We start from the raw sequence: 144,179 nt of genomic DNA on the forward strand, positions 1-144,179 counted from the left end.
GCAAAGATTTCTCTTTTTTTTAATTGATCGCGCCTGAAGCCGAATTCGGCTAGTGATTTGAAGAGCCTGCAGCTGGCTTGTGGAGTCAACCATTGGAGCGCGATTCTTCAACTCGCAAGTATACTTCCCATCTTAGGCGACCCCTGGCAAATCGTCATTCGACCCCCAAAGGGGTCCCGACCCAAGGTTGAGAACTGCTGTTATAGAGGTTTACCCTGGCTGGGGAGGAAAGGATTGTCAGGGAAACAAAAGGCTGGATTTCTTCTTTGCTCCACCATCACTACCTTTATGCTAGTCTTACATTGGTCGAGCAAAGAAGAAATCCCATCTCTTTTATTTCTATAGCAATCCTTTCCTCCTCAGTCAGGGTAAATTGATTTATGCTGGCTGAAGAGGAAAGGCCTGCAAAGAACCAAAATAGGCACAGTTTTATCTTAGCGCCACTAATGTAAAACTAGTGATGGTGAAGCTAAGAAGAAATCGTAGTAGTTTATGCTGGCTGGAGAGTCAAGGATTGCAACGGAAGTAAAAGTGACTGGATTTTTTCTTCTTCATTGTGCCACATGGCCCAGTGAGGGAACAGCCTTCTCTACTCTCTTTCTGAGCTTGTCAAAATATAAGCAAATGAATGGTGATGGAGTGGGGTATTGAGGAGGCTCATAGGGCTTTGGGGAAACCAAGGGGCAGGAGGCAGAACATGGAATATCTTTAATGGTGGGAGAGGTCTCCTGGGAGTGCCTGTGCCTGCACTTGGCCTCTCTCAGTTTCTCCCATCCCTGAGTCACGCCATGCTCTACCTAATCACCTGCACATTCATTTAACAAATGCATTGGGGAAAGCAGGGACAGGGTTGTTAGGTGCTTCATTTAACGTAGTCCTTAACTTCTGACATGAATGAGTAGGCTCCATTAATGTCATAAGTCAAGGACTACCTGTATTAGAAATAGGATTACACATTACTGAAAAATACAGGGAAGAAGTTCTTCCCACAGATGATGGTAAGGAATGTAGCAATAGTTCAAAATATGCCACAAATTGATTAGTTTTGTTAAACTATCTCTTATACTTTTTTCTGCAATCCTTTGTTGTTGTTTTTTAAGTCCTTGCTCTGTTTTATCTAACCTTCATAATTATCTTAGTTCTCCAAATGCCTATCATAATGTAGCCAAATTTAAACCTTCTCTGGTCACATTAAACATCAGAGGGAAGGACTGAAGGGAAAGCTTTTTCATGGAATACAAAAATTATTTAAGAACTGCACACTTAGATCAAAAATGGAAAACTAATTGTTGGTGAGCTATGTGAGGAACAGACATAATACTAGAGAAATCACATCAGTTATACAACTATGTTAAGCATGTATAGTATAGGACTTTCCTGCTGTTGTTCCTTAGCAAATGCAGTTCAAATTCATGCAGGTCTATATTAAGGATAGCATAAACTCAGTGCCAGACTTATTTTGTTCTGAATCAGTAATCACTACATTTCTTGAAGAATACTTTAACTACAAAGTTATTTTCTCTCTAATTAGTGCTTCAAAAATGGTCCTTTAGCATGTAAGAGGCTAAATATGCTTAGAATTTGTTAAGTTCTGGAAGTAACGAGGCTGGAGACCAGGGTAGTGACAACAGCTCTTTAATATAGGGTGAACCCAGCAACAGGCTGGGGGAAAAACCTCTCCTTTTATACAGTTCTACTGGAGGCTTCGTCCAATCAGCAACGTGCTGATTTCCCGCTCAAATATTTAAAGGTACATACATGAATACATAACACTCCTCCCCTCCCAGAAAACACTTTGCCTCTATTTACATATTTATTCACATGTTATTTTTCGACGTAGTCACGCAAATAACCTGGGCGTCTCCTAGTTCTTTCAGACCTGCGCGGTTCAGTTCTGGGTGGTGTTTTGAGCTGGTCGGAGGGGCTGTTTTCTCCTCCCAGCTCTTTCTCTGGGCCAACGGGCCCCGGATTACTGGCAGACTCTTTTTCTTGGCCATCCGGCCTTGGATTACTTTTGTAATTTTCCCTGCTGTTTCCCTCGGGAACCTGATGGCGTCGCTGGAACTCTGGGACCTCAGCTAAGTCTTGCGCCTCCCCCGGGTCATGGTCAGCTGTGGGTTCAAATGAGGATTGGTCATGATCTGTTTCATTTGGTTCGGTTTGATCAGTTATTCGTTTCCTTATCTGATCTATGTGGCGCCTCCATACTCGGTTGTCTTGTAACTCGACCAAGTGTGACTTTGGGCCGGTTGTCTTTATGATTTGTCCTGCGAGCCAACTCGGGCCGTCCCCATAGTTTCGGGCCCACACCCGGTCGCCTATTCCCATTTCCCTCGTTTTTTCTAGTTCCCCCTTGTAACCCTCTGGTGTGTAATGGGGATTCAAACGGTCAAGTGGGCACCGGAGTTTCCGTCCCATCAATAATTCGGCTGGGCTTCTGCCTGTAGCCGTGCTTGGGGTTCTGTGCTGAACGGCCAGAAAGAAATCTATCTTTGTTTGCCAGTCACCTGGCTTGAGCCTGGACAATGCCTCCTTAGCGCTCCGGACGGAACGCTCTGCAAGGCCATTCGACGCAGGGTGGAAAGGCGCAGAGAGGGCATGTCGGATGCCCTCCTCTGCCAAGTATTCCTCAAACTGGGCTGCCGTGAATTGCGGCCCGTTGTCGGACACCAGAGTGTCCGGCAACCCATGGGTTGCGAATAGGTGGCGCAGGGCTGCGATTACTGCTTCGGCCGTAGTGGATTTCATGAGTATGATCTCCAACCATTTAGAGAATGCGTCGACAACCACTAGGAACGTTTGGCCGTGGAAAGGGCCAGCAAAATCAATGTGGATTCTTGACCAGGGCCCTTGGGGCTTTTCCCATTCCCTGACTGGGGCCGTTGGGGGTAGCGGTCTGGACTCTTGGCAAGCCTGGCATTTCCCTACCCTCTCAGCAATCTCTGAATCCATGAGTGGCCACCACACATAGCTTCTAGCTAACCCCTTCATCCTTACGATCCCTGGGTGACCCTCGTGGAGGAGGTCCAATACCTTTCCCCTTAATTTATCAGGAATTACCACACGATCGCCCCATAACAGGCACCCCCCTTGAGCCGAGAGCTCATCACGTTTTTTAACAAACTCCTTGAAACGTTCGCCCGGTGCAGCGGGCCACCCTCTCTGTACCCAACCGAGTACAGTCCTTAACATAATGTCCCGGTATGATGCCCGAGCCACTTCCTTAGATGTGACTGGGCCAGAGTCCAAAGAGTCAATAAGTAGGATGGGCGTTCCCGGAGTGGGGTCTTCGATCGCCCCTGGTAGTGGGCATCTGCTTAACGCGTCCGCATGCCCCACTTCTTTCCCTGGTCGATGCTGCAGCTTGTACGAATAAGCGGCTAAGAAAATAGTCCATCGAGTCAACCGTGGCGAAAGTGCCACAGGCGTTGGGCGGTCGCCAGCCAGTATTCCTAACAGCGGTCTGTGGTCAGTCACAATTTCAAAATCCCGCCCAAAAACATATTCGTGGAATTTTTTCACCCCTGACACAATTGCTAGCGCTTCCTTATCTAATTGGCTATAGTTCCTCTCTGGGGAGGACATCATTCTAGAGTAGAAGGCTATAGGGGCTTCTGTGCCGTTTGGAAGTCTGTGGCTGAGTACAGCCCCCACCCCGTATGGGGACGCATCGCAAACCAGCACTAGGGGCAGTGAGTCATGATATTGGATAAGCAGGCTATCGCTTGAGAGCAGGTTTTTGACTGCTTCGAAAGCCCTACTTTCCGACTTTCCCCAAGACCAAACAGAATTTTTTCCTAAAAGCTTATGCAGTGGTTCAGCAACGGTCGCCTTGTTTTTTAAAAAGACCGCGTAAAAATTCACTAGCCCCAGGAATGCCTGTAGCTCTGTTTTGTTTTTGGGCGCTGGAGCCTTTCTGATTGCCTTGACTTTGCTCTCAGTGGGGTGAATCCCTTTCTTGTCTATCCGGTAGCCCAAGAATTCGACGGATTCGACCCCTATCTGGCATTTGTTTTCCTTAACTTTTAATCCGGCTGCCCGGAAAATGCCCAGTACCTTTCGCAACCGCTCCCCCAATTCCTCTACGTTTTCCGCTGATATCAATACATCATCGAAGTAGGGAATTACCCCTGGGAGTCCTTGCAGAAGCCGTTCCATTAAGTTTTGGAACAGCCCCGGTGCCACACTCACCCCAAATTGTAATCGGGTACACTTGAATGCACCCCTGTGAGTTACAATCGTTTGGGCTTCGGCTGTGTTTGCGTCTATGGGCAGTTGTTGGTAGGCTTGGGCCAAGTCTAACTTTGCAAAGACCTGCCCTTGCCCCAAAGAGTGCAACAAGTGTTGCACCACGGGAACCGGGTAAGCGCTTTTCTGTAAGGCTTTGTTTAGCGTCGCCTTGTAGTCAGCGCAAATTCTAATTGACCCGTCTGGTTTTATTGGGGTGACGATTGGCGTCTCCCACTTTGCGTGATCGACCGGTACCAAAATCCCCTGATTTATGAGCTTATCTAGCTCCTTATCAATTTTTGGTTTTAGGGCAAAAGGGACTCTCCTCGCCTTTAGCCTAATGGGAGCTACCTGGGGGTCTAAGTTGAAGGAAATAGGGGTCCCCTTGTACTTGCCCAGGCAGTCCTTGAAGACATCTTCAAACTCGTTCAAGAGTATGTCTTTCAGGTTACAGTCACTTCTGTAGATGCCAGTCACTCCCATGCCCAGTGCACGAAACCAGTCTAGTCCTAACAAACTAGGCAGAGTCCCCTCGACGATTGTGATGGGCAGGGTCTTCTTGTGAGGTCCGTACTCGACGCGGACAGAGGTGGTCCCTCGAACAGGGATTCGATTTCCCTGGTAGTCGTGGACCCGCAGCCGTTGAGTTTGCAGGTGGCGCTTCGCGACTGATGGTAGTGACTTTGCCAAGGTGTCCCAAGACATGATGGTGATTGCTGACCCGGTGTCTACTTCGAGCCGGCACCTTACCCCTTCTATTTTTGGCTTGGTGAAGATCTTCTTCTCCACTCGGGTTGAGGCGCGGCCTATGACCACAGTCGTTTGGTTTGAATTTGCGCCTTTCTTGTTTGAGCCAATCGCGGGTCGCCTTTCCGATCCCGCGCTCTGATTGGCCGATTTGAATTTTCGGCGGGAAGGTTGGGCCGCTCGACAGACTTGAGCTAGGTGCCCTTTCTTCCCACACCGCCGACATGTTGCGTCCTTAAATTTGCAACGTTGGCGCTGGTGTTGACCTCCGCAGCTTCCGCATTCGTCTCGGTCCTCTTTGTCGCGTTTCTCGGTTCGGCAGACCCCTTCCTCATCCTCACCGTCACCGTCGGATTCGGTCTGAATCTCCTCCTGGTGCACTGGAGTTGGCTTTGCGCTCGCCTTTGGTGGGAGAGGCTTTTGCAGTGTCTCTGCCGCTTGAGTGGACATTTCATGTGCTCTGGCTTCGTCCAGAGCGTTGGCCAACGTCAGGTTGCTCTTGGCTAACAGGCGTCGCCGCAAACGGATGTCTTTTACCCCTCGGATGAGTTGCTCGAGCAGCACCTCGTCTAGGTCCCGGTATCCGCAGTCCTTGGACGCTTTCCTTAGGGCGGCCATGTAGTCACCGATGGATTCGCCCTCCATCTGTCTTCGCTCTCCGAATTCAAACCGCCGCACGTATTTGGACGGCGTTGGTGCGAAATGGTTTTTCAGTAAGGTTTGCAGAGTTGGCCACGATACCGATTGTATCGGCGTTGGCTCTGCCAGGGCTTCCGCGATATCAATGACCTCCGGACCACAGTGGCTTAAGAAGTAAGCCCTTTTGCGGTTATCTGGAACTCCTTGCAGTTCGTTGGCTTCTAGAAAGCTTTCGAAACGGGTCATATACGTTCCCCATTTCTCTCTGGCTGGGTCATACGGTGCGGGCGGAGTGTAACTGGCCATCTCCGCGTTTACTGCCCTAATTTTGCTGGGTTCGGATCTATCGTGCTTCAGCTCGGTTCTGGTTCTCCTTAGCCTCGAGATCCCACCTTCGTCGCCAATGTTAAGTTCTGGAAGTAACGAGGCTGGAGACCAGGGTAGTGACAACAGCTCTTTAATATAGGGTGAACCCAGCAACAGGCTGGGGGAAAAACCTCTCCTTTTATACAGTTCTACTGGAGGCTTCGTCCAATCAGCAACGTGCTGATTTCCCGCTCAAATATTTAAAGGTACATACATGAATACATAACAGAATTGAATTTGCATCTTCGTTCTGTATTTGTTAATAAATTTGTTTCAGGAATGCAGTAGCAGACTGAAATAATTCTAATCCTTCTGAATTTATTCCCAAAAACATATGCATAGAATTCACGATTTAAGGTTGGCTGCCTATTGGGTGAAAGATGGCATGCCTGTTTTAAAGCGAAGTTGAGTATCCACCCAGCTTTGGCTGATCTTGGAAAAACAAGCTCATGCAAGGTCAGATTTGATTAGCATTTGCATGAAAGACCATCAGAAAATCCCAGAGCCATAGGCTTTACTGAAGAAAAAAAGAGATTTTCATTCATTCATTTATGGAAGAAGGCAAAGGCAAATCACTTCTGTACTACAGGTAGTCTTTGACTTAATAACAGTTCATGTAGTGACCATTGAAAGTAACAATGGTACTGGAAAAAGGGACTTATGACTTTTTTTCACACTTATGACTGTTGTAGCATCCCCATGGTCACATGACCAAAATTTGGATGCTTGGCAACTGGTTTATGTTTATGATGGTTGCAGTTACCTGGGGTCACATGATCCACCTTTTGCAACCTTCTGAAAAGCAAAGTCAATGGGGAAGCCAGATTCACTTAACAAGCATGTTACTAACTTCACAACTGCAGTGATTCACTTAACAATTGTGGCAAGAAAGGTCATAAAATGGAGCAAACTTCACTTAACAAATGTTTTGTTTAGCAACAGAAATTTTGGGCTTAATTGTAGTTGTAAGTTGAGAACTACCTGTACTGCCAAAAATGTTCTGTGAATAAGCACATGGATTCAACAGGAGACGAGTTAAAAGATTTTTTAAACTTAATTTCAAAAAAATTTCCCAATAGAAATCAACAAGTAACTACATGTAATCATGAACAGTAATACAAGAAATACGGAAACAGTATATTCTGTACTGCCTGATATTTAAACTGAACAATGAATTAATTCGGACAGAGTCATTATGTTATTTAATAGTTAGAACTTTCCATAGAATTCTAGTCATTGGTTTTCCTGGAATGAACAGTGATTGACATTTTGGAACATCACAATAATTTTTTAGCCATTTTCTAAGTATCTATGTATTTTTCACAGGACACCCAGTCTTTGGCAGCCTGCTGGCACTTGGCTGCCGTGGTACTCGTTGACTAGATCCTTCTCGGTTGCTATGATCTGACACAGGTTGATTCCCAGCTGCTGTAGAAATGGTTCTGGCTCTCCCTGGAGGAAAAGAAAGGCTAAGTTCAGATGTTTATTATGACCAACCTATCAGCTGTTAGAATTGCTGGAATATTTTGAACAATTTTGAAAGGTATCTAGGGCAGGGGTGAAATCCAGCAGGTTTTGACAGGTTCTGAAGAACCGGTACTGGAATTTTTGAGTAGTTTGGAGAACCGGTAGCAGAAATTTTGAGTAGTTCAGAGAACCAGCAAATACTACCTCTGGCAGGCTCCAGAGTGGGGTGGGAACAAAGATTTTGCAATGTTTTTCCCCCAAGAATGGAGATTTTGCAGTATCCTTCCAGTGCCACATCCACCAAGCCACACCATGCCCACCAAGCCACGCCCACAGAACCATAGTAAAAAAAATTGGATTTCACCACTGATCTAGGGATATAAATCTAACAAGCTATAAGACCATAATATATAAAACTAAAAACATGCTAAACCAGACTCTTAACTGAATTATCCAAACCACTGATTATCAGATCCGTCTTCCTGAGACTCACTGCTGAAAATAAGAAATAGCTAATATAATCAAATTTATTCTTCTTAGATCATCAATATTCTCTGCAACTGTTGAGCAACATGAAAATGAACAGAAGTTCTTTCAACCTTTTCCAAATTCTATTATTTTCTGCAGAATCACAGAGTTGGAAGAGACCACAGAAATCATTACTGTAGTCCAATCACCTACTCAGTGCAGGCTCCACTAAAGCAACTCTGACAGATGATAATTCACTCTCTCTTGAAGACCTCTAATGAATTTTTCTCCACTCATAAAATTTTCTTTTCATTCTTGAAATAAAAATGAATTATGTATTTCAGCAGTGCAACATCACACAACTGCTCTACACCCAAACTATTTTGCTAAGAGCAGCATGCAGTACAATTACACAACAGATATAGTTGATGTAAAGAAGACTCTAACTTTAATCCATTTAAATATGTTTATAATCAGAACATCTTTAGTCAAAGACTTTAAGTCTTTGTACACATTTTAATTATTAATGTGTACAAATTTTAGTTCCCTTTTGATAAATGTGCCAATTTCTCCTTGTAGATCCAACTTTAATTAATGTTTGTCCATACAAGTCACAAAACTAATATTTTGTTAAACTCAAATGTTGTTTTAGTAATGGTTTGGAGTGTTCACTGTTGCAATAGTTCATGGTTTAGACCAGTAGTGGGTTCCTCTTACCTTCACTACCGGTTTGGAACCAGAAGCTTGCATGTGGCGCTTCTGCACATGTGCAGAAGTTTCTGCACACTCTGCGCATGTGCAGAGTGTCCGTGATGACATCCGGGTAGGTGGGCAGAGCCTCCTGCTGCCACCACTATTAGTTCACCTGAACCAGGGCGAACCAGTAGAAACCCACCACTGATTTAGATTCCTCATTTCCAAAGTAAGAATTAACAGTAAAAGAAAAAAGATGGTGTTTCTTTCTGTCAGTAACATAGAGATGTTCAAAGCCCTTGGCTTTTATACTATTTAATGAATCTGTACTCAAAGCACTCTAACAAAAATGATATTCTTAAATAGTATCACAGAGCTTGTTGGCATCCAAATAGATTTGAATTATTCCATTAATTAATTTTAAGACAGATTAATATTGTTCAATGCATCTTTGTAAGTATCTGTCCTTGATGTATGTCTTATGTAGCTTTGTAACTAAGACCATAGATGGTTACCAGCACTAACACCAGGAAATGGAGGAATGTAACAGAAAACAGCAGAGTTTTACAAGCCAATTCTCGCTTCCAGCTTTGAAAGTCAGGATATGGACAGAAATAATACCTTTCTTCAGACTCTTTCTCAAATGCAGTGGTTCTCAACCTGTGGGTCGCAACCCCGTTGGGAGCCGAATGACGATTTGCCAGGGGTCGCCTAAGACCATTGGAAATATAGGAAGTATACTTGCGAGTCGAAGAATCGCACTCCAATGGTTGACTCCACAAGCCAGCTGCAGGCTCTTCAAATCGCTAGCCGAATTCGGCTTCAGGCACGATGAATTAAAAAAGAGAGAAATCTTTGCTCTGATGTCTCCCTCTCAAGCCAGCTGCAATCACTCCCAATTGCTAGCCTAATCTGGCTTCAGGCGTGATAAATTTAATAGGGGGGGAGTCTCCTCTTTAATGCCTCCATCCTCAAGGCAATCGCAAGCAGTTTAGATCGCTAGCCAATACAGCTTCAGGCGCGATAAATTCAAAAAAACAGTTTGCCGCTTTTCCCCCCTTCTGCGGCTGCTGAGGCGCGCTGAGATCGCTGCCTAAAAAAAAAATAATTTTACGGTTGGGGTCGCCACATCGTGGGGAATTCTATTAAAGGGGTCGCAGCACTATAAAGGTTGAGAACCACTGCTGTAATGGAAGTTAGCACTTTCGAGGTCACTTCTGTCATGTATGACAGGAAAATGTTCAATTTCACCAAGAATTTTAATAATCTTGAACATGCTATTTGAACCTTTTCTGTTAAATTTGTTAAAATCCAGTCTCACAAATCTAAGTCTAACAACAAGGACTGATCCTTTCCAAGCAATAATCAACATTTTGAAGAAATATTTCTTTTCAGACTTCTTCCAGATATCTCACACTTTTTATATGATCCACTAAATCAGAGAAATTACAGTAATCATTCACTGGATTCAGGCCTCTTACCACCATTCTCTTCTGGACACATATAAAATTGCCACATACCTTACCAAAAATGAATGAAGTAAAAGCTGAAGGAACTTTTCACTGTCTTCAGATGCAAACAAAACTTTCCTCAGATATAATAATCATAGCGCAAGTATTTAAATCAGTATTCTCCATGGAGTTTTTTAAAGGATAGTCCATACTGGTCTGATTCCTCAAAAAGCATTTTCTGTCCCAGATATTTATCATTTGTAGAAGCTCCCGCAATTTGCTAACTGTAGTAGTTGGTGGAACAATGACAGAACAAGATAGGGTAGAAAATGTTTCTCAGAAAAGTATAAACTAATATTTTGGGAATAAAAAGTCAACACCATATATTTATATTTAAAATATGGTATTCCACAAAATTTGTGTTGTAAAATGTGCCCCAATTGATTAAGAAAATCCCATTCAGGGATCACAAAGCCTACAAGTCAGAATTCTGAATGCCAAGGATCAACATAATATCTTAATGCAAAAAACTTTATGAAGGTTCAATGTTGATAGAAGAGACATAGTAAAAATATCTCAGAAAAATAAATCAGCCACAAAAACATCGTATCTTGCAACCTAATTTACTAGGTGAAATAGATTCTTCAACAAAACATTTAATACAATATGTATTTAAACATTTTCAAATGACTGGAGGGATTTACAGGGCCAGATAGATAAAAACATTCTGTACTTGACCTAAATGATGCAATAGCAACAGTATGATCCAAATTAGCAATGCTCAATCTGCATGCCATTTCATGTTTGGTGCTACAGATATGGGTGGTTGTAAAACTCCTTTCAGAAAACACAAGGAAATTCAGTCATAATTCTCAAGGTCGCAATGCTGAAAATATACTATATTTAGAGGCATGTACTAGTAATGTACAAACATTTTAAATTTAAAATGTTTTGAGCTAAAAGAATCCCCACCTTGGAACTGAAATTCTCAACAGCTATTTCCAACTTACCCAAAAGCATTCCAAGACTGTTCCAACCTTACCAGAAATTTGGTACTATTCTGAATTCATAAATTCAAAATAACCTGCTTTAAACTCTAAAAAGCTGTTTCAAATTTGAAATGTTATGTATATTCATAATGTACTGTATACTTCATAAAAATATAATAGGTTCCCCAACCTTTTAATTCAACCATAATAGCCAGCATTAAAAAATCACTAGAATGAAATGAGTAATATTTGCAGTGTTCAGAATGTGTAACTTAAAATAATGAATATATTTATTTGGAAGCAAATTCTACTGAAATCAAAAGTTCTTAGTCCAAGTAAGAACTCTTCAAATCTGAACGCAAGAGAATCACTTTCCTTTCTCAAGACTGCCCTAAAACCCAGTAGATAACAACCTGCAAAAGGAGAGAACAGGCAGCAAGAAAACTGGAAAGAGCCAGGGGGACCTTGAGAGAGAGGCGAGCAAGCTGCAGCAGGACTGTAGACCACAGCCTTAGGGACTCTTATTCGTGGAGGTCGAAGGACAGAGGAAAATGAGAGTGGTGCAGGGATTTTACTGGTCTTGGCAGACACAATTGGGGGCTCTAATTCAAAGAGAGACACAGAAACAAATTAGAAACACCACATAGCTATAGACACAAAAATAAACTAACGAATATATTTACATATTTTAAATGCTATTACATCAGGTAGTACTACTGTTTTTTAGGGTTTGTTATTTCACATACATGCAGTTTCTACAGTGAAAAACTATAGATCCATATACAAGAAATACGATGTTCTAAACAACTTGAAGTATTTAGGAAAAAATGGGAGCTAGCTACTCTATCTATTTGTTTCCTTTTCGAAATAATTTTAGAATGCCACAAATAAGACACTGCATGATATTAATCTTTGTAAAACATATCTGCAATGTATGTATTTCAAAGTTATCTTTAATGGTATATTATACAATAAGAGCATTATCTGTAAAGCTATACTCTACAATATATGCAATGAAGCTAGAATTTAGGCTACAGCTCAAGGAAAGGAAAGGCCCTGACTCCATTGCTGCAATCTTAGCACAGTCTAATCCATTCCAAATCTAACAGAGCCCCAGAACACTTAGTGCTAACTTGTTTACAATAAAAAACACCACATATTACAAGTATACTAGACCCTAAGTAGTACAGCAATTAAAATATCTCTATACTTTGTATGCTAATCGTACTGCTTTGTTTTGATTAAATGCAGTAGTGCAAAATAACATTCCCCCTGCAAAAAGATACTTTAATAATTATAACATGAATTAAAAATAATGCCTTCAAACTAGATCTGTTACTTCATAGATAAATTCACAATAAATTCTGTACAGTAAAGGAAATATAAATGAATTAATGAAATTCCAAAAAGCTTTGGAGCACATAATGTCTGAATGGAACTATTAGTCTTTTGTAGCAGCAACAGTTGCAATCAATTATTTTATTTTACTGGTTCTAATCAGTGGAAAAGATTCTTATACTAATACTTGCATGCATAACTTGAAAACTGTGCTTTTATATATTTGGATATAATAATCTTACATTTGAGAATCAAGTCGGATATAGAATTTAATTCAGCTTAGAAACCATTCACAAATTAGATCTACATACAGATATGAGGTTTCTCTTAGCAGGAGGCTTTACAATAATAGCTTTTATTTGATTTGTTAAATAAGGATAGAATTTAGAATACAAAAAAACATTTGTTAACTTTTTATTATTACATGATTCATATTATACTGCCTATTATTTTTAATTATTCAATATTTGCTTGCATTTATTTACTATATTTCAATGCTACCACAATCCAAAACTCTTGGTTTATATGAAGCATTTCAATATTTTTCTGAAGTTTGCAGCACTAAATAAATGTTCTTCATTTTTTTTACTCTATTGTATATTGCTTTTAATTTTTTCCCTTTTTTATCTTTTATACTTTTCTTCTTGATTCTGTTCTTCTGAAATACCTATCTACCAGAGGCAGGTTTTAGCAGGTTCTGACCAGTTCTGGAGAACCGGTAGCAGAAATTTTGAGTAGTTCGGAGAACCAGTAGTAAAAATTCTGACTGGCCCCACCCACATCTATTCTGTGCCTCCCGAGTCCCAGCTGATCGGGAGGAAATGGAGATTTTACAGTATCCTTCCCCTGCCATGCTCACCAAACCACGCCCACAGAACCGGTAGTAAAAATTTTTTGAAACCCATTACTGCTATCTACTTCTACTGAAAGAAGCAAACAAACAGAAATTGCACTTGTTCAGTGTGGCCCAAGGTCACCCAACTGGCTTTATGTCTAAGGTGGGATTAGAACTTCATGGTTCCCTGATTTGCAGCCTGATGCCTGAACCACTACACCAAACTGAGTTTAATTAATACACTACATGATTAAAAACTCTATTGAAATTATAGGTGGCAGAACTAAACTTCCATCTGTAATACAATAAACTCTCTAAGAAAGTGTTTTGTTCAAATGGAATCAGCTTAAAGTCAATGGCAGAGAGACCTAGCAAGTTTGAAGATTCCTCACAGTGGTTGGTTTCTAGTGTACTTGTATACACTTTAGGTCTTATATAGTGGGTCAATGTTATGGTTCATGAAATGTCTAATATAAAATTTTGAATGGAACACATTTGATTGTATCATAAATTATCTATGGTCAGGGATGAACATTGAGATGGATACATTTTCAAATGACAATATTCTGAGGGATGTGCATACACTAGAAAAGCAAGATATAAATTTTATATCATCAATCAATATAAAAATAATATTTTAATTAATTATTATTAAATATCAGATGAAATCCAAGGAGCATCAAAACACCTCTTTAAGCTAAATTTATGAGCAACAATAGAAACTGCAATTCAGACTATTCCTATATCAGTAAATATGGGAAATTTAAATATATTTTATTTCACTATTATAACTGTATCATTTTGGTTTTGCTGGAGAAAACCTTGGATATTTGATTTTTTTCAAAATATTTCTTTGTAAGGAAAAAATTCCTGACAGTGAGAAAAATCAATCAGTGGAATGGCTTGCTTCCAAAAGTTGTGGGTATCATCTCTGGAGGCTTTCAAAAAGAGATTGGACAATCATTTGTCCAGCATGGTATAGGCTCTCCTGCTCGAGCAGAGAGTTGGACTAGAAGACCTCCAAGGCCGGCCAACCCTATTATTTTATATGCTAACACACATAACTGATTTATGAAATGTGTTATTGTAAGATGTGACAATGTTCACTAGCTTAACTATCTTTCAAGTGTAATTTCAAAAATCCATAGATTTATTAGCAGTTGTTTCCAATTTCTGATAGCATTCCAGTTTTTCCATAATTTATCAAGACTGAATGAAACCTAATGCCCTCTTTGACCTACAATACCTCCATGTTGCACTCAACAGGTAGTCCTCAATGGAACTACAACTACATGAATGGAAGTATGACCGGGGTACCATAAGGTTTTGTCTTAGGGATATACTCTTCAACATCTTCATAAATGATCTAGATGAGAAGATATAAGGGGAACTCATCAAATTTATAGACGATACCAAGCTGGAGGGAATAGCTAATACTTTTGATGATGGACTCAAGATTCAGAAGGATCTTGGCACACTTGAACATTAAGCTCTATCCAACAAAATGCAATTCAGTGGTGAGAAAAGTAAAGTCTTACACTTAGGCAAGAAAAACCAAAAATAGGCTTCCAGTCGACGTTGCGGTAATACAGAAACAGAGGAATGAGCCTCCATTTTCCCTGTGCTGAGCTCTTCATGTTGGTGGGCTCTGGAGGGAGCCTAAGCCATCCTGAAGGAACAGTGAAGCAAAGAGGAGCACCCTGTGAGCTTGGGGAGAGTTTCAGCTTTTTTTCCCCTCTCAGCCACGGCAAGAAGAAGCAGCCTAAAGATGGCCGTTGCAAAACTGGGACAACCAGAGAATAACAGCTAAGACTGGTGCAGGAGAGAAGAAGGTGAGCCATGGTGGAACTGGGGGAGAGGATTTTCCTTTTGCCTTAAATTGAATCCCAAGAAATAATTTAGAACTGTTTGCCCAGAATTGAGTGTTAAAGTGGCACCTAAGCATTTTGGGACTTTTGTGTGTGTGTGTGTGTGGGGGGGGGGAATACCTAACCGGAAATGAAAGCTCTAGGAGAATAAACAGCAGACTATGAGATAAACAGACTCTTAAACTGGAAAGAAGCACTACTAGGAAGGTATTTCTTTTTTTTTTTTTATTCAAAAAGTTTTACAAAATGTTTTTTCCCCTTTCCCCCCTCCTCTCCCCTCCCTTCACAACCCCCCTCCCCCCCCGACTTCCCGGAACGGGCACAAGGTATAGTTAAAAATAAAACAAACACATGCTAAAAAATTTTCATCCCAACTTAATTATACCCCTACAATCATCAATTCCTAACTTCCCCCAAAAACAATCAAGAATAATACATCATAATCATTCAAAAACAGTCTGATAACTCTTAATCTGATATCTACGTTGAATATAGTCAATCCATTTTTTCCATTCCTTTAAGTATCTTTCTTGCGTATTGTCTTTCAAAAAGGCTGATATCTTCGCCATCTCAGCCAAATTGGCAACCTTCAATATCCATTCTTCTATTGTAGATACTTCTTTTTTCTTCCAGTATTGTCCTATTAGTAATCTTGCTGCTGTTATTAGATTTAAAATCAATTTAGTCTCAATTACTGTACAATCCGTAATAATTCCCAACAAGAAAAATTGCGGCAGGAACTTTATCTTCTTTTTCAAAACATTTTGTAAAATCCACCAAATTTTTATCCAAAAGGCCTTTATGTCCTTACAAGTCCACCAAATGTGAAAATATGTAGCGTCATCACAATTACATCTCCAACATTTTGCTTGCATATCTGGATACATACACGATAATTTTTTAGGATCTAGATGCCATCTATAAAACATTTTATAAAAATTTTCCCTCAGATTCTGTGCCTGCGTGAATTTAACATTTCTAACCCAAATTTTTCCCCAAGTTTCCAATAATATTGGCTCCTGAAAATTTTGTGCCCACTTTATCATACAGTCCTTTACCAAGTCCCTTTCAGAATCTATTTCAAGTAACACATTATACAATCTCTTTATATGCTCCTGAGACTGATTTCTAATTTGCTTTACCAAATTTCCCTCGTTCTGCTCTATACCAATTTTCTGATCCCCTTCCATCTAGCACGTAGTTGCTCATATTGAAACCAAGTATAATTTTTCCCTTCCTCTCTTAATACTTGCAGAGATTTTAACTGCAAATTACCTCTTTCAGTATACAAAAGATCTTTATATGTAATCATTTCCTGATTCTGTTCTATATTTATATTTTCTATTGTATGTCTAGGACTTGCCCATATAGGAACCTTATAATTTAGTTTATAAGAGTATTTTTCCAAACACAGAAGGGCATTTCTTAGCACATGATTTTTAAAGGCATTATCCACTTTCTTGTCATAAATTAAATATGCATGCCATCCATATAGCAAATCATAACCTTCTATATTCAAAATTCTGTCCTCTGTTAAATTAAACCAATCACTTATTGCAGAGAGAGCAGCTGCTTCATAATATAATTTAAAATTAGGCATTTTAAACCTCCCTTTCCCGAGAATCTTGAATTATTTTCATTTTAACCCTAGCTTTTTTATCTTCCCATATGAATTTGTTAATTCCCTTCTGCCATTCCTCAAGATTCTTATCTTTCTTAATTATTGGTATCATCTGAAAGAGGAATAAAAATCTAGGTAAAACATTCATTTTAATAGCAGCAATTCTCCCCAGCAAAGATAATTGCAATTTTTTCCAAACAATCAACTCCTTCTGAACTTTTTGCCATAAAACCTCATAGTTATTCTTATACAATTTCACATTTGATGATGTAATATAAACCCCTAAGTACTTAACCTTCTTTACAATTTCAAATCCTGTTATTTCCTCTAGTTTTTCTTTCTGTTGTCTGGCCATATTTTTTATTATCACTTTTGTCCTTTTCTGATTTACCTTAAACCCTGAAACATTCCCATATTGATCAATTATTTCCAACAAAGATTTATTAGAATTTATAGGGTTTGTTAAAGTAATCACCAAATCATCTGCAAAAGCTCTTAGTTTATATTCATATTGTCTAACTCTAATTCCCTCTATCTCCTTTACTTCTCGTATTTTATCCAATAATGGTTCTAGAGTTAAAATAAACAATAATGGTGATAAAGGACATCCCTGTCTTGTTCCTTTCGCAATCTTAAAAGGTTCTGTTAAGCTACCATTGATTATAATCTGTGCTGTTTGCTCTCCATAAATTGCCCTAATTATTCTTAAAAACCATCTCCAAATTGCATCTTTTCTATTAATTTAAATAAAAATCCCAATGCAATCGATCAAAAGCTTTCTCTGCATCGAGAAAATAAATGCTGCTGGAATAAAATTTTTCTTTTCTAAGTACTCCAGTAAATTAACAATCTGCCTAACATTATTCCTCATCTGTCTCCCTTTTATAAATCCAGATTGATCATTATGAATTCTTCGCTGCAGAATCAACATTAATCTATTAGCTATTATTTTAACAAAAATCTTATAATCATTATTTAAAAGTGAGATTGGCCTATAGTTCCCAGGTTTAGAACAATCCTGTTCCTCTTTTGGTATCAATGAAATAAAAGAGGTTCTCCATGAGGGGAATTCTCCTAGTTGTATCTGATTAAATAATTCCTTAAGTGGACCTAACATCTCATCCTGTAAATTCCTATAATAACTAACTGTGAGCCCATCCGTACCAGGAGATTTCCCCATTTTTAATTGTTTAATTACCAAAATAATTTCTTAAATTTTTAACCTTATATTCCTTCAAATAATTATCAATATCCCTATTCAATATATTATCTTTAAGATATAAATTTGTATAATATTCTAAAAAAGCTTTTTTAATTTCATCCTGTTGATATCTCTCTTTGCCTTTGTATTCTATTTTTTCTATAGTACGTTGTTTTTGTCTTTTCCTTAAAGTATATGCTAACCACCTACCAGGTCTATTTGCGTTACAAAAAGTATTATGTTTGGCATATTGTATATTTGTTGCCACCTGATCAGCCATTATCATATTAAATTGATTCTGTAGTAGCTTTATTGCATCTTTAAGTTTTTGATCATGTGGATTATGTATTAATAATTGTTTCTTATAAATTTCCTCTTCTAGATACCTACGCTGTCTTTGTTGCTTATTTCTCTGTCTATTATTAAGATATATTAATACACCTCTCATAAAAGCTTTACTGGCGTCCCAAACCATTTCTATCGATGTTTCATTATTCAAATTATAATCAAAAAATTCTTTCATCTGCTTTTTACATTGATTTACATTATCCTGATATCTAAACAAATTTTCATTTAATCTCCAAGTTCTTCTACCCTCTTTTCCATATTGCAATTCCATCCAAACAGGACTATGATCAGACAAACATCTTGGAAATATCTTAGTTTTCTTCACCCTAAAAAGCAAATCATTAGAAATTAAAATAAAATCAATACGTGAGAAGGATTGATGCCTATCAGAGAAAAAAGTATAGTCTCTTTCCTCCAAATTCGCAGTCTCCATACATCTCTTAACTCAAAATCTTCTATCATATCAAAAAGGATTTAGGCAGCTTTGCATGTGCAGGTATCTTCTTGGAAGAAATTCTCTTGTCCTTTCGTGTATCTATTACTCCATTCCAATCTCCCAATATAATGCACGATTTATAATCCCATAGAATCAACTTATCATATAACATTCTATAAAATTTTTCTTGTTGCTGATTGGGTGCATATATACCAAACAAGAGAGTCCTTTTTGTTTCTATTGTAAGTTCAATAGCAATATATCTTCCGTGAATATCTGCCTCTATTAACTTGGCTGGTATATCTTTTCTCAAATAAACCACTATGCCATGTTTTTTCTCCAAAGCTGAAGCAACAAAATGTTTACCTAACTTTGAGTTTATTAGGTACTTTTGATCTGATAATTTAATATGCTTTCTTGTAAGCAAATAACATCATTTTAAATTGTTTCAAATAATGAAATATTTTCTTCTCTTCTGAGCTGAATTCAAACCATTGACATTCCAAGTCAAGATTTTATTTGCCATTACTGGCCTGCTGAAGCTTTTGAGCAATCAACTGAAGATCGTCCTCCCGTATCTTCGGCCGTGCTCCTCCCACTGCTTCTGTAGCAGAATCCTGAACTTTACTTTGAGTTTGTTGCTCCTTTTCTTTACGCTAAGGGCTCCCCTCGTCAGTCTTTGTTCTTGTGGTTGTTCCTCTGATGGTAACATCACTGGAATCACCTCAGCTTCCACACCCATTTGAGTCTCTTGAATTCTTTTTTCTATTATTTCTATTTCAAGTTTCAGCACTGTAGAAAGAAAATCTTTGGCCTTAAGCACTGTGTCAATACGATATCTCCTTCCTTGATAATACACTGTCAAACCAACTGGAACCTCCCATCTAAATTGAATCTGGTATTTCTTAAGTTCTTGTGTAAAAAATGTAAAGTCCTTTCTATCCCTTAACATCTTGGGAGGAATCTCTTTCAAAACCTTCAACTCCTGTTCTCCTATTTTCAAGTTTTTCTGAAAAGCAACTTGCAAAATTTGATTCCTCACTGTTCTTTTCAAAAAATAAACCACAATGTCTCTAGGAAGTTTCTTTTGCCTAGCAATCCAAGAATTAACTCTATAAATTTTGTCAATTTGATAAGCAACCTCTTGTGGATCAAGTTCAATAAATTCAGCCAGAGCTTCTGATAAAATTTTTTTTAAATCTTCCCCTTTCTCCTCATTCAAACCCCTAATTCTCAGAGCTCCTTCCATCATTCTATACTGCATCACCACCACTTGATCTTCATTTTTATCCAATTTGATTTGCATTCCCCCCATTCTATTTTCTATTTGTTGATTTGACTGAACAATTTCTTGCACCTCCTCCTCCACCACCTCCAGTCTTTTTGCCAAACCTTGAAAAGCCATCAAGATATCTTCTCTTATTTTTTTATTATTCTCTTTTATTTCTTCTCTTATTTTCTCATTATTATCCATAATCTCCTTAAACCTTTCTTCAGACACTTTCCCTTGCTCTTTAATCAGATCTTCTAAAGCTGGTTCAGAACCCCTTCTACCCCCAGTCTTAGGTGGTTTAGTAGCCATTTCAGTTTTTAAAATTCACAAAATATAAGTCTAGAAACTTCTTTCCCCTTTAAGTATAGGAGAGCTCACTTCACTTCATTAAAATCCACACATAACATTTCTTATCTTCTTAGTTACACAGGCTGTTTGAAATTCCATTCGTCACTTTCACTCCCTTTCAGGCGCCATCTTTAAGAGTCAATTAAAACAAAGAAAAAAAAGTTTCTCTTTTTTAAAAGGTAGAAGTCAGGAGATCAAAAATACTTGCAATCCAGTAATTGTTCGCTCGCACTCATTCCGTCTGCTTAAAGAGATCCATAAAGATAAGACAATTAGCAGAGATGGACACTTTCTTCTTTTCCTGCTTTTGCAGGCACACACTGAAGTCGGAGCATGGCAGGAATATTTATGGGACCGTCGACCCTTCAGGACTCTGCTTAATTAAAAACAAAGCCCCTGGGGAGGTCTACCAACACTTCCCTGCAGCTCTTATCTTTTCCCTTTCATCCAGGGAAAGAGATTAAAGCCGGCTTTTCCTGGCTTTTACGATGTTCAGTACGGAGCCCCGTAATTAGGAGCTCAGCGAAGAGGTGGCGCCACCGGAAGCCCGGAAGGTATTTCTTAAACATTGAAATTATCTATGTATAAAACTTACTCTGCTTTTTTATTTGCTGTATAACTCAAATGACAATGGACTAGTAACTAGTAAACTGAAATTTAAAGGGAGAGTGCCACCTCCTGACGAAAGAGGAAACTACAAGGAAGTGTTTTAATTAAAAAGACACTTGAACACCATATTAGAGGATAGAATTTGCAAAGAGGATGTAAAGGGTTTTTTGATAACCTCTGGGACTATTCGAATGGAACTAAGTGTTAACATATGAGATATAAAGAATTGGGGCTAGTGTACTCCTTGAAGTTTAAAGACCAGATAAATAATTCTTGGACTGTTGAATAACAATCAACTTTAAAAAAAAAAATATAAGATACTGAAGAAGGAGAGATGAGTGGAATTTTCCAGGAGATGGATCTGCTTTTTCAAAATATAAAAGACATTATGGACAAAGGATTTAAGGATATCGGAAAAAATGGAAAACACTATACAAAGGATGATGACTACAGACCAAGATGCCCAGGAAAAGAGGAGTCAAAAGAAGAAATAAAGAATGAAGAAGACAAAGAGGAGATTATAATGAAAATAATAATGACTGATGAATTAAACCAGGGGGAAAACATTAAGGGAGTTGGAAGATATGCTTGAAAGGGAGGCAGGGCCTCGTAAAAACTTTAGAAAATAGGCAATGGAAGAGGGTAGAGGTGGGAGAAATACCTAGACTGGACATCCAAGAAATAGATATAGATGGAGACTTAAGAGAAGAATGGGGGAGGCAAGTTAAAAGAAAAGGCATAGCAATTGAAGTATCAAAGTGGGCAAGAGACAATGGGTAGATTCTTTCTTTTTTTTATTTATTGTCGTTTTTGACTTGTTTTTCCTTTTCCCCTTCTTTCTTTTAAAGCATAGCAATTAAAGTATAAGGAAACAAGAGATGATGCATGGATGATTCCTTTTCTCAGTTGCTGTTTTGAATTGTCCTTTCTTCCCTCCCTCTCTTTCTCTCTTCTTTTCCCTTTAAGTATAGGAGAGCTCACTTCACTTCATTAAAATCCACACATAACATTTCTTATCTTCTTAGTTACACAGGCTGTTTTGAAATTCCATTCGTACTTTCACTCCTTTCAGGCGCCATCTTTAAGAGTCAATTAAAACAAAGAAAAAAAAAGTTTCTCTTTTTTAAAAGGTAGAAGTCAGGAGATCAAAAATACTTGCAATCCAGTAATTGTTCGCTCGCACTCATTCCGTCTGCTTAAAGAGATCCATAAAGATAAGACAATTAGCAGAGATGGACACTTTCTTCTTTTCCTGCTTTTGCAGGCACACACTGAAGTCGGAGCATGGCAGGAATATTTATGGGACCGTCGACCCTTCAGGACTCTGCTTAATTAAAAACAAAGCCCCTGGGGAGGTCTACCAACACTTCCCTGCAGCTCTTATCTTTTCCCTTTCATCCAGGGAAAGAGATTAAAGCCGGCTTTTCCTGGCTTTTACGATGTTCAGTACGGAGCCCCGTAATTAGGAGCTCAGCGAAGAGGTGGCGCCACCGGAAGCCCGGAAGGTATTTCTTAAACATTGAAATTATCTATGTATAAAACTTACTCTGCTTTTTTATTTGCTGTATAACTCAAATGACAATGGACTAGTAACTAGTAAACTGAAATTTAAAGGGAGAGTGCCACCTCCTGACGAAAGAGGAAACTACAAGGAAGTGTTTTAATTAAAAAGACACTTGAACACCATATTAGAGGATAGAATTTGCAAAGAGGATGTAAAGGGTTTTTTGATAACCTCTGGGACTATTCGAATGGAACTAAGTGTTAACATATGAGATATAAAGAATTGGGGCTAGTGTACTCCTTGAAGTTTAAAGACCAGATAAATAATTCTTGGACTGTTGAATAACAATCAACTTTAAAAAAAAAAATATAAGATACTGAAGAAGGAGAGATGAGTGGAATTTTCCAGGAGATGGATCTGCTTTTTCAAAATATAAAAGACATTATGGACAAAGGATTTAAGGATATCGGAAAAAATGGAAAACACTATACAAAGGATGATGACTACAGACCAAGATGCCCAGGAAAAGAGGAGTCAAAAGAAGAAATAAAGAATGAAGAAGACAAAGAGGAGATTATAATGAAAATAATAATGACTGATGAATTAAACCAGGGGGAAAACATTAAGGGAGTTGGAAGATATGCTTGAAAGGGAGGCAGGGGCCTCGGTAAAAACTTTAGAAAATAGGCAATGGAAGAGGGTAGAGGTGGGAGAAATACCTAGACTGGACATCCAAGAAATAGATATAGATGGAGACTTAAGAGAAGAATGGGGGAGGCAAGTTAAAAGAAAAGGCATAGCAATTGAAGTATCAAAGTGGGCAAGAGACAATGGGTAGATTCTTTCTTTTTTTTATTTATTGTCGTTTTTGACTTGTTTTTCCTTTTCCCCTTCTTTCTTTTAAAGCATAGCAATTAAAGTATAAGGAAACAAGAGATGATGCATGGATGATTCCTTTTCTCAGTTGCTGTTTTGAATTGTCCTTTCTTCCCTCCCTCTCTTTCTCTCTTCTTTTTTCCCCTCTTTTTGTAGGCAGCTGACATGGTTAAAAGTTAGACAGGAGAGAAAGTTTTTTTAATATAGGGTGATATGATTAAAAGCTAGAATAAGTGATAGAAATAAAGGGAAATTAATGTATTGTATTTTCATTTGATAAAATGAAATTAATGAGAAATAGGTGGAATAATTGAATAATGATAGACTGTAACCTAATATATATGCGTATTGTTATGGGAACTACAGAAGTCTATTGAATGTTGTCAAAATATTCATGACTGGGAAGACATGGTAATAAGGTCAGCCAATGAATAGGGATAGCAACTAAATCAGCCAATTGGGAGCTGAGACAGATTGAAGCCAGGGCGTGTATTAATCTGCAGCTTCCAATTCTGTAAAGAGAAACTGAAACCAACCAGTGTGTGTGTTAAGCTCTGCTGTACTCTGTGCGTGAACATGTCTGCTGGTCTGAGCTGAAGAACTACTGTTGGTATTGTAAATATACTTTATGTGTTATTATGAATATAAAGAAGTTAATGATCCAGTTATCTGTGTGTGCTTCTGGATTTGATTTTTGCAAGAAACTCTGACAGGTTATGGGCCCAGAGCACACAGAAGACTGAATTGTAATTAAGCTGAAAAACTGCCTGTGTTTAAAAAGAGAAAAAAGGCAGATAAAAGGTTTTTGCAGGATGGCTATTGAATTTAAGGAAAGCTCTCTGCCTCGTTTGGGACAGAAGAACTATATTATTTGGGCTGCAAAGATGGAAAACAGAAAGCCCAACAACGGATGTGTTTTATTTGTGATGAAACAACACATCTAAAGAAAGACTGTTTGCAAAGGACAAACCATTTGCAAGGAAGAAATTATTTCCAAGACAAGAACTATTTGCAAGGATTGCAAGATGAACAGATTGCTGTTGCAAGAGTTGTTGCAATAGCAGAGACAAATGGTTGACTGACAGTGGGGCAAGCCAAACAATTGTTAACAATTCTAAATTGTTTTACAGGTTGGATTCAGTTGCTGGAAATGCAGTAGCATTGGCAAATAGCCAGAAGGCTAAAGTCATTGGAAGAGGCACTGTGCAAATTCCATATTTCGAAACAAGGTTTAATGATATATTATGTGTGCCTGAAATGGAGTATAATTTGCTGAGTGTCTCTAGTTTAGACAAGCAAGGATTTGGGACCACATTTGCAAATGGGAGGTGTCTCATAAGGAGAAATGGGAATGTATATGCACAGGGCATAAAAGAGGATAATATTTATGTGTTGCAGGGACAAAAGGTTCAATGTGTACAAACATTTGGAAATGTACCACATCATGTGTTCATCTCTTGCACAGGAAGCTTGGTCATGCCAGCTTCAGAGTTTTACAAAGGATGGACCAGTTTGCAGAAGGATTAAAGGGATGTAAGGAATATTTGGATTGTACGGTATGCAAATCATCAAAGTCCAAGGCATTCCCAGTAAGCAAGTATAGCACAAGGCAGACAACAAGAGCTCTAGAGCTGGTACATGCAGATTTGGTTGGGCCAATGCAAGCCAGTTTGGGAGGAGCAAAGTATGCGCTGGTTATTGTAGATGACTACAGCAGGTTTGAGTTCTGCTATTTACTGAAGAGTAAAATAGAGGTGCTACAGAAATTTAAGCAATGGGTAAGCTTTGTGGAAAGAAGGTATAAACAGCAGGTATGTCAGTTGCAGACTGACAAAGGTTCAGAATTCATGACAAGAAGTTTTCAATAATGGCTGGGACAATAAGGAATAAAGCACAGATTCACAAATCCGTACACAGCAGCTGAGAATGGTGTTGTTGAGAGGCAGAATGGAGTCTTGCAGACAATGAAGGACTCACTGCTGGAGGATTCTGGTCTGAGCAGGTCATAATGGGGTGAAGCCATGTTGACTGCTAACTATTTAATTAATAGGCTGTGGAGTTCCTCCATAAATGATATTCCATATGCAGTGCTATATGGGAGAAAACCATCTCTGGCACATTTAAGAGTTTTTGGAAGTAATGCATGGGTGCATATTCCAAAGGCAGTTAGAAGAAAGGGACAACCAAAGGATAAAAAGCTCAGGTTTATGGGCTATGAGCCAGGTTCAAAAAGCTATTGTTTTAATGACGGGAGCAAAAAAATAGTGATTTCCAGGTTGGCTTTTTTTTGCAGAGCAAAATTGGAACAGAATTGATGCAAATTTTTGGAATGATTCACTTAGTGATGGTGATCCATTTAGTGATGGTAACTCACTTAGTGACAATAACTCACTTAGTGATGTCAGCATTCAGGGAGGAGAAACTGAAAAAGATATGAAGCAAGAAAGGGTTGAAACACAGGAACAGTCAATGCCATGCAGATCAGAGCAATGGAACAAGGGGATTCCACCTGACAAGTATTCTGCTAGTAAAGTTAAAATGTGTAATGTCTGGTCTGAGCCAAGAAACTATAAGGAAGTATTGGCATTACCTAAAATTGAACAAATAAAGTGGAAAGAAGCCATGGATAAAGTAATGAAATCCATGGTTGAACATAACATGTTCACATCTATGACATTGCCACAGGGTAGCAAAGCTGTAGGATGCAAGTAGGTATACAAGAAGAAACTACTGCCCAACAATGAGATACAATATAAAGCCAGGTTAGTGGTACAAGGTTTTTCACAGATGAAAAGTGTGCACTGTGATGAGGTATTCACGTCAACTGTAAAGAGTGAAAGCATCAGGCTGGCATAGGGTTGGCAGCGGCACAGTGTCATAAAATTTGGCATTTTGACATAACCACTGCATTCCTCAATGCTGAATTAGAGGAACAAATTTACATCTTTCAAGCACCAGGGTATGAAAGTAAAAGGCCTAACACAGTGTACAAATTGAACAAGGCCATTTGTGGGCTGAAGCAGTCAGCCAGGAATTGGAATATATATTTAGATCCTGCATTGAAGAGTCTTGGATTCAAGAGTTGCAAGGCTGATGGTTGCATATACACTGGAAAGTTAAAGGTGGGGATTGTCGGCTATTAGCATTTGTGGATGTATCACAGTAAAAGGGTTCTCAGGTATTTGAAGGGAAATGTGAACATGGATCTTCAAATAGAGGTATCTGAAGAATATTGTAATTTGATTTTATGTCTACTGCAGTCATGAAGGAAGGAGTGTCAGAATATTCATGACTGGGAAGACATGGTAATAAGGTCAGCCAATGAATAGGGATAGCAACTAAATCAGCCAATTGGGAGCTGAGACAGATTGAAGCCAGGGCGTGTATTAATCTGCAGCTTCCAATTCTGTAAAGAGAAACTGAAACCAACCAGTGTGTGTGTTAAGCTCTGCTGTACTCTGTGTGTGTTAACATGTCTGCTGATCTGAGCTGAAGAATCAACTATTGGTACTGTAAATACTTTGTGTTGTTATGAATATAAGGAAGTTAATGATTCAGTTATTTGTGTATGCTTCTGGATTTGATTTTTGAAGAAACTCTGACAGGTTATGGGCCCAGAGCACACAGAAGACTGAATTGTAATTAAGCTGAAGGACTGCCTGTGTGAGAAACAAGGCCGAGAAAAGGTTTTTGCAGGATGGCTGTTTCATTTAAGGAAAGCTCTCTGCCTCTTTTGGGACAGAAGAACTATATTATTTGGGCTGCAAAGATGGAATGTTTCCTGAAGGCTAAGGAGCTGTGGGATATTGTTGTAAATCCACAACAGGCACTCTTAGCAGCTGCAGATCAGAGGCAGCATGATAAAGCAATGGCTTATATTATCCTGAGTTTAGAGGATGAACAGTTTATCAAGGTAGCTGATTTAAATACTGTAAAGGAGGTCTGGCTGAAATAAAGAAATGTGCATGTAAGTGTGTCAGCATGCAATATAGTTCAATTATCAAGAAAATTATACCGAGCCTATTTGCAACCAGGAGAATCTGTGGAACAGCATTTTGTACAAATGCAAACTTTATTTGTGGAGTTGGAACAGCATGGATTGCAGTTTCCCGAGTCCCAGAAAGTGCTGCTAGTGTTAAATAGCCTTGCTGAAACATGGGACATTGTTTTTGCAGTTTCTGAGTACAAACCAGAGCAGGAGTTAAGTTTGGAGGCCTTAAAGGCTTATTTGATTGCGGAGGAGAACAAATGCCATTATAGAAAGAGCTATGAAGAAGAATTCCTGAGGTGGGAACCCAAGGAGCAGAGTGAAAAGAATGGAAAATTCCATAGACTGGCTGACTCCAGGGAGCCTAGCAATAGACTGGAGGTTTCCAAAGAGATAAGTAGCAGCAGAAGATATCAGATTACAGCCAGCAAAGATTGGAAAACAGAAAGCCCAACAACAGATGTGCTTTATTTGTGGTGAAACAACACATTTAAAGAAAGACTATTTGCAAAGGACAAACCATTTGCAAGGAAGAAGTTATTTGCAAGACAAGAATTATTTACAAGGGCAATTACAAGATGAACAGATTGCTGTTGCAAGAGCTAGCTGTTGCAATAGCAGAGACAAATAGTTGATTGACAGTGGGGCAAGTCAAACAATTGTTAACAATTTTAAATTGTTTTACAGGTTGGATCCAGCTGCTGGAAATACAGTAGCCTTGGCAAATGGCCAGAAGGCTAAAGTCATTGGAAGAGGCAGTGTGCAAATTCCATATTTGGAAACAAGGTTTAAGGATGTATTATGTGTGCCTGAAATGGAGTATAATTTGCTGAGTGTCTCTAGTTTAGACAAGCAAGGATTTGAAACCATATTTGCAAATGGGAGGTGTCTCATAAAGAAAAATGGGAATGTATGTTCACAGGGCATAAAAGAGGGTAATCTTTTTGTGTTGAAGGGACAAAAGGTTCAATGTGGACAAACATTTGGAAATGTACCAAAACATGATTCATATGTGCATCTCTTGCACAGGAAGCTTGGCCATGCCAGCTTCAGAGTTTTGCAAAGGATGGACCAGTTTGCAGATGGAATAAATTTAAAGGGATGTAAGGTATACTTGGACTGTGCAGTATGCAAGTCATCAAAGTCCAAAGTATTCCCAGTAAGCAAGTGTAGCACAAGGCAGACAACAAGAGCTCTAGAGCTGGTACATGCAGATTTGGTTGGATCAATGTAAGCCAGTTTGGGAGGAGCAAAGTATGCTCTGGTCATTGTAGATGACTACAGCAGGTTTGGGTTTTGCTATTTACTAAATAATAAAATAGAGGTGCTACAGAAATTTAAGCAATGGGTAAGCTTTGTGGAAAGAAGGTATAAACAGCAGGTATGTCAGTTGCAGACTGACAAAGGTTCAGAATTCATGACAAGAAGTTTTCAATAATGGCTGGGACAATAAGGAATAAAGCACAGATTCACAAATCCGTACACAGCAGCTGAGAATGGTGTTGTTGAGAGGCAGAATGGAGTCTTGCAGACAATGAAGGACTCACTGCTGGAGGATTCTGGTCTGAGCAGGTCATAATGGGGTGAAGCCATGTTGACTGCTAACTATTTAATTAATAGGCTGTGGAGTTCCTCCATAAATGATATTCCATATGCAGTGCTATATGGGAGAAAACCATCTCTGGCACATTTAAGAGTTTTTGGAAGTAATGCATGGGTGCATATTCCAAAGGCAGTTAGAAGAAAGGGACAACCAAAGGATAAAAAGCTCAGGTTTATGGGCTATGAGCCAGGTTCAAAAAGCTATTGTTTTAATGACGGGAGCAAAAAAATAGTGATTTCCAGGTTGGCTTTTTTTTGCAGAGCAAAATTGGAACAGAATTGATGCAAATTTTTGGAATGATTCACTTAGTGATGGTGATCCATTTAGTGATGGTAACTCACTTAGTGACAATAACTCACTTAGTGATGTCAGCATTCAGGGAGGAGAAACTGAAAAAGATATGAAGCAAGAAAGGGTTGAAACACAGGAACAGTCAATGCCATGCAGATCAGAGCAATGGAACAAGGGGATTCCACCTGACAAGTATTCTGCTAGTAAAGTTAAAATGTAATGTCTGGTCTGAGCCAAGAAACTATAAGGAAGTATTGGCATTACCTAAAATTGAACAAATAAAGTGGAAAGAAGCCATGGATAAAGTAATGAAATCCATGGTTGAACATAACATGTTCACATCTATGACATTGCCACAGGGTAGCAAAGCTGTAGGATGCAAGTAGGTATACAAGAAGAAACTACTGCCCAACAATGAGATACAATATAAAGCCAGGTTAGTGGTACAAGGTTTTTCACAGATGAAAAGTGTGCACTGTGATGAGGTATTCACGTCAACTGTAAAGAGTGAAAGCATCAGGCTGGCATAGGGTTGGCAGCGGCACAGTGTCATAAAATTTGGCATTTTGACATAACCACTGCATTCCTCAATGCTGAATTAGAGGAACAAATTTACATCTTTCAAGCACCAGGGTATGAAAGTAAAAGGCCTAACACAGTGTACAAATTGAACAAGGCCATTTGTGGGCTGAAGCAGTCAGCCAGGAATTGGAATATATATTTAGATCCTGCATTGAAGAGTCTTGGATTCAAGAGTTGCAAGGCTGATGGTTGCATATACACTGGAAAGTTAAAAGGTGGGGATTGTCGGCTATTAGCATTTGTGGATGTATCACAGTAAAAGGGTTCTCAGGTATTTGAAGGGAAATGTGAACATGGATCTTCAAATAGAGGTATCTGAAGAATATTGTAATTTGATTTTATGTCTACTGCAGTCATGAAGGAAGGAGTGTCAGAATATTCATGACTGGGAAGACATGGTAATAAGGTCAGCCAATGAATAGGGATAGCAACTAAGTCAGCCAATTGGGAGCTGAGACAGACTGAAGCCAGGGCGTGTATTAATCTGCAGCTTCCAATTCTGTAAAGAGAAACTAAAACCAACCAGCGTGTGTGTTAAGCTCTGCTGTACTCTGTGTGCATGAACATGTCTGCTGATCTGAGCTGAAGAATCAATTATTGGTATTGTAAATACTTTATGTGTTATTATGAATATAAAATGATTCAGTTATCTGTGTGTGTTTCTGGATTTGATTTTTGCAAGAAATTCTGACATGTAATAATAATATTTAATTTGATCAGTTTTGTTTGTATTGGAATGTATGGCGCCCAGGTGCCACATTGCTCACGCATTAATTTGACATTTTTATAAAAAATAAAAAACTTTTTAAAAAAAACAAACAATAGCAATTGTGAGAGAGATCTAGGTGTCCTAGTAGACCCACATAAGCATGAGCCAGCAGTGTGCTGCAACTGCCAAAAAAGTTAATGCACTAATGCAGCCCTAGTTACATCAACAGAGGGACAGAATCAAGATCATGTGAAATGTTAGTGCAATGGTGAGACCTTACTTGGAATGCTGCATCCACTTCTGGTTACCATGATACAAAAAAGATGTTGGGATTCTAGAAAGAGCACAGAGAAGAGCAACAAAATTGATAAGAGGTCTGGAGGCTAAATCATATGATGAATGGTCGAGGGAATTAGGTATGTCTAGTCTTATAAAGAGAAGGACTAGGGATGATATGATAGCAGTCTTTGAGTACTTGAAGGGCTGCCCCAGAGAAGGTGAAGTTTGACCTATTCTCCAAAGCATCTGGGGGCAGAACAAGAAGATCATTAAAGAGCGATCTAACTTAGACCTAAACAGATTAATTTCCAATTAATCAGTAGTACAGCTTGCCTCTGGAAGTTGTGGATGCTCCATAACTGGAGGTTTTCATGAAGATACTGGCAGCCATTTATCCAGAATGGTATAGGATCTCCTACTTGAGCAGGGGGTTGGACTAGAAGACCTTCAAAGTCTTTTCCAACCCTGTTATTCTATATTCTGTACCACTAACTAAGGATGATAAAAATCACAATCCAATATCATGTACTGAACCCAGCAGAGTAGCCTTTGTAGATAGTGGATTGGAAGGAAGAATGGTTTACAAGAAGAATGCAACTGAATACTGAATGTTACTGTAAGTGTGAGACCACAGCTTAGAGTTAAGGAGATAGAAGGGTGAGTTAAGGATAAGAAAGATAAATTAACTTATCAGTTAAGTATGAGAAGCAAAATGTCTTCAAAGAAAAACAAAGTTCAATTGCCTCTTGAAAAAAGCACCTTTGGGACAGTTAAAGAGATAATTATTTTCTACTCAAGTCTCCAGATACACTTTTAAGGGGTAATACATAAACTATCTTGACTGGGAATTAAAAAAAATAAATGCCAAGTCTTTCTATCATACCCAGAAAACTGAATGCGTGTATTACTGCAAGTCACCAATAAAACCTAAACTGAAAGTGATTTTCTTTGTATCTTACGTATACATGTGATAGGGCTGTCTGGGATGGGCAGCAGAATGGAGAAATAGCAAGAAAAGGGTTAAGACTTCTCTTACACTTGCTTTTCAAACTCTTTCCTCCCTCAAAATATTTTTCATGAATAAAATGTTTGCATTCTTAGATGTACTGATGTACCTTTAATTTAATTCAGAGGTTTCTTACAGCAAAGAACAACCTACGGTAGTAAGAGCAGCAGCAGTATACTCCACTATCAGAAAGGACACTCTGACTTTGTATATTAGCCATAGTTTGCTTAACTAAGATTTCTTGAAGCACAATCATTTTTGATGTATGAATTCAACATGAAGTTTTATTACAGTTTAGTCCATCTTTTAAGACCTATTGTGCTTTTAAAACTTGGAAAAAAGGACTGGAATGGGGAGTGAGGAGGGTTATATAGGAATGGGGAGTAGGTGAACAGTATGACATATGGTTAAAATTCAATTTTAATATTATATAGTTAGTCTCATATTTGTGACATCAGAGCTTTCATGGTATTAGGGGAAAAAATCCTCTTAGAATAAATTCAACAGTGTTATGTAAAACCTTACTGGGAACTATGACATTCAGGGAGATAATTTCATGTTGCAGTTTATAGCGATAAATGCCAGAAAAATTAAGACACAAAGACTAATAGAAGATAATATTCTCAGAAATTGTGGAATTCTCAGTGTTCTCTGAACTTGGTTGTTTGCTTGCAAATATTTCATTAGTCAACTAGTGCTTGTTGGATAATGAAACAATTGCAAACAACCAAGCTCCTAGACCACCAAGAATTCCACACAAGGACTAACAAATGTTCATAATGTAACTAAGAAGAGCCACTGAAAGAGAACACAACACACATTATAGCCTATTTTTTCATCAACTTTCATTCTTGCAAGCTAATTCCCCATTGATCAAATTGGTTTTCTACTGCTCTTCATACTTTCTCCTGTTCCGTTTTAATGTATCAAAAATTCACCCTAGAACCATACAGTTTCCAGCATTACGTTAGGTTTTTGGTGTTTAAAACCTCACATCAGCACCCTACTCCCATTTGATCAAGTTGCATTGCTGCTCTTCTAGTGAATGACACTAAGTCAAAAACTACAGAAGTATTGGATGACATATACAGTGTCAAGTGCAATTATTGTTACAAATGCTCTGAAGGAGCTTAGGTTAACAACCAAAATAACCTTGATATTAATTAACTATTCAAATGTGCTTTTTTTATTTACACTCATGATAAAAAGTAAAGGTAAAGGTTCCCCTCGCACAAAAGTGCTAGTCGTTGCCGACTCTAGGGGGCAGTGCTCATCTCCATTTCAAAGCCGAAAAGCCAGCGCTGTCCGAAGACGTCTCCGTGGTCATGTGGCCGGCATGACTCAATGCCAAAGGCGGATGGAACGCTGTTACCTTCCCACCAAAGTGGTCCCTATTTTTTCTACTTGCATTTTTACATGCTTTCGAAACTGCTAGGTTGGCAGAAGCTGGGACAAGTAACGGGAGCTCACCCCGTTACATGGCAGCACTAGGGATTCGAACCGCTGAGCTGTTGACCTTTCAATCAAAAAGCTCAACGACCTAGCCCCTGAGCCACCGCGTCCTTACACTCATGATAGTAAGCAACTATTATTCTACAATAAAACAGGCAGTATTTTTCATTGCTGAACAGAACACAGAGTGAACTGCAGAGAAACAGTAGCAAGATTGTGTTGTTACTTTTTAGGCTTTGTAACAAAGATTATGCTATAAAGATTTGATTTAAGTATCAAGAAGAATAAATATTTGTTTGTTACAATCATTTGTTGCCCTGAGTTGCCCTGTTCACAACAGCAGTCACCAACCGGTGGTCCACAAAAATTTTTTGGTGGTCCGTGGAGAAATCTTCGTATTTTTGCCGGTGCACCCTGGTGGAGGAGTGCGGCGCAAGCAGGCCGAAGCAGCGATTGCGATGGCTGGAAGCTGTGGGAGCGAAGCACTACTTGCACTTGCGCAGCATCAGCATTCCGCCTCGGTATATTTGCCCAGTTGGTGGCGCAAAGCAGCCCTCGTCTCCTGCCGCTAGGGACTCGGAGCTGTAAATGGCAACTGGTCCAGGGAGTAGCAAGATTTTGCGCTCTATTGCGAACGCCAGATTGGCCCTCTGCAAGCTCTCGTCTCTTTTTTTTTTAAACAAGTTTTTATTGATTTTTTAATTTCTCCCCTTCCCCACACACACATAGTTTATGAGCAGAGTATCATATCATATCTTATACAATTTAACATATCCAAATACATTTTACTTAGTTACAATTTCTGCCAGAATATTCTTTTTCCATATTTTAATCATGTCTTAATATTTCCATGCTCATTTATATAAATCACATCTTTTGCCCTTGAGTTCTAATTTCTCCATTTTTATTAATATTTATTCTCTTTTATTATTTTTTAGCTATTTCAATTTTTATTCTGATATATTCAACATGTTTGGGGTTGTCTTTCTTCCATTTCATCTTTTCCATTTTACAGCAATCTTTCTTCTCATTCCTCTCCTTCCTTTCTTTTCTTCTTCCTACTTTCTTCTCTCCTCTCCTACTCCTTCTCTACTTCCCCTTCCTTTCTCCCCCTCCTCCATTCTTTCTCCCTATCTAACAGTCTCTCCTACTCTTATTTCCCCTCCCTTTCTTCCTCTCCTCTTCCCTTTCTTCTTTCTCTCTCCCTCCTTCTCCCTTTCCATCTTCCTCCTTCTTCTTATCTCTCTCTATTGCTGTATTCATTTTCATTTCAATATTTTTAACTATGGGGTCCAGATAACCCCAATTTTCCCATTTGTTGAGTATATTTCTCAGAATTCTCCTCATATGTTTAATTATTAACATTGTCTTATCTTATTCCATTTTTACCTTACAACCTTTTAATTAATACAACCTTCCACCCAGGGATGAAATCTAAAAATTGTCCCTACTGGTTCTGTGGGCGTGGCTTAATTGGTGGGCGTGGCTTGGTGGTCAGATGACTGGGTGGCCGTGGCCAATAACAATAAATAATAAAAATAATAAACAAAGTATAAAAAACAATAAGAGGTACCAAAAACCAACTTTCACACTTTACACACACACAACACAACACAACACAACTGACTCACACACAATGTAAAAGCAGCTGCACTTCACACTTCACACAGCCACAAAAAGCTCAAAAACCAACTTTCACACTTTACACACACACAACTCACACACACACACACACACAATACCACATACAGCTTTCTGAGATTTTGTGTGTTTGTGTAGTTAGAGTGAAACACTACAGAAACACACCAAATCTCAGAAAGCTGCACTAATATTTTATTTTTTTATTTTATTTTATTTTATTGTGGACTTCAATTCCCAGAGTTCCTCAGCCAGACAGCATTAATCACTCAGTGGTGAAATAGATTACCTAAGTTTAGATTAGTTCTGTCTTGTGCTAAAAGCAAAACTGGGGCTTTCCAGCTGTGAGCAGAGCCATGAGGTCGATCAGTAATCAGGTAAGTGGCTTAGACTCTATTAAAAGGAGTTTTTCTACATGTTTTCTACAGAAAACATGTTTTTTAAGGTTCTGCTGATGAGGAATTCAGGTGAGATCCCGAGAGTAGCCTTTAATTTTAATTTTAATTTTTAAGTTTAAAGGCTGCCGATCCCAGCTGAGGGGCGGGAGCCTCAAAGGCGTTTTTTTACTTTTAAAGGCCTGTTTTGGCTGAAGCAAAAACGGCTTTTAAAAGTAAAAAAAAACAAAAAACCTCTGCAGATGGTGCAGCTCAGCAGAGGCAGGGAGGGCGGGGCCAGGGATTTTTGCTACCGGTCCTCCAAACCAGCAGCCGCCATCGCTACTGGATCGCGCGATCCCGTCCGATCCGGGAGCATTTCACCCCTGTGTTGTGAGCCAGGTTCCTGGACCCGGACTCCTGGACTCGGATGATTCAGAAAGTGAGGGAGAAGACCTGGCAAGCCCTGCTTCTTTTGGGCCCTCTCCCTCTCTGGCACCCACTCAAAGGGAGGAGGAGAGGCCGGCAAGGCCTGATTCTCTTGAGCCTTCTTCTGATTTGGCAACGCCCCAAGAACAGTTTTGGAGTGATGCAAGACTGCGCAGACATGACCGGCGCGCGCAGCAGAAGCAGCGTTGGGATAAGGCCAAAGAATGATGGTCATGCAGTGACATCTGCAGAGACTATAAATAGGAGGCGGGACTTCCTGGTTTTTTGTCTTGGACAAAGCAATGAATTTGCGTGGGCAAACTGTATCAATGGAGGGAAGAATATATTTGTGAGTAATTCTGGCCTTATCTATAATTTCCTCGTTATCTCCAGACACTTGGCAGGCCCGTGGGTAGATGTGGCCAGGACATTTATCTATGTAAATAAAGAAAAAGAGGAGGCCTTTGACGGACTCTTTCTTGGGAGTATTAGGGGAGGGAAACAGAACATTTTGTCCAAGACCCCGACTAAACCATCTTCCACCAAAGATGGACCAGCAGCAGGTACAGCAGCAGTTACAGCAGCTACAAGCGGCTAATCAACAGCTCCAGCAGCAAGTGGCTCACTTGCCAGGCCAACTTGCTGCCGGGAATGTGCCTGCAGCCCCCCCCCCGTCCTCCCACTCCTCCTCCTCGTCGCAAGTGCCCGATAACGGTGCCGGATAAGTTTTCTGGGCAGCCTGAGATGTTCCCGACCTTCTTGGGACAGTGCCAGCTCTACATGGCTATGCGGCCAGAGGATTTCCCAGACGACCGGGCTAAGGTGGCCTTCGTGATTAACCTTCTTTCCGGTTTGGCTGCTCGATGGGCCACGCCCCTCTTGCTCCAGGACAGCCCCCTGCTGGCGGACCAACAGTGTTTTTGGCAGCACCTGCGCATCATGTACGAGGGCCCCGTTCAGATGCTGACGGCAACCAGGTGCCTTAAGGAACTCCGTCAAGGGAAACGCCCCCTGCAGTAGTACATCGCCAAATTTCGTCTTTTGTGCCAGGACTCTGACTGGAATGATGCAGCGCTGGTGGACGCATTCCAGGAGGGACTCTCAGAAGAATTGCAAGACGAGCTGGCCCGGGTGGAGGCGCCGCAGACCCTCGACAACTTGGTGCCCCTTTGTCTCCGCCTCGACGCCCGTCTGCAACGGAGACCATCCCGTTGCACCCCCCGGGACCCGCCGTCGACATCTGCACCCCCACTTCCTGCGCCACCAGCACCCCGGGTCGCCCCACATTTTGTAACCGCTGTGGAAGAGCCATGGAGTTGGGAGCGGCCAGACCTCGCCTGACAGCCCAGGAATGGAACCAGAGGTGCCAAGGGGGATTGTGCCTGTACTGTGGGGAGCCCGGCCACTTCGCCGCTTCTTGCCCCAGAAAGCGAAGTGGGGCACGCACGCCGGTCCCCAAATCACAGCGTGACCAATCGGGAAATGGAGTAGGCCTGACCTTGGGGAAACCCTAGGTCAGGCAGGTACTAAGCCCCCACTGGACGTTGCGGAAGTACACTCTGGGCCCCCTCGGCATCTGATTCTGGACACATGGATATGGTTGGGGAACCAGTCGGATGGGCTCCAGGCGCATGCGCTGGTGGACTCAGGGGCCACAACAAACTTTATGGATCAGGCCTTTGTGACCCAGTTTGCGGTCCCTGTGGTTCCGGTGGACCCTCCGATGCGGATAGAGACAATTGATGGACGAGAACTGGTGTCTGGCCCCATTAAATTCACCACCCAGCCTTTGCGCCTGGCTATTGGGGACCATGAGGAGGCGATCCAGTTTTATGTCATGGCGGACCTTCATTTTCCCTTGGTCCTTGGTTTGGCCTGGCTTCGAACCCATGATCCTCAGGTGGCCTGGTCGCGGAACGCCATCTCTTTCCCGAGTCTGCATTGCGTCGACCACATCCGCCACACCTGTGCCGGCCAGAACGTCCACACCGCTGCCATCACCTTGCCTCCTGAGCTGACAGACTTCGCCGACGTGTTCAGCGAGAAGGAGGCGGACCGACTACCCCTGCATCAGCCCTACGATTGCCCCGTGGACCTTCTGCCCAACGCACCACTGCCTGTGGGACGCCTGTATTCCATGTCGGAGCCCGAGTTGGCCGCCCTCAGGGACTTCCTGGACAAAAATCTGGCCCGAGGGTTCATCCGGCCTTCAAAGTCCCTTCTCTTGGCCCCAGTCCTCTTCGTGAAGAAGAAGACAGGGGACTTGCACCTGTGCTGTGATTACCGCCGGCTAAACGCCATTATGGTGCGGAATCGCTACCCCCTGCCGCTCATCCCGGAGCTGCTGGAGAGGTTGCGGGAGGCCACGATCTTCACCAAGCTCGATATCCGGGGGGCCTACAACCTGGTGCGGATGCGAGAAGGAGACGAATGGAAAACGGCATTCGGCACCCAATACGGACACTACGAATACACTGTCATGCCATTTGGGTTGACCAATGCTCCCGCCGTTTTCCAGCACTTCATGAATGACGTGTTCCGAGACATGTTGGATCGGTTCATGGTGATCTACCTGTATGACATCCTGATTTACTCCCAGTCCAGGGAAAGCCACCTTCGGCACGTCGGTCTGGTTCTGCAACGCTTGCGGGAGCAACAACTCAATGCAAAGCTGGAGAAATGCGTCTTCTTCCGGACTTCCATAGAATTCCTCGGGCATATCATCTCGCCCGAGGGCATAGCCATGGACCCACGCAAAGTAGAAGCTTTGTGTAGCTGGGAAGCCCCTCATCGGGTGAAGGATGTTCAGCGCCTGCTGGGCTTCGCCAACTACTACCGGACCTTCATCCCGAGCTTCGCCACACTGACGGCTCCACTTACCCAGCTCCTCAGGAAGAAGGTCGTGTTCCGGTGGGGTCCCCCGCAGCAAGAAGCATTCACAGCCCTCAAGAAAGCCTTCGTCACGGAACCCGTCCTGAGGCATCCCGACCCGCTCCGGCCTTTTGTGGTGGAGACGGATGCGTCCAATGTGGCTCTGGGAGCGGTGCTGCTACAGGCTCCGACGAATGGCGGCACACTTTTTCCCTGCGCTTACTACTCCCGGAAACTCAATCCTTCCGAGCGCAACTACACCATCTGGGGAAAAAAGTTGCTGGCTATCAAAGCTGCATTCGAGGCTTGGCGACACCATCTGGAGGGGGCCCGACATCAGGTGGAGGTCCGAACGGACCATCGGAATCTCGAGCACCTCACCACAGCTGGGAAGTTGAACCAGCGGCAGATCCGGTGGTTGTTGTTGTTTGCCCGGTTCAACTTCCGCGTGACCTACATTCCCAGCGGTCAACACCGGAGGACGGATGCCCTGTCCCGCAAGCCAGAGTACCTCTGCGCCAAGGACCCCCTTCCTCCACGGACGGTGCTGCCGGCAGAAGCCTTGGCCACAGCACGGGAACCAGTGGACTTGCGGGCCCAGGTGCGAGAGGCGCAGTGCCAGGACACCTGGTCGCAACAAAGGAGAGTGGAGGTGGGCCCCGTGTCTCCTTGGACCTTGGAGGAGGACTTACTCAAGTTTCGGGGGCGATTATTTGTGCCCACAGGACGACTCCGAGCCCTCGTCATGACCCAGTGCCACGACAACCCTGCAGCAGGTCATTTTGGGTTCTTCAAGACCCTCCACCTGGTGACATGGACCTTTTGGTGGCCCCGAGTGCGGCATGATGTACATGCCTACGTGACATCCTGCGTACCGTGCTGGCAAGCCAAGGCCGCCACGGGGGCCCCTCCCGGGCTCCTCCAGCCCTTGCCGCCACCCGACAGGCCCTGGGGGGCGATCTCCATGGACTTCCTGATGGACCTGCCGCCGTCCTCTGGGTTCACCATGGTGCTGATGGTGGTGAACATGCTCACCAAGATGGCACACTTCATCCCATGCCGCGGACTACCCACAGCTGCAAAAATGGCCCGTCTCTTTCTGTAGCACATCTTCCGCCTACATGGTCTACCGGACAGGGTGGTTTCGGACCGCAGAGTTCAGTTCACAGCTCGGTTCTGGAAGAGCCTGATGGCTGCGTTGGAGGTGCAGGTGTGTCTGTCGTCATCGCACCATCCGGAGACCGACGGGGGTACAGAGAAGGTCATCGGTATACTGGAACAGTATCTCCGTTGCTTCATCAACCAGCAACAGGACAACTGGGCCGACTACCTGTCCCTGGCGGAGTTTGCTTTTAACAACTCTCAGCACACCTCTACTCAAATGAACCCGTTCTTTGCCAATGTGGGGTACCATCCGCGGCTCTTCCCTCTGGCACCACCGGACTCTCCTGTTCCCAAAACGCAGACCTTCCTGACAGAATTGCATGCGGTCCAACAGTTAGTACGTCAGCAGCTGGATCGGGCAAAGGAGGACTACAAACGGTCCGCCGACCGCTCCTGACGGGCAATGCCCCCGCTGGCGGTTGGAGACCGGGTGTGGCTCTCCACCAAACACCTCCCGTCCGACCGCCCGGTAAAGAAGTTGGACCATCGATTCATCGGCCCATTCCCTGTTGAGGCAGTCATCAACCCAGTAGCCTACCGACTGACCCTGCCACGATCCATGCGGATCCACCCCGTCTTTCACTGGTCCCTTCTGGTTCCTGAGGCCACACCGAGTCCCCTTCGGTGCCCAACAGCACCCGTCACTGTCGCCGAGGACGGGTCGGAGGAATACGAAGTCCACAGCGTACGAGACTCCCGCTGGCTGAAGGGTCGTTTCCAATATTTGATCGCGTGGAAGGGATACGGGACTGATTTCTCCTGGGTAGATGCCTCCGACGTTCATGCCCCTGACCTGGTGTAGGCCTTCCATGAGCAGAACCCAGCCTGACCGCATCCCGATCGTCAGCCCCGGGGGAAAGGCCCTGTGGTGAGGGATAGTGTTGTGACCCAGGTTCCTGGACCCGGACTCCTGTACTCGGATGATTCAGAAAGTGAGAGAGAAGACCTGGCAAGCCCTGCTTCTTTTGGGCCCAATCCCTCTCTGGCACCCACTCAAAGGGAGGAGGAGGGGCCGGCAAGGCCTGATTCTCTTGAGCCTTCTTCTGATTTGGCAACGCCCCAGGAACAGTTTTGGAGTGATGCAAGACTGCGCAGACGTGACCGGCGCGTGCAGCAGAAGCAGCGTTGGGATAAGGCCAAGGAATGATGGTCATGCAGTGACATCTGCAGAGACTATAAATAGGAGGCGGGACTTCCTGGTTTTTTGTCTTGGACAAAGCAATGAATTTGCGCAGGCAAACTGTATCAATGGAGGGAAGAATATATTTGTGAGTAATTCTGGCCTTATCTATAATTTCCTCGTTATCTCCAGAAACTTGGCAGGCCCGTGGGTAGACGTGGCCAGGACATTTATCTATGTAAATAAAGAAGAGGAGGCCTTTGACGGACTCTTTCTTGGGAGTATTGGGGGAGGGAAACAGAACACCCTGCTTCCACCTCTTGTTTTCTTTAAATTCTTATTCACAGTTCAATAATTATTTTTCTCTTCCAGTAGGATACATCATTTACTAACATTTCAATTTTATTCCATTTTACATTTCAGTTTCAATTGTTTTCACTTATAAACCATACTGTCTTTCACATTTCATCTGCTGGGCTATTTTTCTTAAACAATATACTTCTTCCTTTTTTTACTTCTTTTAAATTTTATTTATTTATCAGGGTTCCAAGGAACACCCCCAACAAAATAAGGCTCTGAGGCTTGAGGTTCCTCAAAGTTCCAATTTATTAGAGATGTCATGTTGGCACAGCTGGGAAACCCCGAAACTGAAAGCTTCCAGGTTTTCCACACCCAGTTGACAGTTCACATCCCTGCCCCACACCCACAAGTTCATCACATTGTCCAATCAACTTTTCACACTCAATTGGATACAATCTTCAGGCAGTCTCCATCAGATACAGGATGTCCTTGAATGTGGAATTTTGTTATGACTAACTTTCTACTGCTCCAACAACAACCCCCTCCCAACTTCCCCAGCTAAAATATGTGGCAGTTAAGAAGCAAAACGAAAATTGCCTTCCAAAACTGACATTTATATCTTAGTTTCAATTAATTTCTTTATTCTTTTCTATATTTAAAATATATTTCTTTACCATCCACTATAATTCTCTCTCATTCCATGCATCCTCAGACAGTAAAACATATATCCCATTGTATCTTTCACATTTCATCTACTTCTCCATTTTGCATTAAACAGCAAAATGTTCTTTTTTGCGTTTTACATTCTTACATTTCACCTTTTTTACTTATTTCTTCTAATTTACATTTTACCTAAAATTTCTATAACTATTTTAATTTCTTTTCTGCTATTCATTTTTCTTCTTTTAACCATTTTTTTGGTCTCTCCAAAATTCCATTTCTTAGTATTTTTCTCCCTTTCTTCCATTCTCTTATCTTCTTCTTCTTCTCTTTCTTGTATCTTCCTTTCCACCCCCTTTCTCTAATTTTTATTCTTTTGATTTTCCCCCTTAATCTTTCCCCATTTCCTCCTCTTCTCTTTAGTCTGTCACTGCCAATCCCAGTGTAATCATCTATTATTTTTACTCTTTTAATTTTTCCCCTCAATCTTGTTCCATTTCCTTCTTTTCTTTTTTGAAATATCCTTCCCCCTCTCCATTTCTATTCTATCACTGTCAATCCCAGTGTAATCATCTATGTTTTTATCTTCAATTATTTCCTTTTCAGCATTGTATTCTTGTTCCTCTTGTTTCTCCCTCATAACTTCTTCATCCTTTTGTTTTTTTACTTTTTAGCCACTTCTCTGCTTCTTTATTTCCCTTAAACGATTCTCACACCATTTGAAGTATCTCCCTTAATTCCTCATACTCATCTTCCCAACTCTCCATGTTCTCAATTTAAGGAGAAAGGATTTTTAAGTTTATTATTTTAACTTATATAAAGTTCAAATTCAAGTCCAAATATTGTCTCTTTTTTTCTTTTCTATTTCCAAATAATGTCCAGTTCAGATGTTTCTTTAAGCTGTTCCAATTTAAATCTTTGATCTTTCCATTCCTTTTTTGAAGTTGTACTGCAGCTGTTTAAACAAACACTCCTCCAGTCTTTCCCACAGTAGCCTAAGCAATGCGATGCTATTCTTTCCTCCAGCCGATATCTCTCTCCAGTTCACAAACCCCGGCAACAAAATGTCACTTGTTAATCCACAAAGATAATTACTTTGTCTTCCTCAATTAAGTCCTTTTATTAGTAAAAGATGCTTTTCCTCAATTTCCTTCTCCTTTTAATATTTTTAATTTCTTCCAAATCCAGTTTTAAATCCAGATGGAAAGTTATTTCTTTTAGGGCTTTAGTCTTAGAATTCCTCTTTGCTTTTTGTTTTCCTTAAATTTCTTTGTGCCAATTAGCTAATTTCAAGTTGGAACTTCTTTTGAGCTTTAAAAAATGTTATTCTTTCCTGTGAGTTGGCTAATCACTCACCTGGTAACAATACTCTGTTCAATCACTGCTCCTGCTCGATTCTTTAGTGTGGCCACCCCGGCTTTTGACAGCTCCTAATGGCTGTCTTTCCTCGCTGCTGGGTCAGAGGCTAATGCCGGTGCTCCAGGGAATTTGCAGTTTCCCTGTTCTCACCGGCCATTGCCTCCCTTCTTCGATGTCTCTACAGGACAGCTATGATCCATTAAGGACCCCCAAATTGGCTGGAATTTCAGCGTTTTCCCCGGAGCACCGGGATCCACGCTGTCCCGCCGCGACGCTGGCCATGTCTCTGCAAGCTCTCGTCTCTTGAGGAGCACTCGCTGAAGCGGCTCGAGAAACTTCGGCTGGGCTCCTTGAGAGACGAGAGCTTGCAGGAGGCCAATCTGGCATCTGCAATGGAGAGCCAAACCCTGACCAGATGCCGTTTACAGCTCCGAGTCCCAAGCAGCAGGAGATGAGGGCTGCTCTGCTCCACCAGTGGGCACAAATATACCGAGGCAGAATGCTGATGCCGCACAAAATGAAATAGAGAAAAAGAGACAGAACAAAAGAGAGAGAATGAGAAAGTGAATGAGAGAATCAAAGAGAGAATCAGAGAGAATCAGAATGACAGAGAATGAGAGACAGAGAAAGAGACAGAGAATCAGAGAAAATATGAGAGAGAGACAGAATAAAAGAGAATCAGAGAGAGAGAAAAAATCAGAATGAGAGAGAGAGGGGGAGAGAGAGAAAGGGAGAATGAGAAAGAGTGGGGGAGAGAGAGAGAAAGAGTGAGAGAAAGAGAGAGAGAGTGAGAGAAAGAGAGAGAGAGAGAGAGAGAATGAGAGAGAAAGAGTGGGGGAGAGAAAGAGACAAGGGGAGAGAGAATGAGAGAGAATGAGTGGGAGAGAGAAGGGGAGAGAGAAAGAGTGTGTGTGAGAGAGAATGAGAATGAGAGAGAAAGAGTGGGAGAGAGAAGAGAGAAGGAGAGAGAATGAGAGAGAAAGAGTGGGAGAGAGAAGGGGGGGAGAGAGAGAAAGAGAAAGAGTGGGAGAGAGAGAGAAAGAGAGAGGGGGAGAGAGATGAGAGAATGAAAGGGAGAGAAAGAAAGAGAAAGAGGGAGAGAGGGAGAGTGCCTGAAGGACCCCATCCCATCATTGGGAGTCCAGGCGCTTCAGCAAGCAGTGTGCTGGATTCATATTAGTGGTTCGTGGGATTTAAAATTATGAACTTGGTCCAAAAGGTCCAATTTAAAATTATGAACTTGGTCCAAAAGGTCCAAAAGGTTGGAGTCCCTGGTCTAAAATACAACAGAAGTCTGTGGCTGCATATTAATGAAATAACTATTACCGTGTTTCTCCAAAAAGACGACCCACCTTGAAAAGAAGCCCTATCATGTTTTTAAGCGTATGTGATAAAATTAAGCCCCACCCACAAAATTAGCCCTAATTAAGACCCTGCCCACCCTGTGGTGCAGGGGGTGGGGAGAGGCACACAGGTAAAAAATAAGCTAGGGTGGGGATGGGGGGGGGGTAGAGCTGCCCTACTTAACAGGCCTCACACACCCTGACACCTGCTTTGCCTTCTGCGGCCGTTTGCCGCCACTTGCACGCATCATCCTGGCCTCTGTTTCACCTTAAGATTTATTTATTTATTTTATTTTATTTTATTTATTTATTCAATTTTTATACCGCCCTTCTCCCGAAGGACTCAGGGCTGTGTACAGCCAAGTAAAACAAACAATATAATATACAATTAAAATACGAATTAAAAAACTTATTACATAATTGGCCTAAAACTTTGGAACATAAACTAAAACCCACTAAAAATTACTAGTAAAAAATTTAAAACCAATAAAATTTAAGCCCAATAAAATTTAAGCCCAATAAAATTTAAGCCAGCCCCGCGCGAATAAATATGTTTTTAATTCGCGGCGGAAGGTCCGAAGGTCAGGTATTTGGCGTAAACCCGGGGGAATCTCGTTCCAGAGGGTAGGAGCCCCCACAGAGAAGGATCTACCCCTGGGGGCCGCCAGCCGACATTGCTTGGCGGACGGCACCCTGAGAAGTCCCTCTCTGTGTGAGCGTATGGGTCGGTGGGAAGCATGAGGTAACAGCAGGCGGTCCCGTAAGTACCCAGGCCCTAAGCCATGGAGCGCTTTAAAGGTAGTAACCAACACCTTAAAGTGCACCCAGGAGACCACAGGTAGCCAGTGCAGTCTGCGCAGGAGTGGTGTTACGTGGGAGCTACGTGAAGCTCCCTCTATCACCCGCGCAGCTGCATTCTGAACAATCCGGAACTCTGTTATCGGTTGCAGATGCCTTCTGACAGGCATCTGAAGGCAAAACAGTGGCCAAGGCGATGCATGTGAATGGCGGCAAGCAGCTGCAGAAGTGAGCCAGCAACAGGCTCCTGCTGGGCGGGGCTGTCAGTGCGATTGCCATGAGGTGAGTCAATAATTAGAATCCTCCAAAAAGAAGGCCTAGCCATTTTTCGTGGGTCAAAAGAAAATAAGACCCGGCCTTCTTTTTGGAGAAATGCGGTATTTCAATTGGAAAGGCTTACTCCAGAAAGTCTGATTAATTTTTAGAGTGAAAGCAACATAAAACTATAACATTGCATTACTTCTCTTATTATATTTAATTGACAACATTCCAGGTCAATGGTAGCTTAATAATATATACTTTGTACATAATGTTAGAAGGAACAACCCCAGATTTGGCCCAGAAAATATTAGGTCCAAACTCTGGCACAGTTGAAGCAATCAGATGGATAGTTCAATGATCTGATACAACATATGGATGTTCTATATGTTTCTAATGATAAGCTTCCTGGAAAAAGAACACTATCTGGAACTTAGAAATGTAGTAAACTGAGACTGTGATTTAAAAAGCATAATTTTTTATGTATGATTTTTCAAGAAATGAATGCAGCTTATATTGTTGGTAGATACCAGAAGAGATTGAAAAATCGAATAAATAAAATCAAATAAAACAAAAGCAACAAATTTCTTTTGAAATTTTAAACAGAAAGTGGATTGTTCGAAAAACACAGACATTAACAGTTCAACACTTAGTAATGCTAGAATGTTGTCTCAGATCAAGAATATGAGGGCATTAAAAAATTAGCATAACTCTATTGTGTCTTCAGAATGTTTTGTCAAATAGAAAATTATCAAACTATTACATAGATTATCTTCCAAAGATTCAAAGTACTCATGTCACTGCTGCTGTTCCTTGCCTTAGACCAAACCCTGACTGAGGCATTCTAATACATGCCTCTCAACAAACAGGGGCACCACTGACCTCGTGCTGCATCAGGAGGAGCCTCAGTACTAATTAATCTCTGCCCAGCACACATGGAACGCAACATTTGAAAGACAGCCAAAGGTGCCACATTCATGCGTAGAAGGTCCAGCAGAATCCTAAGGGGAGAAAATAAGAATGTAATACTTTAATTCATTATTTGCAAACAAGATTTCTTGATTACGGTAACTGAAACCAATTGTTTCTGGCTTGTTAAGTAAAATTAACAAGTGTCTAAAAGAACTGATGGAGTACTCCATAACTCAAATATATACATGTTCAGTAACCCCACCCCAAGAATGGAGAAACAATAGTATTCTTTCCAGCTCAATTTTTATTTCATGTATTTCAATAATGTATTTGAGGATTTTCAGAGGTAACCATCTTTTCCACTACCAATCTTTCTGATCTAGTTTAAACTGTATCTGAGATTGACTTATGCTGTTTTGATTATTTCCATATCTGCTGCTAAATCAGAATACTATAAGTCTTGGATTCTAGTTCTCCCAGAAAAGCATTGATTAATCAGCAATTACTCTTTCTAGAGATCAAACGCTCTACCATCATTCCAGTGCCGAAGAAGCCCACCATCAAGGAACTGAATCACTACAGACCAGTTGCTTTAACATCTACAGTCATGAAAACCTTTGAAAGGCTAGTGCTTTCCTACTTGAAAACCATCACGGATCCGCTGTTAGACCCTTGCAATTTGCATACCGAGCAAATAGATCAACAGATGATTTATTTATTTATTTATTTATTTTATTCGATTTTTATACCGCCCTTCTCCCGAAGGACTCAGGGCGGTGTACAGCCAAGTAAAAATCACAATATAAATATCAAAAGAAATTAAAACAAACATATTATAAAGTGGCCGAATTTAAAACAATTTAAAACATTAAAATATAAATAACCCCAATAAAATTTTAGGCCAGTCCCGCTTGAGTAAATAGGTGCGTTTTCAGCTCACGGCGAAAAGTCCGAAAATCAGGCACTTGATGTAAACCAGGGGAAGCTCGTTCCAGAGCGTAGGAGCTCCAACAGAGAAGGCCCTACCCCTGGGGGCCACCAGCCGACACTGTTTGGCGGACGGCACCCTGAGAAGGCCCTCTCTGTGAGAGCGTACAGGTCGGTGGGAGGCAAAAGGTAACAGCAGGCGGTCCCGTAAGTACCCGGGTCCTAAGCCATGGAGCCAAGGTGGTAACCAAAATCTTAAAGCGCACCCGAAAGACCACAGGGAGCCAGTGCAAACTGCGCAGGAGTGGTGTTACACTATTACCCACGCAGCTGCGTTCTGGACTAGCTGCAGCCTCCGGGTGCACTTCAAGGGCAGCCCCATGTAGAGAGCATTGCAATAATCCAAGCGGGAGGTGACAAGGGCATGAGTGACCGTGCATAAGGCATCCCGGTCAAGGAAGGGGCGCAACTGGCGCACCAAGCGTACTTGGTGGAAGGCCCTCTTGGAGACGGCCGCCAAATGATCGTCAAACGACAGCCGCCCATCCAAGAGGACACCCAAGTTGCACACCTTCTCCGTTGGGGCCAGTAACTCGCCCCCCACAGCCAGCTGCGCAATTGGATGCTGGCCATATTGAGCTTTCCACTAGTCCGTGGAATACTCCTTTTTTGTTATAAAAAAGAAAAGTGGAAAATGGAGATTTTTACATGATCTTCACTAGAAAACATTGACTGCCACCATGGCCAGCAGGGGTCTCTATATAGCTCCTGAAAAAATACAACGCACTGTACCTTATACATATTTAGGTCATAAAGTTTTACAATCTTCTTCCATTCCTATCTTACCTTAACTGAAAGTACAAACTTCATATACTTTAATTCAGTGGCAAAAATTGTTAGACATAATTAATTGGGCCCATCCATATTTTCAAATCTCTACAGGAGAAATGTTACCTCTCTTCTCTTTGTTAAAAGATTCCAAGCATCCTGGAGACTTGGTGTTTCTCACCACTTTGCAGAAAAATTGTTTACAAAAAATTCTAACTAAACTTAAACTGCGATATGTTGATAGAATAGCTTCTACAGCTAAGGGATTATGGTTAGCAATAATTCCAACGTCACCTCTACCTACTGCTTTCTTTATTCTCTCTTTACTGAAAAGGCAATTCACATTCATGAATGGTTAAATTTATCTGCTTCTCCTCCAAGAAACATTTTTCCTTATCAGTCAGCTTTAGAAGAATTAATCATGAAGGCAAGGCGACGTGCTTTACAACTAACAGGTCAAGACTTAGAAGGTATTGCTTTCACTCGTACTAAACTTTTTTTTTTTTTGTTTACATTTATACCCCGCCCTTCTCCGAAGACTCAGGGCGGCTTACAGTGTATAAGGCAATAGTCTCATTCTATTTTGAACTTGAACATTTAATGACTGTCTCTGATTCATATCAGATTGCTTTTTCTCAATATCTTGGTGATATTAGCTATTCTTTGCCTAAAGATCCTCGCATAGTCATTACAAATACATTAAATCTTTCTTTTTCTACTATTTTTGTTCGTTCTCCTCTTCCTGTGTGTGTAGGGCCATCAGTTACTTGAATCAGGTCCATGGCCATCATGGAAGCCAGGAACTCCTGAGCTACCGTTGACGACAAGCCGGCCGATGGCAAGTTGAAATCCCCCATGACCAAAAGTCTGGGAATCTCAACTGCCACCCCGGCAAGCACCTCCAGCAGCTCAGGTAGGGCTGTAGTCACGCAGCAAGGATCAACAGACTCATCTGATTCCTATGGCCCCACTTCACAAGGAGGGATTCACAACCAGCTATCTGAGACACAGTGGACTCCCTCGGCTCTAGGCTTTCCTTAATCACAACCGCCACCCCCCCCACCTTGGGCCCTTGGCTGATGAAATGCACGGAAACCTGGTGGGCACAGTTCAACCAGGGGAACACCCCCCTCTGGGCCCAACCAGGTCTCCGTAATGCCCGTAAAGTCCGCGGACTCCCTCTGGATAAGATCGTGAATCAAGGGAGCCTTATTAACCACGGAACGGGCATTGCACAGCATCAGCCGAAGACCCAAGCTCTGAGGATCCTGACCATCCGGGGAACGAATAAGGACTGAGGGGCCAGAGCACGTGATCGCTTTAAGACATCGAGCACATGCTCCCAGAAAACGATACGACCCCTTGCCTCCGCCATGTCTGCCTCTCCCACTTACCGTATAGATGGAATAACACACGCCGCTCTGAACATCCCCCTCCCCCAGTCTTCGGACCCGATGAAATAGTGCCGTGAGCATGCATGGGACTGGCGATCCCCTCCCCCCCTTTAAATCCCCCCCCGACGGGCTACCACCATTACCCGACCTTACCCTCCCACCCCTTAAAAATTCCCTATTTAAAAAACCCCACAGGTTCTTTTTTTTCGCATGCCACCTCTGTGGGTCCCAAAACCCATCATAGAGGCCGGCCCTCGGTAGTGTGGAGGGCCATTTCTGTGAGGCGGGGGCACCTCGCAGTTGCAAGAGTTCATAAGAAGAGTAGTGCGTCGTAATAGAAGATAAGATCGGTGAAAAGGGGTCCAACTCAATTAACTCAATTAACAGATGATGCTGTTAATATGGCTCTGCACTACATCCTACAACATCTTGAGTCTCCAAACACCTATGCAAGGGTCCTCTTTGTAGACTTTAGTTCAGCATTCAATACCATCATTCCAGACACTCTTCTAACTAAGCTAAACCAGCTACAGGTACCGGAACAGACTTGTAAGTGGATCACAAGCTTCCTAACAAACAGGAAGCAGCAGGTGAAGCTAAGCAAGATCACATCAAATACCTGTACAATTAGCACAGGGGCCCCCCAAGGCTGTGTGCTCTCCCCACTTCTCTTCTCTCTGTATACCAATGACTGCATCTCCAATGATCCATCTGTTAAGCTACTGAAGTTCGCAGATGACACAACAGTGATTGGTCTCATTCGAGACAATGACGAATCCGCATATAGACGAGAGGTCGAACGACTAGCCTTGTGGTGCAACCAAAACAATCTGGAACTGAACACACTCAAAACCGTAGAAATGGTGGTAGACTTTAGGAGAAACCCTTCCATACTTCCACCTCTCACAATACTAGACAACACAGTATCAACAGTAGAAACCTTCAAATTTCTAGGTTCTATCATATCACAAGATCTAAAATGGACAGCTAACATCAAAAACATCATTAAAAAAGGACAACAAAGAATGTTCTTTCTGCGCCAACTCAGTAAGCTCAAACTGCCCAAGGAGCTGCTGATCCAGTTCTACAGAGGAATTATTGAGTCTGTCATTTGCACCTCTATAACTGTCTGGTTCGGTTCTGCAACCCAACAAGAAAAACACAGACTTCAGAGGATAATTAGAACTGCAGAAAAAATAATTGCTACCAACCTGCCTTCCATTGAGGACCTGTATACTGCATGAATCAAAAAGAGGGCCGTGAAAATATTTACAGATCCCTCACATCCTGGACATAAACTGTTTCAACTCCTACCCTCAAAACGACGCTATAGAGCACTGCACATCAGAACAACTAGACACAAGAACAGTTTTTCCCCCGAAGGCCATCACTCTGCTAAACAAATAATTCCCTCAACACTGTCAAACTATTTACTAAATCTGCACTACTATTAATCTTCTCATAGTTCCCATCACCAATCTCTTTCCACTTATGACTGTATGACTATAACTTGTTGCTGGCAATCCTTATGATTTATATTGATATATTGACCATCATTTGTGTTATAAATGTTGTACCTTGATGAACGTATCTTTTCTTTTATGTACACTGAGAGCATATGCACCAAGACAAATTCCTTGTGTGTCCAATCACACTTGGCCAATAAAAAATTCTATTCTATTCTATTCTATCAACTGACTAGAGTTTGCTTGCCAGGAACTGAAGATCCTTTACTCAGAGCTGCTGAACACGCACACTTTATCCCTTTCTCACAAAAATAGAACAAGCTTCCACCATTCCCATTTTATTTGACATATATTGTACCCTGATAAAATCAAATAGCTCAATGGTTTCAATACTCAAGATAGTAGCAAATCTCCATTACCTTGTAATATGTGTGCTAATAAATATAGAATTGGGGTTCCTTTATGTAATTTATGATTAAAATTCTCTCTAGTGAAAGCATAAGCTGTCCGTTCAGTCATAATGTCCTTGCAAAATATCAGTCATTTCTTTAAAATAGCAGTTCTTTACCTTTGAGATAACATCATGAAGTATGGATATGTATATTGAACTCTTACACAGGAGCCATGGTAGTGCAGTGGTTAGAATGTTACTGCAGGCTACTTCTGCTGACCGCTGGCTGACTGCAGTTTGGTAATTCGAGTTTCACCGGCTCGAGGTTGACTCATCCATCCTTCCAAGGTCGGTAAAATGAAGACCTAGATTGTTGGGGGCAATATGTTGACTCTGTAAACTGCTTAGAGAGGGCTGTGAAACACTGTGAAGTGGTATATAAGTCTAAGTGCTATTGCTATAACCACATGATTACAATATAAAATCAATGGGAGCTAATTTTGCCCTTCACTAGGACATGGATCTTGATTTTTAAAATTATTTGAAAATAGGTATTGCATTTACAAGTTTGTGATGAAAAGTAAAGGACAGATCTATGATTTCATATTTTTAATAAAAATCCATCTGAAATTACCATTAAATCACACTTTTGCACAGAATGAGCTATAATAATCACAAACAGAAAATACTGGTGCTGTTATGGTGCAAAAATGGAACTGACACAAAGATCTTCAAAATTGTTTCACTATTTAGATCTGATTTATCTGAAATCGCTATAAAATCACACCATTTATCTGAGTGAAAAGACCAACAAGTCTGATTATTCCTGTTGGTTCTATGGCATAAAAATGTAGACTTAGGCATACCCAACGCCAGCATTCCAGAAAAAAACCCAACTCCAAGTAAAAACTCTGAAGCAAGCATTTTTCAAAGTTCTATTTACTAGAGTAGGTAAACTGGCACATCTGGGAAAACCCAAATCGGAGAGGTTTGGGTTTTCCCTCAGTAAATCAAAACCCCCAAAACCATCCCCTCATTCCTCAGTGGATCATATGCTCCAATCACCATCCGTCCCATCCGTCCCACCTCAAGACAGAAGTTTGACCACTCCTTCTCCAGATGCAGGATCGGCCTGACCTTAACCGACAGGAAGAATGCTATTATGTCTAAAGACAACCCCTCTACTAAATCCCCCCTCCTACTTTCCCACACATGAAAAGGTGGCAGCATGGAAGCTTCCGGTTTAATAAGGCTTCCAAAGCTGGCACCCGAGTTCATACTGGGTCTCTGTGGCTCAGACTGCTAAGACAGTCTGTTATTAACACAGCTGCTTGCAATTACTGCAGGTTCTAGTCCCACCAGGCCCAAGTTTGACTCAGCCTTCCATCCTTTATAAGGTAGGTAAAATTGCCCCAGATTGTTGGGGGCAATAAGTTGACTTTGTATATAAATATACAAATAGGATGAAGACTATTGCTAACATAGTGTAAACCACCCTGAGTCTTCGGAGAAGGGCGGGATATAAATGCAAATAAAAAAAAAAGTCTTCAGTTCACATTTGAAGGTCCGGAGGTCGGGGAGTTGGCGTAACCCCAGAGGCAGCTCATTCCAAAGGGCCGGTGCTGCCACAGAGAAGGCTCTCCCCCTGGGGGCTGCCAACCGACATTGTTTGGTCGACGGCACCCTGAGAAGGCCCACTCTGTGGGAGCGCACAGATCGTTGGGAGGCTATCAGTGGCAGAAGGTGGTCTCGTAGATAACCCGGTCCTAAGCCATGGAGCACTTTAAAGGTGGTCACTAACACCTTGAATTGCACCCAGAAGGCTACCGGCAGCCAGTGCAGGCCACGCAGGATAGGTGTTATATGGGAGCAACGCGGTGCAGCCGCATTCTGGACTAGCTGGAGCCTCCTGGTGCTCTTCAAGGGGAGCCCCATGTAGAGAGCATTGCAATAGTCCAATGTCCAAAAATTAAGCTAGGGTGGGGATGAGGGGTTGAATTGCCCTACTACTTACCTTCAGACTGTTGCAGCCAGGCCTCGCACACCTCAGCCCATTTCTTCTGCAGCCGGCAAGGCTTTTCTGAAGGCCTCTGGATCAATCTGGAGCTCTGTTATCGGCTGCAGAGGCCTTTCCTAAATGTCTTTCCTGAAGGCATCTGTAGCCGATAACAGAGCTCTGGATCGAAGAAGTTCCTGAAGGACTCTGATAATGAAAAAGAGGCCGGGGGTGATGTGTGCAAATGAGGTGAGTCAGTGGACGACATACCCCCAAAAAATAAGACCTGATGCCTTCTTTGGTGGCTAAAAAATATAAGATAGAGTTTTATTTTGGGGAAAACACAGTGATTTGCCAAGGAATATATGGAGGGAATATGAAGTTTTGTATTCCTTAGACCACATCCACATAGCCTCCTTACCCCCACTAACCATTTCCAGAGTATATGTCACCTTGCCAATATTTGCTTTTTGCTATCAATCCAAATATGATTTAAATGCTCTTTTTCCGAAATGGTGCTTTACTCTTATTCCTCTCAAGAGCTTCCTTGCTTCCTTCCTTGACATAGCACATGGAGGAGGAAGCTTGAAGTGACAGGGTCAGGGGCTGAGATATGTTGCGGGCGTGGATATGTTTGATGCCAATTTTCTGTCCTTGTTAAGATGCTGGCCAAGAAACCAGTAGATTGGGAGTTCTAGCCTCCCTTAGGTTTGAAAGCCAGCTGGATGATTTTGGGCTGGATTGCTTTCAGTCTAAAATCTTTCTTACAGGGTTGTTGTTATATGAAAAAATAGAAGGCAGGAGTATTATTTATGTTCAATGCTTTAGTTGACCAAAATATATAAAGGGCAGGATAAAATAATTTGATGGGCAACTGTATAAAAATAAATACAAATTATTAATAGTAATGAAAATAATAAAGTTCAGCCTCAATTGTTTTGGCAATTTGTTGTGGGTCTGCTCCCTTTAATGCAGTCCACGGGCTCAGTGCCAGTTCTCCATATGTACAAAATGATAACCCTTTGCTGAAACCTAGAAATTGATAGATTGAACAACTAACCCACTAAATAAAAAATTAAAGAAAGAAATCTATCAGATGATAGTATGATGAATGAAAAAGAAGAAAAAAAATGCAACACATAAAGAGCATTGTGGATGCCAATTGGAGGAAGCTTTTCAAACAAGGCATGGTTTTGAGCAAGATTAGTATTTCATATGATGAGCTCTTAAAATATTGTATAATGTATGTTAAAGCTATAAAGGAGTGCAGTACAGCAAGATTTTTTTAATAAGAGTATGCAATAATGATGTCCATGAGGGACAGAAAGATTTATGGCAATATTATTTCTTGCTGACTCTGAAATGAGAAGGTTGTACAGAAAAGCAGCTGTGTGGATCTTTTCTTAGATCTTTCCTCCTTAACTGCTATATTCTTTCAGAGAATCTCCCTAGCTTGAGATATGAATATAATGCAACAAGGGTTTCAAGCCCATTTGAAGGGCAAGATTTGGAAGAGAACAATATTAATGAAAAATATCTTACAACTCCCTAATCATTATTGTTGTCCACCATTTTTAATATCCTCTGAAATTAGTTTCCCATTATATATATATGGACATGCAGTTAAATGTTTGTTTTAAATATCTGACACTAGTCAAACTGAAACATGTAATTCTGCTAAGTCAAGATTGTCATTTTCACTGTAATTATTCAATACTTCAGCAACAAAAATACTTTTTCATTCAGTTGTAAATGTAGAAATTAACTCTATTTCTAGATAAAGGTATATAAAATTTGGAACCATAAAGAAAAAGATCCATAATCTTTACTAACTGTTTCTGCGAAAATAAGGTCTATCTGGAAAATAAGCCCTAGTAAGTTTTTACATGTGCACCTAATATAAATCCTACTCCCAAAATAAGCCCTACTTAAGAGCCTGCATAGCCGCCTGGCCACCCATTCCATCTGCTTGCTTGCAGTGCTGCGGCCATGAGGTGAGGCACAGGGGTGGTGCTGCCCCATGTGCCCCACACAGGCTTATCTCAGGGCCTCTGCAGTAAGGCCATCCATGCCCTGGAACCTGCCTTGCAGTGGCAGCACCAACAGCCATGTGCAGCAGGAGCCCATGTGGCCACACAGGGCCCTGCTGCTAGAGCTGCTGCTGTGAAGGTGCTGGAGCTGCTGCTGCAAGGCGAGGCAGGTGTTGAGGCATAGGTGGCCTGGTTGCAGGGGCCCTGAAGTAAGTCAGTGCTGGGCACGCTCTCACTGCAGCAGCACTTGCAGTATGCGGCCTCCTGCTCCACCGCAAGCAAGCAGAAGAAGTGAGGGCCCAATACATGGGGGAGAAAATAAGACACCTTGCCAAAAATAAGTCCTAGTGCCATGAGGGTGGCACACGTAGCCATATCAGTGGGCATGCGGGCCCACAGAAACGGCCCATTTGCCAAGTTCCTGTGGGACCACAATTTGGCAAACAGAGGCATGGGAGGTTAAGCTGTACTGTTACTGGGTTAATTACTTTCACTATCGGAAATGCCCTAGGAATTTCGGTCCTAGTTTCTTGCTAGGCAATCTGAGCTTAAGGTATTTCGTTGACAGACATACACAATCTCCCACCCGGAAGGGGGACTGGAGAGAGCGCTGTTTGTCCATCTGTTTCTTGTATGCCTCTGCTGCCTTTGTTAGTGATGTCTTCGTGTTCTCCCAATCCCGCTTCAGCAATTCCATCCATTCGGCCAGTTTCATGGACAATAGTGGTTCTCATAGCAACTCGGACATGGGAACAAATTCCATGCCGCTAGTGATCTGAAAGGGGGTTAACCCGGTGCTACTATGTACTGCATTGTTGTAAGCCACCTCTGCAAAAGGCAGCAAATTGCCCCAGCTTTCTTGTTGATAGTCCACATAGCATTAAAGGTACTGCTCCACCATCGCATTTGTCCGTTCCATGGCCCCGCTAGTACTCGGATGAAAAGCCAAACTAAGTCCTTGCGTTGATCCAATGGACCTTAAAAACTCCCTCCAGAATTTAGTGGTGAACTGGACCCCCCTGCAGAGATGACCCTATGGGGCACTCCATGTAGCTGGTAGATCTGCTTGATAAACATCTTGGCCAACTTTCTGGCAGAGGGCAATCCTAGACAGGTGATGAAGTGGGCTTGTTTGGAAAATAAGTCAATCACCTTCCAAATGATGGTATTTCCTCCGCTTTCTGAAAGTTTGACTATAAAGTCCATAGCAAACTTCTCCCAGGGCAGGCAATGGTCAGCCACTTGCTGGAGAAGTCCAGGGCGTTTCCCTGGTCTCAGTTTCATAGTTGCACATGTAGTGCAGCTCCTGATGTAATCCTTTACATCTGCTTTCACCTAGGGCCACTAGAATTGTCTCCTGGCTAGGTGCAGGGTTTTTAGGAATCCAAAATGGCCGGCTAATCGGGAGTCGTGGCTGCACTGTAGGATTGGAAACCTCAAACTGGCAGGGACATACAGCTTGGATCCTTTCCAAGCTAGTCCCTCTCGTAGGGTCAGGGTTTCTCAATTTTCTTCAAACCACTGGTCATCCAGGTGTGCAGACTTCAGTGCAGCTGTAATTTGATCCCCCCTTAGGGTCACTCTGACGTTTGGCTTGGCCTCTTCTGGTGACTTGAGTCGCCTGTTGGGAAGGGGGAATGATCGCTTGGATGACCTCCCTCCTCCCTCCAACTGTTAAATTGTGGCTTTCTTGACAAGGCATCCACTAGCAAGTTCTTTCCCCCAGGATGTATTTGAGTTCAAAATTGAACCGTTTGAAGTATTGCGCCCAGCGGACCTGCTTGGAAGAGAGCTTTCGGAGGGTCTTAAGGGCTTCAAGGTTTTTGTGATAAGTACAGACCCAGAAAGACACCTTACTCCCTCTAAGAAGTGTCACCAAGAAAGGACAGCCCAGCGGACTGCGTAGGCTTCCTTTTCCCATATTGCCCACTGTCTTTCTGTGTTGGTGAATTTTCTGGACACATAGGCACAGGGTAGGTGCTGACCCTAGGGTTTTTTCTGTAAGCGTACCACTGCTATGGCCATGTCGCTGGTGCTGGTTTGGACGACAAACTGTCATTCAAGGTCGGGGTGCTGAAGAATGGGCTCTTTGGCAAAAAGTTTAATTTCTCAAATGCCCTTTGGCGGTCAAGGGACTAGGTCAGTGGTTGGTTTGGTTGCGGTTTCAGAGCAGGGGCCCCTGTTTTCAGCACTTCTGTCAGGGGCAGAGCTACTTCCACAAATGCCAGGATGAACTGTCTATAGAAGTTTGTGAACCCCAGGAAGCTTTGGAGTTGCTTGCAGGCGCATTGAGCACTGTTTTTACTTTTCCTGGATCCATCTCGATTCCCTCATTTGACACTCTGTAGCCCAGATAGTCTAGGGAAGTCTTATGGAATTCACATTTGGACAGCTTTGCATAGAGCTTCGCAGCTAGGAGTTTTTTCAGGATCTGCCGCACTAGTTTAATGTGTTCTTCTAGTGTCTCGCTAAATTTAAGCATGTCATCAGGTAAACTAGGATACCCTTGTACAAGTGCTCATGTAGCACTTCATTGATTAGCTGCATTAACATGGAAGAGGCTCCCTGCAGCCCAAATGGCATGACTTTAAACTGGAAGCTGCCTAACAGTCTGTTAAATGCGGTATTCCATTCATCTCCCTCTTTGATCCTTACCCAGTAATATGCTTCTCTTAGGTCTAGTTTGGTGAATACTTTACCCTTGGCAAGGTGATTTAGCATGTCCTTCATTAGGGGTAGATGTTCTCAATGCACATGGCATTTAATTCCACGGAAATCCATGCAAAGTCTCATCCCCCCTCATCTTTCTTTTCTTTGAATAGCACCGGGGCTGCTACTTTGGATTTGGCAGGCTGGATGAATCCTCTTGACAAATTGGTGTCAATGTATGTCCTCAATGCGTCCATCTCTTTAGGGGTCATGGAATACATCTTGGGCTTTGGCAGCTTGGCTCCCAGCTTGAATTCTATTGCCCAGTCAGGGGTGGGGAGGAAGTTACATTTGTGCTTGCTGAAAGTGCCTGCCAGATCTCTATACTCTCTGGCACCTGGGAGCATCCAGGCAGGCCGTACATGGTGGCAGCGCCCTCCCCACTACCAGGGTTGCTAGGGGGCAGAACTTGTTGATCTTTGGCTTGAGGGGGTGGCAGCAGTGGGCCAATGCCTATTTTTAGCTTTTGATAGCCATCTTCCCATGTAATGGCTGAGCCCCATTTGTCTGGCCAAGTGAGCCCCAGGATGAGCAACTTGGTCTTCTTTGGGGCTACCACAAAGCTTATGAGTTCCCAGTGGTGCCCAATTTCCAGTCTAATGAGCTCCGTGACTAGAGTGGCTGCCCATTCAGTGTCCCATCAACTTGCTCAAAGCGTATGGGGCAACCCAGGGGTTTCGTGTCTATCCCTAGCTTTTGGATGGCTGGGAGGCCATCCAAAAGGCACCTGGTGCAGCCGGTGTCTATGATGACATCTATGTCTCCTTGGGCCCCAGTGCTGGGCACCACTATTCGGGACTTAATCAAGAAGGGGCAGATAGTTTCACTTACCATTGGATCCTCTTCACTGGCATCACTGCTCTCACTGCCGATGCTTGGAAAGGGTTCTGGAGCTGGAGTTTCTCCTCTGCTTAGTGGTTGGGAAGGAACCTCAACAGCCTGCCCGGCAAGCTTCCCTTTGTCTGACGGTCTCCACAGGGTTTTCTTCACCCTGGGGGCTGCTGGCATACGGAGTTGAGGGATGGAGCCAGTGCAGGGCACTTGGAAGCTCAGTGGCCTTGCTGGCCACACCTGAAGCACTTGATTGTGGCTGTGGGTGTCAGCTTTGGCACTTCAGCCAGTTTTGCAGAGAGCCCAGGGCTCTCTTAGTAGGTTTTTCCAGGGTGGGCTTTCAGTTAGGATAGATCTCCAGGTCCATGGCCACTGCCATCCAGTACCAGTCTTGTATGTGGTCAGGGACCCCTCAAAAGGCAAAGCTTGCCTGAGGTTTTGATTTAGAGCCTCTTTGACATGGTGAACGAAGAGGTGTTCTGGTCAGTCTCTCAACTTTCCGGCCAATCTTCGGAATTCCCAGACAAATTCCTTTGGGGGTCTGCCCCTTTGCTTTCTGTGCATGTCAAAGATGGCGGTTTGACGATTTTCTCGGTGTGAGCAGGGCGGAGGCTTCCCGGCCAAACGAGGCAGTCTGTAGGCGACCTGGCTGCCCATGCCTACCTGGACGGATGGAAAATCATCCCGGCAGCCATGAGAGGGGTTTTTTGCCCTCGAGAGGTCTGTGGTTGCCGAGAGCCGGGCCAGGAGGCGATCGACGGCGAAAAGGTGGCAGCCATCTTAGGCAGGGCGGGGCGCAGCTCCGGCCTATTCCCCGGCAGCAACTTCGATCTATTCCCCGGCAGCATTGTTTCTTTCTTGGCTGCAATGAGGACAACGATAGGGGCGATGAGGACCTTGCAAGACAACATCAGCATGTATAGCCCCTGCGGGGTCCCCCTCATGGAACGGGGGTTGCTGGAAGGGGGGGCGGCCATGGCCGCTGCCGCGGTGGCAAGGATGCCTTGCTGGTGATGGCGATGGCGTCAGAGCTCTCCTCGGTGGCGACGGAAACGGCAGGCTCTCTTCCTTCCTCCTTCCTCCTTCCTCTTCTCCCTGGATTGTCCTCTGGACTTGCTGGCTTGGGAATGCCATAGGACCTGGTTGCTTACTTGCGATGGCACTTAGCTGTGACTCCTGAGGACATGAGGCTGCTGAGACGACTGAATGCCACCACATGTTTATTTATTGGACCCGTGTCCCTCCTGGTTGGTGCTGGCCACACAGGAGGTTACACGAGGCTGGCTCCAGGGGATTGTTAACGCTTCCTTGATGGAGGGTGTTGTTCCCACCGCCTTGAAAGAGGCGGTGGTGAGACCCCTCCTCAAGAAGCCCTCCCTGGACCCAGCTGTTTTGGGAAACAATCGTCCAGTCTCCAACCTTCGCTTTGTAGCGAAGGTTGTTGAGAGTGTGGTGGCACATCAGTTACCTCAGTACCTGGATGAAACTGTCTATCTAGACCCGTTCCAGTCTGGCTTTCGGCCCGGGTACAGCACGGAGACGGCTTTGGTTGCGTTGGTGGATGATCTCTGGAGGGCTCGGGACAGGGGTTATTCCTCTGCCCTGGTCCTGTTAGATCTCTCAGCGGCTTTTGATACCATCGACCATGGTATCCTGCTGCGACGGTTGGGGAGCTTAGGAGTGGGGGGCACCGTTCTTCAGTGGTTCACGTCTTATCTCTCCAACCGATCGCAGACGGTGTTGGCAGGGGGGCAGAGATTGACCGCAAGGCACCTCATGTGTGGGGTGCCACAGGGGTTGGTTCTCTCGCCTCTCCTGTTCAACATCTATATGAAGCCGCTGGGCGAGGTCATCAGTGGTTTTGGGGTGAGATACCAGCTGTACGCTGATGACACTCAGCTGTACATTTCCACCCCTAACCACCCCAATGAAGCTGTCGAAGTGCTGTCCCGGTGTCTGGAGGCTGTGCGGGTCTGGATGGGGACAAACAGGCTCAAGCTCAACCCCTCCAAGATAGAGTGGCTGTGGATGCCGGCATCCTGGTACAGTCAGTTGCAACCACTGCTGACTGTTGGGGGCGAGTCACTGGCCCCAATGGAGAGGGTGCGCAATTTAGGCTTTCTCCTGGATGGGCGGTTGTCTTTTGAGGAATACCTGATGACCGTCTCCAGGAGAGCTTTTTACCAGGTACGCCTGGTTTGCCAGTTGCGCCCCTTCCTAGACCGGAATGCCCTATGCACAGTCACTCATGCCCCCGTCACTTCTCGCCTGGACTACTGCAATGCTCTCTACATGGGGCTTCCCTTGAAGAGCACCCGGAGGCTCCAGTTGGTCCAGAATGCAGCTGCGCGGGTGATAGAGGGAGCCATTCATGGCTCTCATATAACACCTCTCCTGCGCAAGCTGCACTGGCTGCCTGTGGTCTTCTGGGTGCACTTCAAGGTGTTGGTTACCACCTTTAAAGCGCTCCATGGCTTAGGACCGGGATACTTACGGGACTGTCTTCTGCTACCACATGCCTCCCACCGACCGGTGCACTCCCATAGAGAGGGTCTCCTCAGGGTGCCTTCTCTGTGGGGGCACCTGCCCTCTGGAATGAGCTTCTCCCAGGACTTCGTCAACTTCCTGACCTCCGGACCTTCCGCCACGAGCTGAAGACATATCTATTCTTCCGCGTGGGACTGGCATAAAATGGGTTTTATTAGGATTTTAATGGGGTTTTATGTTGTTATGTATTTTATATTTGAATTATCAGCCAATTTGAATAAGTTTTTTAATTCTGATTTTATTGTATTGTATTTATGTATGCTATTTTTATCTGGCTGTAAACCGCCCTGAGTCCTTCAGGAGAAGGGCGGTATACAAATTAAATAATAATAATCATTATCATTATCATTATCATTATTATTATTATTCAGGCTCTAGATTTCTGCCTCTTCTTCTTCCCTGTGGCCGTATCTTCGAATCAGACCCGAAGCAGTTGCACAAATTCATCTGCGTCCTCTAGTTCTGGGGCTCCTTCGTTGTGCAATTGGGCTATCCATTCCGCTGCTTCTCCTTCCATCATGTGGTCAGTAATTGCTGAGACTATGTCCTGATCTGTTTGGTATTGATCCCCATAGCGATCAAGATGGGACCAAACCTGGTTCAAGAAATGAGCCAGCTTTCCTGGGGTCCCATCGAAAGTCACTCTGAACTGTGGGGGAAAAGCAGCTGCAGAACCGGGGCAGGCAGCGGGACTGGGGCTGGCATTCACTGGTACTGCACCCATCTCTGTCTGGGGTAGAAGGCCCATCCAGGGGGACTTGGTCGGGGGCAGTTGGGTGGCTGGCTGGCGAACAGGAGTAGCCAGTCTCGGGAATGGCATCTCCCTCTGCAATCTGGGCTGGATTGACCCAGGGGCCCATTACTGGCTTGGGCCAATTCCGTTGGAGCTGTCATCTCAGTAGACCAGGTCCAGCGGGGAAGATTCTGACGCAGTCCACTTTGTGCTGAGTGGAACAAGGCAGATGCTCCACTCTGGACAGTCATGCTGCCTTGACCTGGGAAGGTGAACATGGGCTGAGACAGTACCCAACGAGGCTGACTGCTTGGAGGGAGTTGGGCGTGCTGCCCACAATGAACTGACCAAACTTCTGCTGGAGGCCGACTAGCGACTGGCTTCAAGATGGTGGCTGCAGACCCCACTATCTGGACTTGCTAAGTTCATGGGTCTTGTTGCTCTCCACTCGAAGACTGTGATGTGCTCAGCTCGTCCCGATATGATCTGGGGCTCTTGGAGGACCGCCACGCCAACCAACTCCTAGGGTGATGGGAGTCCTGTAGCTTCATCCCACTGGGAAGGATCCATCTGTGTGATCTGCCGGGGTGCCCGCTCTTTGGGCCAGGCGCCCTGCTAATTCTTGGCCTCCCCTTCAACTTCCACAGCTGCCAAGGGATAGCAGATGGTCCTGCAGATGATCTCCAAGCTAGTCCCATTGACTCTCTCCATGGTCACTGTTTTCTCCTCTATCTTCCCTGAGTTTTTGTGCTACCCGGTAGACCGGGAAGGCACCCAGGGTTCAGGACCCCAGACAGGAAACCTGTGGCACAGGAGCTGCTTGGAAGTTTTTTAAAAAAGATTCAGATTAATATCAGGGTTCTAAGTAACACATCCAACAAAATCAAAACGCCAAGGCTGGCATTTTCCTCAAAGCTTGAATTTATTAGAAATGTCATATTGGCGTATCTGGAAAAACCCGAATCTGAATCCCCCTGGTTTTCCCCACCCAAAGTAAAGTCAAAGTTCCTTCCCCTGCATCCACATGGGCATCACATGGTCCAATCAGGACGCTGTCCCAACTGTAGTTGACTGCCAGTCACACCTCTCCAGGTACAGGCTGAACATCCTTGACTCCCAAGGGAAAATATGTTGTTAAATTTAAATAATAAATAAATAAATAAATGGCTATACACCCCACACTATCTCCACGTCACCTTCCCTTTCCCACAGCTTACCCATCCACCACTGTGACAGCCCTGAAATCTCCAAGATAACTCCAGGGCTGACAACCATGTTCTTTTGGGCCCCAAAATAAGCAAGTAGGACTTATTTTGGGGGAAACATGATTTCAGGGTGATCACCCTGGCTGGGTACCCCCCTCCAGCGCACACACTAGCCAGCAAGCACGTGGGGACCAAAAGTATCCAGCAGCAGCTGCAGCCCACCAGTCCCTTGGTTGGCGCATTCTGGGGCTGCGCAGAGCAGAAAGCATGGAGCGGAATGCAGGCAATCCCAACATGCCATGCGGGATGCAGGCAAGCCAAGAGATACAAAGATGAGCATCCCACAGTCAGCCACCACTCCAGTCCACCACGGCTCGTCTTTCCTGCGGCCCCTGCAGCATGTCCGGATCACCTTCCTCCACTCCCCTTCTTCCTGTCTACTGCCGATATTGCTGTGCAAATATGAGCCTCCCACAGCTGCCCATTGCTCCACCCCACTGCCGCTTGGCTTTCCCGCGGCCTGTGCAGTGCATCTGGGTCTCCTGCCTCTCCCCCATCTCTGCTTCCACCTGCTGCTTGCACAGATAAACTCACCTGTGCTGTGCGGGCTGCGAGCTGCTGCTAGACACCATCAGCCCACATGCACTTGCCACCTATGCTGGTCATGCCCACCCTGCACTAGGGCTTATTTTTTTGGGTATGGCTTATATTAGGCGTATGAGTAAAAAACAGGCTGGAGCTTATTTTGAGGCTAGGTCATATTTTCCAGGAAACACAGCATTTGTGTCAAGGTATTGTATCAATTTTTTTCATTCTACAATTTATATATACATTTTCAGGCAGATTCTTTATAAAAAGGATAAAAAATCAAGAGAATAGACAACAACCTACTACATAAGGTAGAAAAATATGGGTTAGACAGCATCATCACCAGATGGATTTGCAATTAGTTGACTACACTCAACATGTAATCCTCAATGGAACTACAGTATACCTACATGGAAGGAATTATGTAGTGAGGTACCTCAAGGTACCTGTCTTAGGCCCTGTATTCTGCAATATCTTCATAAACAATGTAGATGAGGAGATAGAAGGAGAAATCAAATTTGCAGAGAACACAAAACAGAAGATAGGGTGAATATCCAGAAGGATCTTGACAGACTAGAACACTGGGTCCTATCAAACAAAATGAAATTCAGTGATGAAAAAAATAAGATATGACACTTAGGCGAGAGAAACCAAACTACAATATTAAAAAGATGTTGAGACTCTGGAAAGAGTGCAGTAAAGAGCACCAAAGATGATTCGGGGACTGGAGGCTAAAACATATGAAGAACAGTTGCAGGAATTTGGTGTGTCTAGTCTAGTCTAGTCTAGTCTAGTGAAGCTAGGCAAAATTACATCAGATACCTGTACAATCAGCACAGGGGGCCCCCAGAGCTGTGTGCTCTCTCCACTCCTCTTCTCTCTATATACCAATGACTGCATCTCAAAAGATCCCTCTGTTAAAGTATTGAAGTTTGCAGATGATACAATATTGATTGGTCTCATTTGAGACAATGATGAATCTGCATACAGACGGGAGGTTGAATAACTAGCCTTGTGGTGTGACCGGAACAATTTTGAACTAAAGTTCAACAATCTTGAACTAAACACATTCAAAACCATAGAAATGATGGTAGATTTTAGGAGAAACCCTCCTATACTACCACTTTTTACAATACTAAACAACACAGTTGTCCACATCTTACAATACTAGACAACACACTCTACTGTATCAACAGTAAAGACCTTCAAGTTTCTAGGTTCTATCATATCTCAAGACTTAAAATGGACACCTAACATCAAAAACTTCATTAAAAAAGCACAACAAAAATGTTCTTTCTGTGCCAACTCAGAAAGTTCAGGCTGCCCAAAGAGCTGCTGATTGAGTTCTACAGAGGAATTATTGAGTCTGTCATCTGCACCTCTGTAACTGTTTAGTTTGGCTCTGCAACCAAATAAGACAGCCACAGACTTCAACTGATAATTAGAACTGCAGAAAAAACAATTGCTACCAACCTGCCTTCCATTGAGGACCTATATACTGCACGAGTCAAAAAGTGGGCTGTGAAAATATCTACAGACCCCTCACATCGTGGAAATAAATTGTTTCAACTTCTATCCTCAAAACCACATTATAGATCATTGCACACCAGAATAACTAGACACAAGGAGTTTTTCCCCGCATGCCATCACTCTGCTAAACAACTAATTCCCACAACAATGTCAAACTATTTTCTAAGAGTGTATTACTATTATTCTTCTCATCCTTCCTATTACCTATCTCCTACTTATGACTATAACCTTGTTGCTTGTAACTTTATGATTTATATTGTTTTATTTAGTTTCCTAGTATGATTTGATTGCTTATTTAGTATCCTATGATTATCACTAAGTGTTGTATCTTATGATTCTTGATGAATGTATTTTTTATGCACCAAAGACAAATTCCTTGTGTCCAATCACACTTGGCCAATAAAGACGTCCAGTCCAGTCCAATCCATTGAAAAGAAGGACTAAGGGATGACATGATAGCAATGTTCCAATATTTGAGGGACTGCCACAAAGAAGAGAGACTCAACCTATTTTCCAAAGCACGTGAAGGCAGGACAAGAAGTACTGGATAGAAGCTGTTACATACTTCTGGCTGCTTTCCTTTGTAATCAGAGGCAAGCTCCCCTGACCACTAACAGAGCCAAGACACAGTGAAGGCCTTTTCTTTCATTTATTGCAAGAAATGGGGAGAGAAGCTTATCAAAGCCTGGTTCTCTCCAAAGTTCCAACACAAAATATTTCCTTCTTTATACAACCCTGTCCCAGTCACCACATCAATCCTCGCTCCCCATTGGCTGAGGTACAATGAGGTTACAGTCTTCCTGATCACCTCCTATATATTTCCTGCTACATACTAAATCATACATCACATGCCCATTAAAATTAGGAGATAATTTATGCAAGGTGTGTCAAATAATATTCATCAGCTAATTAGACATGCTCAGTTGCCTGTTTTGAGTTTGGGGCCTTTTTTAAATGGATTCTTGGAACAATAGATTTTCTGTTTTTCCGTTTTAGCTTTGCCTTTCCTGTTTTCCAATTTAGTTATCTTTCTTGTTATCCCATTCAGTTAATTTCCCCTGGCTAGCTATTTCCTATTGCAGCTATTTTTATAGCTTGTACTCTTCCTTTTTCCACTCTGAAGACCCAGCTAATTTTTTCTTATCTTATATCCTGCCTTTTATACTACCTTTTCTTGCTCATATCCATTGTAGATTCTTTGGCAGGACTGATTTTCTATTCAGTAATTTTCTATCAATTTTCTATTCACTGTGCAGTAGATTTGATTGTCTTTGAAGATTCATCATATTGGTGCACACTTATCAGAAACTAACCAAGGAGAAAAGCAACCTAGAACTAAGGAGAAATTTCCTAACAGTGAGAGCAATCAACAAATGGAATGGCTTGCCTTCAGAAGTTGTAGGTGCTCCATCAGAAAAAGACTGGACAACCATTTGTTTGCAATGGTACAGACCCCTATACCTGTGATGGTGAACCTATGGCATGCATGTCCAAAGTGGCATACGAAGCCATGTCACCCAGCATGCGCCCCCTTGCCTGTTTGCCTTCCAGGTTTCTGGCGCACATGTGCGCGTGATGATCAGCTGTCCATACGTATGGCAGTGCCGAAAACTGGTTTACACATGTGCACCAGCCAGCTGATTGTCGGGTGCCATTGCCCACCAGAACAAGGAAGTTTGGCTTTTCCGGAACGTGATCCCTTCGCGCAAGCGGCAGTGTCGAAAACTGACCAGCTCATTGTCGGGCATGGCTGCCACTAGAACCGGAAGTTTAGCTTTTCCAGAGCGCGGCCTTGACAAGCATGCATGCACGCGCACGATGTTTCGTGTTCACCATCACTGCCCTATATTATAGGGTCTCCTACTTGAGCAGGTTGGACTAGAAGACCTCCAAGGTGCCTTCCAACTCTGTTATTCTGTTAATCTAACTGATCCTCACTTTCAGTTCACTGATAATACCATCAAATTACTAGCTGGGCCCTGTACAACTCTTATCCGTTTTTATTATCTCCAAACTATATTTTAAATTGCAGTCTAAGAAATAGGAACTCCAGGGCATTTTATTATACAGGCTAGGGTTATAATTGTAGGCAGAACTTAAATGGTCAGACTGAATAGTTGACACACCTCTTGAGGAGGATTCAATGTTATCAATCGAGACCACCACAAATTAAATGCTTTAGCAACTACAATTTAATTGGGCGAAGAGGTCTCCCGTTGCTATCTTCCATGTACCTCCTTCTAGAGGGGAAGAAAAGCGGATGAAATAATACTCCTATAGTTCCTAATAAAGCAATGTGCACAAGCTTCCAAGTCCTCAGACTCGGACCACTCACTTAAACACTTCCGGGTCAATGCCGCTCCCCGCAGCCTGCGCAAGTTCAAATAGTTCCGCTTCTTCCGCCGTAAGAAGTTTCCGCCGAGCTCGCGATCCCACGGCTGCGGCCCCCTTCAGTAACCCTGCCGTGTCCATCACCGACCCGATATCCCAGAAGCGCGCTCCGACCTCACGTTCACTTCCGCGCGCAAGGCATCTCGGGATGGCTTTTATTTAATGAGGAACGCAGGGACGCATAGTTTCTCTGAAAGCCGATAGATCTAAACTGTCGAGTTCTCCTTTGGTACTTTGAAGGTGGACTTTTTCCCTTCGGCGTCTGTTTTTCACTCATAAGCAGGATATGAACGATGGTAGCAGATGGGGAAAAATAGCAACAGAGTGCTCCATTTTCAGACCATGCCCTCTCCTCTCGTTTTGTATTCTCTCCATCTACCACTGGGTCTGAATCAAAGGCATATTTGGTTAGAAGCTGAAAGAGTTCAGTAGTATTTTGCTCCTACTTACAACACCGATCGATTACTCAAAGATCTTGTTTGCTTGGTTGATTTTGTATCCAGAGTATCATGCTGATCCAAAACCTTTTGCTGCCTAAGACAAAGCAGTAAACATTGCTTTTCTCACTGTTACATATTGAAACAAATGGAATTTGTAGTGGAATCTCATTTAAGTATTGCAAGTTGGATAAGAAAAAAGCCTGAGAGAAGCAGATTCTATTCTGCCATTTTGGAGGCACATGTAGAATGCATAGGGGTTTCACAGCTAGAAATATGGAAGTGCCCATTCATCTGTCAATTTATCTGTCAGTCCAAAATGTAGTATCTGTTCTCAGCTAGTCCTGGCCAAAGCTGTGCCAAATATAAAAGGATTGTATCAGGATCTGTGGCAGAGAGGCAAGATTGAGATTCATGATGAAAAGTCCTTAATAATAATATGCAAAAAGATCTATTAAAATTTCTTTTGGAAAGTGAGACCTAAAAGACTCTCATCCAAAAGGTAGAGGAGGGAACCAGAGGGTCAGCTTTACTAGACTTAATTCTTACTAACAGAGATGAAATAATAGAGGGGGTTGAAGTTGAAGGAACCTTGGGGGAGAGTGACGTATCATACTGGAATTCTCAATACAATGCAGACACAAGCAAAATCAGACTAGTGGCTTAGATTCTAAAAGAGCTAATTTAAACTAACTTAGAGCTCAGGAAGGATTCCATGGATGAAAATCTTAAAATGAAAAACAATTTAAGAAGCTTGGAAAACTCTGAAAAATGCAATTATAAAAGTCCAGTCCAGCACATACCACTGAAAAAGAAAATTAAGAGATCCAAGTAGAAACCAGCACAGTTGTATAAAGAACTCTCTGATAAACTGAAACACAAAAAGGAGAAATATAAAAACTGGAAAGAAGGACACATAACTAAGGTAGAAAGCCAGCAAAGAGGACAAATCTGCAAAGATGTCAGTTGTCCAATTGGTGAATCCAGAACAAGAAACTCCTGGGACATTATTTTACCAAGAGTATAAAACTTTACTGAATAAACCACATTGGTACTGAAGAAGCGAAACCAGCTCTGGATTTCCAGTGTAAAAGCAAGCGTAGTTAATCCCACCTTTTTCCTATGGTCCACCCACAATCCAAAACATCAACCAATCACATATGCTCATTTTGTTATGAGAAAATAGTGCAACATTGGGACATCTGCTTGGTGGGATGCCAGCAATGTCTCATTGTGCTGATGGATGCTTGAATATCATTCTCCCTCCTTTGCATTCCAATCACACACACACCCCCAACCTGCAGGTGAAGTGGAAATGTAGGTGAAAGTGTGAGTCATTCCTGACAAAAGTCAGGAAAGCTAAGTCTCAGAATGAAGTAAGATGTGCAATAAATGTCAAAAATTATTTTTAAAAATTATTTCAACAAGTTAAAAAAACCCAAAAAACTCAAAGAAACAATTGGGCCATTAATGGGAGAACATGGCAAGGAAGTGACAAACAGCAGGGAGAAAGCAGAGCTCTTTAATTCATTCTTTACATCTGTCTTTATGCAAAAGGGAAAAAATTAGTCCAAGTACCAAAAGCAGAACTGTAAAAGACAAATTAAAAATAGGCTAGGAAATGGGAGAAACCAGAAGCATCGTGGCGAGACCGGCTGGAAAAATAGTGGGATCTGATGAGCCCTGCGAAAATCCAGCTGAACAAACTGCTGTCAGGGGATCTTCGGACTGGAACCATCCTGTAGGGACTGTTAAGAAGAAGAAGTGCCTTGGATGACCAAGAGGAACAGGCAAGTTCCTCGAAAGGTCAGAGGCTGCTCTTTGAACCAGTGGTGGGGGTGGCAGCCATTGAAAAATGACCACTCTGAAGCTGGGGCAACCAGACTAAGTTTTTTGTGCAGGAGCAGTGTTTGAACAGAGTGCTGGTACTGGGTGAGTGATTGGCCAACTCACAGGTAAAAAGGAAAATTTTTAATAACTTTAAAAGGTGTCCCGGAGTGGAAATGAGCAGCTAATTGGCATTTGGGAAAGTTAATGGAGGGAGAAGAACAAAGAGGAGGTTAAAATACCAAAGCCCAAGAAACAAAATTTTACAACTGGATTTAAAATTGGATTTGGAGAAATTAAAAATAATAAAAAAGAAACCCGTGGAAAAGCACTTTTTATGTGGATTTAAAATATTTTTGACAGCTTTGATACTTAGTTGACCTGAGAATATTGTGGAGACATCTCCACAGAGAGACATCTGCTGGCAGCAAGAGAGTACTGCAATATTGGTTGGAAGATAGAAGAGAAAATAAAGCTGTGACCTTGACTAATAAAAGATAATTCAGAAACTCAGAACTTTTAAGGAGTATCTGTTTTTCTAAATTGCTTAGTTTTGACTCTCAACGATTGTGGAAGATAATAAAGCTTTAACTTGAAGTGGATTGGATAAATATTTGAATAGACACTATTTGGAAATAAAAAGAGACTATACGGACTTTAAAATTTTAATTAAATATAAGTAAAAAGTTATAACTTTTAGTTTCCATCCATTGCTTCTTGTCCTGCCCACATTTGCTTTGGAGAATAGCTTGACTCACTCTTCTTTGTGGCAACCCCTGAGATACCAGAACACTGCTATCATGTCACCTCTAGTCCTTCTTTTCATTAAACTAGGTATACCGAGTTCCTGCAACAGTTCTTCATATGTATTAGCCTCCAGTCCCCTAATCATCTTTGTTGCTCTTCTCTGCACTCTTTCTAGAGTCTCAACATCTTTTTTACATTGTGGCAACCAAAACTGAATGCAATATTCCAAGTGTGGCCTTACCAAGGCATTATAAAGTGGTATTAACACTTCACGTGATCTTGATTCTATCCCTCTGTTTATGCAGCCCAGAACTGTGTTGGCTTTTTTTGGCAGCTGCTGCACACTGCTGGCTCATATCTAAATGGTTGTCGACTAGAACTCTCACAGTTACTACTATTGAGCAAGGTACGTTAAATAAGAGCTGGGGTGGGTGGAGAGGAGGTGGAGGAATGCTTTGGTATTCTTGTGATCCAGGCCCAAATAGGTAGTAGTAGACACAATCAGTTCAAAAACAAACAGACTTTATTAGAAGAGCTGAGAATTAACTCATTCTCAGTATTGTCCAAACTAAATCAAAGCAAATTCTTCATAACACAATTTTTCAATCTTATCACCAACCTTGGTCTAATTAGGTAAACTGCCAAAGGCTTTTCTTGGCAAAAGTTCAAAAGTAGAAGACGCCAACAAGAAATAAATGCAGCAAGACAAGGAGCCAGGCTATCAATGTTGTTTTCCAAAAAAGAGCCCAAACGCCATTGCTCGTCTTTTAAGCCTCATGGGAGGGGCCAATCATCTCTTGGCCCTACTCCTGAGTCGTACTCTTTGCTTTAGTTGTTTTTGCCTTCTGGCAGCTCTTCTCGTGCATGCACTAGGAACAGGCTCCTCCTGTTCTTCTGCCTCACTACTGTCAGCCTCTGTAGGCTCCTGAGTCCACACATCACTCCCAGATGGCCCTGGCCCCACCTCTGCCTCCAACGCAGATCCCTCATCTGGGCCTTCCCCAGCCTCCAGGACTGACCCATGTTCTTCTTCAGCCTCATCGCTGTCTGACTCCATTGCCAGCTCTGTTGTGACCCAGGCCCAAGTAGTAATAAACTCAGTCCGTGAAAAAACAAACAAACTTTATTCAAACAGCTGGGAATTACTTCATTCCCAGCGTCATTCAACTCAAAGTAAAACAAATGCCTCCCAACACAAATTCCTCAGTTATCTCGCAAACCTTGGTCCAATTAGGCGAACTGCCAAAGGCCCTTCCTGGCAAACGACCAGAAGCCACAAAACAAAGACATAGATGAAGCAGAAGACACAGCTACAACGCTGTTTTCCAGCAAAGGCCAAACACTGGTGCTGGTCTGTTTTAAACCTTATGGGAGGGGCCAATCATTTCTTGGCCCTACTCCTGAGTTGTCCTCTCTGCTTGAGCTGCTCTTGCCTTCGGGCAGCTCTTCTCATGCGTGCATTAGGAGTAGGAGGAGCCTATTCCTCTGCCTCACTACTATCAGTCTCTGGAGGGTCTGGAGTCTGCACCTCAATTTCCTGATGGCCCTGGCCTCACCTCAGCCTCATCGCTGTCTGACTCTGTTGCCAGCTCCATAGGCTGCTGACGAACCACAACAAGCTCCGCAGGCTGCTGGCGGACCACAACAGGTATTATTTAAAAAAGATGATCTTACTTTTTGCATGATTCTTTTTTTAAATAGAATGAATGAGCAGTAACATCACAAACCCGGCTCTTTTTGGTAGGATAGGTAGTCTTACACTTACAATAATTAGTTTAAGTGACCAAAATTACAGTGGTACTGAAAAAAGGGACTTATGGATGTTGCAGTGTCCCCAGAGTCACATGATCAAAGTTCAACCGTTCGGCAACTGACTCTTATTTATGGTCATTTCAGTGTCCAGGGGTGGTGTGAACACTTTTTACAACCTTCTGATAACAGCTCTGTTACTGACTTAACAACTGCAACTGTTTACTTAACAACCACGGCAAGAAAGTTTGTAAAATGGGGCAAAACTCACTTAACAACTGTCTCACTTAACAACATAAATTTTGGCCTCAATTGTGGTTGTAAATCGAGGACTACCTGTCCTTTAGGAATTTAACCAGGGCCATCAGTTGTCCATACAATCAGGGCATGATAGCATTGATTCAAAACTTGGATTCACTAGAATTCTCTAGCAAAGACTGCTCTTTAGAGAGCATGACCACCAAAACATGCCCTCCCAGTCACATGATCCCTAAGCCATGCCCACCAACACATGTCCATCAAGCCACACCCACAAAATAAGCCACATCCATAGAACCGGTAGTAAAAAAAATTGAATACCACCACTGTGCCCAGCCCTCACCTTTTAAGTACCTGATAAGCTGGTGGTAAATCAGCACTCCTGTTGAATGATATGGGGCCTGTTTCCCAGGTTTTAATCACTTCCCTGGCTATTTTTGTGCCTGATCATCCCACAATTTTAATAGCTGCAAAATTGAATGTGTAACCTTGTTCTTTGCAGTGTGAGGCTACCAATGAATTTGGGTCTCCTCATCTGATTGCTTGCTTGTGTTCTTGCAGTTTGGTGGCTGGCTTCCTCCCTGTCTGTCCTACATTGTCACGGGGCAATCCATGCAGGGGATTATGTAGATTTCATTGGAAGTATGTGCTATTTTCACCTTTACAATGCATAATTTGTCCTCTTATGGTAGCCTCTGGGTGGTGTGTGATGCCCACTTGCAGATCTTGGAAGCTGCATTCTACAGGTTCCGAAATGTTTTTGATGTATGACAGTGTGTGCCATGTGGTTGGTCTTGTACCTTGTTTCTTCGTTTCTCTTTAAGGAACTTGGTCTTTAAATAATTAAAGATAAGATAATATGTTACAAGGGTATAATATATGGTTTGAACCTGCTTTGAAAATCAAAGTTAAGGGGTGAGCAATGAGTGGTCTAACACTATGTATGTCCCTGTTGAAATTAATCTTTATTATTTATCTCATTGTCCCAGCTTGTCAAGATCCGAAGCCTTGATAAAGTGTCCTATCTTTGTGTTATCCACAACATTGATAATCATATGTGCCGATAGATGATGTGGATAAGAAAGAGTAAGCTTGGGGGGCAGGGCCAGCTGTCAAGAAGGAAAGCTGTGGAAAGCAATCTCTCCGCAAAAGAGAGATCTTTCACAGCGAATTCCAACTGATTTGTGGATTCTGTGGAGTCCCAGATCCCTTGGAGAGGGATTGGAAGGAAGAGTCATGTTGCTTTGTAGCTCTCGGTGGCAGCTGAGGTGCGAGTGGCAGACAGTCTCGGAGAAGCAGATCGGGAGAAAGAGACAGCCTGTAAGGCTGCCACAAGGAGATAACAGCAGACAGCTGGACAAAGATAGCGGTGGATCAGCGGGACAACAGCGAAACGGATCTGGTTTAAGGTGTTTTTGGCAACCTAGGGAGAGTGGTCTTAGAGGAAGATCGATCCGGGAGACCTCAGAAGTGGAGGAGTAAAAAGGGGCCCTAGGAAGGAGGAGGATGCAAGCAGCCCTCCTCAAGAAACAGTGGCGAAGGCAAGTCTGGGCATGAAAGAGATCGCTGTGCTAGATTAACTTAAACTGGTAAAACAGGAATTTAGGATTTTAAAGGCTTTTTTTCTTCTTCTGACTGTCGTTAAATTTGGAAGTAACTAGAAGGCAGAGACTGAGATTTAAGCATTCCTATTCTGGAGACTATTGACACTGGGGAGAGACTCTTTCTACTGAGTCATACAGGAAGAGTCAAGGAAGACATCTGCTGTCCAAGAAGGAAATAAGAAGCTCTTTGAAAGAAAAGTGATTACTGTAAGAAGGACTAATTAAAGGACTAATTTAAGGATAGGAAAATAAAAATAACCCATAGAGAGGAGGGAAAGGAAAAAAAAATCCATATTTTAACTTCTATAATTCTATAGTTTGATATTTGAATTTAAATATAAATTGGAAAGGAGCACCGTTAGTGTATTTAACTATTGAGGATATCTGCTAATTATTGGTGATATTATTATTAATGCTATAAACGTAAGCTAGATAAGTTATTGTTTATGAATTCTAGATATTGATTGATGTAACAAATTGATTGTTTTAAAGAGTGATTTTGATATAGGTACCCAGAAAGTAGAAGATACTGGACTAGAGTGTTTAGGAGAGTGAACTCCAGAGATAGAAATAAGACGACAGAGTTGGAGTTAAATAGGGAAGGAACTAATTGAAAACTGGTTAGGGCGTGTTGGAGAGGCACAAGAGGATCATTAATAAGTGGGGAGGTTGGTTTAAGCTGATTATAAATATGACGAGTATACCTAATTTAACAAAGATTGGTGTGGGAAAGAGGCTGGTAACTCAGATGGGGGAATTGAGTCTAACAGGACAAAGATCAATAGAAGAGATGTTGCAAAAAGAAAGATCCAATACATTTAAAGACTTACAACAGATGTTACAATCTATGCAGGACGTAATGCTGAGGAATCATGGAGATCTGAAAAGGGAGATAGGAGAAGTGAGGAATGATACTGGTGAATTAAAAGAAAAGATAATATCAATAGATGGCAAATTCGAATGTTTCCAGCAGCAAATTATGAGAAATTAACAAAAATTGCAGGAGATGGAAGAAAGAATGGGCCATGAAGAAAAATGGGTAGATGAAATGAATATGAAATTAATACAAGCAAATAAAGAACTCGAAGCATCTGTTATTCAATTAGAGACAGAGAAAGCCTCCCATTATTTGCGTTTTCAGAACGTGAAGGAAACTAAAGGCGAAGATTTGCCAGAGATGATGGCAGATATGCTAGCAGGAACATTAGGCATTGGAAAAGAGGAAATGGTGAATGAGATGGACGAAACGTACTACACGAGGAGGCACAATTTACCAAAAGAGGTCCACATTAGATTTGTAAAGAAATCAACCCGCGATGAAATTTTGCATAGGATAAGAGACGATCCATTGGAGTATGGAGGGAGACAGTTGGTGGTGCTTAAGCAAGTACCCAGGAGAGTGAGAGAACTGAGAAGGCCCTACCAAATCTGGACATCCCAATTAACACATTTAAATATCAACTTTCATTGGCTAATCCCAGAAGGCATTATAGTAACCTGGCGGGAAAAGAGATTTAGGCTGGATATGGTAAAGAAAGTGGAGGAATTTTATAGACAAAACTTCAGTAGTGTTGAGGAATTAGAGGAAAGAGAACTAACAGCAGAAGAAGAACTAAAGGCTGTGGAAGTGACAGAACCCTCAACAAAAGAAGGAAAAATTGGGAAGGAAGGAAGAAAGGACATAGAAGGTGATGATGGAAGCAAATACAAAGAATATACAGAAGTCAGACAGACAAGGGTGACAAGATCCAAACAAAATTATTGAGTCTGTCATTTGCACCTCTATAACTGTCTGGTTCGGTTCTGCAACCCAACAAGAAAAACACAGACTTCAGAGGATAATTAGAACTGCAGAAAAAATAATTGCTACCAACTTGCCTTCCATTGAGGACCTGTATACTGCACGAATCAAGAAGAGGGCCGTGAAAATATTTGCAGATCCCTCGCATCCTGGACATAAACTGTTTCAACTCCTACCCTCAAAACGACGCTATAGAGCACTGCACACCAGAACAACTAGACACAAGAACAGTTTTTTCCCAAAGGCCCATCACTCTGCTAAACAAATAATTCCCTCAACACTGTCAGACTATTTACTGAATCTGCACTACTATTAATCGTTCATAGTTCCCATCGCCAATCTCTTTCCACTTATGACTGTATGACTATAACTTGTTGCTGGCAATCCTTATGATTTATATTGATATATTGATCATCAATTGTGTTGTAAATGTTGTACCTTGATGAACGTATCTTTTCTTTTATGTACACTGAGAGCATATGCACCAAGACAAATTCCTTGTGTGTCCAATCACACTTGGCCAATAAAAAATTCTATTCTATTCTATTCTAAAAGTAGAGAAGTGCAAGAGGGATTAACACTTTTATCAGTTAATGTCAATGGCCTAAACTCGCCGGTAAAGAGGAAAATTTATCTCAATAAACTTAGCAAATTGCAACTAGATATAATTGTGTTACAGGAAACACATATAAAGGAATCACAACGACAGCTATTAGAGTATCCTAAATTGGGCAATATATACACAACTTTATCACAATAAAAAAAGGCGGGGATTGCGATATACACTAAAGAGGGAATTTCAGTAAAACAGATTAGTAAAGATGGAAGAGGGAAGGATATTAAGATTCAATGGGAAGAAAGTTGTCTTGGTGGGATTATATGCTCCAAACGTGGGTCAAATGGGATTTTATAAAAAATTGTATAAGATGATAAGAGAAACGGAATATGATGATATTTGCATAGTTGGGGACTTTAATGGAATAGTTGAGAGGGAAGTGGACAACAAATGGGATAAAAAGAGGAAAAGTACTAAAAGGATACTCCCTGCTTCGTTCTTTCAAATGGTGGAGGAATTAGGTGTTAGAGATAGCTGGAGAGAAAAAAACAGAGATGCAAAACAATACACTTTTTATTCGGCAAGACATAATACATGGTCTAGGATAGATATGGCATGGGTGAAACCAAAATTGGATGCAGAAATTGAAGAAATTAAAATTGATACAAATTTATGGGCAGATCATAATCCCATTGGAATTAAATGGAGAGGACGGAAAAGGACAAAAAGATTGACCTTGAAAAAAGCAATCTTAAACCAAACTGAGTTTAAACAGAGAATGGACGAACAAATGAGTTTATTCTTACAAGATAATGAAAAAGAAGATACAAACATTCAAAATCTCTGGGATACGGAGAAAGCTTTCATTAGATGAATCGCAATAGAGTACATGGCTAAGGAAAATAAACCAAAAAAAAAAACACCAAAAACCAAAACAAAAGAAAGAAAACCTAGAATGAGAAGGAACTACAAAAGGAGCCAAATAAACTAGAGTTCAAACAGAGAACTGGGGAAATTAAACATAAGCTAAATATTATTTAAAAAGAGGGATTAGCCAGACTTTTTTTGAAAATGCAAATAAGCCAGGGTGGTGGCTAGCATATAGACTACAGAAAAAGAGAGATGCCAGATGGATTAATATAATATTACAAAAGAGTTGGAAGGGACCTTGGAGGCCTTCTAGTCCAACCCCCTGCCCAGGCAGGAAACCCTACACCATCTCAGTCAGATGGCTATTAATAAACTATATAATTATTATGATGGTTATTAATTATTATTATTAGTCAGTTATTATTAGTCAGTTTTTTATTACTCAGTTTTTTATTAGTCAGTTTTTTATTAGTTTTTTATTAGTCAGTTTTTTATTATTAGTCAGTTATTATTAGTCAGTTATTAATTATTATTATTAGTCAGATGGTTATTAATAAACTATATAATGATGAGGTTAAAATAATGTACCGAAATGAAGAAAAGAAAGTCGTAGCATATGAGTTTTTTAAAAAAATTATATGAGGATAAAGAAAAGATTGGGGGAGATAAAATTTGTAATTATTTTCGGAAAACAGGACTGCCCAAAGTCCCAATAGGATATAAGGAGATTCTAAATAAAGAGGTAACACCATCAGAACTAATGGTGGCGGCTTCCGGTCTGGCTCCGCTTTGTTGTAAAAGCAGTCTTGTTTAGACTGCTAACCCCGTAGTCTGTAGAGCTGTCAAGACATCATAAATCATGTCCGACAGCTTGTAAAATCTCTTCCCTCGGGCAAAGAGGGAGAGATGAGCATTCAGGCTGAAGTTGAGACACCCAAAGCCACAGAAAAAGTTTCTGGAGGCTTGGGGGGAGTGCTCCTTCCATAGCCTGAAAAGCTCCAGACTGGGGGGGCTCCTGCCTTCTAGCAGGAAAAAAACGCAGCGTCCAGTCTCCACGGCAGAAATTGATTTATGATGGATTGTAACGTGGACGGAGCAGAAACTGGAGTTCTAGCATTTGTTTGTAAGAAGATTGCAAGCCCCTGAGGATTTGTTGCGAAGATAGGAGAGAAGAAAGCAAATGGCATTTTGTGGAATGTGTGTACTGGAAATGAAAGTTAAAGAAATGCTTATTAACAGCTAGTGTGGAGCTAGAAGATATATAGGAAGATACTGACTAAATGGAAGAAATGAGAATTTTATGATTTATATTTTTTCTTCTTCTTTGGGATTATAGTGATTTAGAAGAAAAGTTTTTTGAATTTTTCTTTTTTAACCTTTTTTTGTCCGTTATTAGGTCATATTTTTAAAAAATGGCTTTTAAGCAAATAGTACCAAAAGTCACTAAAAATTTTGAAATTTCTTCAGTTCAGATTCAAAAATTAAAAGAAGAAATCAAAAAGGAATTAAGAAATTCTTTACAGGAGTTTTTGGAGAGTCGTTTTTCAGAAATAGATCAAAAATTTGATGAAATAGAGAAAGAGATGTTGGATTTTAAGGAAGTGGTGGAAGAGCAGAAGAGGGAAATGAAAATGGTAAAGGATGCAATTGCGCAAATATTGTATTCAGATGGAAGATAATCTTGAAGAAATTAATAAAGCTAATTTAGAGTTGCAAAAGAAAATACAGGAAATTCAAAGGAATCAAAACAATTGGAACTTAGATAATAAGATGGAAGATATACAGGCAAAGGTAGATAGGGCAGATGAAGAAAGAGTAATATTACAATATAGATTAATGGAATATACTACAAGGGTGAGAGGGTTGAAGCAAAGTAGGAAGGAAAATTTAAACGAGATTTTTACGCAAGCCTTTGCTCAGATAAAGGGTGTGGAGCCAGAAGACTTTGAGATTAATATTGAAAGAATTTATTGTGTTAATTCTTGGTGGGCAAGACAAAATAGATTACCGAGGGATGTGGTTATTTATTTTACAACTAAAAAAATTAGGTATGAAATTTTACAAGCCTTTTATAAAAATAAATTTCAAATATTGGGACAAGATATACAAATGATGAAGGAAATTCCTCCTAAAATGTTAAGAAAGAGAAGAGAATTTGCTTTTTTAGTGGATGAGTTTAAGAAACATCAGATATATTTTAGATGGGAAGTTCCAATGGGTTTGTCAGTTAATTTTAGAGGCAGAAAGTATTTTCTTAATTCAGTTATGAAAGCAAGACATTTCTATATTAATGTTTTAAAGAGTGGGAATCCTTTGTTGTTAGATGCTAAGTTAACTGGTTTGGAAACGATGGAAAATAGAATAGGAGAGGGGAGGAATGTTTAAGATGTAAATATGATGATTATGGTTAATTTTTGGAATTGATTTGTTTAGGATATAAATTATAGGATTTTTGTTATTTGCTATTTGTATGGTATAAACCTATGGGATGATATTATTTAATTGTGAAGGATGGAAAGTAAAATTTATGAATTTAGATAATGTTGTGGGTGTAATGATTTTAACTGTCTACTGTTATATTGTGGATGTAGTTTAAATGATTATTTGTTTTAATTGATACGTTTATAGACAGTAAAAGTTATGAAGTTAAGCTGGAAATACTGTATTTGAGAGATTTTATTCAAAATGATATTTGATTGATGGAGTAGTATTGGAAAATCGGACATTAAATGTTATGACAATTGAAGAAATATATGATGAAAAATTGAGCTCGAGAAGATGGACTGTAATTTAAGAAATGGACTTATGAAATTTGAAGGAATATACAAGTGGAAAAATTTGAATTTGAGAAGATGGATTAATTTTAAAAATGGATTGTAAGAAGAAGTAATATGTGAAGTTGGTACTGCTTCTTTTCTTTTTTCCTTTTTATTATTCTTTCCTATCTCTTTATTTTTATTGTGAGGGGATTTAAAGTTTTAAATTTTTGAGGGTGGGAGGTTATGTATATTTTGTATACTTTAGCTTGTGATTGTTGGTCATAATACCCAGTATTTGCTCTGGAAAGTCCGGGGGGGAAGGGGGGAGGGGGGGAAAGGGGGGGAAATGATATATGGATTGATTATTTTTATTTATTTATTTATTTATTTATTTATTTATTTATTTATTTATTTATTTATTTATTTATTTCGATTTTTATACCGCCCTTCTCCCGAAGGACTCAGGGCGTGTACAATAAGTAAAATTCAATATATAAACATTAAGAGAAATTAAAAAGCATATTATAATGTGGCCGAAATTTTAAAACAATTTAAAATCTTAAAATATAAATAACCCCAATAAAATTTCAGTCCAGTCCCGCTTGAATAAATAGGTGCATTTTCAGCTCACGGCGAAAGGTCCGAAGATCAGGCACTTGACGTAAACCAGGGGGAAGTTCATTCCAAAGCGTAGGAGCTCCAACAGAGAAGGCCCTTCCCCTGGGGGCCGCCAACCGACATTGCTTGGTGGACGGCACCTGAGAAGGCCCTCTGTGTGAGCGTACGGGTCGGTGGGAGGCAAAAGGTAACAGCAGGCGGTCCTGTAAGTACCCGGGTCCTAAGCCATGGAGCGCTTTAAAGGTGGTAACCAGAATCTTGAAGCGCACCCGAAAGACCACAGGAAGCCAGTGCAAACTGCGCAGGATTGGTGTTACATGGGAGCAACGAGTTGCTCCCACTATTACCCGCGCAGCTGCATTCTGGACTAACTGCAGCCTCCGGGTGCACTTCAAGGGCAGCCCCATGTAGAGAGCATTGCAATAGTCCAAGCGGGAAGTGACAAGGGCATGAGTGACCATGCATAAGGCATCCCGGTCAAGGAAGGGGCGCAACTGGTGCACCAAGCGTACTTGGTGGAAGGCCCTCTTGGAGACGGCCGCCAAATGATCGTCAAATGACAGCCGCCCATCCAAGAGGACACCCAAGTTGCGCACCCTCTCCGTTGGGGCCAATAACTCGCCCCCCACAGCCAGCTGCGGCTGCAGCTGACTGTACCGGGGTGCCGGCATCCACAGCCACTCCGTCTTGGAGGGATTGAGCTTGAGTCTGTTTCTCCCCATCCAGACCCGTATGGCTTCCAGACACCGGGACAGCACTTTGACAGCTTCGTTGGGGTGGTCCGGGGTGGAAAAGTACAGCTGAGTGTCATCAGCGTACAGATGATAACTCACCCCGAAACCACTGATGACCTCACCCAGCATCTTCATGTAGATGTTGAACAGGAGGGGCGAGAGAATCGACCCTTGAGGCACCCCACAAGTAAGGTGCCTCGCGGTCGACCTCTGCCCCCCTGTCAACACCGTCTGCGACCGGTCGGAGAGATTGGAGGAGAACCACCGATAAACGGTTCCTCCCACTCCCAAACCCTCCAACCGGTGCAGCAAGATACCATGGTCGATGGTATCAAAAGCCGCTGAGAGATCTAATAGGACCAGGGCAGAGGAACAACCCCTATCTCTGGCCCTCCAGAGGTCATCAACCAACGCAACCAAAGCTGTTTCCGTACTGTGACCGGACCGGAAGCCGGACTGGAATGGGTCTAGATAGACAGCTTCATCCAGGTACTGGGGAAGTTGCCATGCAACCACACTCTCTACAACCTTCGCCACAAAGCGAAGTTTGGAGACTGGACGATAATTTCCCAAAATAGCTGGGTCCAGGGAAGGCTTCTGAGGAGGGGTCTCACCACCGCCTCTTTCAAGGCAGTGGGGAAAACCCCTTCCAACAATGAAGCATTTATAATTCCCCGGAGCCAGCCTCGTGTCACTTCCTGAGTAGCCAGCACCAGCCAGGAAGGACACGGGTCCAGTAAACATGTGGTCACATGTAGCCTCCCCAGTAACCTGTCCACGTCCTCGAGAGCTACAGTCTCAAACTCATCCCAAATAACCTCAACAAGACGTGCCTCTGCCATCCCACTTGGATCATCGCAATTTTGGTCTAAACTATCCCGAAGCTGAACGATTTTATCGTATAGATAACCGTTAAACTCCTCGGCACGTCCCTGTAGGGGGTCATCCCGCCCCTCCTGTTGAAGGAGGGAGCGAGTCACCCGAAACAGGGCGGCCAGGCGGTTATCTGCCGATGCAATGAGGGTGGAAACGTAGGAACGTTTCGCCTCCCTCATTGCCACTAGGTAGGTCTTAGTAAAAGAACTCACTAGTGTCCGATCAGCCTCGGAATGGCTAGACCTCCAGGTATTCTCTAGGCGTCTTCTCCGGCGTTTCATCTCCCTCAGCTCCTCAGAGAACCAGGGAGCCAAGTGAGATCTACGCCGGGTCAGAGGCCGCAAAGGCATGACACCGTCCAAAGCCCCAGCCGCGGCCCGCTCCCAGGCCGCAACTAGTTCTTCAGTCGTGCCGTGGGCAAGATCCTCAGGAAACGGCCCAAGCTCCGTCCGGAACCTCTCAGGGTCCATCAGGCGCCTGGGATGGAACCAACGCATTGGCTCCGTCTCCCTGCGGTGGTGAGCGGCGGTCCGAAAGTCCAGGCGAAGGAGAAAATGATCCGACCATGACACCGGTTCCGTCACTAAATCTCCTAATACCAGATCATTAATCCACTGTCCAGAGATAAAAATCAGATCTAGTGTGCCTCCCCCCATGTGTGTTGGGCCATCAATTACTTGAATCAGGTCCATGGCCGTCATGGAAGCCTGGAACTCCTGAGCTACCGTTGATGACAAGCCGGCCGATGGCAAGTTGAAATCCCCCATGACCAAAAGTCTGGGAGTCTCAACTGCCACCCCGGCAAGCACCTCCAGCAGCTCAGGCAGGGCTGTAGTCACGCAGCAAGGAGCCAGGTACGCGATCAACAGACCCATCTGATTCCTATGACCCCACTTCACAAGGAGGGATTCACAACCAGATATCTGAGGCACAGTGGACTCTCTCGGCTCTAGGCTTTCTTTAATCACAACCGCCACCCCCCCACCCCTACCTTGGGCCCTCGGCTGATGAAATGCACGGAAACCCGGAGGGCACAGTTCAACCTGGGGAACACCCCCCTCTGTGCCCAACCTGGTCTCTGTAATGCCCGTAAAGTCCGCGGACTCCCTCTGTATGAGATCGTAAATCAAGGGAGCCTTATTTACCACGGACAGCATCAGCCGAAGACCCAAGCTCTGAGGATCTTGGCCATCCGGGGAACGAGTAAGGACTGAGGGGCCGGAGCATGTGATCGCCTTTAAACATCGAGCACGTGCTCCCAGGGAACAATACGACCCCTTGCCTCTGCCATATCTGCCTCTCCCACTTACCGTACAGATGGAATAACACTCTACGCTCTGAACATCCCCCTCCCCCCCGTCTTCGGACCCGATGAAATAAAGCCGTGAGCACGCACTGGGACTGGACATACCCTCCCCCCCCTCCCTGGTGGGTTCCCCCCCCCCATCTCAACCCTCCCCCCCTCCCAACCCTTAAAATCCCCATTAAAACTCCCCTTAAAAAATCTATTAAAACAATTAGTTAAAAATCCCCTAAGTCTCCTAGATTTAGCATGCCAACTCTCGGGGTTCCAAAACCCGTCCTCAAGGTGGGCCCTCGATAGTGTGGAGGGCCAAACCTGCGAGAGAGGGGAATCTCACAGGGCAAGAAGGTCCGCAGTTGAGAATCTTCGCATAACAAAGAGTACGGTAAGCAGCCCATCAAAGCCAGTCAAGGTGTCACCACAGCAGAACGGGCTCTCAGGCTGGCAGGATGGACCATGGACTTCTAGGGTTCCATGGGGCCGCTACTCTACCTCCAAACCCAAGCAGCCACCACTCGCCCCAGGTCCAGATGACACCAGATCGAATCAGCCACTCTCCTCCGAGCCAGTCTAGTCAACCATTGATGTTTAAAAGACGATATGGGCCAGAGACCACACACCAGGCCACCAAAGAAAGTAGAAGTTGGGGGTCCGAATCTAGATCTAGCCACGGAGAGGCCAACGATGATGTCAATGCCACCGGCAAAGTCCCTCGCCGATGCCGACGACCCCGACGTCGTCACCTCCGAAGGCGATAGCCAAGAAGAGGGCCCGAACCTGCCTCGAATCAACTCTTCGGCAAATTCCACCCTCAAGATGCCTCCTCCAATCAACCTGGTCTTGATCTTAATCTGTCATAAACTTGATCTTGATCTTAATCACAGTCTTAATCTTGGTCTTAGTCTTAGTGAGGGGCATGACCATCCAGGACAAGCCCATCAGATGATAAGGCCGTCGTGTCGCCGACAGCCAGGATTCCCAGCCGTCGCCGTCGCCGCCACCATGGGCCATCCTAGGCCAAACTGCTGAGGGTCCAAATGAGGGCCAACATCAAGCTCCCTTTCAAGGGATTGGGCCCTCCAGATGACTCTTCGAGCCCTCTGCCTCTCATACGTCCGACCCTCTGCCTCTCCAGCGTTGGTGGATAAAAAACTCTGTCCCTTGAGGGGGCCGCCGCCGCCGCTGCCTAAACCCGGAAGTCACACAGCAACCGCCGCGGCCGGCACCCCAGCACAAGGGCCCAAGGAAACGCTGATACCTGCCACTCATCCCAGACCTCACCATCACTGATGGTAAGAAAGCGCTGGTGGTAAAAAGGCTCCAGCGTTGGTGCTAAAAGGCTCTCTGATGGTGAGAAGCTCCCAGCCTCCTGAGGAAGCCGCTGCCGCCGCCGCCGCCACAAACCCGGAAGTTCGGAAGCCACGCTACGGCTGCCGCAGCAGCCGCCCCAGCAAGAGCCCGAAGAATGCCAAGCCTGCTCGATCGGCACAGGCCACCAGCTCGTCCAGCCTTACCCCCGTTCGCTGCTCCTGATGTTCCCCCGGCCAGGCCTGGGACCCGAAGGTAGAAAAATAGACATCTCCCGGTCCCAGACCCCGAAAAAGGCCGCTCCCCCGTTCCCACGAAGATTTTTCACTGTGCCATCTTGGGTATGCGCACTGAAATTTATTTTTTTATCCAATAACATATTTAATGTACCATCATATACAATTAATCGGACCTGCCCGGTCACCACCCCCTTCCTTTAACTCTCTTCCCTTCTCTACCTTCTTCTACTTTCCACAACCATCCTCCCCCTCTCTTATCTACATCCTCTCCTCCTTCCTCCCTACTCCTTTCTTCTCCCTCTTCTATCCCTCTTCCTTCCTTTCCTCTTCCTCCTCTTCTCTTTCCTACCTCCTTCTACTTCCTTCTTTCCCATCATTTTGAAGTGGTAGCCAGGCAGCTCCGATCTTACATTAATTATACATCTTCGATCATCTTTGTACATTGACCATCAATCCATTTTCTGCCCTCATCCCCCCTCCCCCTCCCTTCCCCTTCCTCCCCCCACCCCCCAGGACTTCCCAGAACCGAATACAGGGTATAAAACTAACAATAAAAATTAAAATATAACACAAATCATAATCCATAGTCACTCCTTAAAACCTCAACTCCCCTTCCAGAAACAAAGAAAATACATTTCTTCCAATCCATTATATATCAGACCATTCCACTCCTAGAGTTCTCAGAAATTTCCGATTGAGTTAGTGTTTGTTCTTGAATAAAGTACATAGTTTTTAATATCCAACCTTCATCAATCAATATCAAAACAACGTTCCATCTTCCAATATTCACCATGGTTTCTTCTAAAATGTCTTTCTTCCTTAAGCAGTCTCTCAAAAATAGTTCATATTTCCAACTTAATTTCTTAAATTTTTCTATCCAACCTTCAAGGGTAAACAATAGTCCATCTTTTCACATCTTTGACGTTTATATACATCAAATAATATTACAAATATCCAATATATCAATTGTAATAATTAAAATCTTCACTTTACCTTGCTTATATCAAATAACATTATTAAAATTACACCTATAACTTATCCAAAATATATCTATTATAACAATTAAATTCTAATTAGCCATATAACAACATTACATCCATCTCTTAAATATAATATTTAATCCAAATTCCTAAATTTTACTATCTATCCTCCAAAGTTAAACAATATTCCATCTTCCTATTCCTTTATACTTGAAATATATCAAATAGTACCCCTAAAATTACGCATTTATATCCAAAATAAATCATTTACAAAAATTAATCATAATCATATATAATAAAATTAAACATTCTCCCTCCCCTTTTTCTGTCTTACACTTTTTCCCTCATCTATTCACCATTCAACTTAACATCTATTAATAAAGAGTTCCCAATCTTTAATACATTAGTGTAGAAATCTTGTGCTTTACAAACTGTATTGAGAAAATACTTTCTTTCTTTATAATTCACTGTTAAACCAGCTGGAACCTCCCATCTAAAATATATCTGATGTTTCTTAAGCTCATCCACTAAAAAGGCAAGTTTTTTTCTCTTTCTTAACATTTTAGGAGGAATTTCCTTCATCATTATTATATCTTGTCCTAATATTTGAAATTTATTTTTATAAAATGCTTGCAAAATTCTATACCTAATCTTCTTATTTGTAAAATAAATAACCACATCTCTCGGTAAACACTTCTGCCTTGCCCACCAAGAATTAACACGATAAATTTTTTCAATATTAACTTCAAAATCTTCTGGTTCCACTCCCTCTATCTGAGCAAAGGCCTGAATAAAAATCTCTTTCAAATTTTCTTCCTTGCACTCTTTTAATCCTCTCACCCTTATAGCATATTCCATTAATTTATATTGTAATATAACCCTTTCTTCATCTGCCTTATCAACCTTAACCTGAATATCATCTATTTTATTTTCTAAATTCAGATTAATTTGAACTTCATCTATTTTCCTTTGCAAATCTAAATTAATTTGGTTAAATTCATCCAGTCTTTCTTCTGTCTGTGTGCTATATAACAATAATGGGGTAATTGATTCCTTTAATTTTTTCATCTCCCTCCTCTGCTCTTCCACCATATCTTTAAAATCCAGTATTTCTTTCTCCATTTCATTAAATTTTTGATCTATTTCTGAAAGATGAGCCTCCATAAGCTCCTGTAAAAAATTCCTTAGACTGTCTTTAATATCTTCTTTCAATTTCCGTATCTGAAGTGAGGAAATTTCCAATATTTTAGAAGTGGTTAAATCTCTTTGCTTGAAGGCCATTTTAAAACTAAGTAATATCAAGAAGAAGAAAAGGAGAGAGAGAAAGAAAAAAGAAAAAAAGAAAAGAAAAAAAATTTCAATAAGCTTTTCTTCTTAAACACTGTAAGAAAAAGATAATAAAAAAAAGAGATTTGAAAAAAAAATCCATTTTTTTAAAAAAAAATATCTTGTTATATTCTTCTTAAAGGTTCCACGCCAGCAATTGTAATAAGCATTTCCTTAGCTTTCACTTAGCTTAGCTTTCACTTTCAATACACAAAATGCCATCTTTCATCATCTCCACTCTTGAATACGAAAACCTTCTCTGTCAGGGAGTTAAAATCATCTTACAATCAAATGCCAGCACTCCTGTTTTCAGCTCTGTCCATGTTAGCAATCCTTCAGTAATCCATCAGTCACGGAGATGGACGCTGCGTTTTGTTCTTCCATTTGCAGAAGCGTTCTGGATTCTGGAGCTTTTTTCGAGCTATAGAAGGAGCGTTCCCAACAAACCAGAAATCTTCCTGGGGCTTTCCTTGGGGGCTCTACTTCAGCCCGAATGCTCACCTCCCCCTCTTTGCCCGAGGGTAGATATTTACAAGCTGCTGACAGCAGATTAACGCTGTCTAAACAGCTCTACAGAATCACACAGAACTGGCGGACTAAAATAGCCCGCCATTAATGAAGCGGAGCCACCGGAAGCCCGATTATTAATGTACAGTAATGTTTGAAGATATGAAATTAAAATTTAGAATGATATTGGGGCTGCCTGACTGCCATTTCAGAAAGAAAAGGAGAGAGGACTAGAAGGAGGGAAGAAAGTAGGTAGGAAAGAGTTGAGAAGGAGGAGGGGAATAAGAAGGTTAGATAGGGTGGAAGAAGGGAGGAGTGGAGAAGGAGGAGAGGAAGTAGTAAAGTCAAGGAGATGAAGGAGGGGAAAGTAGTAGAGGGTAGAGAGGGAGGTTGTGAAGAAAGGAAGTGGCAGTCGGGCAGGCCTGAATCAGTAATAAATAAAAATTAATGATTAATGATGGATAATAGTTTGTACATAAATATGATGTTGGAAAATGGAACTAAAAATTATTTTAAAAAAAAAGAACTAATGGTGGCAATCAAAAAGCAAAAGATAAATAAAGCACCAGGACCAGATGGGTTACCATTAGAAATATATAAGAACCATCAGGGAGTACTAAATTCTGTCCTGTTAAATGAGGCAAAAATTCCAACTTCCTGGAGGGAAGCGACAATGACACTGATTCCAAAGGAAAATTCTGACTTGACACATATAAAAAACTATAGACCGTTATCTCTATTAAATTCAGATTATAAATTTTTTATGACAATTATGGCCGAAAGACTTAAGAATTTCTTAGAAAATTTTAACCACTCAGATCAAAATGGTTTTTTGCCAGGATGACATATTAGGAATAATATTAGAACAATATTAGATATTATAGAATACCATGAGTCCCACAACGAAAAACAGATGGTATTAATATTTGCAGATGCACAAAAGACATTTGTGCACAAGACATTTGCAGATGCACAAAAGACATTGGCATGCTAAAAATAGGAGGCTTAGGGGCTTTTTAATTAGTTGTTTTAAGAAATTTTTTAAGGGGAGTTTTAATGGGGATTTTAAGGGTTGGGAGGGGGGGGGAGGGATTCGACGGGTAGGGGAGAGAACCCGTCGGGAGGGGTGGGAGGTTTAGGGGGGGTATTGGGAGTAGCCCGCCGGGTGGGGAGCCAGTCCTTGCGCGCGCTCGTGGCGGTTTAGTAATGGGTTCGGAGGTTATAGGGGATTACGTTCCTTTTGGTGAGGGTGGTTCCATTTGCAGTAAGTGGGAGGGGCAGATATGGCGGAAGGGGGACCGCATCGTTCTGGGGGCGCGCTCGATGTCTGCAGGCGATCGCGCCCGATCCCTCCCTTCTCCCGTTCCCGGATGGTCAAGACCCTCAGAGCCTGGGCCTCGCCTGATGTTATGCAACGCACGGTCCGTGGCCAATAAGGCCCCCTAATACATGATCAGATTCAGGGGTGCCGGATATTATAGGCGTTACGGAGACCTGGTTGGGCACTGAAGGGGCGTGCCCTGGTCGAGATGTGCCCACCGGGTTTCCGTGCATTCCATCAGCCGAGGGCCCAGGGTAGGGGAGGGGGTGGCGGTTGTTATTAAAGAGAGTCTAGAGCCGAGGGAGACCACTGTACCTCAGATTGCCGGGTGTGAATCCCTCTTTGTGAGGTGGGGTCATAGGTGTCAGATGGGCTTGCTGGTCACGTACCTGGCTCCTTGCTGCGTGACAGCCGCCCTGCCCGAGCTCCTGGAGGTGCTGGCTGGGGTGGCAGTTGAGACCCCCAGACTTTTAGTCATGGGGGACTTTAACTTGCCATCTTCCGGATCGTCATCGACGGCAGCTCGGGAGTTCATGGCTTCCATGACGGCCTTGGACCTGACCCAAGTAGTTGATGGCCCTACTCACATTGGGGGTGGCACTCTGGACCTGATTTTTGTCTCTGGTCAGTGGTTGAGAGATCTGGACTTAAAGGAAATAGTCATTGAACCTTTGTCATGGTCAGATCACTCTCTTCTATAGATGGCAACTAGATGGAGAACTAATTGAACAGGTTAGCACCTTTGTATATTTAGGAATAACTTTTTCCAGTACCGAATCTTGGGCTTATCACCATCAATGGAGTACACTTAGAGCAAAAGCTCATTTGAATCTATTACTTAAATTGAAGACTCACAGTTACCCAGGCTCCCTAGTACCACTAATCAAAGTATATAAAGCTAAAATAATTCCTATTCTCCTATATGGAGCTGAGGTTTGGGGTTTACACTCTATTACAGTTTTAGAACAAACACAGTCTCAGCACCTGAGATATATTTTATGTATGGACCCTAAGACATCTGCTGCAGCAGACAGAGCTGAATTGGGAATTTACACAATTCAAGCACTGTCTAAAATTAGAGCTTCTAATTACTGGCTCAAAATTAATAAAATGGAGTCAGATGGACTCCCTAAGTTATGTCTACTAGAGCAGAAAAAATTGCAGTCACAAACCCTCTGGATTACTAAATTGACAAATTACATAAAGAGCTGTGGCCTCCCTGCCCCTTGTGTAACAGGAAAAAAAAAGAGTTGCTCAAAGAATCATGGACATAGAAGTTCAAAACAATATAGCCACATTAAGTAAGGCTGGTAGCCTGAAATGGCTGAGAAAATATAAATGCACCTTCCAAATGGATTACTATTTAACGTCACAATTGCCAAAACATCTCAGGGAGACATTTACCTGAGCAAGATTTGAACAGCTTGATACAATGGTTAGATTTGGGAGATTCCATTCTATCCCATATAATGAACATACTGTCAGGGTTCCAAGTAACACCCCCAACCAAGTAAGACTCCAAAGCAGGCAATTTCTCAAAGTTCCATTTTATTAGAGATGTCATATTGACACATCTGGGAAAATCTGAATCTGAAAGCTCCTGGGTTTTCTCTACCCAAAGGAAAGTCAAAGCCCAGTCCCCTGCACCCACATGTCCATCACATGGTCCAATCACTCCACTATCCCAACTGGAGATATTTCCCAGTCATGCTTCTCCAAGTGCAGGCTGAATGTCCTTGACTCCCAGAGAAAAGATTAGATTAGATTAGATTAGGTTAGATTAGATTAGATTAGATTAGATTAGATTAGATTAGATTAGATTAGATTAGATTAGATTAGATTAGATTAGATTAGATTAGATTAACAGAGTTGGAAGGGACCTAATAGGTCAACCAATCCAACCCCCCACTCAAGCAGGAGACCCTACCCCATTTCTGACAAATGGCAGTGCAATCTCTTCTTGAAAATCTCAAGTGATGAAACTCCCACAACTTCTGAAGGCAAGCTGTTCCATTGGTTGATTGTTCTCACTGTCAGAAAGTTCCTCCTTTCTAGATTAAATCTCTCCTTGGTCAGTTTCCATCCATTATTCCTTGTCTGGCTTTCAGGTGCTTTGGAAAATAGCTTGACCCCCTCCTCTCTGGCAGCCCCTCAAATATTGGAACACTGCTATCATGTCTCCCCTGGTCCTCCTCTTTGCTGGACCAGCCATGCCCAGTTCCTGTAACCTGTAACCGTTCTTCATATGTTTAAGTCTAACCATCCTGGTTGTTCTCCTCTGCACTTTTTCTAGAGACTCAACATCTTTTGTATAGTGTGGTGACCAAAACTGGATGAAGTACTCTAGGTGTGGTCTTACTAAGGCTTTATAGTGTGGTATTAGTACCTCACTTGATCTTGATCAAGTTGAAAAGAATGTTGTTGTGGCTATCTATCTCTAGCTGCTCCAAGCCACCCCCCCTCCCAGTTTCCCACAGCAGGCCTATGCACTAAATGTGGCAGCTCTGAAGATCCAAAGAGAAAGATGGCCTCCAGGGCTGACATGTACATGTATTTGTGGAGCTGAAGATGTAGAAGACCTGACTATATTATTATAGTTGTATAATTGTATTATAGTTGTATAAATATATTATCTGATTGCTATCTGTATAAGGGGGTGAGAGATAACTATCTTGATCCATATGTTAAATGTATGGCCCAGTGGAAGGCCCATATTAAAATAACATACCTCATGTGGCCTGAATTTGAAAACAACATTTAATACAGCACAGTTTCTGACTAAAATGATCCGACGGAGATTGGTGTATATGGGCCTGATTGGGGTAGATTGTAGGGGTGACACAGAAATATAATTTTATGTCACTTTATTCTATTTTACATATTTATGTATTAAATTATTGTATTTTATCCTATAACTATAGTATTTACCCTACTCCTATTTTAAATTGTTTGCATAGGATTTTATTGATAATACATGTTTGAACCTTGTACTTTCATATGGCCTATAGGCTAATCAATAAAGCTAATCTATTATATTGATTTATATCTGATTAAATCTGTATCATATGAAGAAAACAGACATTATCTCATCCTGTAACTTATTTTATGTATAGATGAAATTTAGTCTCTCCAAATTTTGCTTCCTTAGTCCTTGGTATACCACCAATATAGTGTTGAGTGTTGAAGAGAGAGGGGTGAAGAAGGCTTCTTCATATTTTCTGCTCCTCACTAATTCACATATTAGCATATAGAATAGAATAGAATAGAATTTTTTATTGGCCAAGTGTGATTGGACACACAAGGAATTTGTCTTGGTGCATATGCTCTCAGTGTACATAAAAGAAAAGATACGTTCATCAAGGTACAACATTTACAACACAATTGATGATCAATATATCAATATAAATCATAAGGATTGCCAGCAACAAGTTATAGTCATACAGTCATAAGTGGAAAGAGATTGGCGATGGGAACTATGAAACGATTAATAGTAGTGCAGATTCAGTAAATAGTCTGACAGTGTTGAGGGAATTATTTGTTTAGCAGAGTGATGGCCTTCGGGAAAAAACTGTTCTTGTGTCTAGTTGTTCTGGTGTGCAGTGCTCTATAGCGTCGTTTTGAGGGTAGGAGTTGAAACAGTTTATGTCCAGGATGCGAGGGATCTGCAAATATTTTCACGGCCCTCTTCTTGATTCGTGCAGTATACAGGTCCTCAATGGAAGGCAAGTTGGTAGCAATTATTTTTCTGCAGTTCTAATTATCCTCTGAAGTCTGTGTTTTCTTGTTGGGTTGCAGAACCGAACCAGACAGTTATAGACGTGCAAATGACAGACTCAATAATTCCTCTGTAGAATTGGATCAGCAGCTCCTTGGGCAGTTTGAGCTTACTGAGTTGGCGCAGAAAGAACATTCTTTGTTGTCCTTTTTTAATGATGTTTTGATGTTAGCTGTCCATTTGAGATCTTGCGATATGATAGAACCCAGAAATTTGAAGGTTTCTACTGTTGATACTGTGTTGTCAAGTATTGTGAGAGGTGGAAGTATGGAAGGGTTTTTCCTAAAGTCTACCACCATTTCTACGGTTTTGAGTGTGTTCAGTTCCAGATTGTTTTGGTTGCACCACAAGGCTAGTCGTTCGACCTCTCGTCTATATGCGGATTCGTCATTGTCTCGAATGAGACCAATCACTGTTGTGTCATCTGCGAACTTCAGTAGCTTAACTGATGGATCATTGGAGATGCAGTCATTGGTATACAGAGAGAAGAGAAGTGGGGAGAGCACACAGCCTTGGGGGGCCCCTGTGCTAATTGTACAGGTATTTGATGTGATCTTGCTTAGCTTCACCTGCTGCTTCCTGTTTGTTAGGAAGCTTGTGATCCACTTACAAGTCTGTTCCGGTACCTGTAGCTGGTTTAGCTTAGTTAGGAAAGTGTCTGGAATGATGGTATTGAATGCTGAACTAAAGTCTACAAATAGGACCCTTGCATAGGTCTTTGGAGACTCAAGATGTTGTAGGATGTAGTGCAGAGCCTATTATACTGATAATCTGTTGAACCACCTGGGCTCATTCACTGCTCATAATTCTTTCTAATGAAAGTGCTCTCAGATTTAGTTAAATTTAAATTTATAGATTTATAATCTACAAAGCAAGGTAATAATATTCTGAAAATTTTTAAGATTATTTAAATAATTATTTTAGATTAATAAAATTAATTAATTTAAATTATTTTAAAAAGATGTTGAGACTCTGGAAAGAGAACAGAAAAGAGTGACAAATATGATTTAGGGGCCTAGAGGCTAAAACATATGAAGAACGGTCGCAGAAATTGGATATGTCTAGTCCAGTGAAAAGGACTAGGGGGTGACATGATGGCAGGGTTCCAATTTTTTTTTTTTTTGTTTACATTTATATCCCGCCCTTCTCTGAAGACTCAGGGCGGCTTACAGTGTGTAAGGCAATAGTCTCATTTTATTTGTATATTTACAAAGTCAACTTATTGCCCCCCCAACAATCTGGGTCCTCATTTTACCTACCTTATAAAGGATGGAAGGCTGAGTCAACCTTGGGCCTGGTGGGACTAGAACCTGCAGTAATTGCAGGCAGCTGTGTTTTAATAACAGGCTATCTTACAGCCTGAGCCACACCGTGGCCCTTTGAGGGGCTGCCACAAAGAAGAGGGGGACAACCTATTTTCCAAAGCACCCGAAGGTAAAGACAAGAAACAATGGATGGAAACTAATCAAGGGGAGAAACAACCTAGAACTAAAAAGAAATTTCCTAACAATGAGAATAATAAACCAGTGGAATGGCTTGCTTTCAGAAATTGTGGGTGCTCCATCACTGGAGGTATTTAAGAAGAGACTAAACAGCCACTTGTCTGGAATGGTATAGGGCAGGGGTGTCAAACTTGATTTCATTGAGGGCCACATCAGGGTTGTGTTTTACCTCAGAGGACCGGGGGATGGGGCAGGGGTGAAATCTAAAAATTTTCCCTACCGGTTCTGTGGGTGTGGCTTAATTGGTGGGCATGGCTTGGTGGTCAGATGACTGTGTGGGCATGGCCAATAACAATAAATAATAAAAATAATAAAAAAAAGTATACAAAACAATAAGAGGTACCAAAAAACACTTTCACACTTTACACACACACAACACAACACAACTGACTCACACACAATGTAAAAGCAGCTGCACTTCACCCAAAATGGCCCCTGCAACAAGCAGGAACCTCACACAGCCACAAAAAGCTCAAAAACCAACTTACACAATTTACATACACACAACACAACACAACACAACACAACTAACTCACACACACACACACACACACACACACACAAAATGCCACATACAGCTTTGTGAGATTTTGTGTGTTTGTGTAGTTAGAGTGAAACACTGCAGAAACACACAAAATCTCAGAAAGCTGCACAAATATTTTATTTATTTATTTATTTATTTATTTATTTATTTATTTATTTATTTATTTATTTATTTATTTATTTATTTATTTATTTATTTATTTGTTAAATTTGTATACCACCCTCCTCCCGAAGGACTCAGGGCAGTTCACAGCCAATAAAATACAAATACATATAACACAAGTTAAAAGCAGTATAAAAAACTAATTCCATATATGGCCTAAAAATTTGAATACAATTAAAACCCCATTTAAAAAACCCCAATTAAAAACCCCAATTAAAACTGTATTTAAGCTAGCCCTGCACGCTGAAACAAAAGCGTCTTCAGCTCGCGGCGAAAGGTCCGGAGGTTGGGGAGTTGACGAAGCCCCAGAGGTAGCTCATTCCAGAGGGCAGGGGCCCCCACAGAGAAGGCCCTCCCCCTGGGGGTCGCCAGCCGACATTGTTTGGCTGACGGTACCCGGAGGAGGCCCTCTCTGTGGGAGTGCATAAGTCGGTGGGAGGCTACTGGTGGCAGTAGGCAGTCCCGTAAGTAACCCGGTCCTAAGCCATGGAGTGCTTTAAAGGTGAGAGATCTTGGAGTCCTAGTGGATAACCATTTAGATATGAGCCAGCAGTGTGCAGCAGCTGTTAAAAAAGCCAACACAGTTCTGGGCTGCATAAACAGAAGGATAGAATCAAGATCACGTGAAGTGTTAGTACCACTTTATAATGCCTTGGTAAGGCCACACTTGGAATATTGCATTCAGTTTTGGTCGCCACGATGTAAAAAAGATGTTGAGACTCTAGAAAGAGTGCAGAGAAGAGCAACAAAGATGATGAGGGGACTGGAGGCTAAAACATATGAAGAACGGTTGCAGGAACTGGGTATGTCTAGTTTTTTTTTGTTTTGTTTTGTTTACATTTATACCCCGCCCTTCTCCGAAGACTCAGGGCGGCTTACAGTGTATAAGGCAATACACTGTTTAACAAAAAGAAGGACTAGGGGAGACATGATAGCTGTGTTCCAATATCTCAGAGGTTGCCACAAAGAAGAGGGAGTCGGGCTGTTCTCCAAAGCACCTGAGGGTAGAACAAGAAGCAATGGGTGGAAACTGATCAAAGAAAGAAGCAACTTAGAACTAAGGAGAAATTTCCTGACAGTTAGAACAATTAATAAGTGGAACGACTTGCCTTCAGAAGTTGTGAATGCTCCAACACTGGAAATTTTTAAGAAAATGTTGGATAACCATCTGACTGAGATGGTGTAGGGTTTCCTGCCTGGGCAGGGGGTTGGACTAGAAGGCCTCCAAGGTCCCTTCCAACTCTGTTGTTATGTTATGTTATGTTATGTTATGATAACCAGCACCTTGAATTGGACCCAGAAGACCACCGGAAGCCAGTGCAGACTGCGCAGGAGGGGTGTCACATGGGAGCCATGAGGTGCTCCCTCTATCACCTGCGCAGCTGCATTCTGGACCAGTTGGAGCTTCCGGGTACCCTTCAAGGGGAGCCCCATGTAGAGAGCATTGCAGTAGTCCAGGCGGGATGTAACAAGGGCATGAGTGACCATACAAAGGGAGACCCGGTCCAGAAAGGGACGCAACTGGCGTATCAGGTGAACCTGATAAAAAGCTCCCCTGGTGATGGCCGTCATATGTTCTTCTAAAGACAGCCATGCATCCAGGAGGACACCCAGATTGTGAGCCCTCTCCGTGGGGGCCAACGACTCACCCCCAACAGTCAGCGATGGAATCAGCTGACTGTACTGGGCTGCCGGCATCCACAGCCACTCGGTCTTGGAGGGATTGAGCCTTAGCCTGTTTCTCTCCATCCAGACCCGTACGGCCTCCAGACACTGGAACATCACTTTGACGGCTTCGTTGGGGTGGTTAGGGGTGGAAAAATACAGCTGGGTATCATCAGCATATAGGTGAAAACTCACCCCAAAACCAAAGATGATCTCACCCAGCGGCTTCATATAGATGTTGAACAGAAGAGGTGAGAGAACCGACCCTTGCGGCACCCCACACAAGAGGCACCTCATTCCGATTTCTGCCCTCCCATCAACACCGTCTGTGACTGATCCAAGAGATAGGAGGAGAACCACCGAAAAACGGTGCCCCCCACTCCAAGTCCCCAGAGCTGGCACAGCAGGATACCATGGTTGATGGTATCAAAAGCCGCTGAGGGATCTAATAGGTCCAGGACAGAGAAGCAACCTTTATCCTGAGCCCTCCAGAAATCATCAACCAACGCGACCAAGGCCGTTTCCATGCTGTAACCAGGTCGGAAACCGGACTGGAATGGGTCTAGATAGACAGTTTCATCCAGGTACTGGGGGAACTGTCGTGCAACCACACACTCTTCACCACAAAGCGAAGGTTGGAGACCAGACAGTAATTTGCTAAAACAGCTGGATCCAGGGAAGGCTTCTTGAGGAGGGGCCTCACCACCGCCTCTTTCAAGGCAGTAGGGAAGACACCCTCTGCCAAGGAGGCATTAACAATTCCCTGGAGCCAGCCTCGTGTAACCTCCTGGGTGGCCAGTACCAGCCAGGAGGGACACGGGTCCAATAAACATGTGGTCGCATTCAGTCTCCCCAGTATCCTGTCCATGTCCTCAGGAGCCACAGTATCAAATTCATCCCAGATAGCAACCCCAAGACCTGCCTCTTCCACCCCACCTGGATCTACCCAATCTGAGTCCAAACCTTCCCGAATCTGAGTGATTTTATCGAACAGATTATCCAAACTCCTCAGCATGCCTCTGTGCTAAATATTTTATTTATATTTTTTAGATCAGGGGTCTCCAACCTTAATAACTCTAAGGTTTGTGGACTTCAACTCCCAGAGTTCCTCAGCCAGCAAAGGCAGATAGAGTTGCTCACTGAGGAGATGGATTGCAGGCAAGCAGATCCAGTTGCTAGCTGATGCAACTGATTGCAGCAGCCAAAGCAAAGCAAGGCTTAGTGAGCCCGAAATAAGCAGCAATTAGGCAAGTGGGGATGGGCGATTGGGTGAGCATGGGCGGGGGCTATTGTAAGAGATTGTAAAAAAATGATTTTAAAGCCTGTGATGATCAGGCAACTCAGCTGGGCAACTCAGCTGAGGAAAAAAAGCTTTTAAAAGGCTCCTCTGACGATCCCAGATGTAGTTGCCTGATCATCAGAACCTCTTAAAAGGATTGTTTTAACAACCTCTTCGGCTGAAGAGCTTGTAGAAAACATGTTTTTTAAAGGTTCTGGTGATCAGGCAACTCAGCTGGGATTGCCAGAGGAGCCTTTTAAAAGCTTTTTTTCTTTTTACAACCTTTTCAGTTGAAGAGGTTGTTAAAAAAAACTTTTAAAGGGTTCTGACGATCCCAGCTGAGCCACGCAATCATCAAAGGCTTTTTTTTTACTTTTAAAAGCATTTTTTTTTGGCTGAAGAAAAAATGCTTTTAAAAGAAAAAAAACCTCTGATGATGGCTTGGCTCAGCAGGGCAGGGAGTGGGGCCAGGGATTTTTGCTACCGGTTCTCCAAACCACCCACCACTATCGCTATCAGATCAGGTGATCCGGTCTGAACTGGGAGCATTTCACCCCTTGGATGGGGGTGAGGTGGCGGGGGTGGGCATGGGCATGGGCGTAGGCATGGTGGCCATTTGACACAGGCTCAAGATGCATTTCCCCCTTATTTCTTTCCACAGTTCATTACTATAATCATTTTCCTATCTCTTCTACTAGATATTAATGGCAAACATTTATTACTTATTTTTCATACTCCACTAAACTTTTTATTTCTAAATTTATACCCCATTGTTTAATAGTAAATTGCTTTTCCAGGCAGAAAGGCTATTTATACTATTGCATTTTTATTATTCAACTAATAATAAAAATACAATAGCATAAATAACATGATAATACAAGATCTAAGAGCAGAGGTAAGTTTCCAGGATAGTAAATACAAATGGCTGTCAATTATAGATTGTTGATAGTAGATTAAATGAATCTATAGTATGTAAAATTTGGTATTAAACTGTAGTATTAACAAAGAATGTTGCTTGTTTTCTATCCAGATCAGGCACTTACCTGAGGCCACATAATTGTAATCCAGTCCAATTCAATCCTGCAGCACGCTGCTGGCAGAAAAAAAAGGGATCCCTCTGCATAAACAGATCACGTGAAGTGTTAATACCACTTTATAATGCCTTGGTAAGGCCACACTTGGAATATTGCATTCAGTTTTGGTCGCCACGATGTAAAAAAGATGTTGAGACTCTAGAAAGAGTCCAGAGAAGAGCAACAAAGATGATGAGGGGACTGGAGGCTAAACCATATGACGAACAGTTGCAGGAACTGGGTATATCTAGTTTAATGAAAAGAAGGACTATGGGAGACATGATAGCAGTGTTCCAATATCTCAGAGGTTGCCACAAAGAAGAGGGAGTCAAACTATTCTCCAAAGCACCTGAGGGTAGAACAAGAAGTATTGGGTGGAAACTAATCAAGGAGAGATGCAACTTAGAACTAAGGAGAAATTTCCTGACAGTTAGAACAATTAATCAGTGGAACAACTTGACTGCAGAAGTTGTGAATGCTCCAACACTGGAAATTTTTAAGAAAATGTTAGATAACCATTTGTCTGAAATGGTGTAGGGTTTCCTGCCTGGGCAGAGGGTTGGACTAGAAGACCTCCAAGGTCCCTTCCAACTCGTTGTTGTTGTTGTTGTTGTTGTTGTTGTTGTTGTTGTTGTTGTTATTATTATTATTATTATTATTATTATTATTATTATTATTATTATTATTATTAAAACAGGATGCGTGGAGGCTGGGGAGGCCGAAAATGGGCTGCACATGGTCCTCCTGTGGCCCGTTTTGGCTGGCAGAGGCACCACCAACTGGTGCTTTGATATTTCTAGGCCGGGCCTGTGGTCCAGATTTAAGCACCCCATTGGCCAGATCCAGCCAGCGGGCCTTGAATTTGACATACCTAGTATAGGGTCTTCTGCTGGATCAGAGAGTTGGACTAGAAGACCTCCAATGTCCTTTTCAATTCTGTTGTACTGCATATAAGTATACCCCTGAATTTGGCAACAAAAAGTCAGGAGAGACAACCTTTTCCACATCTTTACCTTTTTACTTCTTGGAAGTGAAACTACTTTAATCCTCCTGTTTTCCCAACATTCTAAGAGTTGAAATCCATGCATCTTAAAATAGCTAAGATTGAGAAATACTGGCCTAGGCTAAATTTAATATATAATTAACTTAAAAGATGTAAATTAAAGGTTTAAACTTATTTAAATGTTCTGCCTAATATTTGCTGATGGAAAGGAAACACAACTAGGGTTGGGATTGATGTAGGGGATACTTTTACATCATTTCAGGAATATCCTGTAATATACAGTGCATTCAGAAAGTATTCAAACCCCCTTCACTTTTTTCAATTTTGTTATGTTGCATAACATTGGCATAAGTATTCAGACCCTTCACTCAGTACTTTGTTGAAGCACCTTTGGCAGCAATTACAACCTCGAGTCTTTTTGGGTTTGACACGACAAGCCCTGCATACCTGGATTGGGGGGTTTTCTGCCACTCTTGCAAATATTCTCAAGCTCAATCAGGTTGGATGGCGTGAATCGATGGACAGCCATTTTGAGGTCCCTCCAGAGATGTTCAATAGGGTTCAAATCAGGGCTCTGTCTGGGCCACTCTAGATATTCACAGAGTTGTCCCTAAGCCACTCCTGTGTAGTCTTGATGGTGTGCTTAGAATTGTTGTCATGTTGGAAAGTGATTCTTCAGCCCAGTCTGAGATCCTGAGTGCTAAAGAACATCCCTCAAGCCTGACTAGTCTCCCTGTCCCTGCTGCTGAAAAGCATCTCCACAACATGATGCTGCCATCACCATGCTTCACTGTTGGGATGATATTGGGCAGGTGATGAGCAGTGCCTGGTTTCCTCCAGACATAACATTTAGAATTTAGGCCAAACAGTTCGATCTTGGTTTCATCAGACTAGGAAATCTTGTTTCTCACAGTCTGAGAGTCCTTCAGGTGCTTTTTTGCAAACTCCAAGTGGGCTTTCATGTGTTTTGCACTGAGGAAAGACTTCCGTCTAGCCACTCTATTATAAAGCCCAGATCAGTGGAGGGCTGCAGTGATGGTTGTCCTTCTGGAACTCTGTCCTGTCTCCACAAGGATCTCTGGAGCTCAGTCAGAATGACCATCTGGTTCTTTGTTACCTCTTTTACTAAATCCCTTCTTCCCCAGTTGCTCAGGAACCTTCAGTGCAGCAGAAATTTTATTGCAGCCTTCCCCAAATCTGTGCCTTGCAATAATCCTGTCTATGATCTCTGCAGGCAGTTCCTTTGACCTCATGGCTTTTTCTCTGCCATGGTATGCATTATCAGCTGTGAGGCCTTCTATTGAGAGGTGTGTGCCTTTCAAATCATGTCCAATCAATTTAATTTACCATAGATGGACTCTAGTCAAGGTGTAAAAACATGTTAGCAATGATAAAGAGAAATGGGAGGCACCTGAGCTAAATTTCACATATAATATTCAGACCCTTTGCGACCCCTTGTTGCAAAGAGTCTGAATATTAATGCCAATGTGATATTTCAGGTTTTTTCTTTTTAATAAATTTACAAACATTTTTAAAATCCTTTCACTTTGTCATTGTGAGGTATTTAGATGAATGAGAAAATAAATAAAATTCAACAATTGTTGAATCAGGCTGCAGTATAACAAAATTGACAAAAGTGTAGGGAGTCTGAATATTTTCTGAATGCATTGTATATGGTTGGAGTCACATCAGTGGAAGGTTGCTACTGTTCAGCCCGGATCTTGCAAACTGGTAGTAATGGTGGCGGGAGGCTCTGCCCACCCATCCGAATGTCATCAAGGATGCTCTGCGTGGGAGGTAGAGCCAGCTGTCAAGGAGGAAAGCTGTGGAAAGCAATCTCTCCATTAACGAGAGTTGCTTCCACAGCAAATTCCAACTGATCGGCGAATTCTGTGGAGTCCCAGATCCCCTGGAGGGGGATTGGAAGAAAGAGTCATTCTGCAGTGTAGCTTTTGGCGGCAGCAAAGAAAGTGGGTAGCAGACAGCCTCGAGAAGCAGATCGGGGGAAGGAGACAGCCTGCAAAGGCAGCTGCAAGGAGATAACATCAGACAGCTGGACAAAGATAGCAGTGGACTAGCAGGACAATGGCAAAACGGATCTGGTTTAAAGCGTTTTTGGCAACTTTGAGAGAGCGGTCTCAGAAGAAGATTGATCTGGGAGACTTCTAAAGCAGAGGAGAAAGAAGGAGGCTCCAGGAAGGAGGAGGACATATGTAGCTGCCTTCGAGAAGGCGAAGGCAAATTTGGGCATAAAAGATTTCTGCACTGGAACAGATTGAACAGAGAAAAAACAAAGGATTTTAAAGGCTTCTTCTTCTTTTTCTGAGTACTATTAAATTTGGAAGCAATTAGAAGGCAGAGACTGAGAGTAAAGTGCTGTTAATTTGGAGGTTACTGACACTGTGGAGAGACTTTTATTACTGAGTCATACAGAAAAAGACAAGGGAGACGTTTGCTGTCTAAGAAGGAAATAAGAAGTTTTACAAAAGGAAAGTGACTATTGCAAGAAGGATTAATTAAAGGATTAATTTAAGGATAGAAAAAAAAAGAAAATCCATAGAGAGGAGGAGAAAAAAAAAGAGAGAATTGTGGGAAAGAACCTGGTATTATTTAATTGAGCTATAGTGAGTACAATTGTAGTAGTATTTATAATTGCATAGTCTATCATTTAAACTTAAATATAAATTGGAAAGGATCACTATCACTGTGTTTATTAATTATTGATGATATCTATTGATTATTGATGATACTAATATTAATGCTATAAGTGATAAGTAATATATGTTATTGCTAATGAATTTTTGATATTGATTGATATAACTGATAGTTCTGAAGTGTGAATTGACATAAGCACTTAGAAATTAGAAGTTACTGGCTTAGTATGTTTAAGAGAATGAATATTAGAGATAGAAATAAGAGGATAGACTTGGAGATAAATAGGGAAGGAATAAATTAAGGGTTGGTTATGGTGTGCTAGAGAGGTACAAGAGGATTGTCAATAAGCAGGGAGGTTGGTTCAAGCTGGTTACAGAGATGACGAGTATACCCAACTTAATGAAGATTGGCACAGGAAGGAGACAGGTAGCCCAGGCGGTGGAGTTGAGTCCAGCAGGGCAAAGATCAATAGAAGAGATGTTACAAAAAGAAAGATCAAATACATTTAAGGACCTTCCACAAATGCTACAATCTATGCAGGATGTAATGTTGAGAAACCACAAAGATTTGAAAAGGGAGTTAGGGGAAGTGAGGAATGATACCGGTGAACTAAAAGAAAATATAATGTCAATAGATGGTAAATTTGAATGTTTCCAGCAGCAAATTATGAGAAATGAACAAAATTACAGGAGATGGAAGAAAGAATGGGTCAGGAGGAAAAACATGTGGATGAAATGAATATGAAATTAATACAAGCCAATAAAGAACTTGAATCAATGATTATCCAATTAGAGATGGAAAAAGCCTCCCACTACTTGCGTTTTCAAAATGTGAAGGAAAATAAAAGTGAAGATCTGCCGGAGATGATGGCAGATATGTTGACAGGAGCATTAGGTATTGGTAAAGAGGAAATGGTGAACGAGATGGGCGAAATCTATCAAATACACACCAATTACGCAAGGAGACACAATGTACCAAGAGAGGTCCATATCAGGTTTGTTAAGAAGTTGATCCGTGATGAAATTTTGCGTAGGACAAGAGACGACCCGTTGGAGTATGGAGGGAGACAGTTGGTGGTTCATAAGCAAGTACCCAGGAGAGTGAGAGAACTGAGAAGGCCCTACCAGACTAACATGTCTAAATATCAACTTCCAATGGCTGATCCCAGAAGATATTATGGTAATTTGGCAGGAAAAAAGACTTAGGCTTGATATGATAGACAAAGCGGAAGAATTTTACAGACAAAATTTTGGCAGTGTTGATGAATTAGAGGAAAGAGAATTAAGAGAAGAAGGTGAATTAAAGGAACAGGCTCTGGAAGCAATAGAAGCCTCAACAAAAGAAAGAGGAAATGGGAAGGAAGGAAGAATGGATATAGAAGGATATGATGAAAGCAAGCACAAAGAATACACAGAAATTAGACAGATGAGGGCGACAAGATCCAAACAGAAGTAGAGATGCACAAGAGGGAATAACTCTTCTATCAGTAAATGTTAATCGCTTAAACTCGCCGATAAAGAGAAAAAATTACTTCAATAAATTGAGTAAAATACAGTTAGATATAATTGTGTTACAGAAAGCACATATAAAGGAATCACAGCGACAGTTATTAGAATGTCCCAACTGGGGAATATGTTCACAACCCTATCACAAAAAAAAAAAAAAAGAGGGAATTGCGATTTATATCAAAGAAGGAATTTTAGCAAAACAGATTAGCAAAGACGAGGAGGGAAGAATATTAATAATTGAGATAAGATTAAATGGAAAGAAAGTTTTCTTGGTGGGACTATATGCACCAAATGAGGGCCAAATGATATTTTATAAAAAAATACACAAGATGATTGGAGAATTGAAATATGACAACATCTGTATAGTTGGGGACTTCAACACAATAGCTGATAGGGCATTGGACCATAAGAGTGATAAAAAGAGGAAAAGTACTAAAAGGATACTGCCTATTACATTCTTTCAAATGGTATTAAATTAGGTATTAAGGATAGGAATTAGGTATTAAAGATAGTTGGAGAGAAAGCAATAGAAAGGTGAAACAATATACCTTTTATTCAGGAAGACATAGTACATGGTCTAGGGTTGACATGGCATGGTATCATTAGAACTGGGTTCGGAAATTGAAGAAATTAAAATAAATTCATGGGCAGACCACAACCCTATTGGAATTAAATGGCAAGGACAAAAAAGGACAAAATGATGGACTTTCAAAAAAGCAATTATAAACCAAAATGAGTTTAAACAGAGAATGGATGAACAAATGAGTTTATTCTTCCAAGACGACAAAAAAGAAGACACAAATAACCAAAATCTCTGGGTTACTGCAAAAGCTTTCATGAGAGGAGTTGTGATAGAGTACATGGCCAAGGAGAATAAATAAAAAAAAAAAAGAAAGAAAGTTTAGAAAGAGAATTGAGTAGAGCAGAGAAGAGATTACAAAAAGAGCCAAATAAACAAGAGTTCAAACAGCAGACTGGGGAAACTAAACATAAATTAAATATTGTTTAAAAAGAGGGGCTAGCTTAGTAAATAAAAGGTATTAAACAGAATTTTTTTGAAAACACGAACAAGCCGGGGTGGTGTCTAGTGTATAGATTGCAGAAACAGAGGGACACTAGATGGATTAACAAATTATATCATGATGAGGGCAAATTAATGTATCAAAATGAAGAGAAGAAAACTGTAGTGTATGAGTTTTTAAAAAAACTATATGAAGATAAAGAAAAGACTGGAGAAGATAAAATTTGACAATATTTTCAGAAAACAGGATTGCCTAAAGTCCCAATAGAATACAAGGAGATATTAAACAAAGAGGTAACATTATTAGAACGAACGGGGGCAATCAAATTTTTATGACGATTATGGCTGAAAGACTAAAAAATTTAGAAAATTTTATCCACTCAGATCAAAATGTTTTTTTGCCCAGATGATACATTAGGAATAATATTAGAATTATATTAGACACCATAGAACATTATGAGTTTCACAATGAAAAACAGATGGTACTAATATTTGCAGACATGCAAAAGGCATTCAATAATGTTAAATGGGAATTTTATTTATTTATTTATTTATTAATCAAACTTTTATACTGCACCATCTCCTGCAGGACTCAGGGCGGTTCACAGCCATATTAAAATACAACAATATAATAAATAACAATATAAAACCCAATTAAAACTAAATATTATAATAGCCAAATCACTAAAACGGTAAAGACCGGTTAAAAACCCATTTAAAATTTAACTAAAATATTTTATTCATTCTAAACTAGTTAAAATATATGGATTTCGGGGAAATGTATGGAGCAATTTATTCGGAACAAGAAGCAAAAGTCGTAATCAATGGGAAAACAACAATGAACTTTCAAATTCAGAAAGGCACGAGACAGGGTTGTCTGCTGTTGCCGGTATTGTTTATTTTATTACTAGAAATGCTAAATAGAGTAATCCATGAGGATAACCAAATTAGGGGCTTGAAGATCAGAAATGAAAACTTCAAGGTGCAAGCGTTTGTGGATGACCTTGTTTTTATTATTGAGGACCCATTGCAGTCTGGTGTACGGCTGATGGAAGTACTGGAGGAATATGGGGAGGTAGCTGGCCTAAAGACACTAGAGACACTAAAGTGACAGGTCAAGGTAGTTGTGATACTGACAAGTCAAACAAGCAGAGGATCATGGTCCAAGATGAAGAACTTACTTTGGAAAGGGGAAAGTGTGATTCAGGTATTACACATCGGTCACACAAGAAGAGCACAGTATCCAAAAAGAGAAGCCACCTTTTGATTGGTGATTCAGTTGTAAGGGATGTAAATTTAGGAAAGGATATGGAGGTTTTGAAAGAGGTCAGGTGTCTGCCAGGTGCTACTGCCAGCAAAGACAAGAGGTGTTTTCTTAAGATAGTCAAGAATGCCAGTAAGAATTGTGATGTTGATGCTATTATACATCTTGACACAAATGATCTGTCCCAAAAGGATGCACTTTCTGTGCAGAATGATTTTTCAGAGCTTGGGGCATGAGCTTAGTAGTATAGGTTGTAGGCTTATCTTTTCAGAGGTTTTACCAGTATATAAGGAACAAAAAGGTAAAGGCCAGCGTATAATGGAGTTTAATGTGTGGCTAAAGGAGTGGTGTAAAAGGGAAGGCTTTGGTTTTATTAGTCATGATGTCTGCAACTGGTCCAATGAAAAACTATAAAAAGAGATGGATTGCATCCATCAAAGAAAGAGTTTGAGTTACTTAGCAATAAATTCACAGATTTTCTGGAGAAACATTTAAACTGAACAGTGGGGACAGAGAATTAATTGATACAGAACATTTCTGTCCCCAGCAATCCAAAATTAATAGGGTTATCAGTGCATGTAACATAGATGTCTGTGTGGGTAAGATTATCAGCCCTGCTATCAAGCAAAACCAAGCATTTAATAGTGAGTGTCATACCATGTGCACTGATCAAACAGGTATCAAGAAAGTAGGGACAGTCATGCACAACACAGGTTATGTAGACAGTAAACACAAGGTCAATCAAAACGGACTCAAATGTCTATACACCAATGCACAGAGTATGAGGAATAAACAGGGTGAATTAGAAATTTAAGTAAATGAAGGCAAATATGATATTGTTGCCCTTACGGAAACTTGGTGGGATGAAACTGACAAATGGAACATACAGCTAGAGGGATATAAATTATTTAAAAGAAATAGACCAAATAAAAGAGGAGGTGGAGTTGCACTATATATAAGAAATAACTACATCTCTACAGAAATAGAGCACAACTATGATGAAAATTATCTTGAATGCATTTCAGTCAATATTAAAGGAAGGGAAAATGATATTGCCATAGGCATATACTATAGGCCACCCAACCAAACAGAGGAAGTAGATGAACTTTTTACTAGTCAGCTAACTAAGGTATGTAGGAAGCACATCACAGTAGTAATGGGGGATTTTAACTACCCAGACATCAACTGGGAGACAAACTCTGCACCAAGTGGAAAATCCAACAGCTTCCTAACAAACCTAGCAGACAACTTTGTTTCCCAAAAAGTAGAGAAGGGAACAAGGGGGTCAGCCACATTGGACTTCTGACTAACAGAGATGAAATGATAGAAGATGTTGAAGCTATAGGAATCTTGGGAGCAAGTGATCACGCAATATTGGAATTCAACATTATGCAAATACAAGTAGTAGAACAAAGTCAAACTAGAGTCTTGGACTTCAAGAGAGCTAATTTCAATAAACTGAGAGAGAGCTTGAGAAGGATTCCATGGATGAGAATCTTCAAGGGGAAAACAACTCAAGAAGCTTGGGAAATTTTGAAAAGTGAGATTATAAAAGCGTAGTCTAGCACAATACCAATGAGGAAGAAAAATAATAGATCTCAAAAGAAACCAGCATGGATGTATAAAGAACTATCTGACAAATTGAAAGACAAAAAGGACAAGTATAAAAAGTGGAAAGGGGGGCAAATAACTAAGGCAGAATATCAGCAAACAGCCCGAGCCTGTAAAGATGAAGTGAGGAAAGCTAAGGCTCACAATGAACAAAGGCTAGCGACAAAAGTAAAAAATAACAAAAAAAGCTTCTTCCAACATGTTAAAAACAAGAAAAAAGTCAAGGAAACAATTGGCCCATTGCTGGGAGAAAGTGGCAAGAAGGTGACAAGCAACAGGGAGAAAGCAGATCTACTTAACTCATTTTTTTGCATCTGTCTTTACACAAAAGGAAAAAACAATCCAACCTATCAAAAACAGCATCACAAAAAACAGATTAGGAACACAAGTTAAAATAGGGGAAAAAATGGTAAGAGAACATCTGTGTCAGGCTGCCTCTGATTATATCTAGGAAAGAATACACCTTGACTTCATTTGTAAATAAAGAAAAGTACTTTTACTAGGTACATCTGGACTGCAGCAGTATAAAGTTGAATCTGAGACAAAATATGGCTAACATTCCATATCCCATTGTTAGTCCCTCCTCTCCCCAAGAGGTCAGCAGGTTTGGTCCAATGTCAGCTCCTTCTCGGCCCCCGTGGTAATCTTCTTCCGCAGGTCTCTGGCTGTAAATCATCTCAGGAATGCAATGTCCGTTGAAAGCGTGCGCTCTAACATTCCTGTTGAATTCAAACTATGTCAGACGATACTCTTAAAGGGCCCTCTCTACTTAAACTGAAATCATGAGCTATTTACATTACACATAAAAACCCCATGCAATCTAACTACTGAATATAAAGAGTACAAAAGGATGTGAGGATTGGAGTGGAGGCTGACATTCTATCTAACCTAGATGAGTTCAAATCACCAGGACCGGATGGATTACACCCCAGGGTTCTGCAGGAACTGGCAGACGAAATCTCAGAACCACTGAACTATATCTTTCAAAGATCCTGGAGCACGGGGGAACTGCCAGAGGACTGGAAAAGTGCTGATATAATTCCCATCTTCAAAAAAGGAAAAAAAACAGATCCAGGAAACTATAGACCTATCAGCCTAACCTCAATACCAGGGAAGATTCTGGAAAAGATAATCAAGCAACGAATCACCGAACACTTAGAAGCAAACAAAATAATAACCAAAAGCCAACATGGGTTTGTCAAAAACAGATCATGCCAGACTAATCTTATCGCATTCTTTGACAAAGTGACAAAATTAGTTGGCCAGAGGAATGCTGTCGATATAATTTACTTGGACTTCAGTAAAGCATTTGATAAAGTAGACCATAACCTACTACTAGATAAAATAGAAAAATGTGGATTAGACAGCACCACCACCAGATGGATTCGTAACTGGCTGACCAACCACACTCAACATGTAGTCCTCAAGGGAACTACATCCACACTCTGTTGTTGTTGTTGTTGTTGTTGTTGTTATTTTATTTACACAAAATGACAGTATACACAGCAAACGAGATAATTATGTTGGTTTCGTATCACAGATCACTAGTTGAACACTTCCCAAGTGTTTAGGACTGTGTGATATAATAATATAACAACAGAGTTGGAAGGGACCTTGGAGGCCTTCTAGTCCAACCCCCTGCCCAGGCAGGAAACCCTACACCATCTCAGTCAGATGGTTATCCAACATTTTCTTAAAAAATTCCAGTGTTGGAGCATTCACAACTTCTGCAGGCTAGTCGTTCCACTTATTAATTGTTCTAACTGTCAGGAAATTTCTCCTTAGTTCTAAGTTGCTTCTTTCCTTGATCAGTTTCCACCCATTGCTTCTACCCTCAGGTGCTTTGGAGAACAGCCCAACTCCCTCTTCTTTGTGGCAACCCCTGAGATATTGGAACACTGCTATCATGTCTCCCCTAGTCCTTCTTTTTATTAAACTAGATATACCGAGTTCCTGCAACCGTTCTTCATATGTTTTAGCCTCCAGTCCCCTCATCATCTTTGTTGCTCTTCTCTGCACTCTTTCTAGAGTCTCAACATCTTTTTTACATCATGGCAACCAAAACTGGATGCAATATTCCAAGTGTGGCCTTACCAAGGCATTATAAAGTGGCACTAACACTTCACGTGATCTTGATTCTATCCCTCTGTTTATGCAGCCCAGAACTGTGTTGGCTTTTTTAGCAGCTGCTGCACACTGCTGGCTCATATCTAAATGGTTATCCACTAGGACTCCAAGATCCCTCTCACAGGTACTACTATTGAGCAAGGTACCACATATACGGTACCTGTGCATTTTGGTTTTTTTGCCTAAATGTAGAACCTTACTTTTGATGATGTATCGGTGAATTATGCGAGCAGATCCCAGTAAGGTGGCCTTCTGCAGCTGACCAATGGTGATCTTGTCACCGCCAATTGCTTTTAAGTGCTTGCCTAGGCCTTTAGGCACAGCTCCCAGTGTGCCGAGTACAACCAGAACCACCTGCACTGGTTTATGCCAGAGTCTCTGCAATTCGATTCTCAAATCTTGATATCTGGTGACTTTTTCAAGTTGTTTCTCATCAATTCTGCTGTCACCAGGTATAGCAATGTCGACTATCCACACGGTTTTCTTTTCCACAATCATGATATCCGGGGTATTGTGTTCCAAAACTTTATCAGTCTGTATTAGGAAATCCCACAGTAGTTTTGCATGCTCATTTTCAATCACTTTTTCAGGCTTAGGATCCCACCAGTTCTTTGCTACAGGCAGATGGTAGTTGTGACATAAGTTCCAGTGGACCATCTGAGCGACTGTATTGTGACGTTGTTTGTAGTCAGTCTGAGCTATTATCTTACAACAGCTCAGTATGTGATCAATGGTTTCATCTGCTTCTTTGCGGAGTCTATATTTGGGATCATCAGCAGATTTTTCTATTCTGGCTTTGATTATATTTGTTCTAATGGCTTGTTCTTGGGCCGCAAGAATTAGGCCTTCTGTTTCTTTCTTCAATGTTCCATTGATCAGCCATAACCAGGTCTTTTCCTTACCTACTTTTCCTTGGATCTTTTCAAGGAACTGTCCATGCAGTACTTTGTTATACTGGCTGTCAGCTCGAGCTTGCATCGCTGTTTTCCTATATTGACACTTGGTTTGCCGTACTTTTAGCAACTTCCTCTTGTTGACCTCCATCAAACTGGTTCAACACTGTCTTTCACATAATCTGCTAGAGCATGTTTCTCTTCTTCGACTGTCTGCTTCACTTGCAAAAGTCTTCTGCTGCCTACCTTTCTGGGCAAATATAGCCTGTCAACGTCACTATGTGGGTGCAGCGCATAGTGTATGGTCATCAGTTTTCTTGTTTTCCTATCCAGGCTGTCTAGCTCTGCCTGTGTTCTTGTTCTTGTTGTTATTATTATCATAAGATAAATAAGAGCCTAATGCTGAGAAAGATTGAGGGCAAAAGAAGAAGGGGACGACAGAGAACGAGGTGGCTCGATGGAGTCACTGAAGCAGTAGGCATGAGTTTAAATGGACTCCAAAGGATGGTAGAAGACAGGAAGGGCTGGAGGAATGTTGTCCATGGGGTCGCAATGGGTCGGACATGACTTCGCAACTAACAACAACAAAAAAGGATAAAACAAAAATGTTAGTCAAAAATATGACAGAGGAGCAAAAAAAGAATTAGAGGGGAAAATTGATATTCGGATAGTCAAAAAAATCAGATACCTGGGGATTCAATTAACATCAAGATGCATGATGCTCAAAGAAGAGAATTATGATAGATTGAACAAATTAAAATTGATTTAGAGAGATGGGGAAGATTGCAACTCTCCTTTATGGGGAGGATCGTATGCTACCCAAAATACTATATTTGTTTCAATGCATACTAATTCAGCTTAAAATAGATTTCTTCATTAACTTGAATAGAATTATAGCAAAATTTATATGGCAGGGCCAAAAATCAAGAATTAAATTAAAATGATTGAGGGATGCAAAAGAGAGGGGGGATTCGGCCTACCAGATTGGGAAAAGTATTGGCAAGCAGCAGCTTTGGTCTGGGTAACTGATTGGCTACATCTCAAAAATAGAAGTCTGTTGACATTAGAAGGACATGATCTCCAAATACGGTGGTACACTATCATCTGGGAAGAGAAACAGAAAGTCTACCAGAATTCCAAAGGCACTACATCAGGAGGGCACTTTTAGATATTTGGCTTAAAACTAAAAGAAGTAATTATATAGAGATCCCTAATTGGATATCATAGTAGAAATGCTCACATGTCCCAATCTTCTCAAAACAGGAGGGGTTGTTACATATAAAGAATTATTAAATATGAAAGGGGAACTGAAATCAAGGAACAAATTAAAGGAAGAAGGAATTGAATTAGAATGGTGGGTATATCTACAAATACAGTCTAAATTTATGAAGAACAAAAAAGAAATGGGTATAAAACTAGAACTGTCAGAGTTGGATAAAATTTTATTAAATATGGAGGGAAAAGCCATAAGAAATCTATACAGGTATCTATTAGAACAAGACATGTTCAAAGAACAAGTCAAGGAGACCATGATAATATGGGGTAGATGTTTTGGGTACAGTATTGATCTGGATAACTGGCAAAACTTGTGGGGAAAAAATATCAGAATCACATTGGCGGCCTCTTACAAAGAAAACTTGTACAAAATGTTTTCTTTTATTTTTTTTTCATAAAAAAGTTTGATTTTTACAATCATATCAAACAGCTCATCCAATGTACAGTTGTATACAATTAGTCGGGCTTGCCCAGTCACCACCCCACTTTTTAACACTCTTCCCTCTTCTACCTTCTTCTACTTTCCAGACCTTCCTCTCCTTCTCTTATCTACATCCTCTCCTCCCTCCACCCTACACCTTCCTTCTCCCTCTTCTACCCCTCTTCCTTCCTCTTCTCCTCTTCTCCTCTTCTCCTCTTTCCTACCTCCTACTCTCTCCTCTTTTCTCCCTCCCCACCGTTCTAAAATGGTAACTAGGCAGACCCGACCCTACATTAATTATATTTATACATCTTCAATAATCCCTGTACATTAACCATCACTCCATCCTCTACCCTCAACCCCCCAATTCCCCTCCCTCTTACCCCCCACCCCCCACCCCGACTTCCCAGAACAAAATGCAGGGTATCAAAACTAACTATCATAATCCAAAATAATTCCTAAATTATAATCTCTAATCACTCCACACATAATCACACTCTCAATTCCCTCTCCTTCAGAAATATATCTAATACAAAATATTTCCTAAATTTACTCATATGCTATTCGATATTTTTTTATCTGATACTTATTTTGAATATAATCAATCCACATTTTCCATTCTAAAATATATTTTTCTTGTGTATAGTCTTTCAAGTAAGCAGAAATTTTTGCCATTTCTGCCAAATTTGATACTTTGAGTGTCCATTCTTCAATTGTAGGTAATTCTTCTTTCTTCCAATATTGAGCAATCAAAAGTCTTGCGGCTGTTATTAAGTTCAAAATCAATTTAGTCTCTATAGCTGTACAATCCATAATTATTCCTAGTAGAAAGAACTGCGGAGTAAACTTAATCTTCTTTTTCAAAATATTCTGCATGATCCACCATACTTTAATCCAAAATGCTTTAACTTTTTTACAAGTCCACCATATATGGTAATAAGTGGCATCTTCACAATCACATCTCCAACGTTTAGCCTGTACATTAGGATACATACATGACAACTTTTTGGGGTCTAAATGCCATCTATAAAACATCTTATAAAAATTTTCTCTCATATTTTGTGCTTGTGTAAATTTAACATTCCTCACCCAAATTCTTTCCCAAGTTTCCAACATTATTGGTTGCTGAAAATTTTGTGCCCACTTAATCATACAATCCTTAACCAATTCAATCTCTGAGTCTATTTCTACTAATACATTATACAACCTCTTAATATGCTGTTGGCCTTGATCTCTCATTTGCTTTAACAAATTATCCTCAGTTTGCTTAACACCTATTTTTTGATCTAATTTCCATCTAGCTTGTAATTGTCCATATTGGAACCATGTATAATTTTTCCCTTCTTCCCCCATCTTTTCTCTGGATTTTAATTGTAATTCCCCCTTTTCAATACAAAGACGTTCTTTATAACTTCTTTATAATACTTTATAATTCTTTATAACTTCTTTATAATACCTCCATCTTTTGATATATATTTATATTTTCTATCATGTGTCTCGGGATTGCCCATATTGGAATCTTTCCATCTAATTTATATTGATATTTCCTCCAGACCCTCAATAATGCATTTCTAATTATATTATTTTTAATATTTTATCTACTTTCTTATCATATAATAAATAGGCATGCCACCCATATAACAAACCATAACCTTCTATATTCAAAACTCTTTCCTCAGTTAAATTAATCCAATCAGTAATTAATGATAAGACAACTGCTTCATAATACAATTTTAAATTAGGCATTTTAAGATCCCCCCTTTCCCTTGTGTCCTGCATTATTTTTAATTTTATTCTTGGTTTTTTGCCCATCCATACAAAGTTATTAACCCCCTTTTGCCATTCCTGTAATTTGATATCATTCTTAAGTACCGGTATCATTTGAAACAAAAATAGAAACCTGGGCAAAACATTCATTTTTATAGCCACTATTCTTCCCAGCAAGGATAGTTGTAATGTCTTCCAATTCTCCATTTCTTTCCATACCTTCTGCCACAATACCTCATAATTATTTTTGTATAATTTGACATTTGAAGCTGTAATATATATTCCTAAATATTTAACCTTTTTAACGATTTCAAAACCTGTAGTTCTTTCTAACTCTTCTTTTTGTTGTATATTCATATTTTTAGTTATCATCTTTGTCTTTTGCTGATTCACCTTAAATCCAGATACTTTACCATACTGACCAATTATATATTTTAAACCAGTAGCTGAGTATATTGGTTGGGATACAGTAACAACCAAGTCATCTGCAAAAGCTCTTAATCTATAATCTTGATGTTTAACTCTAATTCCCTTTATTCGATCGGACATCCCTGTCTCGTCCCTTTCCCAATTTTAAAAGTTTCTGTTAACCCACCATTTACTATTATTTGTGCTGTTTGCTTCTGATATATTGCTTTAATTGCATGGATAAAATAATCCCCAAATTGCATTTTTTCTATTACTTTAAACAAAAACTGCTGATCCAATCTGTCAAAGGCTTTTTCAGCATCCAAAAAAAAAAAGAATGCCGCTGAGACTTGGTTGTTTCGTTCCAAATATTCAAGTAAATTTACAATTTGCCTCACATTATATCTCATCTGCCTACCCTTAATAAATCCTGACTGATCATTATGAATTATTTGATTCATCACTGGCATTAATCTATTAGCAAGTATCTTGGCAAATATCTTGTAATCAGTATTTAAAAGTGATATAGGCCTATAATTCTCTGCTTTAATACCATCTCGATCTTCCTTCGGTATTAACGAAATAAAGGCTGTCCTCCATGAAGGGGGAACATCCCCTCCCATTTGAATTTTATTAAATAACTCTTTAAGTGGTTCAACCATCTCATTTTGTAAATTTTTATAATAAACAGCTGTTAAACCATCTGTACCTGGTGCTTTACCGATTTTAAGTTGCTTAATTGCTAACAAAATTTCCTCTGAAGTAATTAATTGATTCAGTTCTTCTCTTTGATTTTCTGTAAGCTCACAAATATTTTGTTGTTGTAAATATCTTTCTATCTCTGTATCATCAATCATATCCCTAGTATATAACTTACTATAATACTCTAAAAATGCTTTTTTAATCAAGTTCTTTTGATAAACTTCCTTACCCCTATATTCTATTTTATCAATCGTTCGTGATTTCTGTTTTTTCCTTATTAAATAGGCAAGCCATCTTCCTGGCTTATTGGCATTATTAAACGTATTATGTTTTACATATTGTAAATTAATTGCTACTTGATCTGCCATCAACATGTTAAACTGACCTCTTAATATATTTATTGATTCTTTTATTTTACTATTTCCTGGGCTATTTATCAATAACTGTTCTTTCTTTTTAATTTCCTCTTCCAATTCCTTTTTCTTTTTCTGCAATTTATTTTTGTATTTAATATTCATTTGTATAAGATTTCCTCTCATATAAGCCTTGCTAGCGTCCCAAATCATCTCTATAGATGTCTCTTTTTTCATATTCATAATAAAAAATTCTTTCATTTGCTTTTTACATTCATTTATTTATTCATTGCCAGGATAGCTCAGGCAAAAGAGAAGCCTGTTATTAGAACACAAAGCCTGCAATTACTGCAGGTTCGAGCCCGGCCCAAGGTTGACTCAGCCTTCCACCCTTTATAAGGTAGGTAAAATGAGGACCCAGATTGTTGGGGGGGCAATAAGTTGACTTTGTAAAAAATATACAAATAGAATGAGACTACTGCCTTATACATTGTAAGCCGCCCTGAGTCTTCGGAGAAGGGCGGGGTATAAATGTAAACAAAACCAAAAAAAAATTTACATTTTGTTCATATTTAAACAAATTCTCATTCAACCTCCATGATCTCCTAGCCTCCTTTTCCCGATCAAATTCAATCCAAACTGGACTATGATCAGATAGAGTTCTTGAACAAATCTTCGTCTTCTTCACTCTAGAATACAAATCATTAGAAATCAAAATAAAATCAATCCTCGAAAATGATTGATGCCTGTCAGAAAAGAAGGTAAAATCCCTCTCTTCTGTATTATGTTCTCTCCAAATATCTCTTAATTCCAAGTCCTCCATCATTTCAAAAAAAGCCTTTGGTAATTTTGCCCGGCTTGAAATCTTCCTTAAACTTTTTTTGTCTTTTTGAGTATCCAACACACCATTCCAATCACCCATTAATATATATGATTTATAATCCCAAAATACTATTCTTTTATGTAAAAACTTGAAAAAATTTTCTTGTTGTTGATTCGGAGCATAAACTCCTATTAATAATGTCTTCTTTCCCTCCAACAAAAGTTCAATAGCAATGTATCTTCCTTGCTTATCCACCTCAATTAATTTTGCTGATATATCCTTCTTTATATATATAACTAAACCGTTTTTTTTTCCAAAGAGGAGGCAACAAAATGTACTCCCAGTTTTGAGTTTATCAAATATTTCTGGTCTAAAGATCTAATATGTGTTTCTTGTAAATAGGTAATGTCATTTTTCAATTGTTTCAAATAATGAAATACTTTCCTTCTCTTCTGTGGTGAATTCAAACCATTAACATTCCAAGATAATAGTTTAATTGCCATTATCAGCCAAAGGAAACTTTTGGAACACCAGCCACAGATCACATTTTGCTTTAGGCCTTGCTCCTCCCACTGTTTCCATTGTAGTAGTTGCCAGTTGTTGTTGTGCCTTCATCTCTTGTTCCTTGCGTTTAGCAGCAGCTCTTATCAGCCTTTGTTCCTTTGAATCTGGACCCGTCGTAGGTATTTCCAACACTTGTAATAAATCTTCTTCCATCACAATCTGTTCTTGTACCTGCTTCACTTCTCTTTCCTTCACTTCAGCCTCCCTTCTTCTAGCTTCCAATAGGGGAAGACTTCCAACTTTTAATGCCTCAACATAAAATTCTCTTGCTTTTCCAACTGTATTGATACGATGTACTTTCCCTGCTTAATATACTATTATACCAGTTGGAATATCCCATCTATATTCAATCTGACGTTTTTTAAGTTCATTCACCAGGAAGGCAAATTTCTTCCTAGTCCTTAACATTTTTGGTGGAATTTCCTTTAATATTAAAATATCTTGACCAGCAATCTGAATCTTCTCCCCCTTATATGAGGCTTGCAGAATCTGATTTCTCACTGTTCTATTTGTAAAATAAATAACAACATCCCTTGGCAACTTTTTTTGCCTTGCTATCCAAGAATTCACACGATATATTTTATCAATTTGATAAGCCACATCTGCTGGACGGACTACTAATATCTCAGCAAATACTTCAGAAAAAATTTCCCTTAAATTCTCTTCTTTATTCTCTTTCAAGCCACGGATTCTAAAAGCAAATTCCATATTTCTATATTGTATCAAAACTATTTCATCATCTGTTTTTTCCATTTTACTTTGAAATTCATCCATTTTATTTTTTAATTTTGAGTTAAGTTGCTTGATTTCCTCAACTTCCTCTTCTAATAAAATCACATTTGTTGCCAAATTTTGTACTGCAATTACAAATCCTTCTTTAACTTCTTTATTTCCCGCTTGAATTTCTAATATCTGCTCTTTCATTTCAGACATCTCATCAGTTATTACTTTAAATTTTTCTTGTATAAAATCCTTTAAGTTCTCTTGTAACGCCTCTAAATTCAATGTTCTAGTCTCTGCTGTATGAGCTGGAGAGGCACCAGCTGATGAAATTCCAGAGCCCTTTGTTACAGTAGACTTTAATTGTTTGGCTGCCATCTTCTATAAAATTATTTATTTATTTCCAACTTAATATTCACTTTAAATCTTCTTAACCTCTGAAAAACACAGTCTTTTAAAGCAATATTTAAAAATCTCCACTAGATTCTGTCAGCAGGCAGCAAAGAGTTAAAGTAGCAAATAACATGCAATTTACCAGCGGCAGACGGCAAGCAATAAAAGTATCACTTTCGCTTTCCACTCGTTAGCTTGTTAACAATTCGCCTCCATTTTCTTGCTATTTTCAAGCTTGTTACAAAGTAACGGGGAATTGGCTTGGCTACTTGCATAAAGTTCTCCCACTTTCGTTCTGTCCGGTATAATCCTTTATTGTCCAAAATAAATCTCGGCGTTTGGTCATGGTGATTGGTTCCACCAAAGCAGAAAAATCCTCGGATCTGGAGCACTTCGGGTTGCTGGAGGGAACTTAACCCTTCAAACCCCTTTTTTCTCAGGGGCTTTAGGGAAGTTCTACCTCTACCCTGCAGCTCACCTCCTCTTCTTTTCCCGAAGAGGGGTTTTTTTGAACTGCTGGATGGCAGATTTAAGCTGTCCTAGCGATTCCACATAATCCAGAGGTTGGTGATCGTAAAGATCACCGCCATCACCTACGGTGCCAAACAGGAAGTCCCACAAAATGTTTTACAGGTGGCACTTCCTACCCATAAGATTGGCAAAAATTAGCAAAAAATATTCTTCAATTTCTTGGAAATGTGAAATCGAGTTAGGATCATACTATCACATGTGGTGGGAGTGCCAAAAAGCAAAAAAAAATTCTGGCAACAAATAAGAAGCTGGTTAGAAGAGATGTTAATAGTCAAAATAGAGGTCAAACCAGAATTTTTCTTGTTGGGCATGATGGATGGCAAATATGATTAAAATGTAACTTACTTAACATTGCATATATTAACCGCAGCAAGACTAGCATTAGCTCAAAAATGGAATGTAAAGAAATACCCTCAGAAGAAAAAGTAATAAGCAAAATTTACAACTGTGCAGAGATGGTTAGGCTTACTTTAGAACTCAAAGACAAAAGCAAATCAAGGTACTATGAGGTCTGGAGTAAATTCTATGACTGGCTTGATAGGAGGAAGAATGCCAAAAACAAGAGATAATGAATGTCTAGAAATGTATATATCAACGTATATTGTACTTGTGAGGGTATAATAAATTTATTAAATATGTATATGGTTGTAGGGGTAGTAGTAATATAGTATGTACTTGATATATAAGGAATTGGGAAATATGTAAATTTGTATGTAGTCTGAGGAATATATGATATAGTAACTTGAACTTGACGTAAATGTTAGAAACCAGAGACATAGAGCAATGTCCATTGTTTTTGTTTGTTTTTAAAACCAATAAAAAATTGTTATAATTATAATAATAATAATAAAAGGACTCTGCGCAGGCACAGAAGCTTCTGCACATGCACAGAAGCACGACGCATGAGTGCTCCCATTGCGAACCAGTAGCAAAGGTAACTGGAACCCACTCCTGAGTCACATATTTTATTAAATAATGATTGTTTAATCATTGGGTGCAGTTATGTATGTGCTAAGTATATAAACAAACCATAGATGGGTATGAATCTAATCATCCACTCAGCACTAAAATCTGTTCTTAAGTACTTACAATTAAGTTATCAGACTCATATATATTAACACATATAATGGCTTGTCTGGTTTGGACCACATTTAATATATTTTGTGAACCCAGCCCAACCAACTGTTGCTTAGTCAGCATGTTAATGGAGTTTTTTTATTTATTTGCATTTATATCCCGCCCTTCTCCGAAGACATAGGGCGGCTTATACTATGTCAAGCAATAGTCTTCATCCATTTATATATTATATACAAAGTCAGCTTATTGCCCCCAACAATCTGGCTCCTCATTTTACCTACCTTATAAAGGATGGAAGGTTGAGTCAACCTTGGGCCTGGTGGGACTTGAACCTGCAGTAATTGCAAGCAGCTGCTGTTAATAACAGACTGCATTAGTCTATTAGCCACCAGAGGCCCAGAGGTTAAGAGAATCAGAGGTTAGGACAGGGAAGTATAGCTCCTGGCCTATATTCCACCTCTAATTTATTTTAGGCCCCGATGATCCTTTAAGAGTACTGCTAAAATTTAGTAGCAACATCATAATTTTTGGAGGCACAATTTTATTTGTTTTTTTTAAAGCAAAACAACCAACAAAAGAGGTTTGTTCTTTGATAGATTTAGGGTTAAATATTTTTAAAGGTACAAATACAAAATAATACAAATTGTAAAAAAAGAAAAGAAAAAGATATTGAAGAGAGACTAAAAGTGTAAGAAAGAGGAAAAAAGTAAAATTGAAAAGAAAGAAAAAAGATACAGAGAAATATCTCTTTTGAATAGAAAAACAATTAAATGCTATAGCTTAACCCTGTCCCTTCCGAGGGCATTTTTGCACCCTTGCAGCCACCCAAGCTCCTCTACTAATAAATAATAAAAATTAAGTGTAGTCTGACCAGGAAAGCAATCTTGCTTGTTCCTAGCTTGGTACAATATGTGAACCCAGTTTTTAATTGTAGTAAAAGGTAAAGGTTCCCCTCGCACATATGTGCTAGTCGTTCCTGACTTCAGGGGGTGGTGCTCATCTTTGTTTCAAAGCCAAAGAGTCAGCACTGTCAAAAGATGTCTCCATGGTCATGTGGCTGGCATGATTAAACACCAAAGGCACACGGTATGCTGTTACCTACCCACCAAAGGTGGTCCCTATTTTTTCTACTTGCATTTTTACGTCCTTTTTTTTTACTCTAGGTTGGCAAAAGCTGGAACAAGTAATGGGAGCTCACCCCATTATGCGGTACTAGAGATTCGAACTGCTGAACTGCCGACCTTTCAATCAACAAGCTCAACTTCTTAGCCACTGAGCCACCGCATCCCTTTTAATTGTAGTAGTATTCATAAATACATATTTAAGCCACAAGGAGGCAGAGCTGGGCTTTATTTTTCTTTTGAAGTAGGGTAAGAAATTGGACTAGTAATAATTTCTTGTTAGAAGCTGCCTCATATATTTATAGATTTGCTATTTAAAAGAGACTATCTGCTTTCAGCATAGAAAACATTTTCAAAAAGTGTATTCAAAAAGGGACAACATAGTTACTAATATCTTCATAATGGAGAGAGAGAGAGATCAGGTCTTTAAGGGGCATGCATAAGTGCACCAGCGTGCCTACCATCCCTGTCCTACTATTCCCTTTTATTCATATCCATTTCATGTATTCGTAATTATGTTTATACTTATATATGTTATCTAATACATGCTTGATGAAATAAATAAATAAATAAATAAAATGCTTTGGCTGCAACAAGGCATTACATGGCAGAAAGGAGACGCAGAAAATTCCAACTCTTTGTTGCCATTTAATTTATAGACACTAGACTTGAGCTGAAGAAAAGTGCAGTTTACCAGAAAGATTTCTGCATATTGTTGTTTCTATCTAGTGGGTATCTGGATGTTAGCAACCTAGCCATATTAGGCCTGGATTTTTCACTACTTCATTTAAAACTGTTAATATACTACATATCTAAATAATTGTTTTATTTTCAATATTCACCTATAGATTTGCCAACCTTATGCAGCTGAGTTATAATGCAATATATAAGACAAATTCCTTGTGTGTCCAATCACACTTGGCCAATAAAAAATTCTATTCTATTCTATTCTATTCTATTCTATTCTATTCTATTCTATTCTATTCTATTCTATTCTATTCTATTCTATTTGTCTTTCTGTTAGATTTCAGCAAGACATTCAACAAAGTAGATCACAGCCTACTTCTTGGTAAGCTTGAAAAAGTGGGATAGATAGCATCACCATCGGATGGATTTGTAACTGGCTCAGAAACCATACTCAATGAGTAATCTTTAATGGGACTATATCTACATGGAGAGAAGTAAGCAGTGGGGTACCACAAGGTTCTATCCTAGGCCCAGTACTCTTCAATATCTTCATAAATGAGGGAATAGAAGGGGAACTTACCAAATTTGCAGGTAATACTAAGTTGGCAGGAATAGCTAACACCTTAGATCGGGGTAGTCAACCTTTTTATACTTTTTATACCTACCGCCCACTTTTGTATCTCTGTTAGTAGTAAAATTTTCTAACTGCCCACCGGTTCCACAGTAATGTGCTGTGTATCGGCGTCTGCGCATGTCTCTTGCGCATCGTGGATTGGGTTTGTGGGGGGCGCCGGCTACCAGCTCTGCTTGTCTGTTACACTGGGTGGTGTGGGGGGAGATGTGCAAGCTATTCTGGGACAAGGATCTTTTGTTTGCGATCGCACTATAGCGCCATTTAGTTTCACTTACATAACGTGAACTAAACTTATGCATGGGCGATAAAATAGTATATTTTCAGAAATTTAAATTGTCACAGGGAATTTTATGAAAACCTAATGAAAATGTTTTTTAAATAATGCTATGAAAATTTTTAAAAAAGTCAATTAAATTAAACAAAAGGAAAGTGCTTCAGTATCGGACAAAACTCCTACCGCCCACCATGAAAGCTGGAACACCCACTAGTGGGCGGTAGGGACCAGGTTGACTACCACTGCCTTAGATGATAGGCTCAAGATCCAGATGGAACTTGACAGATTTGAACACTGGGCTCTATCTAACAATATGAAATTCAATGTAGAGAAAAGTAAAGTCTTACACTTAGGCAAGAAAAACCAAAATTATGCATATAGACTGAGTGAAACCAGGCTTAATAGTGGTAACTGTGAGAGGGATCTTTGAGTTTTAGTGGACAACCAATTAAATATGAGCCAAAAGTGTGTGATGGCAGTCAAAAAAGCCAATGTAATCCTAAATTGCATTAACAGAGGGATACAATCAAGATCAAGTGAGGTAATAATACCACTCAGTGGTGAAATCCAAAAATTTTCCCTACCGGTTCTGTGGGTGTGGCTTGATGGGCATGGCTTGATGGGCATGTGACCGGATGAGCATGGCCAACTTGACATCACTCATGTCACTCGCTGTTAGAGCCAGGAGATGTCATGGATTGAGTAAAATGTGGTGAAACTCAGTTAACAATGCTCTTGCTTAGCAACCAAAATTTTGGGCTCAATTGTGGTCATAAGTCAAGGACTATCTCTGCCTTCTTCTGTCTCTCATTTTCTTTCTTTCTTTCTTTCTTTCTTTCTCATTCTTTCTTGTCTCTCTCTCTCTTTTCTCTCTCTCTCTCTTCCTTCCTCTTTCTTTCTTTCTTTTTGTCTTTCTCTCTCTCTCTCTCTTTCTCTTTCTTTCTTTCTTTCATTCTTCTCTCTCTCTCTCTCTTTTCTCTCTCTCTCTCCCTTCCTATTTCTTCCTTCCTTCCTTCCTTCCTTCCTTCCTTCCTTCCTTCCTCCCTTCCTTCCTCTCTTTCTCTTTCTTTGTCTCCCTCCCTCTTTCTTTTCTCTCTCTCTCTTTTCCTTCCTCTCTCTTTCTTTCTTCTCACCCAAAAGGTGAGCAAGCCTCACCATGTCCCCCCAAGGCAGCTGTTTGGCTGAGCACAGCGGGTCTCCCTTCCCCCTCTGCCACCAGTTGGCCTTACCTTCTAGATTCTCCACCAGCATATTTAACATACCCATCATCCTAACAGAGCCAGCATGTTGGTAAGGTTGATCGCAGGCAGCCCTTGGTGGAGATGCATCCGCTGCTCTGGGGGTGAGAGGGGTGTTGGCAGTGGCGGTAGTGCTTTGGGAGGGCAGGCAGGTATCCCAGTGCTGTACATGTGGTGTGCTTGCCCTCCTGAAGCACTGCCATGGCACCACCATTCACTTTTGTTTCATGGCAGGAGCAGGAAGAAAGTGAACGGCAGTGTGTGGTGGTGCTTTGTGAATGCAGTCTCACTGCATGTGTAGCACCGGGATATCTCCCTGCCCTCCCAAAGCACCACCGCAGCACCATTTGCTTTTGTTTCATGGCAGGAGAAGGAAGAAAGCAAACGTCGCCACCGTGGGAGAGCAGGCGGATATCCCGGTGTTGCACACGCAGTGCTCCTGCCTTCCCGAAGTACCACCGCGGCACCGCTGTTCATTTTCATTTTGCAGCAGGAGAAGGAAGAAAGCAAATGGCACCACTGCAGTGGTGCTCCGGGAGGGCAGGCAGATATCTCGGTGCTGTACATGCGGTGCGCCTACCCTCCCAAAGTACTGCCACAGCACTGCCGTTCATTTTTGTTTCATGGCAGGAGAAGGAAGAAAGTGAACGGTGCTGCATTGATGGTGCTTCAGGAGGGCAGGCGGATATCCCAGGGCTGCTGCACATGTGTCCCACCATATGCAGCCCCGGGAGATCCGCCCGCCCTCCTGGAGCACCACCGCCACCCCTCTCAGCCCCACCACAGTGGCTGTGTCTCTACTAAGGGCCGCCCACCCACCTACTGTCCAGGCCAGGCTGGACACCAACCTCGGAAGGCAAGCAGGGGTGGGGGACCACTGGGAAGGCCAAGTGGAAGGCAGGGAAGCATGGCAGGGCTGTGGGGAAGGGAGTAGGCTGCTAGCTCTCTTACCCATGGTGTCAGGTATGCTTCCTTTCAATACTTGAAGAAAGAAAGAAAAACCCCAACTCCATTGTTTCTAGAGAAAGGTACTTTTACTGAGTATGAATTGAAAGCAAACAAAATGAAAGCAAGCTCTGAGGTATTTGGTGCAGAATACACATATAAGAAATATGCCCCAAGCTCTCTTCCCTGGTCTGGTCAGTCTTGTCCAATCCATGTCCCCCTAGGTGGCACATGGGGTGTATCTTCAGATGGTTTCATCCCTCTGGCATGCTTGGGCCGTTAACCTTGACTGTTATCAGCCTGCTTTCCAATTGCCGAACACATTTGAAAAAAACTCGCTAACATTCCTCCCCCCCCCCGTTACCATGACAGCCATAGCAAGCAAAATAGTAAATGCATAAATCAGGAGACAGACTACTCAGAACAATAAAACAATAAACTGAACAGAGGCTGACACATGGCCAGGCGGCCCCAACATGATTGCCTGCCTTCCACGTGGCCTTCCACTTGCCTGCCTTCGCAAGCTGGCCATGGGGGACACTGGGAAGGCCATGTGGAAGGCAGGCAAGCATGTTGTGGCCACGGTCCATGGGGAATGAAGTAGGGGAGGCAGGCTGGGATGGTGGTGGGGACAGGCGCAGCTAGGTAGGCCGTGACTTGCAGGCTTACCTGGCAGGCAGATCAGGGCTGCTCAGTTGGGGTAAAGTGCTTCAGGCAGGCAAGCTGCAGAGCAGAGACTGGGTGGGGGTGGGGAGAGCGAGCAGCGAGTGGCGACTGGGTGACTGGTTTGGGGGGCATGGCTAGCTAGCAGTCACTACTGGTTTGGCAACTCAGGCCAAATGTCTGCTACCGGTTCGTCTGAACAGGTTGGATTTCACGCCTGCACTCTATAGTAAGACCACACCTAGAGTACTGCATCCAGTTTGGCCACTGCACTATAAAAAGATATTGAGATTCTAGAAAGAGTGCAGAGAACAGCAACCAAGATGATTAGGGGACTGGACGCTAAAACATATAATGAATAGTTGCAGGAACTGGTCATGGTTAGTCTAGTGAAGAGAAGGACCAGGAATGACATGATAGCAGTGTTACGATATTTGAGGGGCTGCCACAGAGAGGAGGGGGTCAAGCTATTTTCCAAAGGTGAAGGCCAGGCAAGAAATAATGGATGGAAACTGAACAAGGAGATATTCAACCTGGAAATAAGGAGAAATTTTCTGACAGTGATAGCAACCAATCAGTGGAACAGCTTGCCTTCAAAAGTTGTGGGAGCTTTATCACTGGAAGCTTTCAAGAAGAGACTGAATTTGGCATCTGTCAAAAATGGTACAGGGTGTACATGGGTGGAGGGTTGGACCTACAAGGCCCCTTCCAACTCTGTTAATCTGTATCTGTTCTTTGACTATAGTTTCCAAAATAGGTTGCAGTCATTTATTATTATAAAGCATGGCTTATGAATTGTCAGAGGGGTGTAAACACAACTAATTGTGTTTTATTTATTCAACCATGGTTACATTATGTTTTAGCACACAATGTGACAGCCAATTTTCTTTCTGTATCTGTGTTTGTACATCAAAGTGTGATTGTATGAATATGAATAATATAGTCATAGTTTATAATATACAGTATATATAATATGAATATTCTATGAATTAATTATATTATCTTAATACTATTATTAATACCATAATAGTATGTAATATATATTGTCTAGTCATATACTCTATTCAGTGGTTTAATTAGCCATGGTTTATGAAGCCACAACTGACTTCATTCATACAATACTCGAAGAAAAATATATATATTAGGATGGTATGATGTGCTTTATGAGAGACTTGTTGTGCTTAGGGATAAGATATCCTAATGCTTCAGTTATACTTGTGCATCAGTGGTGGGCTGCTACTGATTCTAACCGGTTCATAAGAACTGCTGGCAAAAATCTGTCCAAGTTCGCAGAACCAGTAACAAATCCCAGCTGGCCACACCCCCGAACCAGTTCCCTTGGCCGAAGAGGTTGTTTTAAAAAAGGTTTTAAAAGGGTCCTCTGGCAATCCCAGCTGAATTGCCTGATTACCAGAACCTTTAAAAACATGTTTTCTACAAGCTCTTCAGCTGAAGAACTTGTAGAAAAAATCCTTTTAAGAGGTTTTGGGCTGCATCAGGCAACTTCAGCTGGGATCGTCAGAGGAGCCTTTTAAAATCTTTTTTTCCTCTGGCGATCCCAGATGACTTTCCTGATCATCACAGGCTTTTAAAATCACCTTTTTACAACCTCTTACAACAGTCCCCACCCATGCCCACCCAATCGCCCCCTCCCCCACTTGCCTAATTACTGCTCCTTTCGGGCTCGCAAAACCATGGCTTCTGCAATCAGTTGCATCAGCTAGCAACTGATTCTGCCTGCCTGCAATCCATTTCCTCAGTGAGCAACTCAATATGCCTGCCTCAATTGGGTAAGTAAACTATTAAAAAATAGTTATTGGTTTTTTTTTAAGGAGTTGGGTTTTTAGACAGCAATTAAAAGTTAAGGAAGTGTTAAATTTAGCTGCTTTTATATAAAACAGGGCTCTCCAACCTTAGTAACTTTAAGGCTGGTGGACTTCAACTCCCAGAGCTTTGCTGGCTGAGGAACTCTGGGAGTTGAAGTCCACAAACCTTAAAGTTACTAAGGTTGGAGACCCCTGATCTAAAAAATATAAATAAAATAAAATAATAAAATAAAATGTTTGTGCAGCTTTCTGAGATTTGGTGTGTTTCTGTAGTGTTTCACTCTAACTACACAAACACAAAAAATCTGACAAAGCTGTATGTGGCATTTTATATGTGTGTGTGTGAGTCAGTTGTGTTGTGTGTGAAAGTGTGAAAGTTGGTTTTGAGCTTTTTGTCGCTGTGTGAAGTTCCTGCTTGTTGCAGGGGCCATTTTGGGTGAAGGGCAGCTTCTTTTACATTGGTGTGTCAGTTGTGTTGTGTGGTGTGGATGTAAAGTGTGAAAGTTGATTTTTGGTATCTCTTATTATTTTGTATACTTTATTATTTTTATTATTTATTGTTATTGGCCACTCTCACTCAATCACATGACTGCCAAGCCACTCTCACCCAGTCACATGACTGCCAAGCCACACCCAGTGTCACATGGCCACCAAACCACGCCCACAAAATAAGCCACACCCACAGAACCAGTAGTAAAAAAATTTGGAACCCACCCCTGTTGTGCATGGTTATAAAAATACTTCAGTATAAACTGGTATAGATGTATGTTTTGGGAAATGGATTATAGTTATGATGAAAGATCCCATAAACTATGGATTAGATGGAACTAGCTGAATAATGTTGCTTAAGGAGTCTGTGACTTGTATGAATCAGAATTTAGAAAGGATTATTTTAGAATCCACCATTTGTACAGTATTCCTCAAGATAAATGTTTGTACTGCCTGAAACTTACAATATTTTTGTTTCCAGGCTATTGAAAAAAAAGTGAAACCTCTAAATCCTAATTTTACTTTATGAGGGATTTTCCCAGTAGTCCAAGTGAAGGAAATTCCTAGATAATTTTGATAACTTTGTTTTTGAGAGTTTAATAAGGGCCAGTTGAAACATCTTCATTAAAATGAGTTGGGATAAATTGAATATCAACTATCATGATCACCCACAGAAAGAAAGAAAAGACAAAGGGAAATTTCAGATTAGTCACAAGAAGTCCCCTATCTCTGTCAACATATTGTGTTTAAACACTCCTAATAGTATTTAATAGCTGTCTTCACAGATTTTTGGCTTCAGTAGCAATTATTTTTCTTGGCAGAGGTTGATTTTCTATTGGAAGTCAGAATTTTGAAAGCGTTATATGGAGGAACAACTGGAGATGGAGGACATAAAAATGAAAAAATTACCTATAGAGAGTGAGAATGGAAAGCAAAGGAAACGAATCTCACTGTATGTTGGGACCACGATTGTACATTGGATAGTCTTACTTATCTGCTTGATCCTTTTTGGTTTGTTCCATTTTCGGGTAAGTCTCCACAAAAGCCTCTAGTGCTATGGCTCAGGATGCATTCATGTAAGACTTAAGGCTTTTCCTGGGAGAAATCAAGTAGGATTTACTTTGTTAGTCTTTTTAAGGAATGATGCTCTGCTGGTAAATTAGCATATTTTTCAAATTATAGAACTCTTCTTCAGTCACACTGTGTTTCTTGAAGGTAACAAAGCTTTTTCTTAAAATGGCTAGAAATTGCCCCTTTATCTATGTATCCATATGTGCAATATGAGATAAGAGGACATTGTCATGAAACAACAGATATACAAAAAACTATGGATTATTATGTACTTTAGCTATATGAAACATTTTTAAAGAGCTATTAGAATCTTGCTTGCAGTGTAAGCTCTTGAGACAAAACGAATCTGTGATATTTCTTCAGTTATTATAGACTATTCAGCGATAAATAGTACTTTGATGTGTTTCTTGCCATGCTTTTAAGAAATATTACAATGTTTTCACAACTTGGCTTTTTTCTTTTGTCATACACACAAATACTCTCACATTCAAACATTTAGTCTTACATGTATCTCAAGAACCACCTATTACCAGTTAATTCAATTTTAGTTTTTTCCTATTTACTGACAAGTATATCTTGCCAAAGACCACTGGTAAATATCAAAAACAACTTTCAAGATACAATAATGTTTGGATCCAATGATAATCTCAAATTTTGTAATCTTGATACATCATAAGATAATTTCATTCTTTTTGCTAACATTTATTAAAAATGGTCTGATTCATTGAGTTATATTGATGCATCTCTAAAACAAGGAGAAATGTTTCTACAATGTACCTTTAACAAGAATTATTTTTAATAAAAAGATGCCATGTCAGCCTCATTTTTAAGGTTAGCACTAAATATTTAGCTAGGTAAATTGGTGCTAAAGTGACAAAATTAATCCCCATATTTGTACTTTGACAAACCCTATAAGCAAGATAAATTCGGGATATAGCTTTTATATATTGGAGAAGAGCCAATGTATGCAGCACATCCCATAACTGGAAGTCTACTAACGAGAAAAGAAAAGAAAGAAAAAGGAGTAGGTAGGGAGGAAAGATATAAAGATCTTATCATTGACTGATCATAGAAAACTTTAAAATCAAGGAAGAATCACAAGAGATATATTGGCTTTATAAGACAACATTTACCAATATAATTACTAATATTCTATTAAAGCAAAATGAGCTAATTTATAAACAAACAAACAAACAAACAAAAAAGACAACATTTACCACAAGGTACCATGAAACTGTTACAATAGCATCAACATGAGATATATTATTTTGTAACAGTGGACATAAATTGAAATATATTAGATATAATGTACAGTCAAACCACCACAGTTCTTGCACATATCCTATGTACTTCTATAATGTCATCCAGTGGTAGCTGTTATAGATACAATAGCACACTGTGTAATATAAATGGTTTCAAAATGACAGCTATAGACCAGAGAATGCACAGAAAAATATTCTGAGACAACCAAAGATAAACTACATTTGCTCACTTCAGTTTCTTTGTGGTAAAACCCACCCACCTTTAACTGATGTCTGGTGAGATATGAGAAAGAAATAAAATAGCCTGTTCTAAAGGTATTTCTATATCTACAGATCCAGGCATGTATTGTTTTTCACTTTTCTTCATGCAATTCTGTAGCAATATAATGGCCCTTTACATACAGTGCAACTCCACCTCCTCTTTTATGGGGTCTGGTTCTTTTGAAGAGTTTGTATCCTTCTAGCAGTATGTTCCAGTCGTGGGTTTCGTACCACCAAATTTTTGTTATTTCTACTATGTCATATCTACCTTTGTGTATTAATAGTTCAAGTTCACACTGTTTGTTCCCCAGACTTTGGGCATTTGTATGTAGGCACTTGAGAACTTTATGTCTGACTCTGGGTATGCTTCCCATGTCTCCTATTTGGTATTTGAGTTTGTCTTCCTTCCCATCCCTGTTTACTTCTTTATTTGCCTTGCTTTCTAGGGGTTTTTGTTTGGAATTAGGTCCTGGAGATCCTAAAGACTGGTTGCCCTCCCCCTTCAATTTTAGTTTAAAGCCCTCCTGATAAGTTGAGCCAGTTGTTTTCCTTTCAAGAGGAACTTAGCTGCTTATCTAATGCTTAGTTGTGGGATAACTCAAGAAATTAAACAAGTTGGTTTAATTCATTAGACATCTAAGATGGGGTTTCCCACCATTAAATGTGAACAAAAATATGGGTTATACACTTCACTCCTAAGAGCAATATAATTACCTTTTTTAAAAACTAAAAAAGTTTTTGTGTTGGCTCTGGCCAAATTAAAAGTGGTTAAAGTTGCTGAGATTGTCAAGTGCCGTGTAACAGGATGAGCTCCTGTTACTTGCCCCAGTTCCTGCAAACCTAGCAGTTCAAAATCATGCAAATGCAAGTAGATAAATAAGTGGCACCTTGGCATATAGTCAGGCTGGCTATATGACCACTGAAGTATCTTACAACAATGCTGACAATCTCATCTCAGAAACTCTGAAATGTGGTGGTATTATTTTTGCTTTTTTAAAAAAACATTTAAATTTTTTTTTTAATTCAATGTTGTATGGTTTTAAGCACCATTCAAGGATGCAATTTTTGCCCTAGCATTTCATGGCTGCGCCCTATTTCTTTGTTTGGGATTCAGATAATTTCTAACAGTTTCTAACAATCATAATGTTTGAAACTCTGCCAGAATTTAGAGTTGATTATCACTGTTTACTGAAGGTTCAACAATGCAAGAACATTTACTTAAGTGACTTAAAGAAGGTAGAGTATTAAGTCTGTGGTGATAGCATTTGCAACATTAAGAAATATTAATTATATTTTAAAATGATTGCTTTAGAGTTGGAAAAGTCATTTAAGGCTTCAAGTCTAAAATACAATTGCCCAGAGTTGCTCTATGAGGGAGATGGGTGGTCATTAAATATGATAAATAAATAAATAAAATAAAATTGCAGAATCAAAATTGAAGCTGTCTGTTGGTTTCACTATTGATCTAATTTTTTTGATAGGATTTTTTTCTAACATGCTACTTTCCTGTACTGTACTGTAATCTAACCTGAAATATGCTTTTTCAGGTATTTAATGAATGCTTAGCACTTTTATCAAAGTTCAGCTTCTCTTCATTGACTTGTAGTTTTTATTCCCCTGATGATCTTCGCTTCTCTTTTCTGAGCTTGTTCCAATTTCTCAGAGCACCAGACCCTATGCTCAAGATTGGGTTGGATAAGTGCATAATAGAATGGAATGAATACTTCTTGTGATTTGGAAATTATGCTTTTGTTACATTTAGTGTGTTCATAGAAATATCACGCTGGTTCATACAGGTAGACCTCGATTTACAACCACACTTGAGCCCGAAATTGCCATTGCTAAGCAAGATAATTGTTAAGATAATTTTGCCCCATTTTATGACCTTTCTTGCCACAGTGAATCATTGCATTTGTTAAGTTAGTAACATGGTTGTTATTGACTTTGCTTGTCTGAAGGTCTCTAAAGGTGATCACATAACCCCAAGACACTGTAACCCATCATAAATACATCCAAGTTTCCAAGGATCCAAATTTTGATCACATGATCACAGGGATTGTATGGTTGTAAGTTGAAAATAGTTGTAAGTGTGAAAAAGGGTCATGTCACTTTTTTCAGTGCTGTTGTAACTTTGAATGGTCATTAAATGTTGTAAGTCATGGATTACTGTACTTAGTTTGCAATCAACAAATTTTCGAATATCAGTTTTAGAATGCACTTCACTTTATTGTGCTACAAAGATTTTGTGTTTTTTTTAACAAGACAAGATGAGCAAAAAGATTAAAACTCATTGAAAGCTAAAATTATTAGTATTTTTATTAAGAAAGTATTTTTAATTAAGTAAGGTATGTGCAATTTTAGACCTAATGGTATTTAACACTTAACAGTCTACAGCAGGGGTGTCAAACTCAAGGCCAGCAGACTGGTTCTGGCCCACAGGATGCTTAAATCTGGCCCATGGGGCCAGCCTGGAAATATCAAAGGACCAACCCATTAGTGCCTTTGCCAGCCAAAATGTGAGGCCCATGCTTGGTCCCTTTCCGGCTGGCAGAGTGCTGCAGGGGACTGGGGAGGCCAAAAACAGGCCTCCACATGGCTTGTTTTTGGCTGGCAAAGTGTTGCAGGAGGACTGGATTGGACTGGATTACAATTATGTGGCCTCAGGTAAGTGCCTGATCTGGATAGAAAACAAGCAACATGTTGTGGCTCCCGCCCCCGAACCTGGCCCCATGCCTGAAAGTGCCTTGGAGCTGGGCCCACTGCCAGAAAGGGACTTAGACAGTGAGGGGGAAGGGCCGTCAGGACTTACCTCGGAAGCACTGGCCTCCCTGGATCAGCTCCAGGAGCCAGAAGCAGGCCAAGTGAAAGAGATAATGAGGCCTCCTTCCCCTGACTCTTTCCCCCCCCAGGCCACGCCTGCAGACCCAGCAGACAGCAATCAGGCTTGGCTCAATCCCAGGTTTCGTAGGTGGGAGAGAAGGCAATAGCAGAAGCAGGGAAGGGGCAGGCCTAGGAAGTGCTGAGTCATGGAGCCACACCCCACAGGATATAAAAGGCAGCAAGAGCTGGTGTGTCTCTTTGTATCAGGCAAATCTACGGATTGACTAGAGCTGAAGGTTGTGACTCACCAGCGTCTTGGCAGCTAATGAGGGCTCTTGGCAGACGCTGGCTCTTTTGCTGCCAGAGCTGATAAGAGCCAGCTAATTAAGCCATCGTTCGGACGGAGGCGAGGAGGACATAACACAACATCCTTTGTTAATACTACAGTTTAATGCCAGATTTTACATACTGTAGATCCATTTAATCTACAGTCAACAATCTATAATTGACAGCCATTTCTATCCTGGAAATTTACCTCTGCTGTTAAATACATTGACTACTGTGCTGACTGCATTAAAAGAAAAACCTAGAATCAATTGCCCAACATCCAACCTCCCATCACCCAAAACATCCAACCATCCATCGTACAGAACTTTCAACCAGCCGTCATCCAAAACTAGGTACGCACGCCCCTTATTTCCTCTGTACCAACCACTACAGAACTTAAATGCAAACTGATAAATGCAAGAAGCATTGTAAACAAAATGTCTGAATTTCTCCTCTTGTTAAATACTGATACATTCGACATTACATTTGTATGCGAAACATGGCTGAACTCATCCCTTCCAGACTCCATCATTTCAGACAGAGAATATCATGTTTTCCGGTCTGATCGCGAAACCCGCAGAGGAGGTGGAGTGGCTATCTTTTACAAAAAGTCACTGAATCTAAAAAATATTCAAGTTGCACATAAACTCGCTCTTCCAGAAACTATTGTCTGTGAACTGTCCCTTAACATCACACTTCGCTTCTTGCTATGCTACAGAGCCCCCAACTATGACATTGCACATGCGAACATGTTAACCACACTACTAACATGGGCTGTATCTTACCCTTATCCTCTCATCTTCCTGGGTGACCTCAACCTACCTCTTATTAATTGGATAACAAACAAATGTACAACTGAACTGAACTCATCCATACTACCCTGTACAATGCCATTACAAATCTAGGTCTTGATCAACTAGTAACTAACAATATAAGACTCAACAACTGCCTTGACCTCATCTTCTGCAACAACGCAAACTCAATTTATGGACTACAAATAAAAGAACACTTTTCCAACAGTGAGCACAGCATGATAGACTTTTGTCTCAGTATACGCCCTTACAAGAATCTCCATAATAATGATATACCAAACTACAATTTCAAAAAAGCCAACTATGATCTTATAGACACCGACTTCTCATCTCTTGACTGGCAAATTCTATTCTCTAACTGTATCATTGCTGAAGACCACTATAGCATTTTCAGACTTGAAGTCAATAGAATCATTAAATTATACGTACCACAAACCACCAACAAAATCAGGAAAAACAAATTACCCATTTCAATAAAAAAGCTCCAATCAAAAAAAAATAATCCCTCTGGCGAAAAAAACAAAACTGGCTATGTAGCCAACTTTAAAAACCGCTACAAAAATATATGCCACCAAACAAAGACTGAATGCACCAATTACCACATCAAACAAGAAGAAGACCTTCTGTGCACAAAATCCAATTGCGCTTTCTATAATTTTGTAAACAACAAACTTAAAGACTCGAGATCCATCCCACCCCTAAAAGGATCTAACGGTAAAGAATGTAATGATGAAACAGTTAAACCAAACCTCTTTAACACATTCTTCGGCTCAGTCTTTGTTAACAGTAATGGCTCATTCCCAAAATTCCCCAGTTGTACCAACAATGATTACAACAATCTAACACAAATAGAATTCACAGAAGATAATGCTGAAAAGGCACTACGTAGACTGAAACCATCTCTCTCTATTGGACCTGATGATCTGTGTGCATACTTCTTAAAAAAGCTTTCCACTGTTATAGCAAAACCCCTAAGCATAATCTTTGAAAAATCTTTCAGGACCAGCTCCCTTCCCAACCTATGGTCACTAGCCACAGTCATCCCTATCTTCAAAAAGGGAGACCCCAGCCTAGTTGAAAATTACAGACCAATCTCTATTTTGCATCACCTGCAAAGTAATGGAATCAATCATCAACCAATCCATCACCCTCCACCTAGAAACAAACAACCTACTCTCTAATAAACAATTTGGTTTCAGAAAAAAATTATCCTGTAATTTACAACTTCTTCACTGCAAAAACATATGGACTACAAATCTTGATCAGGGCAAAACAATAGATGCAATTTACATAGACTTCTGTAAAGCTTTGGACTCAGTGGTACATGACAAACTTCTAAAACTAAAATACTACGGCGTCTCCAGACCCCTCCATAATTGGATAACAGCGTTCCTGTCAAACAGACAACAAGTGGTCAAAATAGGCAGTGCCCTATCAAATCCCTCTCCTGTCAATAGCGGTGTCCCTCAAGGCAGCGTTCTAGGACCAACACTCTTCATATTATACATTAACAACCACTGTGACCATATTATAAGTAATTGTGTTCTCTTAGCCAATGATTTTAAACTATTTAACACTACCAACAATGCAGCTACCCTTCAAAAAGACCTTGACTTTGTATCGGAATGGTCAAAAATTTGGCAACTCCAAATCTCAACCAGCAAATGCTCTGTCTTACACATTGGAAAAAAGAATCAGAACACTAAATACAAGCTTGATGGACATTACCTTGTAGATGACCCTCACCCTGTCAAAGACCTTGGAGTTTTCATATCAAATGATCTAAGTGCCAAAGCTCACTGCAACTACATCGCCAAAAAGGCTTTAAGAGTTGTAAACTTAATCTTGCGTAGCTTCTTCTCCAGAAAGATTACACTACTAACCAGAGCATACAAAACATTTGCTAGACCAATTCTCGAATACAGCTCGCCTGTTTGGAACCCACACCTCATTTTGGACATTAATACAATTGAGCGTGTCCAGAAATATTTTACAAGAAGAGTTCTCCACTCCTCTGATCACAACAAAATACCTTATGCCACCAGACTTGAAATCCTGGGTTTAGAAAATTTAGAACTCTGCTGTCTTCGGCATGACCTGAGTATAACTCATAAAATCATCTGCTACAAAGTCCTTCCTGTCGAAGACTACTTCAACTTCAATCGCAACAATATACGAGCACACAATAGATTTAAATTTAATGTGAACGTCTCCAATCTTGATTGTAGAAAATATGACTTCAGTAACAGAGTTGTTAATGTCTGGAATGCACTACCTGACTCTGTGGTCTCTTCCCCAAATCCCCAAAGCTTTAACCAAAGACTATCTACTATTGACCTCACCCCATTCCTAAGAGGCCTGTAAGGGGCATGCATAAGAGCACCAGCGTGCCTACCATTCCTGTCCTAATGTTCCTGTCAGCCTCCACTCCAACCTTCGTATCTCTTTGTACTCCTTATATCTAGTTATAGATAGCATGGGATTGTATTTCTAATGTACATACCTATTGGATTCAAGTTAAGTAGAGAGAGCCCTTTAAGAGTGTCGGTCTGACATAATTAAAGGTGGGAGGGGAGATTGCTATTTTGAATTCAACAGGAATGTTTGGCGCGGACTCTAATGGACATTGCATTCCTGATATGATTGACAACCAGAGGCCTGCGGAAGAAGATTACCCCGGGACCCCGGGAAGGAGCTGGCATTGGACCAGACCTGATGACTTTTTGGGAAAGGGGAGGGAGGAATAGAGTGATACAGATTGTTAGCCATATTTTGTCTCAGATTCAACTTTCCACCGCTAAACACAGCTGCTATCCCGATGTATCTAGTAAAAGTACTTTTCTTTATTTGCAAATGAAGTCAAGGTGTATTTCTTTCCTAGATATAATCAGAGGCAGCCTGACATTAAGTTGAATCTCTCGATGGTCTCCCATTATCATTTCTATGGGTTCTTTTACGAAGTGGGCGGGTCCTCCCCCTGCCAAAGAGCCATCCAATGGGGCAAAGGCTATGGGCCTACTTAGGGTTCTCAGTTTTAGTTCCATTTTCTCTACTAGTTCGGGACTGATCATGCACCTAGTGCATCCCGAGTCTAGTAATGCTAACATTTCCCCCTTATTACCCGAAGAGGGTACATGCAGTTTGACTGGAATGTCCAAAGGACCCCGTGTCCAACTCACCAGAAGATCTTCGTCGGACTCTGACATGGTTTTGCTGTCATCAGTTTCGGTCGATGCTTCGCACTCCTCCCTGAGGGGCGTGGCCTTCTTAGCGACGCCTTCTCCCACTTTTGCCGGCTTTCGCGCCTTAGCCGTGGGTTTCACTGGTTCCTTTTCACCACCAGAAGTCGTCCTCGGCACTAGCTTCACCCGACAGTCGGCCGCTCGGTGACCTTCTTTTCCACATCTGTAGCACACAGTCGATCGTTGTCTCCCACCCTCCGATCTAGGGACGTCCCTATAAACGCCTCCAGGAGAATGGGCAGGGTACGGTCCTCCAGTGCGCTGTCTTCTGCCACGGTCTTTCACTAGTTCGATTTCCATCTCCGCTGCCAGGGTGTACCAGCCGTACAACGTGGTTGGAGAGGCTCGTGCCCGACACAGTTGATAGAGATCTCCATTCAGACCATCTTTGTAAATGTCCACAAGGGTCACCTCCGACCACCCTCTCATCAAGGGAACTAAATCACTGAACTCCTGGCTGTAATCGGCCACCGGTCTCCTCCCTTGCCTGATGGTTTTCATTCGGCCTTTGGCCTTCTGCTCTGCCAGGGGGTCCTCGAACCTCCTCCTCAGTGCAGTAATAAAATGCTCGTAGTTTTGCAGTAGGGGGGAGTGGTTGGTATATAGCGACACAAACCATGCAGCTGCTCTTCCTGTCAAGTTGTGGGTCACAGCTCTAACTTGTGCCGCCTGTGACCAATAATCTTCCCCCCAGTCTATCATGTGGTCATTCACTATCGCCAGGAACAGTTCTAGCTCCTTGGCATTTCCATCAAATTTCTCTGATATGGGGGGAATTTTTGGAGATGCTCTTTCACGTTTGCCCCAATACAATGGTACTCGCTCCGATGTGGTTCAGCCAATACTTCCCATTCGACAATTAGCAGCTCCGGCTATAACCCGAAGCCATACCAAGACTGAGTCATCCCTACCAGATGAACTAACTAACTTGTTTAAGGAAGCTTTGAAAACTGATGACTGGTTCTTGACGCATTCGCATGAATGCACACTCCGTGATGGCCTAGCTTGGATAGGACCAAAACTGTATGTTCCTTTGTCACTTAGAGAAACCATCCTACAACGGTGCCATGATGCCAAAATGCCAGGACATTTTGGATTTGTAAAAACCCTACATCTTCTTAAAAGACAATTTTGGTGGCCAAGTCTGAAAAAAGATGTTCAATCATATATCTCAAGTTGCCCTATTTGCGCATCATCTAAAAGGCCTCCAGGAAAACCTCCTGGACTACTTCAAACAGTAGCCCGACCAGGAGCTCCATGGAAAGAAATATCCATGGATTTCATAGTAGAGCTACCCGAAAGTGCTGGCAATACTGTGATTTGGGTAGTGACAGACCTATTCTCCAAACAAGCTCATTTTATTCCATGTTCAAAGATATCCTCCTCAAAGACTCTGGCGAAGTTGTTTGTGCAACACATTTATAGACTACACGGTGTACCTGACCGCACCATCTCAGATCGCGGAGTTCAATTCACTTCTCAATTTTGGAAAGAGTTTTTACGATTGATTGGCTCCGCCCAAGGATTAAGCTCCTCCCATCATCCTCAGACTAATGGAAGTTGCGAACGCTCGAACTCAGTACTGGAACAATATTTACGTTGCTACATTAACTATCAACAAGACAATTGGGCAGACCTACTACCTTTTGCTGAAGTCGCTTACAATAACTCTATTCATAGTAGCACAGGATTTACTCCTTTTAAAATAGCTTCAGGCCAAGATTTTGTCCCCATTTCAGAACTTCCCAAGGAGAAAACCACGGTTTCTCCTTATCAGAATGGATAGATCAAATACAAAGCACATGGAAAATGACTCGCAAGGCGATCGATGACGCTCACCATGCACACAAGAAACAAGCAGATAAAAAAAGATCCCCTGAGAACAAATACCAAGTTGGTGATAAGGTTTATCTCTCCACCAAATATTTACAAACCACTCAAAAATCTAAAAAACTAGGACCTAAGTATGTGGGACCTTTCCCCATAGTGAAAATCATCAACCCCGTGACTGTACAACTAGAATTGCCAAAAACTCTTAGAAGAATTCATCCTGTGTTCCATGTCAGTTTGTTGAAACCAGAACACACATCCACTTTCCGTGCTGATCATGTATCCCCTCCTATACCAATTCTCATTGAGGGCGAACAACATTTTGAAATAAAAGAAATTTTGGATTCCAGAAAACATAGAAATAAGATTCAATATCTTATTGCTTGGAAGCACTTCCCTTTATCCCAGGCTGAATGGGTGAACAAGGAAGATGTTCGTGCTTCAGGAAAAATAGCTCAATTCTATAAAAAATATCCTGACAAACCCTAACTTTTCTTTTTCTTTCTAGGACTGACGTCCTTGTTGCAGGAGGGCCGAATGTCAGCCTCCACTCCAACCTTCGTATCTCTTTGTGCTCCTTATATCTAGTTATAGATAGCATGGGATTGTATTTCTAATGTACATAGCTATTGGATTCAAGTTAAGTAGAGAGAGCCCTTTAAGAGTGTCGGTCTGACATAATTAAAGGTGGGAGGGGAGATTGCTATTTTGAATTCAACAGGAATGTTTGGCGCGGACTCTAACGGACATTGCATTCCTGATATGATTGACAACCAGAGGCCTGCGGAAGAAGATTACCACGGGACCCCGGGAAGGAGCTGGCATTGGACCAGACCTGATGACCTTTTGGGAAAGGGGAGGGAGGAATAGAGTGATACAGATTGTTAGCCATATTTTGTCTCAGATTCAACTTTCCACCACTAAATGCAGCTGCTATCCCGATGTATCTAGTAAAAGTACTTTTCTTTATTTGCAAATGAAGTCAAGGTATATTTCTTTCCTAGATATAATCAGAGGCAGCCTGACAGTTCCCTTTGATTGTATCCAATTCGTATGGTTATTTCATGCTTATACTTATATATATTGTTGTGTTTGACAAATAAATAAATAATCTTGTATTATCATGTTATTTATGATATTGTATTTTTATTATTAGTTGAATGATAAAAATACAATAGTATAAATAGCTTTTCTGCCTGGAAAAGCAATTTACTATTAAACACTGGGGTATAAATTTAGAAATAAAAAGTTTAGTGGAGTATGAAGAATCTATATATATAAAAGCGAAATACTGGTTGAACTTCTGGTCCTTTTGGTGTGAGATTTGCAACCTCTGTGGATCCGTTCTGAGCTCTCCCTGTCGGGGGCTTCACTAGAAGCCAAGCAAAGGAGTACCACTTTGCAGGTTGAGGAGAGTCGCATCTCCCCTCCTTGACTCAGAAAACTGCCTCATCCGAACACTAGGAGCAGTGGCAGTCAAAATGGCTGCCATGAAGCTGGGGAACAGCCAGAATCATAAGTTTGTGCAGGAGTAGAGAAATGCTCTACTATGATTTATATTGATCTATTGACCATCAATTGTGTTGTAAATGTTGTACCTTGATGAAGGTATCTTTTCTTTTATGTACACTGAGAGCATATGCACCAAGACAAATTCCTTGTGTGTCCAATCACACTTGGCCAATAAAATTCAATTCAATTCTATTCTATTCTATTCTATTCTATTCTATTCTATTCTATTCTATTCTATTCTATTCTATTCTATTCTAAATGGTGTGTCATCTGGGTAAGAAAAGATTTACAGCTGAAGTTGGACCCCACAAAAAATTTAAGGGGAATATCTTTTAGAACAATTTGCTCCAGTAGCTTGGAAATATTGTGGAAAATAAGCATATTGGAAATTTAAAGAAGTAACTATCTGTTTAAAAAGAAAATTAAGTGGGAAATGAAATCCCCAAAATAAAAGGCATGATATTAAGAAGGCATATTAAGATGCTGAAACTATAAATCTACCTTTTCTTCAAATTACAGAGCTATAAGATAAACTAAGCAAGAGAAATAAACTGGGTGTGTCAAAATAAAAGTAGAGCACTATCTGCTGATGATAGTAAATTTTTGTGACTCGAGAGCAAATATTGAAATAGAGATAAATAATAGTTGAACGATGTATATTTATTTTCTAAGCACTGGAAACCGGAATATTAAAAAAAAGAATTGGTGTTTCAACCCCTAAATACTCTTGAATATACAAAAATAACTTAAGGAATGAAGGATCCCTGAAGTAACTAACTGATTTGATTGGACATTGATGAGACATTTAAATTTGATTAGCAGGTCTGGTTTCTGAACGGATGATTGAGGAGACCTAAACGAAATGGAGTTAGTAACTCAAAATAACAAAAATATTATATTATATTCAATATTTTCATAAATGACTTTGATGAGGGAATAGAAGGGGAACTTACCAAATCTGCAGGAATAGCTAACACCCTAGAAGATAGGCTCAAGATCCAGAACACTGGGCCCTATCTAACAAAATGAAATTCAATGTAGAGAAATGTAAAGTCCTACACTTAGGTAAGAAAAACCAACAGTACACATATAAACTGGAGGAAACCAAGCTTAATAGCAATGATTCTGAGAGGGATCTTGGAGTCTTAGTGGACAACCAACTAAATGTGAGCCAGCAGTGTGCAGCAGCAGCCAAAAAAGCCAATGCAACTGCATTAACAGAGGGATACAATCAAGATCAAGTGAGGTACTAATACCACTCTATGAAGCCCTACACCTAAACTATCATTCAACAACTATGGTTGTTGAATGATAGTTTCATCTTGTGATCCTATACTTAACTGATTTTATCAACATAAGATTTTTATCTAAGGGAAAACTTTCAGTCTGTCTATAACAGTTGTGTCAAACCCATGGGCAGGATCTGGCCCATGGAGTGCTTAGATATGACTGCGAGGCTGCCCTGGAAATAGCTAAGGACTGGCCTGCAGTGCCTCTGCCAGTGAAAACGGAGCTCAGGAGGGCCACGCATGGTGCTCCCAGGCTCCATTTTTGGTTGCGACAGCCTCCTGCAACCCTCTGCCAGCAAAAATGGAGCTCCCCCAGCTCTGTTTTCACTGGCAGAGGGCTGCAGGAGGCCGTCACAGTAAAGAAATGGAGCCCAAGTTCCATTTTTGTTGGCAGAGGTCTAGCAAAACAAACTACTAGCAAAACTAGTGGCATTTGAACACAAAGCAAGGAGGTGTCGAAAAATGTTTTCCTTTTGAGCATCCAAGAAGGGACAGGAAAGGAGAAAAGGAAAGAGGAAAGGCAAAGAAAAAGATGGGAAGATGGGAAGAGAGCAAGGAAGGAAAAAAAAGAAAAGAGGGGAAGAAAGGAGAAAGGAGAATGAAGAGGGAAGGAAAAAGTAGAAAAGCGAAAAAGGGAGGGAGGAAGGGAGGGCAGGAGGGAGGGAGGAATCAAGTAGCCTCTTATTCTGGAGGTTCACCCACTGTTAGCCAGACCAAACAACAAGCATCAAAATACAGTTTCAAAACTGGTAAACCCTCTTTTCTCATCTTGCCTGATAACTCTGTTCAAAACTTCCAACACCAAAATAAACAACAAAGGAGACAAGTGGTATTCTTGTCTCTTATCCTTTTGAATTTCACATTAATTAGTTAAATCACCATTAATAACAATTTTTGCTTGCTGTGACATACAAACAGCTTTGACCCCTTG

General features: G+C 41.2%; 1 protein-coding gene across 2 annotated transcripts; it reads right to left on the bottom strand.

Moving 5' to 3' along the window:
- Positions 1-6,057: 6,057 nt before the first annotated feature.
- LOC131194642 (mitotic-spindle organizing protein 2A-like) lies at positions 6,058-68,146 on the bottom strand. Of its 2 annotated transcripts, none has more exons than XM_058175864.1 (4): positions 67,954-68,146; positions 46,414-46,532; positions 11,515-11,652; positions 6,058-7,434 (listed from the first exon to the last, which is right to left on the bottom strand). In XM_058175864.1, the coding sequence occupies exons 1-4, from the start codon at positions 68,088-68,090 to the stop codon at positions 7,292-7,294; spliced, it is 537 nt and encodes a 178-aa protein (XP_058031847.1). In that variant the 5' UTR covers positions 68,091-68,146; the 3' UTR covers positions 6,058-7,291. The 2 variants fall into 2 exon arrangements, with proteins under 2 accessions (XP_058031847.1, XP_058031846.1); XM_058175863.1 differs by having other exon boundaries at positions 11,464-11,652.
- Positions 68,147-144,179: the final 76,033 nt, after the last annotated feature.

Source organism: Ahaetulla prasina, chromosome 3 (assembly GCF_028640845.1).
Source record: "Ahaetulla prasina isolate Xishuangbanna chromosome 3, ASM2864084v1, whole genome shotgun sequence".
Lineage (NCBI taxonomy): Eukaryota > Metazoa > Chordata > Lepidosauria > Squamata > Colubridae > Ahaetulla > Ahaetulla prasina.

What these genes read in the sequence shown, in the direction of transcription:
- LOC131194642 (XM_058175863.1), bottom strand. Translation starts at nt 68,090, where the DNA reads ATGGACACGGCAGGGTTACTGAAGGGGGCCGCAGCCGTGGGATCGCGA. An exon ending in ATTGACCCGGAAGTGTTTAA is followed by an intron (nt 46,533 to 67,953) that starts GTGAGTGGTCCG and finishes TTCTCCCCTTAG; the next exon opens with GATTCTGCTGGACCTTCTAC. An exon ending in CCTGTTCTCTCCTTTTGCAG is followed by an intron (nt 7,435 to 11,463) that starts GTTGTTATCTAC and finishes CTTTTCCTCCAG; the next exon opens with GGAGAGCCAGAACCATTTCT.